This window comes from Natator depressus, chromosome 20, assembly GCF_965152275.1.
Source record: "Natator depressus isolate rNatDep1 chromosome 20, rNatDep2.hap1, whole genome shotgun sequence".
Classification (NCBI taxonomy): domain Eukaryota; kingdom Metazoa; phylum Chordata; order Testudines; family Cheloniidae; genus Natator; species Natator depressus.
In genome coordinates, this window is record NC_134253.1 from 4,535,771 (window position 1) to 4,678,460 (window position 142,690).

The window sequence follows — 142,690 nt, forward strand, 5'->3', positions numbered from 1 at the left end:
CCTCCCCCTGAAACCCCATCTCTCCCCTCCCCCATACCCTCCACCTGTCCCCTCCCCTTCCATCTCCCACCTCTCCGCTCCCCCTGTGGCCCCTCCCCCTGCATCCCCATCTTTCCACTCCCCCTGCCACCCCCAGCACTCCTCTCCCCCTGAAACCCCACCTCTCCCCTCCCCCATACCCTCCACCTGTCCCCCACTTGCATCTCCCACCTCTCCACTCCCCCTGCCTCCTCCAGCGCTCCCCTACCCCTGCCTCCTCCCCCCGTACCCACCTCCCCTCTCTCCCCCATACCCTCCACCTGTCCCCTCCCCTTGCATCTCCCACTTCTCCTCTCCCCCGTGCCCCCTCCCCCTGCATCCCCATCTCTCCACTCCCCCATACTCCCCACCTGTCCCCTCCCCTTGCATCTCCCACCTCTCCTCTCCCCCTGTGCCCCCTCCCCCTGCATCCCCATCTCTCCACTCCCCCATACCCTCCACCTGTCCCCTCCCCTTCCATCTCCCACCTCTCCGCTCCCCCTGTGGCCCCTCCCCCTGCATCCCCATCTCTCCACTCCCCCTGCCACCCCCAGCACTCCTCTCCCCCTGAAACCCCACCTCTCCCCTCCCCCATACCCTCCACCTGTCCCCCACTTGCATCTCCCACCTCTCCACTCCCCCTGCCTCCTCCAGCGCTCCCCTACCCCTGCCTCCTCCCCCCGTACCCACCTCCCCTCTCTCCCCCATACCCTCCACCTGTCCCCTCCCCTTGCATCTCCCACCTCTCCTCTCCCCCTGTGCCCCCTCCCCCTGCATCCCCATCTCTCCACTCCCCCATACTCCCCACCTGTCCCCTCCCCTTGCATCTCCCACCTCTCCTCTCCCCCTGTGCCCCCTCCCCCTGCATCCCCATCTCTCCACTCCCCCATACTCCCCACCTGTCCCCTCCCCTTGCATCTCCCACCTCTCCGCTCCCCCTGCCTCCTCCCCTGCATCCCCATCTCTCCACTCCCCCTGCCACCCCAGCGCTCCCCTCCCCTGGACCCCCTCCCCCCCGTACCCCACCTCTCCTCTGTCCCCCTCTGCACCCCCCCCCCCCCGCCCGTGGCCGCTCGCCGGGCCGGGATTGGCTGCCGGGGCGCCGGGAGCCGGACGGGAGGCAGCGGCCGGCGGTGGCTGGGCTCCGGGGAGCTGCCCGCCCCGCAGGCGCCGGGGGCCGGGCCGGGAGAGCCGCGGGAGGGGGGGGCGGAGCTGGCGCAGCGGAGCTCGGCGCGGCGGAGCCGCCTGCCCCAGCCATGCCCGCGGGGAGCAACGAGCCGGACGGCATCGTCCTGAGCTACCAGGTACCGGGCCGGGGCCGGGGCCGCCGCCGCCCCCGCCGCGGGGATGGGGGGCGGGGGCCGGTCCCCAGCCCGGCGCCAGGGGCCGAGCCCAGCTTGCGAGCCGAGCCGGGGAGCTGCGGCTGCTGCCCACTGCGGCAGAGCCATTTCCTAGCGCTGGAGCGGGGGGGTGGTCTGACTCCGGAGTGGGGGGCTTGCAGGAGGAGAGGCGGTCTGACTCCGGAGTGGGGGGCTTGCAGCAGGAGAGGGGGTCTGACTCCGGAGTGGGGGGCTTGCAGGAGGAGGGGGTCTGGCTCCGGAGTGGGGGGCTTGGAGGAGGAGAGGGGGTCTGACTCCGGAGTGGGGGGCTTGCAGGAGGAGAGGGGGTCTGGCTCCGGAGTGGGGGGCTTGCAGGAGGAGAGGGGGTCTGACTTCGGAGTGGGGGGCTTGCAGAGGGGGGGTGCACAGCTACTGCTGAGGCGGCTAAGGGGAGACCCAGTCCCCCCCGCTCCCCTCCCGGCGCGCAGCCCCCATTGCAGGGAGCTGTCCAGGTGCGCTCACCTTGCGGGGTGGGGGATATACAAAGCAACTGCCCCGTGGCGGCGCGGGGTGGGGGGGGTGTTAAGGGGAGACCAAATTCCCGTCTCCCCTTTCTGCCTCCCCCCTATGCAGACAACTGTCCAGATGCACTTATGTTGGGGGGGGAGGGGGTACATAGCTACAGCCCCTGTGGCGGTAAGGGGAGTCCAAACCCCCTCCCATAGGTGCTGAAGCTAGAGGTGTGGGGGTTCTGCAGCACCCCTTGGCTTGAAATAGATTCCACTATAGACAGGGTTTACAGTTTGATTCAGTGGCTTTCAGCACCCCCATTATACCGATTGTTTCAGCCCCCCTGCCTCCTCCTCGCCTCTCCCTGCCTGTAGGGAGCTTTCCAGATGCGCTCACCTTGGAGAAGGGGGATAAATGCAGTTACTCCCCCTGGGAAATAAGGGGAGATCAAATCCCTCCTGCCCTTCCCTGCCCCCATCTGCAGGGAGCTGTCCACAAATCCCTCCTCCCCTCCCCTCCCTGCCCACAGCCCACCCCTTCTCTACCGCACAGAGCTGTCCAGATGCTCTCGCCTTGGGGGGCTTACGGGGGGGGGGATACGCAGCTACTGCTCCTGGTTGAAAGGGGAGACTAAATTCCCCCTTTCCCTTTGCAGAGAGCTGTCCCGATGAAATCATCGTGGGGGGGAGGGGGTGGGGGGAAGATATGCATAGCTACTGGCCCTGGGTTAAGGGGAGACTGACTTCCACCGCTCCCCTTACTCCTGACCCCCTGCAGAGAGCAGTCCAGATGCCCTCACCTTGGGAGGGGGGTTACATAGCTACTGCCCCTCAGAGGTAAGGGGAGAGCAGTCCCCCCCCCCCCCGAGAGCTGAGAACCATCCAAACCCACTTACCTCTGGGGGTGGGGTGGGGGCAATGCACAGACAATGCCCCAGGGGAATCTGATGGGCCCAGCCCTAGCCCCAGCAGTGTAGAACTGTCCGGGTGCACTGACCTTTGGGGTGTACGATGTACACTGAGATATAAGGAGAACCCATTTATTCCCCCCACACCCTTTTGAAGCCGCCGAGTGGAATCCAAACACTCTCCCCAGTTGGCACCTGGCTTCCCTTTGTCACTAAACTGGTGGCTTTACATACAGTGGCTGAGTTTTTGGGAGCCATATGGGCAAATGCCGAATGAGCTTCCACAACACAAAGAGACAGTGCGGTATGGACAACAGGCGGAAGGATTGCAAGCTGCATGCTCAGTGTCAGCTGGGAGTGGGCTGTAGGGGAGGCAGAGGACTCAGACTCCCTGAAATTGCAGTTTACTATAACGATTGACAGATTACTGCTGTCTTATTTCTCTCTTGCACAATGTGTGTGTGTGTGTGTGTGCACATGCGTGAGGGAGGATGGAGGAAGAGAGAATGGGAGACGTAGATTTTCAATAAGCTTGTTTTTTCCCTTGTATCTTAACGATATTATAGGTGGGATTTTCAAAGCAGCTTAGGGGAGTTTGGCACCTAATACCCACCAGATTTTCCTGTTAGTTATCAGGTTTTTAGTGATGTATATTGGAGGGGTGGGAATATAGCAGCTGTTGGCTTTATAATAACGACTCAATATCCTTGTGATTTATTTGTGTTACGGTAGCACCCAAAGGCCCCGGATCACTAGGCAACGTACAGATGCATAGTAAGAAACAGACCCTGCCCTGTAGACCTTGCAGCCTGAATAGACAAACAGTGAGAGGGGAAACAGAAGCACGGATAGGTGAACTAATCTGGTCAAGGTCAGACGGTGGCTGAGCCAGCAAATACAAGCCAGCTCTTCTGAGCCCCAGTGCTGTTGCTTAGTCCCACGACTGTGCTGACACCATCGTTCACCATGTCCTGCCCAGAGTAGAACAGGGAGGGAGGGAGGATTCAGGAAAGTAGGAAAAACTTCCTGACTGTAAGGATAGTGTCGGGGTGGAACAGGTTCTCGAGGGAGGTTGTGGAATCCCCATCACTGGAGGTTTTTAAGAACCGGTGGCCAAACACCGGTCAAGGATGGTCTAGGTCTGCTGGTCCTTTCTCAGCATGGGGGATGGATGAGATGACCTCCTGAGGTCCCTTCCAGCACTACGCATCTGTGATTCTATTCCTCCCAATGTATAATGAAGTGACAATTTTTAACGTGCAAGCCGCTGTGTTTGTGAGCCTCTGGTCACCTTAACACACATCAGCCGAAGTCCTGACTTACCACTGCAAAGGCGATAAAGGCAGATAAAAATTCCAGAGCAGGAGCAGAAGGGAAAACCTTGAACAAACAATACCAGCCTACAAATGCAAAAACTAAAGAGGCCGCTTGCCTCACCCTTAAAAGGCGGAGAAGCATCCTTCAGCTCACAGTATTGTGTACTTTAGCATGGACAGTTCATCCACTGCATTTGCTTGGGTGACACAAAATAAGTGCTGTTTACCCCTATACACAGTAACAAGGAATCTGTTTTCCTTTTCCCTTCCCCGAGCTAGGGATTTAGTCCTGCTTATAGTAGTTTCGGTTACAAATGTCCTGTTTGCTTCCCCCCATTATAATCATCTGTGAATCAGTTACATTTTTCACATCTTGTGACTGGTTTTTCCCCAACTCTCCATGAGTATCAGAAAAGTAACCTAAGGCCATTTGCCAGGCCAGGGAAACGGTACTGAGGACAGGACTGGGACAGGGACTCGTTTTAAGCTACTTTTACGCTCGCCAATCTTGGGGTCTGCCTGGCCCAACAGTCCCTTCCAGTAGCTGTGGAGCATGGGGTGCAGAGATCATGTTTATTACAGTATCACCTAAGGGCTTTCTGAAAACAGGGGCTACATTGTGCTAGGTGCTGTACTAACTCAGGGTAGTAGACAATCCCTACCCCAAAGAGGCCCTCTGCCCATGCCCCCTTTCCTCCGGGGATGTCTCATGGATTGGGATGAAGAGGCTTCTGAGTGCGCTTTGCTAGTTCTGCACCACCTGGAGATTCTTGCCTACAGAAGGACAGCCAAATCTTTGTCTTTGCTTTGTGCTGAAGTGCCGAACAAGGCACAGAATCCAGCCCTTCATTTCGTCAATCGTCATTAAAGCAGGGAAGTGGTCCAGGGGTTAGCAGAATAAACAGGTAGCAGATAGATTAGCAAGGGAGGACATCTGTGGGGAGTGAAAATAACCAAATAAATAAATTAAAAAAGCAGGAATAAGGAAATGACACTCAGTTCCAAACTGTTTGTCTTTTTTTTTTTTGGTGGATTGTAACCCCATTTTCCTACATCTCTCCATCCCCCTCGGTCTCATCAATGGCTGAATTCATTGTTATCAATAACGGGCTACGTATGTTGAAAATAAATACAGAGACCCTGAAAGTGACCAACAGCCCCCATTCCGACGGCTCTTGTTGTATCTCATCATTTCTCACTTGGATGTCTATTATACATCCTCACTGTCTGGAAATGTGATTTTTGCTTGAAATGTCTAAGAAGGACCTTACAGCTTGCCCCAGTTCAACTTGCAAACAGGCTAGCTTGCAAGATATGTTTACAGCTCCTAGGATGATACGCTTAACAATTTGATCCTCTACCTTTTTAAGAGGTATCTACTCATGGGATCCCAAAAAGGCCATTAATGGGCCAAAGCGCAGCATAAAGAACACATTCGTTCTGGTTAATAGTAATAATAATGTGGTGGACTCCACCGCATTATTGTTACTATTAACCATCTACTTGGACAGAACCAAACATGGGCTAAGTCTGGTACTTTGCAGTCTGCCCTGAGTAATGGGCAGTGCGGCGCTGCAGTGCCCCAGGAAGGGACTGAATCGTGACCCTCTTCCTGGTGCAGTGTACTTCCCCTGTTCGCCAGCTCAGTGCGCTGGAAGGGAGAGAGCCAAAGTTTGCCAGCTTCCCATTCACCTGTGCATGAGGGTGAATTGCAGTCAGGGGCAGCTGCTCTTCCCGAGCCCAGTGTATTGTGACATGCAAGGGTGGCAGCTCTTGAAACAGAGTAGGGTGTCACCTTAGGCCTCCTTGCTCCTCTATATAGTCTGGCTCAGTTTGAGGTAGAAATGAGCGGAAAATGGCTTTCCTGTTGTGCAACATTTTTCAAGGTTTGCAAAAATTTGCCTGTCTCACATCAGGACAGAAAGTCGAAATCTTGAAATTTTTTGCGGACTGAAAATCTGGGTGGGGGGGGGGGGAGGAATTGCTTGGGTCCATCAAAAGATTTCATTTGGATCAGTTTGAAAAGTTTGTTTCGATGTCCACCATTTTGAATCAATTTGTGGGGGCTGTAATTAGCTTAAATTTCAGCGCCAAAAAAAAAAAAAAGTCATTTCAACCCAGAAAACGGGGAACGTTTTCATTTGGAACATGCTGAAACAAAATGTCTGAACAATTTTGAAACTTACTTTTTCACAGGTTTTTTTTCAGGCTGAAAAAATTAATCAGGACTAGCCCTTTCACACCCACCCTTTTGGTTTTGACAAACCGGCATTGTCGGATGGGAAAAATGCAGTGCTGAAAAATCACTGGCCAGCTCTCGATGCCTGGGGGCGAGAATGATCAGGAATCAAGCGACTAGAGTAGAAGAGATAATGGATTAGAAAGGGAGGCGTGGACAAGTGTGGATTTGGACAGATGAGGATTACACTGTGCTCTGCACTTGCGGTAAAAAGCACTTTTCTGCCAGGACCTCAAAGTAATCATCCCTACTCAACGGGTTCACATACGTGCTAATTGTATCTGAGGGGCTTATATATCCCCATCACCCTAATAACATACAGTAGCACCTCAGAGTTCTGAACACCAGAGTCACCACCTGACCAGTCAACCACACACCTCGTTTAGAACCGGAAGTACGCAATCATGCAGCCGCAGAGATGAGAGAGAGAGGGAAAAAAAGGCAAATGCAGCACAAAAATCAAGGGACAGCAGCATTTTTCTGCTTCTGAGTAAAGTTTCAAAGCTGTATTAAGTCAATGTTCAGTGGTAAACTTTTGAAAGAACCACCCGACCGTTTTGTTCAAAGTTACGAACCACCTCCATTCCCCAGGTGTTTGTAACTCTGAGGTTCTACTGTAATACCTTGAACATTTAATGTATTTATCCTCAAAACACGCCTATGAGATAGTGAAATGCCTGTTATATACCAAATGAGCAACTGAGGGGCAGAGAGGCTAAAGGACATGCCAAAGGTCTCTAGCAGAGTAGGGACTTGAACCTAGGCTTCTTAAGTTCTAGGCAAATACTCTAACCACAGGGTCATTTTCCCCTGTGTGGGCATCCCTCCATCCTTGCTATACACGCTCAGTACCAGGTGTACCATGATTCAAGTATTAAAGGCCTCTAGCCTAATGGCTCTAGCCCCTGGTAGATTCAAAATAAGCCCTCTGACATTGTTGCCATTACACCAGTGCAAACGCCTAACGCAAACGCATTACACCAGTACAAATGGGACTGAAACTTACCCCAGTAAGTTGCACTGGGGAAAACACTGATTTACACAGTTGCTGTGTATCTGTTATTATTATTATTTGTATTACTGTGGTGCCTCGGAGTTCGAGTCATGGGACCAGGACCCCCTGGCGCTAGGTGCTGTGCAAAGACAGAACAAAAGACATTCCCTGCCCAAAGAGCTTACAGTGTAGATATGAGCGAAGAGATCAACAGATGGATACCGACAGACAGGGGAGTACAAGGAAACAATGAGACAGGATTGGTCAGCATACGATAGGCAGTGGTCACAGCACACCGGAGCCTTATCTCCCAGGGCGAGTTCTACTGCTGTAACTATACCAGAGCGTGCAAGCAAGGAACCAAACACAAAACCACAATATAGACAGGGCCTCGCTTCATGCAGCCTGAAGGCTCGAACAAAGCAGCCAGCCAGAACTGATACATTGAGTCCCAGGAGTCCTGACTCCCAGTCCTCTTCTCTAACTTTGGGGCATTCTTGAGAAACGCTAACTAAAGGTTGCGGATTATACACGGGAGAAAGAGGAGGATACATAGCTCCCAGACATGAATCAGCTTTTTCTGATTCTTAGTACCTCTGATGACCATGATCAAGTAGGTGGTGAAACACTAGTTGGGCATTTAGCTGAGCTGTGGATAACTGAGTGATTCCCCAGGAATACACTGGATCACCATATGCGAATACTGTACATGCTCGTCCATTTTTTTTCTGCAACCTGGCCCACGAGTGTCATCTGCGCCTTTGCATTCAGTGAGCAGGCACAGCCGATCCAACCCACAGAATGCAGAAACGGATCACATGCATCTTTGGTTTTTGCATCGAATTTGTCCTCCAAGTTCTGAAATGTAAATCCTAAGCAGTGGCCTTAAAAAGAAAGTGGTGCTGTGGTTTTATAACTTTGCATTTGGCAAAGTGATCAGTAAGAAAATAAAATCTAATTAGCAGCTGCTTCTGGCAGCATCAACAGCAGTGACATGATAGATTGCAACACTCATGGGGCAGGGACTGTCTTTTTGCTCTGTCTTTGTACAGCACCTGGCGCAATGGCATCCTGGTCCATGATGTGGGCTCATAGGCACTATTGGAATACACAAAATTAGTAATAAGAATAATGACACAGGGGTCATTGTATTGTGCAACCATATAGAAAGACAATGGGTAAAAATGAGGATTAGTTGAAATGTTTCCATTGAAACTGTTTTTTGTGGAAAATCGGGTTTTGGACAAAACAATTTTTCAAGTTTTGTTTTTTCTGTAGAAAAAATGGACTCTTAGTTGAAAAACTGAACATCTGAAACCCCCCAAAATTTCAATTTGGAAATGCCATTATGGTGCCACATGGGAACTGTAGTCTGGGTGACTCATGCCCTTATTCTCCGCTATTGGCCAGGGTCCCCTGAGCAGACTACATTTCCCATAAAGAGAATGAGTCTAGAGGTCATGTGATGGGAGCATGTGACTCAGAACTAGGCATGCTGGGAGATATAAAGGGCAGCCTGAGCTCAGTTAGAGGGCGAGGTCTGTAGGGAGTGGGTTGGTTTCTGTAGGAGGTAGATCCTGGTTTATCTTGAACTCCTTTGGTTTGGAGAAATGAAACTCATCCTTGAAGGAAAGGGTCTGAAAGCCTGCTGCTGTTGGGAATATTATTTGATGCAGTGGCTGGTGGGTTAGTTTGGGGGCTTATCGGCGGTGCCTCGACTGCAGGTACAATTTTAGAAAATGGAAAGAGTATGTATCCAGCCAAGAAGGGGGTGTTGGCACTAGCAGCTGCTTTGAAATGAGTTGGATTCTTGTTATTCTGTATAAATGTTGGGGGTTTTTTTGAGAAAAGATCTCTCTTTTCTCAGTATTGGCTATACCAAAACCTGAATTAATATCTCTTCTATTATGAGTTATTTATATTACTTTATTTCCCCCAACTAGGATCGGGGCTCCATTGTGCCAGCGCCTGTACGAACACATAATAAAAGACGGTCCTTTGCCTGAATTCTTTTCTACACAGCTTCTTATACTACCCTCATCACTACAGTATCTAAGCACCCACCATTAGTACATTAAGTGTTGTGGTCTAGTGGATGGAGACATAGACTAGATCTTAGAAGCCCTGGGTTCTGTTCCTGGCTCTACTGCCGGGTGAGTCCCTTCCCCTTCCCTTGCCTCATTTTCCCCATGTGTAAAATGAGTGTAATGATGCTGATCTCCTTTGTAAAGCACTTTCAGTACTACTGATAATGGGAAACTGAGGCACAGATAAGTAAAGTGACTTGCCCACAGTAGTGCAGTGGCAGAGCCAGGAAAGAAATTAGGGATCTCAGGTTCCTCATTTGGTGCTCTAATCCTTAAAATTGTGCTCCTTCCTCAAGGTTTTTGAAAGTTTTCAGTAACACAGAAGATGGCCTGTGGGAATGGACAGTTGGAACATTGTCAGTTTAGTTTATCTTTCCCGTGTGTTTTACTGAGTGGGGCAGAATAGCCTCTGTTCTTAGATTATAAATTGTTTGGAGCAGGAAACTTTGCTATGTCTGTATCGTGCCTAGTAGATCAGGACTGGGGACCACCCCAGAGCACGACCATAATATCCTTATTCAATAACAATCTTCGCACGTCACATCACTGGTTGATGTTGGGAGAGATTTCCTGATAAACTCTTTCCTTATTTGATTGATCCTGCTCTTTTTTTTTCTTTTCCCTGAAAGCTTTTGATGATGTGTAAGTGAGAGAAGTGGTTCCATCCTCCCAGATGGCCAAGCTGGAATATCAATTAATTCTTCTCTAATGGTTTCTTTGCTTTCTTCTCTGCCTGTTGATTGCTGAAGTTATCCATGTGACCCAGCAAGTCAGGCTGCTGTTCAAGTCACTTTCATTTGTCCACGTAGGTATATGGTTTAATTGAAGGTTACACGTTGTGTTGTCCATTCTGTTAGAAAAGGCCCAGTAGAGCTGCTAGCATAACTGGCCTCCTGGGCAAAAGAAGACGTTTGATGAAGAAAAGCTGGGCATACCTGCCAGCTGTTAAGGCAGCTCTGGCCTTGCAACACAGGTTGGAAAAGGTCATTCCAACAGGGAACAGCAGTCAGCCATTGTGAGCCTGCCACAGCATGATAACTGAACCGTGCAACAAGGATATCCAAAGATTATAGGTTTCAGAGTAGCAGCCGTGTTAGTCTGTGTTCGCAAAAAGAAAAGGAGGACTTGTGGCACCTTAGAGACTAACCAATTTATTTGAGCATAAGTTTTCGTGAGCTACAGCTCACTTCATAGGCATGCATCCGATGAAGTAAGCTGTAGCTCACGAAAGCTTATGCTCAAATAAATTTGTTAGTCTCTAAGGTGCCACAAGTCCTCCTTTTCTTTTTGCGGATACAGGAGTACTTGTGGCACCTTAGAGACTAACAAATTTATTTGAGCATAAGCTTTCGCGAGCTACAGCTCACTTCATCGGATGATTATAGCAACTGTCCGGCAGCTTTACATTAGACAGACAAACTACGCTGCAGCAGTGAGCGTCCAAAGGCATTGCAACACGGTACTTGAGAGAGAAGCCTCGTTTTTAATTTGATTAGCGATAGTGGTTGAGATTCAGCATTTTTCTACATCTAGTGCAGGGTGTTGCAAATGACTGGATAGAACGGGCAAAGTTTTCAAAACCGAGTGCTTGAAATTAGGCTCCTAAATTCGTACGCGGGCAGCTAGATAAAGACAGCCTGATTTTCAGAGGTGTGGAGCATCAGCAAACTCCAGGGGCTTCGGCTGGATTTGTGGGTGCTGAGAGCTTTTGAAAATCAGGCTACTTGTATTTAGATGGCCAACTGTGAATTCGGAAGCCTACCTTAGGCACTCCTGGGTGAAAAATTTTGGCTAGCAACTTATGAAACCAACCTAAAGCTGCTTAAAGAGTTAATAGGATCAGCTGCACTCTGGTATTTTCCAAAGGGTTAGGCAAGTTTAATATTCCGTTTTATGGAAACTTCTGCATCAAATGTTTATTTTAGGGAATCAGAAGGATGACAAACTTGTGAAAGCAGCAGGCACAGAGCCAAAAAGCTAGAAAAATCCATTCTGTTTGGATAATAGCAAATTCCCTGGCTGACTGCTGTTCAAAGACCGGCTTACTTAGCTCTAAGAATCAAGGCTTCGAGTCCTGGACGCCTGCTGAGGGAGTCTGAATTCTCAGCCATACAGCCTGAGAGAGAATTACACAAACTGAAGATATCCAAGGGAGATCAAGGGAGGATGACAAAAACTGTTTGCATCTGTCAGGAAGTGGAGGCAGGATAATAGATTTCTGAATAGGTTGTGTTGTTGCAAAGGTCATAATATTGCAGCTTTATTAGATTGCTAAATCCCTCAATATAATAACCAATCATAACCTATTCAAAAGTCTGCTCAGAAGAGCGTGCATCCACTTCTAGGGCTACGTTTTTTTTAATGGCCTCTAAGTTTGATGCATGCGGTCACTTAATATTATTTATTGTTTGTATTAAAGTAGCACCTGGAAGCCTGAGATCAGAATCCCATTATACTAAGCACTGTGCATCCACATAGCAAGAGACAGTCCTTTTCCTGCAGAACTTAGACAAGACAGACAAAGGGTGGGAGGGGAAACAGGTGGTGACTTCCCCAACATCACACAGCAGGACATCAGCAGAGTTGGGAACAGAGTCCTCGTCTCCTGGCTCCCAGTCCAGTGCACTGTCCAATGGACCACCTTGACTCTCTAGTCCACCCTCCTCCTCCAAGATTGTGACCCTTTTTGGCAAATTATGGCCATGCCCTTCAGTCATGGGAGTGGGCCCTAATCCTGCCATATTCTGTGGTTGCTTCCCTTAATTAACATCACCGCCATCTTAATCTGGACTGAGCCTGATACCTGTCTCAACACTGTGAAATGCTGGGACAATAGACCCTTCATAGTGGATGAAAAAATGCCCATTGCTGCCCTCTGGGATTTCTCTAGGAAGCAAGCAGAGTCCCATCTACACCTTGCAGAGTTTGCAGTAGAATCTACTTCACCTTATGTCCAGTAGTAACCAAGACGGCTGCTAAGTCTTTAAAAAAACATCAGCATGGATCTCTGATCCTGGTACATTGCTAAGAATAAATCACTAGCCAGTGTCTTCTCTGTATCATACACCCGGCATTCTATACCAAGGTGACTGGGAACCGAGCACTTAGATTTCCAGATCTAAAACCAGACTGACAGTGACCAAGGAATCGAACGTACTTATCTGGCCTCCATTACTGTAGTATCTAATCTTTAATGGATTTATCCTCACACGCTGCTTGCATCCAGTTTCGATTCAGTTCTCTTTTATTAGCTTCCTATGGATAAAGAGGATGATTTATTGAGTTCCTCTCAGATCTGGGAAAGCCTGAGGTCACTCAGGAGAAAGTCCCTGTTTAGACCAGCTTTATTGGTTCTGGAATAATGCATAAACATTTCCCTTCATCAGCAAGGATTCTTTCTGAGAATTGCCTATTGTACCTCCAGGCACTTTGTGAGAGCGATTGCATTGATTTTTAAAAGATCTAGCTCATCGGAAAGTATTTATAGTAGGAGAGAGAAATTGTTCCAAATGGCAGCGGTCTTTCATTGCAAATTTTATGCAACTGAGCATCACCACAACCTGTTTGTCATTTTAAAGTCAGGATTAAAATCTTACATTAAAATAATTATTTCCCGGTCTTACTAATGATGAGAAGTGTTTGGAAAATGTCCCCCCCCCCTTGAAAAGTTTGATTCAAAGCAAAAAAATGTGTCATCAGAACTTATGACAGAAAATTATGACTTTTTGTTGAAACCAACCCCACCCCCCAAATGTTTCAAAATGGTCATCTGAATGCACCTGAAGAAGTGGGGTTTTCTACCCACGAAAGCTTATGCCCAAATAAATCGGTTAGTCTTTAAGGTGCCACCGGACTCCTTGTTGTTTTTGTGGATACAGACGAACACGGTTACCCCCTGATACTTGTCAAAATGGCCAGTGTCCCAATGAAGAACTGAATTTTTTTGAGGAAAGCAGACACTTTATGCAAAACTGTTTGTTGAGTTGAAAACCCAATGTCCCATCAAAAAAAAGTAGATGGAAAATTTTCAACTAGCCCTAGTAATCACGCCTTAATTTATTGTTAAATTATTGTAACCATTGTATTGCAATTGTTCAGCGTTTATGATGCTTGAACTTTTTGCCTGGTGTGAATAATGAGTGTAAACTGGCCTGTTCCCCTTTCTGTTTATACGAGAGCTGATCCAATATCAGAATTTCTGTCTCGTGGGAAATTCTGGTATTTCAAAATTTGTTTTCATCCCAAACCAGGACAAAAAGTCATAATAGTAGAATTTTTCATACAATGAATAGCTGTATTTAGGTGTCTAGACGGGATTTGTGTTCTTTTGGAAATCTAGCTCCAATTGTGGGGCCCTACGTGATTACGTTTAGGCTCCTAAATTTGAAACAGTTGGTGTGGAATATTTGAAAACTGTGCTGGAATTGTGAGCTGTCACTTTAATTTGTAAGGGCTTTCCTGATCCTGCTTGCATGGTGAGGGGCTCTGCAGGGAAGCAAGGGTGCGTCTGAGTCAGTTCTGCAGACTCTAGCTAGAATAAGGTGTGTTGAGTTGTGTCTCTCTCTTGTGTGGAGCAGCCTGCTTGGTCTATGTTTGTGGGTTCTTGTGTGTTATCAGTCTGAATTCTAAGGAAGAAAGTCGTGTTATGTTGCAACCTTCCAACAAGAGTATTTCATATTTTTATCTAACTTCTTAGTGTGTATGCCGTGAAACATAACAGTTGACCATAATACTTTCTTTCTTTTTATTACTTCTTGCAGATTGCCTCTTCCATTTCTTCAGTTGTTTCCTTTTGAGGTTTTACTGTTAAATAATAAAAATGCAGCCGGGATCTGAGACTGAATCATGACCTGATTTTAATTGATTAGACCTTGGTGTCGTTTTCATGTACCAGGTCATTTTACACTAAGTGTCGCATTTCCTTTAAAGCTGGGCAGTTGATCTTGGTCCTGAGTAGGAGTAAGCCAGCCCATTACAAGAAGTGAATTTGTAACATATAACTAATTAACCGTGCTTAAAAAAAGAGAAGTAATTTATCACTTGTGAGAGAGAGGAGATGAGCACAGTATAAATAAGTGATTGGATTATCCCTGTATATGCCAGGTTCATATTCGACTGGGGCTCTGTGGAAGTTATTGCATCACCTGCACAATGCATGCTGGGAGACTCAATGAAGCAGGAACCACCCGTCTGACTTCAGGCAATCTGAAAAGAAAGGATGGATTTTAAATAGAGATGGTTGAAACTCAGAATTTCTGTTCCATGGGAAATTCTGACATTTAGAAATTTCCTTTTTGTCCCGAATCAAAAAAAAAATTTGAAATTTCAAATTTTCCCTTTGAAATGAAAATTTAGAAAAATATCATTTTGGAAGTATTGAAACAACCTTCTTGGAATGTTTCATTTAGATAAAGGGCAAAGTGTTTCATTTTGACTTTATCAATTTAATCTCATATTATATACAATAAATTAAATATTATATGTAATATTATGTACAAAATGAAATACTTTGACTGTATGTGACAGAATGGTAGCTGTATCCTAGGTTTCAGAGTAGCAGCCGTGTTAGTCTGTATCCGCAAAAGGAAAAGGAGGACTTGTGGCACCTTAGAGACTAACCAATTTATTTGAGCATAAGCTTTCGTGAACTACAGCTCACTTTATCGGATGCATTTAGTGGAAAATTCAGTGGGGAGATTTATATACACAGAGAACATGAATTATCTGTGTATATAAATCTCCCCACTGTATTTTCCACTGAACGCATCCAATGAAGTGAGCTGTAGCTCACAAAGGCTTATGCTCAAATAAATTAGTTAGTCTCTAAGGTGCCACAAATACTCCTTTTCTTTTTGTAGTATCCTAGTCACTTAGATAGCTGCTAACAGAGATGATTGCAGGCAATTAACCTGTTATGTGGAGATTGTTGATACTTGGGCTAATGAGGTAATTAGCTCAATAAGGGAAGATATATAATTGGCAGGAACAGGAAGTAAGTGGGGAGAACAGAGAATGAGCTAGGTGTGGTAGAGAAAGTTGGGTGGAAGGCTTCTCTTGATGCCTGCCTGTACTGTGTCTGCGATGCTGAGACTCTAAAGATTAAAGATCCACATGGGGAAAAGAAATGGACTGTGTCTATTGTGAGTGAAACAACCCAGAGGGGCCTGGCAGCCTGGCACACCAGTTAGCGGAGACACTGTATCAAAATGAACCACTTCAACCTTATCAAAACGGAACATTTTGATAATTTTTTGTTGAAAATGTTGATGAAATTGAGATGTTCATGCAAAACATTTTGATTTTTGTCAGATCAGCACTTTCCGAAAGAAAACTTTTCTATCAGAATTTTTTTTGACCCCCTCTAGCTTTAAATGTATTACCTCTGCTGAATGTGCCTCTTAGCCTTGGCATGCTGGGGCTTTTAACACTTATTCCAAAACTTTCTGCTATATGCAGTAGCGGATAGTGCCATTTATGGCTCCCTGGTTTTTAGAACAGATCTGTGCCTCCAGGATAATTAAAGCAGCCTAGGGGTTGCTCTAATCTATACCAGTTCAGGATGGGTAGAGTGCTATATGCTCTGGCCATGCCCCCAACATCTTCCTCCCTGCATGCTACGTGAGTTCTTTGGTAGGTCCACAAGTCTGTAGCTTTATTTTTCAGTCTTTCGTTTGATTTCAGTCAAGACAAGCCCACAGAGGCCTTTCTCCAGGCTGACTCTATGCAAAAACTCCTGTCACGGGAACCAAGTTCAAGAAGCCTATGTATCAAAGAGCTTTTAAACTAGGTGGAAAGAAAACTCTCCTGAATTTTGTTGTGGTGAGGGCCCTGCTTGCTCTGAAGGATATAGCATCCATGTAAATGCCAGCTGGGATGGACCCATTCCACAGATCTCTTGGATTCAGGTGCAATATCTTTTAAAAACCGTATAGAACCTTTCTGGCTGTGATGCGTATTTTCAGAAGCCAGTAGAATCAACCCCCCACTTGCTGTTTGCCATGCTGTGCCATTTGTCACCAGAGCGGAGAGTCATATGCCTCTTAGGGGTTACCAGGTGGACTAACTAGAGTAGTATTTAAGTGACCATTGTTCCCCCCCTCTCCATTGGCGCAACGACTAGGATCGAAGTATTTAAGGGCTAATCAAGTTTTAAGTTGGCTTCTTTTTCTTTTTTAATCAAAAGTGATTGCTGTAAAGTTGTCCTCTATCCCTGTGGCTCGAATGGAGCATGCAGCAAACTAGGGGCTGAATTCAGCGATACCTGTGGTGAATTTGGTCCTAGGTCTGATCTGGACACTGGATTAAATACAAAAGGGGATTGACTAACTTTGCAGCCTTGTGGCCGAATTGAAAACCACCATGACATCGGAGGAACTGCAGGTAGTAGATGCTCGGGCTGCCGCTAACAGGATGGGGATTTTAAAAAGAATAATGTTACTAATAAAATATAAAAAACCAGTGGCAAACCTCATGATCACTTTAGGAAGTGAAATGCGCTAGCTTCTCAGCAGGAGCGGGGAAGAAAGAGAGAGGTGTTGCATTGGAAGCAAAATGTCTGAGAACATTTCAAAGGGATATAGAGAGCAGGGGGTGTTAGGAGAATAGAAAAGGGAAAGAAGGAAAGGGCTCCGGCAGTTTAGTACCGCAAAGGGAATGCTGAAGGAATAAGGACCAATGTAAGTATGCAGTTAGTTCATGCGGCTAGAATCCTGCATTGAATATCCTGAATAGAAGATGTACTAGATAGATGTGTGTCTGACAGCTGCTACAAAGCAGATACTCGCTGAGAGTAATAAAGGGGGTACCTTTATTTGGGGGTTCTGACATTTCCGGGTCCCAGTCCCCTGGTTCAGGTCCGGGTTATGCACCTTCATAACGCTCATATGATAGGATTCAGTGTCCACAAACTTCTGTTGAGGTTGAGAGGCTTTGCCACCTAGAAAAGGTGTAAAGTCCTGACCAAACTTCCCCCTTAAGGGCATGCTTAGTAGGAGACTATGGAAAGAACTGTGTAGGTTTCCTGCCATTCCCTGGGATTTCTCTGGGGGAGCAGGTGATTAGGCCCTTTGTTACTGCTGGAGAAATGTTACATGTGCCCCAGCTTTCCTCTGCTGCCCCGTGAGAATTGAGAACTCCTGTTCTCGCTTCCGTAACATGCTGCAACCACTTCTCAAAGCAGGGCAGGGGCTACGAAAACACTCCCCTGCCAATGACAGTTATTCCTGTGCTGTAGGTAACTTTCTCCCCTCTAGCTATGACTCTACCCTTCAAGATTGTCCTTGATTGATCAGGAATATTGACTATTGTATTTCGGCAATAGCCTCCTGTTAGGGCTGCTAACTTCTCCAAATCGCCCAGTGATTCGAGCTCTTGGAATTTTTCTCTTTATAGGGATTTTGGACCAGACCCTCAAAGGTATTTAGGCTCCTAACTGCCATAGAAATCGGTTACAGATCTGGGCCAAAGTGCTAGTGAAAGGAGCCAGGAGTGACAGCCCTGCTGGATGAAATGTCTCTGCTTATCCAGCTGGGTGCTTACATTCTCCCAGTCACAAGGGCTTTTCAGCGCTAGGGCCGCTCTCAGGAGTCTAATCTGTGCCCACTGGAACCAGTTGACTTCAGTGGTGCAGTAGGATCAGACCCTAAAAGGCTCAGGGAGGAGTTAGAGCCGAGGGCCATCCGATGCAGCTGGTTGGCTGCAGAGTTGAGCAGAAGGTGAACCCTCTTTTGCGGTGGGGGTGGGGTGCACAACAGCTGGACTCCCCCTTACTCAAGTCTGGGCCTTAATGGTAGAATCTGGCCCAAAGTTTGGAACAGGATCAGGCTGTTTATACTGCAGCCATCCCCGGGGTATAAGCATTAGGGGGCCTCAGAATGACAGCTCCTGACTTGCTTCGTGCTAAGCTCAAGTCTGGGTTTCCTGTTTGATCTGTTCCTCATGTACTAGATTTTAAAGCAGTAATCGCAGAGACCTAGCGCCCGATCTGTGGTGTCGGAGAAATCCAGGCAGCGCCTTGTGATCAGACACCCTGGCATTAGTGCTAGTGGGAAGTTCTCGCTGCGTCTCGAGGAATCCCTGGAGAATTTATATTTTTATCACTGTTCCGTTTTCTCAGCTACGACTCATCGTTCATTAGGGTGGAAAAGAAATGACAAAATTGCGGCCAAAGCGCTTATGCTCTGCAGCGCTCTCTCTGCGAGCTTCTGCAGAATTTAAGCGCAGGCTGATCTTTTTCGTTACTTAGCCCAGGTCCACGCCAGAAAAGCTTTGTCGGTGTGGCAGCAAACCTGCTAGCGTAGACCTAGCTTCACTCTCCTCCGCCGTGATACCCACAAAAACACCTGACAATAGTTAGCCTGGTGGTGTGCTGACACCACTGCTTATCAATAGTGTCTCATTGTTTCCTTGTTCTCTCCCATCTGCCTGTATCCAGCGTTCGATCCAGCGGGGGTCGATTTATCGCGTCTAGTCACCGCAGTAAGTAGTAAGTAGATCTAAGTAACGTCGACTTCAGCTACGTTATTCATGTAGCTGAAGTTGCGTAACTTAGATCGATCTCCCCCTTAGTGTAGACCAGACCTTAGATTGTAAGCTGTTGGAGACAGAGACCATTTTTTGGTTTGGTGTTTGTACAGGATCTAGCACGGTGGGGCTCATAGGTGCCACAGTAATACAAATATTAAACAATAATAATAATAATTCTGGCAAAAAATTCTTTTGCTTGTGTAGTTTGTACTGGGTCCCTGAACAAAATAGGGTATATGGACCAAAGCACTTTTATGCTGGTATAACTGTGTCTACAGTAGGGCTTTTGCTGTTATAGAAATGCTGCAACCCCCCCCAAACAAAAAACCTACCCACCCACAAATCACACCCCTGTAGACATTACATTACCAGCAAAAGTTCCTAGTGTAGATCTGGCTTTAGATTCACACCCATTTACCAATGTTTTACACATCACTTCTGAATTTCACACATTTAGTCTACCCCAGTGTAAGGGGATCCAAAGTGATCTAAGTTACACATAGAAGGGGTTGGGAAAAGGTGTGAATTATACCCAGTTAGATTCCCTTTGACTCACCTCTGAGTTGGCCCCAAGTCAATATTTGCCAACAGCTACCACACTGTAGTATCCTACATTACCACAGTTTCCTCTGAGAACTAAGGAAATAAATAAATATATTGACCCTGTGGTATCAGGTGGCAAATATTGATTGTTTAAATGGCAACCACTGCTGGTTTAACTCCCAGCAATAGTGATTCTTTTCATTAGCAAATATAGGGCAAAGGGTTCGCCGAAGCCACACGGTCCATCCTTGCTGCAGACTGTTTTAGGAGCTTTAGTGGCTGTTGCACTGTATCTGCTTTGTTAGTTAAATTGCATTGGATTCATAAAAGGGTGCAATGCACTGAGGTGAGGTGTGCAGCTCACCGTCCTATTTCCATGATCGGCTGATGTGTAGTGTACGTCACATGGGTTATTTCATCCACTCTGTGCGTTGGAAGGTGGCATGTTTTGGTCAGCATGCAATTGACATCCTTGAACACGTGGAGGAGTCCGGTGGTACCAGACTCCTCATTGTTTTTGTGGATGCAGACTAACACGGCTACCCTCCTGATACTTGAATATGTGGGTGATGTATCTGAACAGCAAGTCTGGGAATGGGCTACATAAATGTGATATCCACGGTCTTGAGTACAGTGAGCCTCTCCCACCTTGGTCAGACCTCTTTGCAAATGCTAGCTCAGGCAGGACTGCAAACGGCAGGCTATACCACTGAAGGCTTTAATTGGAAAGAATTTTCTGTAGTATCTAGCTGGTGAATCTTGCCCATATGCTCAGGGTTTAGCTGATGGCCATATTTGGGGTCGGGAAGGAATTTTCCTCCAGGGCAGATTGGAAGAGGCCCTGGAGGTTTTTCGCCTTTCTCTGTAGCATGGGGCACGGGTCACTTGCTGGAGGATTCTCTGCTCCTTGAAGTCTTTAAATCATGATTTGAGGACTTCAATAGCTCAGACATAGGTGAGAAGTTTTTCGCAGGAGTGGTGGGTTAAATTCTGTGGCCTGCGTTGTGCAGGAGGTCAGACTAGATGATCATAATGGTCCCTTCTGACCTAAATATCTATGCATCTATGAAAAACAACCGGTGCTGAAGAGTTTAAATTTGCATTACATATAGTTTTGCAGCAGTGGTGCAGGGCTGTTGCTTTTATATGCTCCCTTGAAGAAGGGCCAGATAAGACAAATGCTAATCAGGATCTGAATGATGTCTCAGAAATGAAGCCACTTACTGTCTGCGGTGGTTCCATGCCTGTCTGAAACCTTGCCAGAGGTGATCTGGGTGACTGTTGCTAAGAAGGGACAGACAGAGGCAGAGATAGTTACAGGAGTAATTAGGAAATGGAAAGTCAACTGGTCTTGTAATGATAAGCCTGCTGCTAGGTAACATGAATTAATTCTGCAGAATAGGACCAATTTGCTTTCTTGCAACAAAGTAGTAACAAGTTTACTCTGAAATTGGAACTTGGGGGGCTACTAAGCATTAATTCTCGTTCTCCGACTGGAACCACCTCTGGTATTTCAGCTGTTTCCTGTTATTTTTAGTCGCCACAGCTAGGATTCTCCTAGGAATGAACGTTGCTTATTTACAAGCGCCGTTGCTCCTTTGAAATAATAATGCAAAAGAGAAATAAACAAACAGACAAACCCCCAGCACCACCAATTTAAGGTGACAATTCCAATTTAAGGTCTTTTTCTGTGGAGTTATCATCTCTTTTTAACGAAACTCCAGCACATTCAAAACATCAACATGACTTGGGTCTGTCATAAATATGCCAATATTAAGCAGAGAGTGATAGCTGCCATTTTGGCCGGGTTTGAACTGCAGATCTCCAGAGCTGAAAAAGCATAAGCTATTATAACTTGAGCTAAAGCTAGGGCTGTCGCAGGCTTATATGCTCTGTGAATCAGACACAGAAGGGAGCCTGTAACACATGATCACCACTGAGTTACAATAGCCCCTCCGTCTCAGGTAATGCCCCAGACAGCACAATTCCAGTTCACCTCCTGATTTACCTTATCTACCTGCCTCACCACTTCTGTTCAGCTGTTTGCTTTTGGATCCCTCAATCCTCCGCTGTTCTCCTTCTTGTTAATATGGTTGCATCCAGAGGCCCTAACCAAGATCTAGGCTCCATCGTGCTAGTCCAGTAAGAGACCATCCCTGCCCCAAAGTGGTCTAAGGAACTGGAACAAGCTCATTGTGAGCGTTTTTATTTTAAAAAGTTGACTTATTCCAGCTGCCTGTTCCCTGTTAGAGGCTGCAAATCTGTTGGGGGCACCCCACACAAGTCGTGGGAGTCTCTAAACTTTGTTCTTTCCAAGGGTCTTGATTACAGAGTGTATTTTGTAACAAAATGCATGCATGCCCAGTGTGCTGCACCCACATGTCCGGACTGGACTGTGAGAATGTGCTACCCCGTCCAATAATAGAGAGTGAGATGCAGCAAACATCAGCCAGAATGGCCGGTTCAGAGTTGAGTGGTTTGTTTGCCTCTACCAGATTTAAAGGGCTAGCCACCCAGAAAGGCATGCAGGAAAAAAAATCCAATTCAAGGATAAAAGGGTGGAGGAGTGGGTGACAAAGAAAGGAGCTGCTTCTGTGTATCCCTTCTGAAGCAGATGGAGGTGTTAATTACTTCTCCATTTACAAGTTAGTGCACTATGGATGTTGACATAACATATGCTTTTAAATCAAGCCTAGTGTTCTTGTTTGATTCGAGCCAATTAATATGTATAAGCAACATTCATTGTAGTTTTCCTGTTTCCACATAGCAGCATTGCCAACTCTTGCAATTGTATTGATTTTCAATTTTAATAGCAGAAATGTATCATGAAGAGAGGGGCAAAATATGTTCAGTTTTTTCCCAGAAGGTGCCGAAACCACAGCATAAATCTGAAATGCAGGTGGTCTTTGCTTCTTTGGTCAGAAAGGGGTAACCCCTTTCCGCAACACCGAGGACAGGGAGAAGCAAGAAGGACTCGTGTGTGTCCTTACTGGTTGCTGCTAAGCTTCAATTCTGTAGCTTTTCTCCTGTGAATTTTGAGATATGAACATTTTCTCTGGCCTGAATCGTTCTGGGAATTACTGCACGTGTGACCCGCTGGTCAGTGTGTGTTGTGTCCCCTTCTATGTGGGTTTTTTTTTGTTTTTTGTTTTAACCAATATAGTCAGACCCTTGTGTGGACATAGTTTTACCAATTTAAAGGTGCTTTCTACCAGCATAACTTATTCCCCATCCCATGTGGGAATAAATTATACCGGTATACGCACACTGAAACCATTGTACCTGCTTCCACATCAGGGGATCGCTTTAACTTTATCACTTTATCGCTTTAACTGTACTGGTTAAACTATACTGGTATAGTTAAAGTGGTACAACTTTTGAGCATAGACAAGGCTTGAGGTTGGATTAAAAATTATGAGCTTTACCCCATCCCCTCCAAATGGTTGGGATCAATTTATTTATCTTGTGTTTTTCTTAACTTTTACGGTACACTTTCCCCCCCCCCCCAATTTTTGAGCTTTTCTCTGTAATGACGAGGGCTTTTAAAAAAAGGAACCTGTGGTTGCATGAGAATCTCATGACTCCAGTTGCGAGGGCTTTAAGAAAACCACCAAATATCTCGAGACTCGCAGCAAAATCATGAGGGTTGGCAATGCTGCGATCCATTATGTTGCTGATATTTAAATAACAGCCTTTCACTGAGCTCCTTGCTTCTTCAGGAGTTCTGCTGGTCCCAGTCAGGATGGGGGTTGAATTGTGGTAGGTCAGAGGTGGGGAAACTATGGCCCGGGGGCCACATCCGGCCCTCCAGATGTTTTAATCCGGCCCTCAAGCTCCCACTGGGAAGTGGGATCTGAGGCTTGCTCTGCTCCAGCTGCGGAACAGGGTCGGGCTCTTACCCCACTCCGCATGGATCCTGGAAGCAGCAGCACGTCTCCCCTCTGGCTCCTACTCGTAGGGGCAGCCAGGGGGCTCTGCACACTGCCCCCTCCCCAAGCGCTCCCCCCACAGCTCCCATTGGCCGGGAGCTGCAGGAGCGGCGCCTGCAGATGGGGCAGCGCACACATCCGCCTGGCTGCGCCTCTGCGTAGGAGCCAGAGGGGGGGGACATGCTGTTTCTGGAAGCTGCTTGAGGTAAGCACCACCCGGAGCCTGCCCCCCTGCCCCAACCCCCTGCCCCAGTGCTGATGTCCCTCCTGCCCTCCGATCCCCTCTGTCCCAGCCCGGAGCACCCTCCTGCACCCCCAACCCTTCATCCCCAGCCCCACCCCAGAGCTCGCGCCCCCAGCCGGAGCCCTCACCCTCCCCTCTGCACCCCAACCCCCAATTTTGTGAGCATTCATGGCCCGCCATACAATTTCCATACCCAGATGTGGCCCTCAGGCCAAAAAGTTTGCCCACCCCATGTTAGGTGCTGTACAAACACATAGGAAGACACATGGTTGAAGTTTTACCAGTGGGAGCAGAGTTAGGCCAACACTGCTTTTGAGAATCCCATGCTGTGCTTCTAAGTAGACCTGTGCCAATGTTTCGATGCCACCAAATTTGCATTTTTTCACCAGCAAGGACTTTTGGTTGATAAATAGCACCCCACTCTTCTCCTAAGTCACTTTGAAAATCTTGTGCACAGTGAGTAAATTAGGAAATTGCTTCTATCTAGTTGCACATTTTTGTGTTGTTTTTTAAACAGAGAGTCGATGAAGAGGCGGTGGTGGATCAAGGTGGGACCAGTAATGTCGTCAATATTCATTATGAGAAAGAAGAGCTGGAAGGTAAGGTTCAAGCCTGCAGCTGATAACTATATTTTGCAGTTTTTCTAGTACATCGTTAATGTCTAGCTAGATGGAACCTGGAGTAAATGTACTTCTTGGCTAATAAAGTTCCAGATCAGATAAATGATTGGCCATAACTCAACTTCCATCGGTCTCTTTGCGATTGGATTGCCCCCCCCCCCCCCCAGTCCCCCATTAGCGCTGAGATTTACTTTTCCTTACACACCTGAGGCCCGGTGTTCCATTGTGCAGTCCTTTACACCAGTGCAAAGGGAGGTGTAAATTGTCAGCATTCAGGCTTGGCAGCATTTTACGCCCACTGGCGTAAATGGCAGTACAAGGGCAGAACAACAGAGAATCAGACTCTTTGGACACAGTTTTTGGGAGGGGATTAGCTAAATAGAGAGACGAGGGAAGGGAGAGGGGACGCAGAGGGGAATAGGACAGGGTGGAAGAGGGAAGGGAGAAAGAACATGGGGAAGAACAGCCAAGGGAGAGACTATCCAGCTGACAAAGTGGACAAATCTCTGACGTCATTGCTCGTGGGCCCCTGCTGCAGAGCCGTGTCCGGCGCTGCCTCCATGCTGTGTCCTATCACAACCTAGTCTTTTGAGTAAAGACCAACCCTCGTGAGGGTTCAAAACATATTTAAAAAAGAAGAGAGAGAGCACTTCGGTTCTGCTGACTCTGTGTGCGTTATTCAGGGCACGGAGATACACCATTCAGGCTGTGTCTTCAACACGCCTGGCCTAAAGATTTCTGCACTTGCCTTGCACTGGTGCCGGTGATGACCCAGAATACAGGGCAACATATAACCTGACCTTTTGATTTTTGCTTCATCCCCGTCCCTGCTTTCACAGATTTCAAAGCCAGAAGAGGGACCACTATGATGACCAAGTCTGACGGCCTGCATAACAGAGGCCAGAGAATCGCGTTAAATTTCAGGTTCATTCTGGCAAAATGGGCTTAAATTAGTAATAAGAGAGGCAGCAAACATTTTTCATATTTAAAAAAAATTATAAATAAAGGAACAAAAAAACTCCAGAGGAAACAACATTAGAAATAGCAGAGGGGTGGGATGACTAATCACCACGTTTTCTCAGTCGAGCAGGTAGAAAAACCCAGCTTTGATAGGCCACTGGAATAATTTGAATGCTTAAGGTGTCTGGCTGTGATTTGTCTAATACAGTTCATTATCAGGAGATTGGCCCGATCTCCTCTCATGCTATGCCTTAAGCAAGCTTTGAAAATAATTACCTTCTGCCTCTGCTTAATGAGCTGTTGGGATCGTTGTCCTATTAAAGTTGTAAATTGCAAAGAGGGTTGTTTCTTTCTTAAGGGCGTTTTAAATCAAGCTGCCGCCTTGTTTTTGAAACTTTGTAATAATAAAATAAACCAGATATGTCAGATCTAAAATAGAACAAGTCCATGACCTTTAAGAGGCCCTGTGAAAATGGCTCCTTTGCAGATATCTGACTGACGCAGTTGAGAGAATATAGGCTGAGTTCTTGTCTAAATGAGAAAGTTGCACTGGTTTTACTTAAATCGGTTTTTAAACCCACGTAGTTAAACCAGTGCAAACCTCTATGTGGATATTCTTATTTTGATTTAAGAGCAGCTTATTTCTGTTTAGCTTTAATCTGGTTTCCAGTTGGCCTAAGACAAACCAAAATAAACCTAGTTTAAAGGCACACAACATCTTGTCAGTCCAGACTAAAGAATTAGGAGGCTAGATTTGTATGTTTGATGCTCTTGCTTCTTACACAAACTTTCCTATCTTACAGATCTGGTTGGAAATTTTCTGTGGAAAATATTTTCCCACCGAAAATGCAGTTTCTGCACAATCAGAATTCGAATTTTGCTGATGTTTTCCAATTTTCTGTTGGGTTCATCTAAATGAAGTGTTTTGTTTCACATCAGTTCTGCCCGAATCAAATAATTTCGGCTTGCTGAATTGAATCAAAATGTTTAAGTTTGAGTCAGTTCAACTTTAAACTTTGGCACCCCAGTGCCTTCTGGGTGGTGCAGTTTTGGTGCCTCGTGCTCCCATTCTACACTATCCGCTTGCCAGACTCTATCTCCCATGATGCATAGTGGTCTGCCCTCTGGCCAGGCTGCGTAGTGTAAGTGCATCATGGGAGATGTAGTCAGATTGGGGAGCTGGGGCCATATGGGAGAACGAGAATGAAAGGTAACTGAACGATGTCTCCCATTGGGGCCCCACGGTAGGTGCAGTTTATAGATTCCGAGGCCAGAAGGGTCCGTTGTGATCATGTTGTCTGACCTCCTGTGTAACACAGGCCAGAGACCAGTGGTGCACAAAACTGAACACCCTAGCCCTGCCCCTTCCCCGAGGCCCCTCCCCCTGACCCGCCCCTTCCTGAGGCCCCGCCCCCGCCCACTACATTCCCCCTCCCTGGGTGGCTCACTCTCCCCCACCCTCACTCACTTTCACTGGGCTGGGGCAGGGGGTTGGAGTGCAGGGGGGGTGAGGGCTCTAACTGAGGGTGTGGGCTCTGGGGTGGGGCCGGGGGTGAGGGGTTTGGGGTGCAGGAGGGGGCTCCAGGCTAGGGGGTGGGGCTGAGGGATTTGGAGTGCGGGAGGGGGCTGTGGGTTGAGATAGGGGGTTGGAGTGCAGGAGGGGGTATGGGCTCTGGGCTGGGGGGTGCAGGCTCTGGGATGGGGCCAGGGATGAGGGGTTCAGGGTGTGGGTAGTAGCTCTGGGCTGGGGGTTGGGGTGTAGGGGGGGGTGAAGCCTCCAGCTGGGGGTGGAGGCTCTGGGGTGGGCCTGGGGATGAGGGGTTTGGGGTGCAGGAGGACACTCCAGGTTTGGGGGGCTCAAGGCTGGGGCAGGAGGTTGGGGCTCGGGGTTGAGGCGTGGGCTTACCTTGGGCGGCTCCTGGTCAGCAGTGGGTCTAAGACGGGCTAGTCCCTACCTGTCCTGGCACCACTCTGTGCCCCGGAAGCGGCCAGCAGGTCCGGCTCCTAGGCATCCCAAGTTTGCATTAGCTCTTTTGGCCACAGAGTCACACTGGGAGCTCATGTGCAGCTGGTTATCCACCACCACCCCCAAATCTTTTTCAGAGTCACTGCTTCCCAGGATAGAGCCCCCTACCCTGTGAGCATGGCCTGCGTTCTTTGTCCCTAGGTGTATAAATGTGCATGCAGCTGGGTGAAAATGCACATCTCTTTGAATCAGTGGCCTGTTCTCTTCATTATTTGCCACCCTGCCAATTTTTGGGTCATCAGCCAACTCCATCATGATGAATGCTGAACTGACTTGGCAGGAAACGGTCCGATGTTTCCAAATCAAAATGTTCCTGAAAGTTTTGGTCCATGAAAACTTTTGATATTTCACTTTTTCTTTCCCGATTCAGAGTGAAAACAGAAGCTGAAATATTGGAATTTCCCCCTGGAATGAAATTCTGATGTTTTGCTCAACTCTATCATTGTACGACCTAAGTCAGCGGTTCTCAAACTTTAGCAACCTGAGGTCCCCCATTTTGATGTCAAATATTTTGCAGAGCCTCAAGCCCTCTGCTCAGCCCCAGGTCCTGCCCCCACTCCACCCCTTCCCCCAAGGCCCCACCTCTTCCCACCCCCTGCTCCACCCTTGCCTCTCCTCTTTCTGCCCCCTCCCGCAAGCGTGCCCAGTCCTCACTCCTTCCCAGTGCCTCCTACACGCCGCTGAACAGCTGTTCCCGAGCATGCGGGAGGCTCTGGGAGGGAGAGGGAGGAGTTGAGGGATGGGGAGGAGTTGATCAGCGGGGCCCGCGGACCTCCTGGAGTACCCTCGTGGACCCGTTTGAGAAACGCTGACCTAAGTGTTGTTTTTTTTTTTTTACTGACTTTTAACATTATAAGTTATGAAGAGTAGCTATATGAAGAGCAATGTTATACCATGGGCACCATTCATCTTGACAGGCACTGTGGGGCTAAGAGTGACACCGACTAACGTGCTTCTGCTTTGTTGCAGGGCACAGAACACTGTACGTTGGGGTACGGATGCCTTTGATGAGACAAAGCCACAGACATCACAGGAATCATGGCCAAAAACATAGGAAACGAGACCGGGCGAAGGGAGCCATTCAAGAAGAGCAGGAATCTCATGGTAAATAAAACCTCAGGCTAATGTATGATGGGAACATAGTGTGCGTTTAATGATGGAAGCATAACTTATGTAGGTAATGGGAATAAATATTTTTTAGTAGATCCATCGATTCCGATGCCAGAAGGGACCATGATGATCATCTAGCGTGACTCCTGTATAACACAGGCGGGAGATCTTCCCCAAAATAGTTCTTAGAGCAGATCATTTAGAAAAACCCAGAGTCTTGATTTGAAAGTTATCAGGGATGGAGTATCCACCACGAGAGTTGGTAAATTGCCTGGTGTTGCTCTTCTTGGGATAACATGGGGCACTGGACACTGAAAGTTCATTGCCCAATCTCACCCCAATGAAAGCAACATCTGAAATTTTTAGTCGTTTTAGTCGCTCTGAAATAGTTGGTGCCAATCTCGTGCTAGTTAGCATGTACGAAAATTAAGAGGGGAAATCCTGGCTCCACTGAAGTGAGTGGGAGCTTTTGCCGTTCGCTTCATGAGGGCCAAGAATTTACTCCTAGTAATTCAGTTTATGATCAGCATTTACTATTTGTAGGGGAAGCACCCAGAGGCCCCTACTAGGATCGGGGCCCCATTATGCTAGGCGTGATACAGACACACAGCAAGCAGCAATCCCTATCATAAAGGAGCTTACAGTTGAAATAGATAAGACAGAGGAAAGGTGGAAGAGAAACATGCAGCATACAAGCAAAGTTATCCAAGTGAAAGCTGGGAACAGTCGTGTTATTTCATGATTCGTTTTTACTTTTTGGCTGTGTTCTTTTCTTTGGGGGATTTTTAATTTGCAAAATACATTTATAATAATAGAATCACAGAAAGGTAGGCCTAGAAGGGACCTCAAGAGGTCAGGTAGTCCATGCCCTTATACTGAGGCAGGACCACATATACCTTGCCGGGTGTTTGTCTAACCTGTTCTTAAAAACCTCCAATCACTGGGATTCCACAACCTGTCTTGGAAATCTATTCCAGTATGTAACTATCCTTCTTGAATAGCTGGAAAGTTTTTCTTACTATCTAACCTCCATTTCCTTTGCTGCAGATTAAGCCAATTATTTCTTGTTCTACCTTCAGTGGATGTGGAGAACAACTAATTGCTGTTCTCTTTCTAACAACCCTTAACATATTTGAAAATGGCTATCCTGTCCCCTCTCCCAACCAGTCTTCTTTTCTCAAGACTAAACATAGCTGTTTTTTTTAACCTTTTCCTCATCTGTCACGTTTTCTAGATCTTTTATTATTTTTTTTTGCTCTTCTCTGGGCTCTTTCCAATTTGTCCACATCTTTCTTAAAGTGCGGTGCCAAGAACTGGACGCAGTACTCCCGCTGAGGCCTCGCCAGTGCTGAGTAGCGTGGGCCAATTACCTCCAGTACCTTACATATGATACTCCTGGAGTAGGGGTGAGGTGAGATGGGGAAGTATGAATTAGCGGAAAAGACAGAGGCATTAACTGAAAGGTCACTAACATTATGATGTGTTTAGGACCAAACTCAATAGGGAATTTGAGGTGTTGCCACGATAATACTCAACACTGGGGCTTTATTCTGTTATGGTTTGTGTAAATCTATTTGCTGTAATGTCTCATGCGAACAACATCATGTAAACATGGGCCCTCTTTCTGGGGAAGTGATAGTATCTTAGTCCCAGATTTGTACTTGCTCAGCACGTGCATTTATTTAAAACGCCTGTTAATCAAATGTTTTGAATTCTTCCTTCTACTTCTTCTCCTTTTATTATTATTAATTATGTTACTGTGCTGGTAATGTCTGGATGTTCCAGTCATGAGCTAGAATCCTGTTGTGCTAGGTGGTGTATAAACATAGAACAAGAATCCCTGCTCCAAAGAGCTCATGTTCCAAATAATGCAATTTTTTACAAATTTTATCACAGGCGCTGACTTTCTAATTTCCGGGGGGGGAGGGATGGAGGGGGGCCGGGGAGAGGGTGCTTGACTCATGCTCTACCCGAGGCCCCGCCCCCACTCCACCCTTTCCCCCAAGAGCCCACCCCACCTCGTTCTGCCCCCTCTCCCGAGCGCCTCGTCCCACCCCTTCTCCCTCCAGGGCCTCCTGCACGCCGCTGAACAGCTGATCGGCGGTGGGCGGGAGGTGCTCGGCGGGAGGGAGAGGAGCTGATTGGCGGGGCCGCCGGTGGGTGCTGAGCACCCACTTTTGTTTTCTGTGGGTGCTCCAGCCACAGAGCACCCATGGAGTTGGTGCCTATGAATTTTATATTTGGCTTCTGACATGTGGGTTGGTTTGAAACCAAGCATCTTTGGCGGTGCTGTTTCTTTTCGATACATATAACAATGAGCAACCTCTTCCTTTTAAATGTGGCATTTTTTGAATGGCGTAACCTGGTCACAGCAGATGCCTCTTTAATTGTTTGTTAATTAGACACCCCGTCTCAGCGAGTTCAGTTTATCCTTGGTATGGAGGAGGATGAGGAGCATGTTCCCCATGATTTGTTCACAGAGCTGGATGAAATCTGTGTGAAAGAAGGGGAAGATGCAGAATGGAAGGAAACGGCCAGGTGACACAAAGCTATATACTCCACCGGCTCAATGAAACTGAATGTGTTTTTGTGACCTCCCATCAGGCCATGTTTTTGGTCCCATTTCCTTGAAGTGCTGCCCAGTGACACCACCTGCTGGAAGAAGAGATGCTGCTGCTAGACAGGGCTTTCATAGTCTTGTCATTTCCTGAGTGTGACTTGGTAAAGCAGTATGGGAGGAAGATATAATGCAGATCCCTTGTATATAGCACAGCACCTCTGCTTTTTCATGCACCTCTGGTGTAATAACAGCATGTGGAAGAATCAAAGGCAGGCATGTTGATGTACAGACATGGGGAGGCAGTGTGATCCAGTGATCAGTGTGTTAGCCTGGGCACATGGGAGACCCAGGTTCATGTCCCTGCTCTGAGACAGGCTTGCTGTGTGACCTTGGGCAAGTCACTTAGTCTCTGTCTGCCTCAGTTTCCCATCTGTAAAATGGGGACAGTAGCGATGCCCTGCATCACAGGGGCTTGGGAGGCTAAATACATTAAAGACTGAGAGATGCTTAGGTACTAGGATAATGGGCACCATATAAGACAGAAAGGCATGGATGTTGCGAGGAAAAATGCTTTAAAGATTATGAGGCATTTGTGCTTTATACTAAAAACATAAAAATGGTCATACTGAGTCAGACCAAAGGTCCATCTAGCCCAGTATCCTTTCATCTGACAGAGGCCAATGCCAGATGCTTCAAAGGAAATGAACAGAACAGGGCAATCATCAAGTGACCCATCCCCTGTCGTCCAATCCCAGCAGCTGATCTGCCTTATGTAAAATAAATATAAAATAGACCCTTCAGCACATTATTAGAGCTGGTGGAAATTTCTGCCTCAGCTGCTTAAAAAACAAAATGTGCACTCGATCCTCTTCCCTTCTCCAGCTTTGAACCGTTAATTGAGTTACCGAATGTCTATTGTGTAGATTTCAAACACAGCTTTGTATCTCTGCAACACTTGCTTAAGAGTCTTTTCACTGGAACTGGTTGCTGCCGGTACGGTATTTATTTGTGTTTGGTTTGCCGTGCTTCCAGGTGGCTGAAGTTCGAAGAGGATGTGGAGGATGGTGGAGAACGCTGGAGCAAACCCTATGTCGCGACACTTTCATTACACAGTCTCTTTGAGCTGAGGAGTTGCATCATGAACGGGACTGTCCTTCTGGATATGTGCGCCAACAGCATCGAGGAAATTGCAGGTACCGCTCTAGTGAGCGATCAGTTGTGTCATGTCAGAGAAAAAAGCTTCAGGGAATATCCTTGTGCATTTTTGAAGGAAATAAATTCCCTTTGCACCATGTTTGTTCCTGCAAAATCCTCGGTAGGGATGTCATCAAAACAGCAAATGTTAAGCAAATACGCACAGAAACCGAACTTTAGGTTTGGAATCATGATTTTTCCACCCTGAAACCCTGATTACATTCATCCAAGCAAGGTCCGGAAACAGACCATGTGACAATCAAAAGAGTGCATCTTTCAAATATCAAATTCTCTCATGTTTTACAGAATTAGAATGATTCAGAGAAATCATTTGGAGAATAACTTCAGATAACAGAAATGAGTCTCATAGGTTAACATGCTTTTGTTGTACTAGAAGTGTATGTCTGGACCATTTGGGGTCAGAAAAAGAGGTAAAATTCATTGAATAAACTATTTGTTACAAATAATTCACCTGCGTTTATTCTGTTTTAAGACACGGGAATCTGTGTGAACTGCACAAGTTCTTTAAGGGCTTATCTACACAGGAAAACAGTCCAGGCTAGCTATTGCAGGCATGAACTCCCCATGTGGACACTTTTATTCCACACCGGGGGTACTTGTATCTGGTTTAATTTAGTCCTCTTTGAAAATGGATTAAGCTAAACTGCAAAAAGACACTTTTAGCATTTGCCTACACATGAAAATTAATCCGGAATAAGGAAAGGTATAAATTTAAAGTGTAATAACTGTTCCTGATTGATGCCATGAGTGGACACTCTTATTAGTTTAATCCAAATAGTTGGGATTAAGATAATTACATTATAAATAATTCAGAATATTGCACTCTTACTCTGGGGTAAGAGCATCTGCACATGGAGATAATCCGGAATAGTTAATCCTCTTTAAATTCATGCCCCACTCTTATTTTGGATTGATTTTCATATGTGGACAAATCCTAATTCCGCATTACCTTAATCCGTTTCCAAAGTGGATTGAGACAATTCAGAATAAATCAGAATAGTCGGTTTGGAATAACTCCCCATGTAGATAAAACCTTACTGTGGAATAGGCGTGTCCATACAGGAAGTTAGTGCAGAATAGAATAGAATCATAGAATATCAGGGTTGGAAGGGACTTCAGGAGATCATCTAGTCCAACCCCCTGCTCAAAGCAGGACCGATCCCCGACTAGCTTTTGCACTTTATATTCAGTCCCTAGTTTATTTTGCAATGTGTAGACAAGACCTAACTTTCAAAGCCAGGCTTCCTTTGGCAGATGACCAAGTAATACATTTCTGTTGAGGAGATAATTGAGGGTAATTGAGAAAGCAGCTTTGTAGAAATTATTTTTGACTGGCAGGTCTCCATTCAAACTCTTTCAAGGTCTGGTGATGTCAGATCCGTTCTTAGAACATTCCTCCCCGAGTGCTGCCAGTTACAGTCAATTATCCAAGAAATCTCAGGGAAGCCAGTTATAGACTGGTTATAATTTGGTTAAATGTGTAGAACAATGCAATCAGGAAAGAAAACTGCATTACTGAGAATGGGGAATAAAAACTGCATTCGCTAAGCAGTGAATAATCATTTTGCAGAGACTTTTTAGCAAAGAAAAATTCCTGCCTCCGTTGAAAGACAAAGAACATGTGTACACAGCAGCTGGGAGTGTGCTTCTCTGCATGGTTAGACAGACGTGTGCTCGCTCTGCTTGAGTTAGCTGTCTGAGTAAAAGCCTGATCCCCTGGGTATGCACTCAGGGGGCTAGCCTGAGTCACTGCGTGTGCCACCGTGACCACGCTGCTCCTTTTAGCGTGCTAGCTCAAGCAGAACCAGCGTGTGTCTGTCTATCCATGCTGGGAAATACGTTCCCAGCAGCTGTGCAGACATACCCAAAGATGTATTAACAATGCTACGTCTCCCTAAATAAGATTGCGTCGGCATTGGTTGGCTGTTCCGTCTGGCGGTAGTAATGCTCTCCTATGAGGCGTGCCACCTTATTCCTGGCTTATCATGGGTTGAGAATATCACAGGTTTTGTTCTTTGCTGGCTGGCTGGGGCTGTTGTGATTCTTGGAGTGAATCCACCGAAGTTACTGTCTCACCCTCTCTCTTCCTCAGTGTTTGGAAAGCATGTCGCCTGCTGTCAGCATGACTGCAATACGAACATGAGGGGGTGGTTTGCAGGGGGGAAGGATGATCTTGTGGTTAAGGCTTTTCACCAGGAAACAAAGGGGGAGGGTTTAATTCTCAGCTCAGGCATGGGCTTGATGGAGGCACTTAATCTGTGTGGTACCTCAGTTTCCCCCATGTGTGAAATGGGGATAGTCCTTTCCCATCATATGGGGAGGTTGTGGAGGTGTAATTCAGACATGGGAATCTGCGATTGCTGTGGCCATGAAGCCTTTCTAAGCACAGAGCTAAATAAGAATAGTTTGGGGGCATGTTTAGTTCTGTCTGTGGTACTTATACGGCCTGCTTTACTGAGGACTCCGAGCACCTCCCATTCATTAATGCATTTATCCTCACAGCTCCCCCTGGGAGATAGAGTAATGCTATTATCCCATTTTACAGGTGTAACTGAGGCATAGGGAGACTTGCCCAAGGTCAAACAGGACGTATGTGGCAGAGCAGGGACACAAATTCAGTCCTAGAATAGTGCCCTAATTACTGTACCACCCTTCCTATTGGCTTGTACATTTAGCACGTGGACATTCATCAGTGACACAATCTATTCCTGTTGCAAGCTAGAGAATTGCCTTTTTTCCCCCGGCTCCAGATATAATCCTGGATCAGCAAGAACCAAGTAGTGAGTTTGATGAAAGCATGAGAGAGAGACTCCGGGATGCCCTCTTAAAAAAGCATCATCACCAGAATGAGAAGAAGAGGAACAACCTCCTTCCGATTGTCCGCTCTTTCACTGACGTCAGCAAGAAGCAGTCGGATCCACACTTATTGGACAAAACGGGTGAGGATTTCTGGGTCGCGCCTTCAGACAGCCTGACCCTTTGAGATGGGATTTTCCAAAAGGCCTAAATCACCAAGGAGCACAAGACCCAGCTGAGTTATCTATGACTTCACTGAAAAAAACCACAGTGTTGGTTTTTTACCTCACGATTAAAGCTGGAAAGCTGAGGGAATAACAGATTTTACGGTTTGCCGGCGGTTCGGAAAAATGAAATATTTTGCAATTTTTGTGAAGCAAAAAAGTAAAAAAAAAAAAATAAAAAACCCACCTTATTTCAGGTCAAGGAAAATGCTCCATTTCAATGTCAAGCATTTCAAAAATAACATTAAAGGAAATTTCTATGCCGTGTGTCGTCTCGACCCAAAAGAATCATATTATTTTGTTTTGAAAATGTCGAAATGAAACATTTCAACGTTCTTGGAATTTTTTGTGGTGGTTTGTTTTTCTTGAGACGAACAATTCGGCCAAACCGACACGAAGCCATGAAATGTTTCATTGTCGCTGAATCTGCACGTTTTTGCTGGAAAAAGCTTCAGGCAAAAAACGGCGCTTAGCTCTAATGATGAAGCCGGCTGGCTGGTAGTTTAGACTCCTTAGCATTCATGCAATACGGATCGCTGTGTCACAAATATCAATGTAAACAATGAGGAGTCCGGTGGCACCTTAAAGACGAACAGATTTATTTGGGCCTAAGCTTTCGTGGGTAAAAAAAAACCCCCACTTTTTCAGATGCAACCCACGAAAAGCTTAGGCCCAAATAAATCTGTTCGTCTTTAAGGTGCCACCAGACTCCTCGTTTTCGTGGGTATAGACTAACATGGCTACCCCTCTGATAAGTATCAATGTAAAATGTTAGTGGAGACAATGCATTTTAGGTGAGGGGTATACAATTAACCTCAAATAGCTACACTGAGGTCAAAACTACCCAGGCCTTGTAAAAGATACACCTTTTCCTTCAGTGAAGCTAATGCCTTTAACATGCATTAGAAAAGAGAGGTCTCAGAGTAGCAGCCGTGTTAGTCTGTATCTGCAAAAAGAACAGGAGGACTTGTGGCACCTTAGAGACTCACAAATTTATTAGAGCATAAGCTTTCGTGAGCTACAGCTCACTTCATCGGATGCAGGTGATCCTGTAAAACGCACGAAGCTATCGCTTATCAAGACGCCCCAAAATAAGACGACTTCTTGTAATGGGACTCAGGGAAATTGGGAGGAAGTTTCTATAAGGGTTTTCTTTTCTTTATTTCTCTTTAGTTATTTTGTTTTTTCATGATGGGACCTTGGGAGAAGGAGCTGATGTTCGGCAGCTCAAAAGCTGTTTATATATTTGCTCTAGAGTCCTTCTAGCTGATGATAGCAGCGTGTGACTACTTAGCATCCATGCAAATACAATGCTGATCAGCACATCACAAGTACTAACTACTGTCCTGCAACCGTGTGTGTTGGCCAGAAATGGTGCACAGGAAACATGCTTCCTTGGGCTTTCTGATATCTTTTTCTTTTAGCAATGCACACGCTGTCTCCTCAACCTGGCACTACCAATCTAGAAGTTAAAAACGGAGTGACCCAGGACACTAGTCCTATGGATTTAAGCAAGGTGAGAGGCTACGTGTGACTGTGTCATTCAAGGTAAATACAAGCAATGTGGATAATCTGGTGGGGCCAGATGTTTCGAGAGCTCAGCATGCTTGGTGGCAATTAATTGATCTTTAACTATTCATGGTAAATAGGCCCAATGGCCTGTGATGGGATGTTAGATGGGGTGGGATCTGAGTTACTACAGAGAATTCTTTCCTGGGTATCTGGCTGGTGAATCTTGCCCACATGCTTAGAGTTCAGCTGATCATCATATTTGGGGTTGGGAAGGAATTTTCCTGCAGGGCAGATTGGAAGAGGTCCTGCGGGTTTTTCACCTTCCTCTGCAGCATGGGGCACGGGTCACTTGCTGGAGGATTCTCTGCACCCTGAAGTCTTTAAACCACGATTTGAGGACTTCAATAGCTCAGACATAGGTGAGAGGTTTATCGCAGGATTGGGTGGGTGAGATTCGATGGCCTGCATTGTGCCGGAGGTCGGACTAGATGATCATAATGGTCCCTTCTGACCTTAATATCTATGAGTCTATGAGGAGCCTGCTTGAAAAAACTGGCCATACATTTCATAATGGGGGGTGAAGTAGAGTTTGGTGACATTTTTTAGCCAAACCTTTTTTTGGCTAAAAAATGCAGATTTGGGTTGTCTGAAACCTTTTGGGTACTTGTGTTGAATTTGCTGAAATGTTTCAGCTGGGAAAAAAACGGCGAAAAAAACCCCAACACATGTGTTTTGTTTGCGACATTTTCCGACCGAATCATTTTGATTGGAAACAACTTTTCCTTTGGAATTTTACCTCAGTTCCATTAGAAAAAAAATACACGCCTCCCCTTGAAAAATGAAACAAAAAGTTTCTTTCAGGTTGAACAAAATATTTCATGTGACCCAAAACAATTATTTGCCCCCGTTTTTTTCTGGTTTGGGCCACAAACCAAAAAATTGGTTATTTGCATTGGTCTAGTGCTGAGTGCTTTGACAGACATCCTTATTTAGGTGCCTAAACTGGAGGTGAGCTATTTTGAAAATCAGATCCTAATTGTGGGTGCTGAGAACTTGAAAATCTGTTCCTGAGTTCTTACAACTTGGTTTGGCCCTTGGGTTGGGCCATCTTGGCTTAACCATTTGTCCACTGAGATCAACCATTGGCATGTGATGCTTATTCCACATTGGGAGGTTATACTGGAATAACTATATAGATTTAAATTCACTCGTTATTAGAGCCGGGTGAAGTTTTTTTGAGAAATATTTTTTTGAGAAATTTGCCAAAAAAATAGATTTTTCCCGGTGGTGACACTTCACAAATTTGGGTTGAATTTGGCAAATAGTTTCAACAGAAAAAAAATTGTTGTTTTTTTTTTCCAGAAAGTCAAAATACCCCAAAATGTCCCAAAACAAAAGTACCCCCAAAGACATTTCATTGTGGGTTGAACAAAACATTTTTGGTTGAAATGAAAATAAAAATGAAATGAAAAGAAAAAATTAGTTTCAGATCAACCAAAATGTTTTCTTTGACCAAAACCAATTTTTTTCTTCAGTTTTTTCCCCCTGTTTCATTACCAAAAAAATCAAAAACATTCAGTTTTTGACTGGAACCGAACTGAATTTTGTTTCAGATTTTTTTGGTTTGCCCCCCGAACATAATATCAAATATTAGCTCATCTCTTCTCCTTAGATTATACAGAAAAAACTTTCCCGTGTAAACAAGTCCAAAGGCACCTTTATAACAGTACAACTGCATCCATGCTACGGTTGTATCGATTTAATGATTTCAGTAGAAAAGCACCCCCTCCAACCAGAATAATTAAACCAATATAAAACCTGTGGAGAGAGCAGGCCTCAAAGGTGCAGCTGTTGATCTGCAGAAGTGACTCCTAATTGTCTGAAAATTATTTCTTCATAACTAGGCGGAGCTTCATTTCATGAAGAAAATTCCTACTGGAGCAGAAGCTTCCAACGTTCTAGTGGGAGAGTTGGATTTCCTCCTTCGTCCCCTGGTGGTGTTTGTGCGTCTGACGCCAGCTGTCCTTCTCTCAGGCATGACAGAAGTCCCGATCCCAACAAGGTAAGGATGTTAAAAAACACTTTACCTTTTTTTAAAATTAAAAAATAGTTAAAAAATTAAATTAAAATATGTCTATATATTCAAATCTGATCCAAAAAAATCTATGGAAAGTCCCAGTACACTCAGGCCAGCTTTACTCTTATGCCTTTTATCAGCTCAGTGCACAGGGATGGGTTCCAAATGAACTCCATCCAGTGGGTGAAGTGAAGTTTTTAGAGAAGCAATACACTTAAAGGGAGAGATTTTCAGAGGCATTAATGTGCCTAACTCCCATTGCAAGTCCATGAGCATTGTGTGCTAACTCCTGTTGAAGCTGATTTACTGTGCAGATCCCTTTGGAAACTTCACACAGGTTTTTTGCTCTTTACCAGCATTTTAATAAAGGCATTTTTTCTCTGTTTTATGTGGCCAGGTTCTTATTTTTCTTGTTGGGACCAGAAGGGAAAGCACATCAATACCATGAGATTGGCAGGTCTATGGCTACTCTCATGACAGATGAGGTATGGTATGGCACAAGTGACAATTTCAGCTCTTCTCCTTTGCATTTCCTTGTTTTCTGCCCTTTTCTAAATCATTCCCTCTCTCAGCCCAGGATTTAAGGGCATGTCCTGTCTGTTTCCAGACTGATCAGATAAAGAATGAGATCAGGATGGGTGTGTAACATTAGGGAAGTTTGTTCTCTTCCCCAGCAGCAGCCAAAATCCACATTTGCAAAATAGCTCAGCCCCCATTTAGGCATCAAAATAAGTGCCCGGCTTTTCAACAACTCCTCTCAAAGGCCCTGATTATGGGCGAGGAATAGGCTGTCTGAAAATTTTCCATTGAAACTGTTTTTTGATGGAAGGTTGAGTTTAATTTCAACGAAGCAAAATATTTTGCAAAAAGTGTGTTCTGTGTAACATTCTGATTTTTTGTTGAAAAACTGAATGCCTGAAATTTGAAATATTTTAGTCAAAAGCTGAAATATAACAGCCAAATCCTGAAATATTTTGACTCTGAAATGCCAACCCAGTGCCTCATGGGACTTGTAGTTCAAGCACCTCAGGCTCCCATTCTCCTCTGTGTGCTGGGTTCCCCAAGCCAGACTACATCTCCCATGATGCACCACAGCCAGTGACTGTCCAAGAGGGGAGGCCATGGTTCATCATGGGAGATGTAGTCTGACCAGAGAACCTGGCTTTACAGGACAATGGGAGCATGAGGTCAGTAAACTACAATTCCCATGAGGCAAATCAGTGGCATTTCAGAATCAAAATATTTTTGTTTTTTTTATTTTTCACTGAGCTCTTGAAATTTTCTCTGGGAATAAACTTCATTTTCTGACCAGCTCTAGTCAACTAGCACTTGACAATCTGGCCCATTATTATTGTCTTTTTGTTATTACTCAAATGAGGCAGTGTGATCTAGTGGATAAGGCACTCGACTGGGATTCAGGAGACCTGTTTTTGGTTCCCTGCTCTGTCTTTGAACTGCTGTGTGACATAGAATCATAGGGTTAGAAGGGACTGCAAGGGTCATCTAGTCTAACCCCCCAAAGAGCAAGTCACTCCATCTTTCTTTGCCTCAGTTTCCCCTTCCCAAGCTAAGCATGCCTAACCCTTACTCTCTTATTTGTAGATTTTCCATGACGTTGCTTATAAAGCCAAAGACCGTGCTGACCTTGTAGCTGGTATTGATGAATTCCTGGATCAGGTGACGGTATTGCCTCCTGGAGAATGGGATCCATCGATTAGAATTGAACCACCGAAAAATTTACCTTCCCAGGTAGGTAACATTTTTCACTTCCAGAATAAGAGAGAGACTAGAATGGCTGACGGGGATGTCTGAGCAGGAACTGTACAAATGAGACCCCTGTGAAGCAGTGTGTCATACTGGACAGAGCACAGGACGGAACTTGAGACCTGGATTTTATTCATGGCTCTGCAACTGTCATCCATGCTTGGGGCAAGTCATGTCCCCGCTCTCTGCCTCAGTTTCCCCATCTCTAAAATGGGGATCATTGCTAAGGCTACGACTTAATCATGGGTATTTTTAGTAAAAGTCATGGACGAGAAACAAAAAATCACGGCCTGTGACCTGTCCATGACTTATACCATAAATACCCCTGATTGAATCTTGGGGCGGTGCTGCCAGAGGGGAGCACACAGCACCAGCTGCTGGGGGGAGCCCTTGGGGGGGGGACGACCAGCGTCTGCTCTGGCTGCTGCTGGAGGGATAGAGCCCTGAGGCCAGCCACTGCTCCGTCCGCCCCGGGCCGCTGCTCAGGCGGTCTCCAGGGCCAGCTGCATTGGCTATTGCTCGGGTGGTTCCCAGGGCCAACTGCTTGGGTGGCCCTGGGGCCAGCCACACTGGCTGTTGCAGAAATCACGGAGGTCGCAGGAAGTCATGGAATCCGTGACTTCCGCAACCTCCATGGCAAACACCAAGCCGTAATCATAACACTTCACTAGCTCACAGAGGGGTTGTGAGGATAAATACATTAAAGATTGTGAGACATGCGGATACTACAGTAATGGTGGCCATATAAGTACTTAGATAGATAGCAGAGGTGGCCAGTCTGGATTTCAAAGAGAGGGGCGGGTGGAACACTGTTCTGTGCGAGAGACCATCAGCTCTGGATCTAGCTGTGTCAGTCCAGTCCAAAATAGACTATGGTGTGTTCATCTTTTTTGCCTGTGCAAAGTGTATCTGTTAGTACAACCTTCAAAGGCAGGTAGGGGTTGATTTGTGGAGTGGGAGTTTGGGGCTGTTTAATTCTGTTTCTGGTTTTGCAATTGATGGCCGAGCACTGTGTGCAAGTCAGAAGAAATGAACACAAATCAATAAATAATTGCAGCAGAGTTTCTTAATGAGGCTGGATGTTTCAGTGTAGAGATGTGATTGGCAAGGTCCTAATGCTGCCCTGGATACAATTAGGGTGACTAGATAGCAAGTGTGAAAAATTGGGACACTTTTATTTTTGGGGGGATGAAGGTTTAGTTGCATATCTAAGACAAAGCCCCTAATATCAGGACGTCTGGTCACCGTAGGTAAAATAGAATGTGAAAGAAACAGTGTGAATAAGCTACTTCCCTGAGCGATGTTAAGTTACACTGACGTAAGCGCTTGTGCGCACAGCTCTCTGGTGGCAGGAGAGCTTATGCTGACGGAGAAATGGGGTCGGGGTGTGGGGGCTTCCCCCGCCCACCCAGCACTCTTGCCGGGGAGCGGGATCAGGACGCAGGGGCTTCCCCAGCTCCCTGGCAGGAGAACTGGGTGGGAAGAGAGGGGCAAGACACTGTGCCCCAACCCTGCTCCCCAGTAGGAACATCGGGCGGGTGGCGGGAGCGGGGTAAAGGCAGGGGCACCCATTTTTCTGGGGTCCCCCGATTGTCTGGGGTCCCTGGGCCTGTGGCTAATCCACCACTGCTTACACATGAGTATCACTTTACTTGTGTGTGTAGTGCCATTGAGAGCATAAAATTAACTGCATGCATCAGTGTTTGCAAGATCAAGGCGTTAGTGTAGTGTACAGGAGTTGGGTAGTACCCCTTTAAATAGTTTGGTAGCTCTCTAGTGGGCCTTTCTGTTATGGCAGAAGCCACCAGAACCTACCAGAGCAGCTCACACACAAGGGAATTTAAAATTTTTATTAAAGCTAATGTTAAAAAAATTATATAATACCTAGGTTAGGAAAAGAGTGTCTGTACATCTGGGTATAGTGCTTAGATTATCCACAAATATAAAGTTAGTTTTTAAAAGTCATATGATACATAGAGTATATAATCAGCAATAACCCAAATTTAAGTGAATAGATTTAACAGTACAGTTTAGATATTAGAATCCGAATACTCGCGTACATCGTTCATGAAAAGTTGTACAGAGATTTGGTTGTGGAAAGCAAAATGTATCAATGAGTGGAGATTGTCCCACAGTAATTAAGAATCAGGTTGGTTGTCCATTTAGAAAATACAATCCGTGAGGAAAGTATTTGTTACTTTCCTGACTGTGCTTCTCAATGGCTACTACCCAGTTCCTGCACACTCTACTAAGCACGGAAGAGTGTCTTACAATCAGATGCCTGGGATCTAGAGGCGAACACCACGAAGATCTCGCTCTTGTGTTTCTGTTTTAACAGGACAAGAGGAAGATGCCAGGTGTCCCTAATGGCACTGCTTGCCATACTGAGCCAGAACAGCACAGTGGACCCGAACTTGAACGAACAGGAAGGTTAGTGCGACCAGATTAAACATTCATCTGCCTCTCATTAAAGTTTGCCCTAAAGCTTTGCGAATAATAGATTTTTTTTGGGTTGGCACCTGTCTTTTTGATGTGTTTGTACAGCACCTAGCGCGACAGGGGCCCTGACCTGCTAAGATAATACAAATAAATAATAATAATAATTTTTTAACAGTCAGGGCAAAAAAAATTTCAAGTTGACACAAAACATTGTTTGGTCAATTGAAAAGTCTAGAACATTAATGTGGGGTTGAATGAAATGTTTTGTTTAACTTGGAGCAATTGTTTTCACATGCGTGAATTTCTTAAAAATCAAAGTGAAGGAAATTTCTAAACAAAAAGTCCTTTTAATTGAAAAATCAAAATATTTTGTTTCAGAAATGTGCTTCATGGGGGAAAAAATGGATCTATGTGGGTCAATACTTGTCCTGAGACCACTTTAAAATGGAGAGGTGTATTATATTAGTTAATATAGTTGTTAATTAGTTATCAATTAGTTAATAGATAAGGTGCCCGGTATATGATGACGCTCCAGTCTAAGCAGAGTAGTTCCTGGATTTTGTGGGACCAATCAAGCTTGTTGGAGCTCTTAACAAAGAAAGAGCTCAGTGGAGCTCTTAACAAACACAAACGACAAGAATGACTGAAGAGGATGGCTTAGTAAAGACAGTGTGTTTCCTGCACAAGGCAACGTGGTTTATGACCAGTAATGCATTGTATCTTGCATATCTGTAGGTAGGAACATTTGGATAAAGAGCCTTAATTTGAGTCAGATACCACAAGGATGCATTTTAATGATTAAAGGCAGAATATAAGCCTTAACAACAGAGCCGGTTGGAAAATGGGAAGGTTTTCTAAGGGAAAATTTTGACTTTTTGGCACAATATCGAAACCTAAATATTGTAACTGAAATATTTCCATTCAAAGTGGTGCCCCATGGGAGTTGTAGTTTGGGTGGCTTATGCTGCCATTCTCCTTTATGGTTGGAGCTTTCTAGCTGGACTGCATCTCCCATGATGCACCACTTTCTCCCCCTTTTGAGGGGAGTGGCTGCATCATAGCAATTCGTGGTGGTGGTGTAGCATGGGAGATGCAGTCCTGCCAGAGTGCCTGGCCTGTATAGGAGAATGGGAACATAAGGTAGTTGAACTACAATGCCCATGAGGCACTGCAGTGCCATTTTAAATAAAAATACTTAGGATTTCAGTATTACACAGAAAAGCTGAGATTTTTCTCCGAATTTTTTTAAACAAAAAGAAGGGGAGGGGGAAATCATTTTTTGTCAAAATTTTCCATGGAGGAAGGGGTAGCAAAACATAGGGGCAACTCTCATTAGCATGATATGGCTCTTTGTTTCTCTCTAGAGGCTAGACCACATAGAGAGGTCCTGCAACTGTCCCCGAGCTTCTGTGCTCATATGACCCCCTTTAGTGTAGTATCTGAGTATATCCCAATGACCACTGGTCCCTCTAAGCTGTGTGCGTGTGTGCACGCACACAGATCCTAAACCCCGCGCACACGGCAAAACACTGCATGCACAAATATTTGCACAGAAGTGCAAAAATTTGCACAGAAGAAATTTTTTGCGCACGTGGCCTGTCAAAAATTAGAGGGAACATTGCCAATGACTAATGGGTTTTATCTTCCCAGCATCTCTGCTAGGCAGAGAAGGACTGTCGCCATATTCCAGATGGGGAAATGAGACACATGATGCCTTAGGTGTCTTATCCACAGTCACGCGGGATGTTTTCTGGCTGAGCTGGGGATTGAGTGCGGTTCTTTCCCCATAGTCTAGTGGCTTGTCCACCAGGCTATCGTACCTACCTATCTTTCCATCCTAATGGCTGGTTCTTTAGGTCAAGCGGTAGCAGCTAATGCTTTAAGATCTAGGGATCCTAGGTTTAATCACAGCCAGGGGTGTTGTTGCATCCAGATTTCTCTCGCTGTGGGGTGAAAACAATTATTTGAACAGCACTGGAACTCCTCATTATACTGGTGTTTGTATCACCGTAGCACCTAGGAGCCCTAGTCAGGGACCAGGACCCCATTGTGCTAGGTGCGGTACATGTGTGTATAAAAATGATTGAGAACGTAACGCTGTTCATATGCCCAGTAACGCAGAAAATTTAATGTATAGCAGTAGCGGATAGAGCACTGGACTGTGCCTAACAAGACCTGGGTTCTGTTCCCGGCTCTGCAACTGGCTTGTTTGGGTGACTTCAGGCAAGTCAGTGCCCCTCTCTGTGCCTCAGTTTCCCCATCTTTAAATGGGGTTCCTGAAACTTATGACCTGTGTAAAGCACTTTAAGATCTGATGGAAAGCATTGGAGCTAGGCATCATTTCATTATGAATAGTGTCAGAGCAAGGCGTAGGGTGGCTTGCAACATAGAGACTTTACAGGACAGCATTTCTTGTCTCTTGTTAAAAACAAAACAAAACCTGCCATTCTTGCCCCAATAGAGGGGAAAATATCTCCTTTTCTTTTCTTTTTTTTTGCAGGCTCTTTGGTGGTTTGATCATGGATGTGAAACGAAAAGCTCCTTGGTTCTGGAGTGACTTCAGGGATGCTCTGAGCTTGCAGTGCTTGGCGTCTTTCCTCTTCCTATATTGTGCCTGCATGTCCCCCGTGATTACCTTTGGGGGGCTGCTTGGAGAAGCGACCGATGGACAAATAGTAAGAATATTTTTTTTCTAATGCATAATGTATGATTCCCAGGAGAACAAGCTACATCAGAGAACACCAAGAGCAATAGGCATTGAATTTCACTGCTGCTAATATGTTCTGAGTTCTATTGATTTGCCTTCTGCTAGTTGAGCCTTTAGGGGGCAGGTTTTCTCTACAACCAGGCAGGCTAGAAAATTTATTTATTTTTAAATGAAAGCTGAGATTCTCGTGTAATCACTTGACTCCGGGAGCTGGAGCTTTAAGAAACGCTACCAAATATGATGAGGCTCGTGATAAACTCGTGAGAGTTGGCAACATGGACTGATTTGGTGGAACGATATCAATTCACATCAGCAAAGCCGCTGTCCCATGGAATTCCATGGCATGTGCTGCTTACGCTTCGGGCACGCGAACAAAGTGTAGCTTTCAATGCTTACATTTTCAAAGCTGTTATTCCACGGGGCAGCCCGTTCTGTTTGGATAGGTGAATAACCCTAACCTGGCAGAGTGATAGCTATTTAAAATTAAGATCCTGCTGGAGGTAGGATAAGAGGCATAGATAGAAGGTGATGGGTGTCCCTGTAAAACTCTCAGGGTACATCTACACTTATTTGGAGCTGGAGGTGTAGATTCTAGCTGGAGGAGGCCAATCCGTGCTAGCTCTGATTGAGCTAGTGTGCTAAAAACCGAGTGTAGCTGTTGTAATAGGAGGGGCAGCAGGGGCTAGCCGCTGTGGGCACAAGTCCAATGTCTTTCATAATTTGGTTTCCCATTGCGCTGCGTTAGACCGTACAACTCCTCGTCTTGTCTTTGCCGGTGTTACTATCTCCCCGCACTCCCACAGGTTGTGTATTTATGTAAAGGTTCGCAAGAATGTGCCATGAGCCCACGCCACTTTCATTCAGCACTATGCATGTGTTCTTTTATATGCAAGCCCTCTCAGAGGTCCAGAGAGGCCCAGGCCACTTCCAGCTTTTGAGGCCCCTAGCCATAATAAAAATAAAAAATGATGACACATGGTCTAATCTTGTGTAATATATTTTATTAATATTTATGAACATTTTAAACTCTAATATGACAAAATCTATATCAGTTAACAAAAAAAATTATGTCTTTTACCAAATCACATCTCTTATTTCCTTAAATTTGCAGCTCTAAGCTGAGAGAGCGTGTCACATTCTGGTCTGATAGGGATGCACATAAAAACAAGTTGCAAAACTTATCAAATGCCAAAAAATTAAAAAGAGTCTAAATTTGAGGCCCCCTTTGAGCTTGAGGCCCAGGCCAAATGGCCCTCCTGGGGCCCCCCCCTGATTGGCCCTGCATTTTGCAGTCATGGGATAGAGTCCAGAACCCGCCAAATTGTATAAAATCTTAAGGAAGGAAGAGGCATTTGCAGATTTTATTCACTAAATCCAATACACTGCAATCCATAAACAATACTCATCCCTAGCTCTTATCTGGCACTTTTCATCAGTAGCCCTCAAAGCACTTTACAAAGAGGGCGTTATCATTATCTCCATTGTACAGATGGGAAAATTGAGGCAGTGTATACAGGAATATAGGACTGGGAAGGACATCCTCGGTCGCTGAGTAAAGTCCCTTAGTACTACATCCATATACGTATTGCTATTTAGTCATGTAAAATCCAAGCAGAGATGCAAATTGAGATTTTCAAACCAACTAAGGGAGTTGGGTGCCGGATTCCCATTAAAAATCAGTCCGGGTGTTAGTGGAGGATTCAAGTGATTATTTTCAAAAGAGACTAAGGCCACGTACAGCGCTCTGGCAGCGTGTACTCAGCTTACAATGGTGTGAATATAGTTTACGCCCATGCTTATGCACTGACAGAGCAGTGTAAAGTGGATTAACTGTAAATGAGATTCAGACCCAATGTGTGTAAAACTTAAAGATGGAGGAATATTTATCTGTTTGTTTTTAACTTCAGAGTGCAATAGAATCCTTATTTGGCGCCTCGATGACTGGAGTTGTGTACTCTCTGTTCGCTGGACAGCCCCTCACTATCTTAGGAAGTACCGGACCGGTGCTGGTGTTTGAAAAGATTTTGTTCAAGTTCTGCAAGTAAGGCGTGTGCTCTTCAGAATGTACAGAATTGACCCAGGTGGCAGATTAAAAGAACAACAGGGTGTAAAATACAGTTTTATTTCCTCCTTGCAAAGAAAACAGGGCTGCTTTTGCGAGTGATGGTGTAAGACTGGAATAGTTTGAATAGATTTAATCAAAATTGGAACGGTGAACAATATGCTGACTTTCATGAGCCGTGAATGGGTCGCTCATATACTTAAAGTTACACACATTCTCAAGTTCCTAGCCCCTGTCCCCAAATGCTTGTTTGTCTCATCCACTTCATGTGTCTTGTCTTTTAGGTCTGGATCCTGGAAATACTTATGCACATGCTTAACTTCAAGCATTTAACTAATAGAGCTGATGGAAAAGTGGTTCCCCCATAGAGAATATTGATTGTTGGGTAGAAATTTGAATACTGAAAAATTTTGTCCAAAAAGTGAAATCTTTCATTTTTGGCTGAAATATTTTGGTTTCCAAGCATTCAGTTTTTTGACAAAAACCTCAAATTTTCCGCAGAAAGCAGAAGCTTTAAAAAAAATATTCATTGGAAATTTTTTTGGATGGAAAATTTCCTACCAGCCATAGTAACTAGTTCCATTGAATTTAAGGACTGTACATTCTTAATGTTATGCCTGTGTGTGTTTGAAGACTGTGAGCTCTTAAGAGCAAGGACTGAAATTTTAATATAGAAGTGTACAGTGCCTGGCTTAATTGGGCCGTTGCTAGGTTGATTAATTAATAATAAATAATAGATTTGAGCTCTTCTCTGCCTGGTCTACACCCTTGACTGGTGGTAGTTGGCCTGGAGAGCTATGATGCACTAAATTGGTCCTCGTAAGAGTGTTAATGTGTGAATAAAGTGTCCTGTGCCATTCACTGAAAACTGTGCACCTCTTTGCTTATTCTGACCTTTGGCGCATGTCCCTGGCTCCTTTTTGCAGAGACTACGCACTCTCCTACCTTTCCCTGAGAACCAGTATTGGATTGTGGACTGCTTTCCTGTGCATCGTCCTTGTGGCAACAGACTCCAGCTCCCTAGTACGCTACATCACTCGCTTTACTGAAGAAGCGTTTGCTTCTCTGATCTGTATCATTTTCATCTACGAAGCTCTAGAGAAACTGATTAAGCTAGGGGCCACCTACCCCGTCCACATGCACAGCCAGCTCGACCACCTTACCTTCTACTAGTAAGTTCATCTTGTGGGTTTTTTTTCCCCCCTCCTTTTCTAAAGCTACTCTCAAACAGGACAGTAAGATGCTGATTCAGCAAAGTATGTGCCTAAGCCCAACCCTGTTTAACAAAGCATTTAAGCACACATTTAATTCCCATTGACTTCAGCAGGATTGCAGCACCTTGCTGAATAAGAAAGGTTTAAACGTGATTAGATGAAGATGATCTAGCGCAGCATTTCTCACCCTTTTTTGATAACAGAGACCAGCTTGTTGCCTTCCTAAGCTCTGTCAGGGAGATCTCAGGGACCGGCACTGGTCCATGGATAAGACCATAACAGCCATATTGGGTGAGACCAAAGGTCCATCTAGCCCAGTAATCCTGTCTTCCAACAGTGGCCAATGCCAGGTGCCCCAGAGGGAATGAACAGAACAGGGAGTCATCAAGTGATCCATCCCCTGTCACCCATTCCCAGCTTCTGGCAAACGGAGGCTAGGGACACCATCCCTGCCCATCCTGGCTAATAGCCATTATGGACCTATCCTCCATGAATTTATCTAGTTCTTTTGAGATCCCTGTTATATAGTCTTGGCCTTCACAACATCCTGTGGCAAGGAGTTCCACAGGTTGACTGTACTGTGTGTGGAAAAAAATACGTCCTTTTGTTTGTTTTAAACCTGCTGCCTATAAATTTCATGTGGTGGCCCCTAGTTCTTGTGTTATGAGAAGGAGTAAATAACACTTCCTTATTTACTTTCTCCACACCAGTCATGATTTTATAGACCTCTTTCATATCCCCCCTTAGTCATCTCTTTTCCAAGCTGAAAAGTCCCAGTTTTATTAGTCTCTCCTCATACGGAAGCTGTTCCATACCCATAATCATTTTTGTTGCCCTTTTCTGAACCTTTTCCAATATATCTCTTTTGAGATGGGGTGACCACATCTGCACACAGTATTCAAGATTATGGCGTACTACAGATTTATATAGAGGCAATATGATATTTTTTTGTCTTCTTATCTATCCCTTTCTTAATGATTCCCAATATTCTGTTAGCTTTTTTGGCTGCCGCTGCACATTGAGTGGATATTTTCAGAAAACTATCCACGATCTCTTTCCTGAGTGGTAACAGCTAATTTAGACCCTGTAGCAAGGCGCAACTCACCAGTGCAGCGCCTCCCGCTGGTCATCCTGGGAATTCTCTCTCCAGCCTCTGGAGCGCCTCTGCAGGCCGGTGTCATGCTTGTTTCAGGCCCCCTGTGTCCCTCCCAGACCCAGTGCCCTTCTACATCAGGCTTCTGCCCCCTGTAGTATCCCCACAGTCTGGGTCTCCCCTCTCCAGGGAATCCCCATCCTCTGTCCCCACCTTGCCTCAGCAGCTACTGCCAGTCCTCATCTAGCCCTCCACACACTGGGGCAGACTGCAGTCTGCACTACTCATCATTGGCAAGGAGGGTTTGGACCTGCTGCCTTTACCTAACCTTGGGCTGCCCCTCTGCAACCCCAGTACCTGCTTTAGGCCTTCAGCAAGGCCTGCAGGCTGGGGGTTTCCCAGCCTGGAGCTCCCTAGCTCCTCTGGCCTTTCCCCAGCCCTGCTTCACTCTGGGCACCCGGGTGAGCTCCTAAGCTGCCAGGCCCTTCTCTCTTCACAGCTAGAGAGAGACTTCTTGAGCGCCTGGCTCATAGTCTTTTATAAGGCCAGCTGTGGCCTGATTGGTGCGTGGCCCCAGCTGTGGCTGCCTTCCCCATCAGCCTAGCCTTTGGCTCGCAGCCCCAGCCCTCTCCCAGGGCTGGCTGTAACCCTTTCAGGCCCGGAGTGGGTGATCACCCCGCTACAGACCCCATCATTTCATATGTATAGTTGGGATTACGTTTTCCAATGTGCATTACTTTGCACTTATCAACATTGAATTTCATCTGCTATTTTGTTGCCCAGTCACCCAGGTCTGAGAGATCCTTTTGTAGCTCTTCGCAGTCTGCCGGGACTTAACTATCTTGAGTACTTTTGTATCATCTGCAAATTTTGCCACCTCACTGTTTACCCGTTTTCCCAGATCATTTATGAATATGTTGCATAGGACTGGGTCCAGTACAGACCCCTGAGGGACATGACTATTTACCTCTCTTCATTCTGAAAACTGATCATTTATTCCTACCCTTTGTTTCCTGTCTTTTAACTGGTTACCAATCTATGAGAGGACCTTCCCTCTTATCCCATGACTGCTTACTTTGCTTAAGAGCCTTTGGTGCGGGACCTTGTCAAAGGCTTTCTGAAAATCTAGATGCACTATATCCACTGGATCCCCCTTGTCCACATGCTTATTGACCCCCTCAAATAATTCTAGTAGATTGGTGAGGCATGATTTCCCTTTACAAAAACCATGTTGTCTATTCCCCAACAAATTATGTTCATCTATGTGTCTGACAATTTTGTTCTTTACTGTAGTTTCAACCAGTTTGCCCGGTACTGAAGTCAGGCTTCCTGGCCTGTAATTGCTGGGGTCACCTCTAGAGCCCTTTCTAAAAATTGGCATCACATTAGCTATCCTCCAGTTGTTTGGTACAGAAGCTGATTTAAATGAAAGGTTACAGTCGACAGTTACTAGTTCTGCAATTTCACATTTGAGTTCCTTCAGAACTCTTTGGTGAATCCCATCTAGTCCTGGTGACTTATTACTGTTTAATAAAAATTAGGATCTAGTGGATAGAACAATGGGCTGGGGTTCATGAGACCCAACTTCAGTTGCTAGCTACTCCTGAATAGCTCCCTGTGTGGACATTCTTATTCCAGAATCCACTTTGGAAGTGGATTAAGAACATTCCAGAATAAGTGTCCACACACCGTGTTGTTCAGGATTGGCTATTTTGCTTTGAAGATACATCCTGCCTTTTTCTGGAACAGCTGTCGACAAGCCCTCTGCATCAGGCTTTCTGTGTGACCCTGGGCAAATCACTTAATGTGCCTGTAATAATTCTTCTCTGTCTCGCGGGGGAGTTGGGAGGATCAAATCCGCCAGTGATTGTAAGATGCTCAGATATGATGGTGAAGGCCATAGAAGTGTCAGGAGTTGAATTTAAGCACACGCTTAAGTGCTTTGCTGGATTGGAACTTAATGCAGGGACTAAGCTTCTTGAACGCCAGCTGACATAATGTGTGACTGTTTAGTGGTAAAGCGCAGAGATGTGCCACAGAGGTGTGGGAACTTTTGAACAGGGAATCCACCAACACCTAGAAACCACTGGCATTTTGCTATGTACTTTGAGAGCATTTAATGGTCTAGTGGTTCGGGCACTGGGCAGGGAGTCAGGAGACCTGCGTTCAGGAGCCCTTGAACAAGCCCCTTCCCCGCTCTCTGCCTCAGTTTCCCCATCTGCACAGTGTGGATAATGGTACATATTTCGTTTTGGAGGTGCTGGTTGTGCCTCTGTAAGAGAGGCTGAGCTCAGTTTTGCTCTTAAACCTTTTTGTTTTTGAGCTTAATCCTAAGAATACAGCATATCTTCCCCCAAAATTAAAAGCGAAGTATAATTATTATGCAACGAGGTTTTGTTATCGCTGAGGAGTTCCCCTCTTTTGATACTTTAACCCTAATATGTTTTCTTTGCTCTTAGCTGTAAATGTGCTGCTCCTGACAATCCCAGCAATCAAACCCTACAGTTCTGGAGCGACAGGAAGATTGTCCCTTCTGCAATTGAGTGGGCAAACCTCACTGTCAGTGTAAGTGCTTGGGCCTTTGTGCTCTTATCTGTGGCATATTACAGATCTAGGGTGACCAGATGTCCCGATTTTATAGGGACAATGCTGATATTTGGGGCTTTGTCTTCTATAGGTGCCTATTAACCTCTGTCCCAATTTTTCACACTTGCAGTATGGTCACCGTATACAGATCAGAAGGGAGCAGAAGGGTGTCAAGGTCCAAATAACCATCATGTCACACTCCCGCTAATGTTAGCTCTGCCTTTTCGTGCTGCTAATTGTTACTTATGTCCCCTAAGTTACCCCAGGCCTCAAACCGTACTAGAACTACTGTAATAGAAATAATTCAGTTCAGATTCTTGTGAGTTTAAAATTAGGGCTGGCTGGAAAACAGGAATTCTCTTTTGCAAAAAATGTCAAGGTTTCAGCATTTGTTTTCACCGCAATGAAACGGAAACCTTTCACCGTTTCCTGTGAATACGAGAGAGAGAGAGAGAGCAAGCGAGCCTAAGGCCTGCTCCGCAATAGCTTGGTGGTTACAGTGCTCACCTGGCCTAGGGGAGACCTGTTCTACCTGATATGGAGGAGAGATGAACCTGGGTCTCCAGGTGAGCGTCATAACAGCTGGAATATATAGTCAGAATCTCTGTTGGGGCTGCTGCATTTTGTATAAATAAAACCTTCCGCCAGAAAATAATGGGACAGAGGGAGACCGAGTCTAGCCTGGTGGTTAGGATGCTTACCTAGCATGTGGGAGTTTCAAGTCCTTGCTCTGTCTATCACCCAGCTGAGTGCCCTAGTCCCCAGGCCACTGGCTATTCAGGGGTCACTCCCCTGACATCCCATCCAGGTTCTGTGAAAATGTTGCTGAAACTAACCCCTTCCTACCAAAAGTTATAGTTGGCATTTTCTGATGGAAAAACATTTTGTCAAAAATTTCCTGACCAGCCCGAGTTTAAATGCTTGGGACCAGCATTCTCTTGGCCAGGGGAGGTGATCATCCACAAAGACCCAAGCAGTAAATGCAGCCTGCCTATGCCCTTGATTTAGGAAAGCATCTCTGTTCAGGAAAGCAATCCTGTGCTCGGCTCTAAGTCCACACTTACGTCTCATTGAAGTCAATGGGACATAAGCGCATGCTTAAAGTTAAGAATGTGCGCAAGTGCTCTCTTGATTTGGGGCCTCATTACTCCAAGCCCGGGACTCGGATTCAGTAATGTGCTTAAGCATATCGCTTTCTTTAAGCATGTGAGATGGGGAACTGCTTAAAGCTAGGTGTGTGTTTAAGTCCCTTATTGGAATCGGGGACCCTGTGTGGAACATAGAGGTCTTTTCCCAAAATCTTCTGATCACTTCATGTGGGTTTTTCCATGAGAACTCGCTTCTCCTTCCATCATTATCATTGACTTAACCCTCCTTTCCATCCCTCTCTCGCCTTCCCTGAATTCTTCCTTTTTCTGTGAGAGGTTTCAGAGTGGTAGCCGTGTTAGTCTGTATCAGGAAAAAGAATGAGGAGTCCTTGTGGTACCTTAGAGACTAACATTTATTTGGGCATAAGCTTTCGTGGGCTAAAACCCACTTCATCGGATGCATGCAGTGGAAAATACAGTAGGAAGAGATATATATATACAGAGAACATGAACAAATGGGTGTTGCCATACCAACTGTAACGAGACTAATCAATTAACCTTCTTGTCAACTGTTCGAAATGGGCCATCCTGATTATCACTACAAAAGTTTTTTTTCTCCTGCTGATACTAGCCCACCTTAATTGATTAGTCTTGTTAGAATTGGTATGGCAACACCCATTTGTTCATGTTCTCTGTATATATATATATCTTCCTACTGTATTTTCCACTGCATGCATCAGATGAAGTGGGTTTTAGCCCACAAAAACTTATGCCCAAATAAATTGGTTAGTCTCTTAAGATGCCGCAAGGACTCCTCATTCTTTTTGCTGATACAGACTAACACGGCTACCACTCTGAAACCTTTCTTTTTTCTATGAGGTCTCGTGGATGAAAGCAGCATTCACAGTTTTGAGGATGTGCCTTTGATTTACAGTTCAGCGTTACGTTGGGTTTTGTTCTCTGTTCATAAGAACGGCCATGCTGGGTCAGAGCAATGGTCCATCTAGCCCTGTATCCTGGCTTCCGACAGTTGCCAATGCCAGGTGCCCCAGAGGGAATGACTAGAACAGGCTGTCATTGAGTGATCTGTCTCTGTTATCCAGCCCCAGCTTCTGGCAGTCAAAGGCTAGGGATTGCATCCCTGATCATCTTGGCTAACAGCCATTGATGGACCAATCCTTCATGAATTTATCTAATTATCTAATTCTGTTTTGAACTCCCATTATACTTTTGGCCTTCACAACATCCCCTGGCAGTGAGTTCCACAGGTTGACTGTGCGTTCTGTAAAGTAATACTTCCTTTTGTTTGTTTTAAACCTGCTGCCTATTCACTCCTTAATGCACCCTAACTTACCCCATGCTTGTTCGATGGCCATTGTGCAGCGATTAGGCATCTCCACTGGTAGCTGACAGTTTAAATGCATTTTACTGGTAATGTCTAAGCCCGCACCTGTGAGGATTTGACTCTGTGAGCCAGGTCAGAGCTGGGAGGGGAGGTTGGAGGAGCCCTGCCTGAGCAAGCAAATCTGAAGAGTATGACTGCCCTGGGCAGGCATAATGCCTCAGGAGGGCTAGTGCCCGTACAGCCAACCCCAAATGGTGAGCAATCATGAGTCCAGTCCCCTGAAAAGCCATGAGCAAAAAAAATCACAAGACTTGCAATAACATCGTAAGACTTGGCAACAGTGCCCCATGCTCAGGAGCAGCAGGGACTGCACCTGTTCTGTAGCTATATAGCCTGCATTTCCTCTAGCGTTGGCTCGGTAGCCTGGGGACGATTCCTAGCTAGCTTCCTGTGGGACCTGGAGCAATGTTGTGTCTCTTTGCCTCCCCTCAATTTCCTTGACCCATTAGGTGACAGATTGCAGCCGCTTCGTGCGTGAGCTCTCCCTGCCCTTTCAGCACTGTAGCGCACGCTACAGGGCGACCCCAATATAGCCCGTATTCTGCTAGCAATTTGTGATGTAAAACATTATTGCATTTTTTTTTGAGGGGGTAGTTTTTAAATAAAGCCGGTGTCGTTTCCACTCTACTAAGATCACATGCACTTTGGCAGGACTGTAATGCTCTCAGCTGTTTTTCCATTACATTTCCATTACTGTTTTTCCATTAGTAAACAGCACTGTTGGCACAAATTAGGTCATTAGTGCAACGATTCAGGTAAAAAGAACAGGAGGACTTGTGGCACCTTAGACACTAACAAATTTATTAGAGCATAAGCTTTCGTGAGCTACAGCTCACTTCATCGGATGTCATGCTAGATGAGTTCTTGGTTACCCAAGGTTAATAAGTGACTTAAGGCATAAGCATGCCAATGTTTAGGAAGAGATTGTCAAAAGAGGTGGACACTACAGCTGGTCCGAAAAATTTTGTCCAAACAGGTTTCTATCTGAAAATTCCACTTTGATGCAACTTACATTTTCTGTGAAATTATATTTGCAGTAAAATTTCACTTCGAAAAAAAGAAAAGGAAAAAAACAGAACACATTGAAATGTCCCCAGTTTGATATATTTGGAACAAAAGTTTTTATTTTTGTTTTTTTCAAATTTATTTTTCATTTTGAAACCTACTTTATTTTGTATAAAAAATAAAAATACATTTTTAAAAGTGCTCAGAATCGAAACAAAACCTTTCAGATTTATTGAACGTTTCGAATGACCCCCACAAAATAATTTTTTTTAAGAATCTCATTTTGCGAAAAATTTTAAAATTTTTGGCTTTTTGTCACGGTTTGGAACCTTTTTTTTTTTTTTTTTCCTTTTTTCTCAACATTCCAAAATGTTTCACAGGGACAGAAAATCCTTCTTCTGACCAGCTCTAGTCAGCAGATTGGGTGCTGAGCTGTTTTGAAAATCTGGCCCTACGTGTCATGACAGGAACCGTAGAGCGATGAGTGCTTTTGAAAATGTGACCCCCAAGAGATGACTCTCATCTGTTAAGTGTTTGCAGGATGGAGACTTTAAGTAAATAATAGTTTACTCCCGTCAAGTTCAGAGTTAGGGGATTAGAGGTCTTACTAGATGATCTAACTCTCCCTTCAGGGCTCAAATCTCTGAATGAAAAAAGTTAGCGGCCAACACTTGTATCAAGAGGGTGTTAATATCCATGAATCATTACAGCCCTTCTGATCATTCCTACATGTTGCTACCTAATGCATATTAAAGCTACATGCTGTCAGCCAAAGGCACATCATAGTCAGTGGGAGTTTGGCCTATGTAAGAATTGCAGGATTTAGTTCTGAATGCTGTCTTTAGACTGTGCAGATACTAAGGCCTTTAAAGAGCCCATTTATTGAGATGTCACATGACATTTGTGGTGTATCATGGGCATTGTGTGTGTTTATGGTGGTGTCTTGATTACCTGTTTCCCCAGGAATGTCGGAAAATGCGTGGTGAATTTACTGGACCTGCCTGTGGGCACCATGGCCCCTACACACCAGATGTCCTCTTCTGGTCTTGCATTCTCTTCTTCACCACCTTCATCATGTCTGGTGCACTGAAGATGTTTAAAACCAGCCACTATTTCCCAACAAGAGTAGGTAGAAGATGGTGGCTAACTGCCACCCCTCTCTTTCCTGAAAGACCAGTATTTCATGGTAGCTCTCGTTAGTGTATATTGATATAAATTCCAAGGCTGTGAGGAAATTAGGACTGGTCATAAATTTTGCCATGGTCCCTCATGAGAACTATAGTTCATTGATCTCATGTCCCGATCCTCCACTATGGTCTGGGTTTTCCAGGTAGACTATATCACCCATGATGCACCATGGCCAGGGACTCCTGTGCACTGCCTCCCCTTACAAGAGGGACGATCAGAGTGCATCCTGGGAGATGTAGTTTGAGCTGGGAGCCCAGACTATAGAGGGGAATGAGAGCTTGAGGCACCTGGACTACATCTCCCATGCAGCATCATGATAGCATTTCCAAATGGAAATATTTTGGGTTTTGCCTGAAATATTTTGTCTGACAATCAACATTTTTCCTGGGGGAGGAAAAAAAACATTTTTCAAACAGCTATAGTGGAAATATCACCAGATTCTCCATGTATTGAAGCAGATGTCATGGCATGATTCTGGCACATCAGGGTATATATGTGATATATTTAGAATGATCCTTGTCCAGTGAGATCTAGCCAGTGCCCACAAACCTCATTGCATGCACTCCAAGGCATCTGAAGAATTTGGACTAACACCAATATTGCTAAATTGAGACTGCAGTAATATGGATAAAGTAATAGGACTATTGGAATTGACTGTGGGTATTGATATGTTCCTACAGGGAAGAATCCAGGGATTTAAAAACAATTCTGAATGGTAGAATCATGTATTAAAAAGTATGCTTGAATCTGGGTGTTTGCTAAAAATTAACATTACGTTTAACAATAAAAAGGGAAAGAATTTCAATGGGAAGATCATTTGCCTTTGACTGTACTGTCTGTTGCTTTGTTTTGACAGTTTACTAATGCCTAAGGCTACATTTTAGTCATGGGTATTTTTAGTAAAAGTCATGAACAGATCACGGGCAGTAAACAAAAATTCACGGCCCGTGACCTGTCCATGACTTGTACTGTATACTGCTGACTAAATCTTAATGGGGGATGGCCTGGGGGCACCGCGGGTGCTCGTGGGAGGGCGGCCTGGCGGGTGTTGCGGGTGGTCATGGGGGTGTGTCCTGGGGGTGCCGCAGGTGCTTGGGCAGGTGGTCCGGGGGGCACTGCGGGTGCTCAGGGGACAGCAGCCCGGGACCCCCACTGGAGCTGGGTGGGGGGTTTGGCGGGGCTGGCAGGCTCCCTACCCAGCTCCTCGCAGCTCCCCGGAAGTGGTGACATGTCCTTCCCTCGGTTCCTAGCTCTACATGCTGCCCCTAGCGGCTCCGCAGCTCCCATTGGCCAGGAACCACAGCCAATGGGAGCTGCGGGGGCGGTGCCTGCGGGCAGAGGCGGCACGTGGAGCTAGGAGCTGAGGGAGGGACATGTCGCCACTTCTGGGGAGCCCCCAAGGTAAGTGCTACCCAGAGTCCTTACCCCCTCCCCTGCCCCCACCCTTAGTCCCCTCCCACATGCACCCAAACACCTGCTGCTGCTGGGGTGGGGGGTTGTCTGAGACTGCCCCAGCAGCAGCCAGCCTAGGCCAGCTGCACCGGCCTGTGCAGAAGTCACGGAGGTTCAAGAAAGTCACGGAATCCATGATTTCCGTGACCTCCATGACAAACTCGCAACCTTACTAATGCCAACTGCTTCTTTAATTTCTCATACCAGGTACGAGCCATGATAAGTGACTTTGCTGTTTTCTTAACTATCGTCACTATGGTGACTTTTGATTTGTTAATTGGAATCCCATCACCAAAGCTACAAGTTCCCAGTGTCTTCAAGGTAATCAAATGGTGTAACAGATCTGGTTTCACTGAACAATCCACATTTGTAATGACATTTTAAAATGAGCTGTATGTTGTGAAAGGCAGCAAGGTTTAGTGGATGGAGGATGGCAGACTAGAACTCAGGACTCCTGGGTTCTATTCCCATTTCTGGATGGGGTGTATGGATTAGTGATTAAATCAGGGGCAACTGAGAGATGGGATTCCTGGGTACAGTTCCTAGCGGTGGGATCTAGTGGTTGGATCAGGGAGGAGTGGGACTTAGGAGATCTGAGCTCTGTCCTGATTTGGTCACTGAATCCCTGGGTGACCTTGGAAAGCCTCTTCAACTCTCAGGGTGGAATTTTCAAAAGCACTCCAGTGGCTTGGGGGATGTTCTGTTTTTAGAGGTGACTTAGGCACTTAGGCCTAGATCCTTAAAGATATTTAGTCACTTAACTCCCATTGAAATCAATGAGAGTAAGGCATACCTTCGAGGATTTGGGCCTTAGGAGCCTAAATCAATGGCTAAATTACTTTGCATAAATTACTTTGAAAAAAATGGGACATAGGCTCCTAAATCCTTTAGAAGCTTTTGAAAATGTTCTCCTTAGTAACATGTTCCCCATCTGTAAGATGAGGACAATAGCACTGCCCTAACTTGCAGGGGTATTGTGGGGATAAATACATTCAAGACTGTGAGGCCCTTAGGTACTCTGGAGATGGGAGCTGGATAAGTACATAGATAGAAAAATGACTGAGAATGGATGGTACAGTTGCTTCAATAAATGGCTTTTATTATGCTGTGTGTATTTTGCTGTAGCCGACAAGAGATGACCGTGGGTGGATTATTAGCCCGATAGGACCCAATCCCTGGTGGACGGTGTTAGCAGCTCTCATCCCAGCTCTTCTCTGCACCATCTTGATATTCATGGACCAGCAAATCACTGCTGTTATCATAAACAGAAAGGAGCATAAACTCAAGGTAACAGTGTTTGAGGAGTGGATGAAGAGACCTGATTCTCTATTACTCTGAACCTTGTGTCATTTACCCCTGTGCAAAGTGAGCATGACATGCTTCCACATCGGAATGGTAGCAGTTTACATCAGCTTTGCACTCACTTTGCAAGGCCCTGACTTAAGCACATGCTTAACTTTAAGCAGTTGCTTAATTGCTGTCCTAAATAAAGATGCTTTCCTGGATTAGGCCCTAAATGACTACACAAGGAGCAAAGCAACAGAGAATTTGGCCAGTAATCTTCCTAACAGGTAAATTAGCCTAAAACCAAAATATCGAGGAGAGGTTTGTATTACCATCTCTGACGGGAATTAATTAGTCTGACGCACCACAAAGTAACTCATATTATAACTGCCTCTTAGTTACTTAAAAATAAAACCAGTCGAAATTTTTCTGATGAAAAATAGCTTTCTGATTAAATGGAAATTTCTGCCAAAAAAAATCTGGTTATGTTGATAATTTCCTGGTTTTCATATTAAAAAAGCTAATTTTTTTTGGTTGGTTTTCAGTTTCCAAAAGCTAAAGAGATTTTTTTGGACAGTTTTTCAAGAAAAATGTCAACAAACTTGAGTGTTTTTCATTTTTATCGATTTTTTTACAAGAAAAGGAATTAAAATGTTTCACCACCAAACTCTACTTCAAAGTTAATTTCTACATGACAATTATAGACTTGAAGGATGTTAGTTTTCCAAGGTGCTTTATTAAAGCAGAAAATCTCCCTGCTGGAATGTTTTTGGATAAAAATGATGAATTCTCCGTTTCTGAAAGGATTCTTATGAACACAAATAACTCAGCGCTTCTTTATTTCTTGTATTAATATTGGTGTTTTTCAGATCGTTACGTGGCATTTAATTAAAAAACATAACTTGTGCATTGTACATCAAGGTTTAGTTTGTGTTTCTGAAATATGTGCTCCAGCTCAACCTCAAGATATGGAATAACTGAGTGAAATTCTGTGAATGGCCTTTGTTATGATTAGACTAGCTAATCATTAACAATCACTTCTGGCCTTAATATCTATGGGTGAAATCCTGGCTCTGTTGAAGTCAATGGCAAAACTGCCATTAATGTGAACCAGGATTTCAACCCATGAGTCTGTTTTCAAAGATCATCCCTTTGGATAAAGCTTGTGTCTTGTCTCACTGGATTCTGTTTTCTTGCAGAAAGGATGTGGCTACCACTTGGACCTTCTGATGGTAGCAATAATGCTTGGTGTGTGCTCCGTGATGGGGCTGCCCTGGTTTGTTGCTGCAACTGTTCTATCCATCACCCATGTGAACAGCCTTAAACTAGAGTCTGGCTGCTCAGCTCCGGGAGAACAACCGAAATTTCTCGGGATACGAGAGCAAAGAGTCACTGGCCTCATGATCTTTGTGCTTATGGGCTGTTCCGTCTTCATGACTGCTGTGTTAAAGGTAACAGGACACAAAGTACCCAAAGTTCATCGGGACAATAAATATATGGAGAAATATTGTGTTTGTGATTGTACTGTGGAACTCACTGCCACATGATGTCCCCGAGGCCAAGAACTTAATAAGATTCCAAGAGGGATTGGACATTTATGTGGATAACAATAATATCCATAGTTATAACAGATAATGCAAAGGGAAAAAAAGAGACAGAGACTCTTGTGCTGCAGGGTTTAAGCCAATCTCTAACTATTCAGTATTAAGGTGAGACTTCATGGGAGGGCAGATTATCCCACATTTGCCTGTTGCTGGTTTCTTGCACTTCCTCTGGTGCATCTGGTACTGATTAGATGGACCTCAGGTCTGATCCAGTCTGGCAACTCCCATGTTCCTATTTCCACGGGTAATGTGGCAAGAAATATTACAAGGGGCATTACCATAAGAGGTGGCAGCTCGCTGTACTCGCTTCCTCCGAACTGGCTTCCGTCTTACAGTATCTCTTCACTGAAAAAAAAAGGTATGTTCTTAATTCAGGTTAGCTAACCCTGGTTAAAACAGCAGTGAAGACATGTCTACTCAGCCGTTAATTCACTTTAGCAACTTGTGTTCAACCTCACTCTCCCCATGAACTTTATCTCGAGCTGCTAACCTGAGTTAAAATCCGAGTTGCTGTGTCTTCCCTGCTATTTTCACGTGACTGAGCTAACCTGAGTTAAGAACACACCGTTTTATGCGGTGAGGACATGCCCTTAAAGAGGGTTAATGGATAAAGTGGCAGACCCCTACAGCCAGATTGTCAAAATGAGCCCTCTGTTTGTGCGTGTATATTTCTGTGCATGTGTTTTTCATGCCCACACCACATGTGCATGTGAATTTACATGCAAAAGCCCCATGTGCCTGGCTGTGGGTTTTGCACACAGGAGCTCTCCCATTTGCATGTGTCGATGATGGGGAGGCGTGTGCAAGCTGTAAGACCCAGAGTGCTGAGGAGGGGGAAAGCCTGCCTGGATGGATTCCCGTCTGTGGAACTGATTTAAAACTGAAGGGAGACGTGGAGGCAGAGTCTGGACTCGGGTCACATATAGGCCATCATCCTGGAGCACATGAGCCTGTGCCACAAACTCCTGTTTTCTTCCAGCCAGGGCCAGGCTCATCCCTTTTTAGCTTTTAAAACTGGATGAAATCAAGCTTATTTAGACCAATACCACATCCAGCTGCTGGTCTTCCAGTTACAACTGACTGTGATTCCCAGCATGCATTGCTTTCATAAAGGCTAACCATTCAATAGCGGCTGCACAGACTGTCTTACAAGTTTTCATCCCAAAAACGTCACCTGTGGGCTGAGATGAAGCATGCTAGCCTTATATGTAGTCACAATGAACTAGGGGGATGGCTTTTCTTTACTGTCACAGAATGCAGCAGCATTGAGATAAGTACATTTGAACACTGGCGAAATAACCTACTTTCCTCTAACCTCGTTCTCGGAAACGACCGAACCGTTTTTGATGTAACTTTCCCCCAAAAAGTAATTCCGATACAGAGCTGAAGCATGAAAAATGTCAGCCTTAATGATAGGCGAGCCTTATATGGCTATTATTTACTGTATACAGGTTTATCTTTAATACTTACGTTCTCTTTGCAGTTTATCCCGATGCCTGTGCTTTATGGTGTGTTCCTTTACATGGGCGTTTCTTCACTCGGAGGGATTCAGGTGTGTAATTTTGTAGCGCAAGGCTGTGTGCTAGATAGCGTGGCAATGGATGGTGCACTGAATTAGGACTCCCAAGACCTAGGTTCTATTCCCGGCGCTGGCCTTCTGGATGATGTTAGGCAAGTCATTGCCCACCCTGTGCTTCCGTTTCCCCATTTGTAAAGTGTTCTGAGATCTACTGATGGAAAGTGCTGTATAAGAGTTATATGGTGGTGTTATTACTCCTTGAGATAAAGGACCTGGTCCATTAGCTTACAGGCAGTAGTAGAATCACGAACCTCTACACGTGATCTAGCCACTGGGGGGGGACAAAGACTCACGCCGGTTTGCATATGGTAATTTTCAACATCCCACTAGATTGTTATTTTAAAGGAGACTCTTATTTCTCTTCCTGTTAATAACTTAAACTACTAAATGCAAATCTCGGCCAGCATTTGAAATCCTGTGTAATCAGAATTCTTCTGTATATGGTCTTTTCAGTTCTTTGATCGCCTGAAGCTGTTTGGAATGCCCGCAAAACACCAGCCCGACTTTATCTACTTACGGCACGTCCCCTTGCGAAAAGTACATCTCTTCACCGTGATCCAGCTGACGTGCCTCGTTTTACTCTGGGCCATCAAAGCTTCTCCTGCTGCCATCGTCTTTCCCATGATGGTAAAGCTCTTGCTCTTTACTAGCTGGATGGTTTGTGTCGATAGACACCAGCCATCTGCTTTAGGGTGTGATTAGTGGTTTTGTTCAAGAATTAGTAAGGGTCTTACTGAGTCTCATTTCCCCTACGGCCTCCAATGCCAAAGTAAAATGAGTGTCAATATAATTCCCTATTCAGGCTCTTTTGCATGGTGCAAACGAGAAGAGATCCCTAAAGGCCTTGTCTATATCCCTTACTCATATGAGCAGTCTCATTGAAGCCTGCCATTCAGAATGAGCTGGGGCAGCATTTTTGTTACGCTTGCTAGGTTAACTGGACAGGGATTGGGCCTGCTTCTGGGGCCATGTCCAAACTAGGAAAAAAGATGTATTTTTAACACGTGTGAACTAACCATGTCAAAATCCCTGTGTAGACGAGGCAGTTGTAGTTAGCTGATTGAGGACAACCCAGAGCCGGAGTCCAGGCTTGAACTCGACCAGCTAATGCCTGCTAAAATGATAGTTTGCCTTGTCTCCACTAGGATTTTACCACGTTTTAAAAACACACCTTTTCTTAATGAAGTAAGGCCCCTGTGCATCACCTGAGCACTGTTAAGGGGCCTCACCGTACATGAGGATCAGGCCCACTGTGTTTTCAGAAAGTTTTAGAATGTTGATTGAGGCATACCTGAAAACAAAAGATGTTCTGAATCTGAAAATTGAGTGAAACCATCATCGACTTGGTCCATTTGACCCATTTATTCCCAAATGGACTTCACTGGTGAACTCTAATATGAAAATTGGCTTGAACTGATTAGCTGTTCATCTGTATCCATGTAGGTCTTGGCTCTGGTCTTTGTCCGGCAAGTCATGGATTTCTGTTTCTCGAAGCGGGAGCTCAGCTGGCTCGATGACCTCATGCCAGAAAGCAAGAAGAAAAAACTGGATGATGCCAAAAATAAAGCCAAGGAAGAAGAGGTAATATCCATTGAGTGTCCCAGACTAGCCAGTGCCTATGAACTCATAACACTTGTACTTGCCAGTATAACCCTTTGTTTATAGTTTGAAGCCTGGCTGGAGGACCAAAAATAAAGAGCAATGTAATGTATTTGGAAGCAGGATGGTTAGGGCTGGTAATTTTCAACGGAACAGTTTTCCTTTGGAAAATGCAGTTGCATTGAAGTTGAAATGTTTTGTGGGCTATACAACACACCAGGTGGGCCAGAACTATGCTATACTATATACTGTACCAGTTATATCCAGACCTCAGGGGTTCAGGAACCAAATTAATGATCTACATTACCCAGAAGAGCCACAGTAGTGTGAATTTATATATATATATATAATCAGCAAAATGACTGACCAAGTACAATTGGTTAATAACATAGCAAAAGGACCCTGATTCCTGAATAACTTAGACTGGATAATAGTTAAATCATGCAGTGTTTTAATATCATGTGCTGCAAAGAGCCACGGGAGACACATTGAAGAGCCACTTGCGGCTCCTGAGTCTCACTCTGAGTATCACTGTACTATACTATACGGGTTCTTATACCACACACATCACTGTAGTATCTCAATGCCTTCCAGTTGTGCATGAAGTGATGTGGCTAACATCTGGTCACATGTGGTTCATTCTCTCATCCTGTGTGTTCCGTGGAGTGTTTTGTTTGGGTAGGGTTGTTTTTTTTTAATTTACATGTTGCTCTTTATTTATGTCAGAGAAGGCAAGGTCAAAAAACCCACTGTGCCTGGAGCGGAAGATCCAACACCTTTTGCTCTCACGGTTCTACTTCATCTGGCCTGCAGAATTAAGCGAGTGAGACCACCCTTAATTTCTTGCCCAACAGAGAGAGAACTTGTTTTGGTTTTTTTAAAACAGGAGTCTCAGAAAATGATGGAAGCTGCTGAAGCAAATGTAATGCAGTTATCATTGGGGAAAACGAAGTATATGACTGTTCCAGGACGAAATAACAATACCAGGTACAATTCACTAAGGAAATCCCCCAGCAGGAATATTTTGTTGTCACATTCTTTGCTGCACTGGTATCTTCATGGATGTGCTGTATTTCCGTCAATCCAGGCTTTTCTAAGCATTCGTGATCTAGGCTGGCATTTTCACAGCAGGCTAAGGGAGTTGAATTTCAATGAGATTTGGGCACTTTGAACATCCAAGCCCTAGTCATTATAATCCAAACACCAAAAAAAAAAAAAAAAAAAAAGTTGACTTTCTTCTAATGCCACATATTTAAATGTCCTTCATATTCCAATAAATACAAAGGCCGTTACACGGCTTTGCACTCCCCAGGCAGATCGAGTGTGCAGAGAGAAATCTCCAGACATCTGCGGTGTGTTGTTCCTAACGCGAACTGATTCCACTCCCCTCCCTCATAACCGCTTGTGAGATCAGATGTGTTAATAAAATAGAGTTGGTTGGAAAACAGATTTTCCATCTTACGAAAAATTTCAAGATTTCACATTTTTTTCAGCCCTAATTGGGACAAAATGCCAAACTGGGGAAGTGAAATTTTAAAAAGAACAGTGTTGGATCAGTCAACACATTTTGTTTCAATGTTGACCCTTTTTATTTTTAAAACCGTTTCTAAAATAAAGTCAATTTCAAAACAAAAAGTAATTTTTTGAAATGAAAATTGCAACGTTGTGTTCTGAAAATGTCAAAATGGGAGATTTCAACATTTCCAACCTGCCTTTTTTTCCCCTACAAATTTATACGATTTTGCGAAAAAGTTCAGGTTCGCTGAAACGGCATTTTCCACAGAAACCTGCTTTGCCGACTTTTTTTCCGACCAGCTCTATTCATAAGGAGAACGATTAAGGGTGTGAAAGGGGTTTTTCATGAGTCTTAAGAGCCAGACTTCCCATTGATCCTTGTTGGCAACCCCCGTTAGGCAGAATCAAGTGGCTGACATGTCCTGAAATGAAAGTGACGTGAGGTTTCTCACCCCTTCCTCATGGGAAAACCCATTGAAGCCAAGACCTGGTGGTGGATGTGAAAACTAAGGTACCTTTAAATTTTGTGAGGAAGTGCAGCTTGTGGGTAGGGCACTGAACTGGGATGTGGGAGGCCTGAATTCTACGCCTGGCTCTGCCATTGGCCTGCTGGTTGACCTTGGGTCAACTGATTCCATTCCCCATCTGGGAAATGGGGGAATGGTGATTATCTCCTTTTGTCAAGTGCTGTGAGATCTGCAGATGGAAAGCGTGATGTAATATTATTGTGGATCCTACCTACTACTCCCTTGGGCCCTGTCAGCCTAGGTGTTATGAACAGCACTTGCAGCATCAGCAGCCAAGACATGCCTCCTGCACCCTGGTCCTCTGCTTTAAAGGACGTTGCAGTCACTTCACCACTTGGATGCTGTTCTGTTGCTTTTAATCTTACTGGAAACTCATTGTATGGGAGTAAAAACTCCAGACTCTGCTTCTTCGGAGTGTTACTGACATTCCTTCGTGCTCGTTTTAAGAGGCAGTTACAAACACTGTCAAGACCAGCCCTCTCTCTGGTGCACCCGGGCGGGGACTATCAGACAAACGCAGTCCGAAGAAGCAATCCATTTGTCCTTTGTGCTGGGGACTCCCAAGTTAGCTAAGTGGGCAACGAAGCTGTGAGCAAACAGTGTGCCACATGGACCACACGCTTTTCCTTTCTTGACCGCACATTTTGCACAGAAGCTTTCTCAGTGAACAGCTGGCTGCAGTCCTGGCATATTGACACCGGCCCATTTAGAATGATGTCCAGAAGGGTTTTTATCACCACAAATGGTTTAGGAGCCTGCAACTCCCAGTGCCCCCAGTAGATGCTCAGCACTTGTATGGGTTGGTTGCTAAGGTCAATAATCCAGCAAGGCATTAAGCCCATGCTTCACTTTAACCACGTGGGCAATCTTGTTGACTTCAGACGCTCACCTGCTTAAAGATAAGCACGTGCTTAAGTGCTTTGCTTGAATGGAGCTGGTAGCGATCACGGCCATCAACACCTATAATATTTGTTGCAGGGACGATCCTGCAGAGATAAACATCTCAGATGAAATGCCTAAGACAACTGTATGGAAAGCTCTCAGCATGAACACAGAAAATGTCTAAATCCAAGCAGAAGAGGTAAACTGATTGCATGATCTGGGTTAACTGAGCTGCGGTCTTCCTCTGCACATGTCTGTGTGTACGCCAGCTGGATGGGTGTGAGCATGTGTTTGGTAGACGCAGAGCTAGCTTGGGGGTTCTCTCTGAGACCTGATCTGCCCGGGTTCAGCTTCTGGGGACAGGAGCCAACTCGGAGCCTACCGGAGGGGCGGGGGGTGGGCTCCGGCTCGCTCGGCCACTGTCCCAAGAAGCTGAGCCAGGGAGGGGGGGCAGCCTGCTGCAGCCACAGCCAGGTGCTATCGCAGGCAGCTGCTGCACTGCACCGGGCAGCATCCCAGGAGAGGATCTGTCCCTGTCTCTTCCCTTCTGTCTCTGCCCCCACCCCACTCCTGCTCTCCCCCCCCAAGCCAGCTGCTGGGGCACTGGACCCTGGGGAGGGTCACTTGACTCTTTGTGCCCCTCCCACGAGTTGCCCCTGGCAGAAATCCACCCCCTACCCTTGTGGTTTTCCTATGGGCAGGAATGATTCAGCATCTGACAGCAGATGTTACCTTCTCTTGCCAATGAGCCTGTCTCTCTATGCTTAGTTTTCCCATTTAGGGACCTTGACTTTGGCGGCGGGGGAGGAGATCGTGAAGATGACTCAGGGATGAGCCAAGATGTACAGACACGGGGAGAAAATACTCTTAAAAAAACGGAGAAAGGGGGGAAAAAAACCCACCTCTCTCCTCTGGTACTTTTTTCATTCAAGTAACTGGATTCCCATTAAAGCCATTCAGACATTTTCAATGATCTTTGGTGTGCTTCGGTGGGCGTTTATTCTCTTCAGACCAGCAAGCTGAGGTGGCCATGGCAATCGATGACAGTTCAGTGTTATTAAGCCTCTGTCATGCGTGCGTTCTGTTCTCTTTGTGGTAGAGAGATTGCTACCGCACAGCCATTGAGCGGTATAGATTTTCCATCTGATTTTCTTTTAAAAATATAAACTCTGAATGTACAAAATTCATTTTTTCTGGTCTTTTTGGGCCACCCTCCATTTACCGGTCTTCCCTTACTGGCTATTGGGCCGGTTGGGTTCTTGGTTAAGTTTCTGCAGTGATTTCTCTTCTCGTGTATTTTAATAGTTGTCACAGGTCCATCTAGCGACAGACCCCGGGGGGCCAGTGTAATGGGAATATCTTCAGCAGATCTGGACCAAAGCTGCAAACTGGTTTTTCAGTGCACGCTCATTTGAGTTTTTGCAATTTTGCACACATTCTGGCAACTAAGGCCTGGGTTGAGCAAAGCATGCCGGCCGCACTTGGCGGTGCGATGCCTAATTTAGGGTGGATGATTGGCGGGATTGAGGCTTCTAAGTGCCTAAATCCCTTTTGGCAATGATACTTAAGCTCCTAAATCAGTTAGATGTTGCAACGCTGCGCATGGCGACGCCTCTAAGTACCTTTAAAAATCTGGGCCTTAAGGACATTCTTAAGTCCCGTCGAAGTTCATGGAACTTGCTTAAAATGAAAAGCTCTCCTGATTATGTAAATGAATCTTGTGTGTTATGGTAGCCCCTAATGGCGCTGACTAAGATCAGGGCTCCATTGTGCTGAAAGGGAGTCCCTGCCCCAAAGAGCTTGCAGTCTGTCTAGACAGGAGGGTCATGCGGGCATTGTTGCTTCTGTCGGCCGAGCTCCGTGCACACACCAGGGCTCCTTGCATCCCTGCATTCCTCCCCCACAAGCTCTCTGAGTACCCCCTCCCAACCCTCTCTGTTTTAGGGAGTCCCTGCAACCCCCACCTCCCTCATGCTAGGAGTTTTGTGTACCCCCATGCCCCCTTCCCCCCCAGACCAGGGTCCTCCATTAAACCCCCTATGCCAGGGGCTTTGTGTACTTCCTCTCCCCCGCCCCTCTACCAGGGTCCCCCATTCAACCCCCATGCCTGGGGCTCTGTGTACCCCCATTTCCTGCTCTCCCCCATGCCTGGGGTTCTGTGTACTGCCCTTCTGCCCTCCCTCCCATGCCAGGGTCCCCCATTATTCCTGCTCCATGCCAGGGGCTTTGGGTGTCTCCTTGTTTCTCCCCCCTCCAAAGTACCTTTCTTTCCCCCCAGATTGGAAGGGACGGACGGACAGCTGGGGTCCTCTCACTTTCTCTCTCCCTCCCCCTACCCCTCAAGGTGGGAGAAAGGAATGAAGCTGCCTTTACTCTCCCCTCTTTTTGACTCCTCCTGCTGGCTGAGCATCTGCCCCCTGGCTGTTACACATCTCTCTGCAAGGAGAGCAAACAGCAGCGGAAATGGGTTTTCCAGTGTTCACCAAAATCAATAGGGTTCTGCCCGTTGATGCCTAGCATGCTCCCTGAACTTTCAGAATTGATCGGCCATGGCATTCAAAAGTTATTGCGTTACTCAGCCAGGAATAAAACCCAGGTGCCCTACGGCCCAGTCCTGTGTTCTGTCCATCAGGCAATGCTTCTTTCTTGCTTGTTCGCCTGCTTAGAGTTAAGCATGTGCCTGAGTGCTTTGCTGAATCCGGGCCTATGTTAACTCACGCTGCGCATGGGAACAGGGAACATTGCAGACGATTCATAATGGTGAGTATTCATGCCATAGGCCTGCTTCGAAGAATCACCCTCGTCCCGTGATGGGCCAGAAACATTGGTTGTGACCTTGGAGGCCAATCAAAAAAGCTTGAATGCTGCAATGACGCGCCCCTGTGTGAGCGTCAGCCCAAGATTTATTCACACCAGCTCTTCAGCGAATAGGTTCTAACCCTGCACGATTTGGAGAAAACTGCAGTCTCGTGGTGCTCACTTCTTGGGCGGAAAGAGGCAATGCTAATTAATACGTCATCTGAAAACAAGAGCTGTCAGATGACTGTCACGTTGTCTAGCTGTATCATAGGCTGGGGACTTTCTCTTTGTTATACTGCTTGGCAGCGTATCACAATCAGATCAGCTATCAAATCCCTTTTCGAAATCAGGGTTCGTCTGAAGGCCGCATTCAGAAAAGTACTTAAGCACGTAACTTTAAATACATGTAGTTCTGGGCATAAGGGAATCATACAGGTGGAAGGGATCTCGAGGGGCCATCTAGTCTTTCATCCCAGTCTGGGGCAGAACTCTCCCTCCCGTTCCCCTGGAGCAGAGGGATTCTACAAGCCACAGATTCAGCTGGGGAGGATTCCACCGGTAGCACCATAAGGCTGTCCTCTGATGAACCCTCTGTACATCTCTGCGGTAGAGGGCATGCCAGAGCTGGGAAGGTTGCGTCAAAGGGCGCAGCGATCCCAGGCAGTGCTGTGGCCCATAGCTCAGCCCTGGGAGGCTGCCGTAACTTTGACAGGCCCCCAGGGGTTTCTAAATTCATCAGGGACTGCAGTGGCCCCTGCTGTCAGGCCAGGATCAGAAAGGCGCAAAGGTAACATAGCCCCACCCTCCTCTGTGCGGTGCCTCTTAGAGGCACAACCCAGAATCTCACCTGTTGACTCTCATGGGCCTACTCAGATGCTTATAATTCAATCAGGTGCTTAAATACCTTGCTGAATCAGGGCTTCATTCTGCCCTTCTTACTCAGCCAAAACTCAGTTCCCATCGAATTCAAGAAGAGAGTCCCCAAAGGTTTGATTTTTCAAGATCAGGGCCTATGTTTTTAAAAAGCACATGGATTTCTTATTGGTGGAATCTTTTATGCTTATTGCAAGCAAATGTGACTAGTCTACGATCCAGAGCTTTCCCAGTTTACTGACCGTCCTGCAGCGTGGATAGATATTATGGTAGCACTTACTCACCCGAACAGGACTTGATTGTTTACTGTAAATACTTTCACCCGCAGTGAAACTCACTCCAAACATATGTCTCCTTTCTTTTAAAATGCTTTCATTTATTCCATCCAGAATGATTGATCTGACTGATTATGATCATCCAGAGGGCTGAATGTGGCGCTCCGAATTATAAAATGAAAGTACTTTGATTTATTTGCTTTGTAAATTGCTTTTTCAGCATCCATGATGTCAGTGTACATCGCTCATTCTCTTAAAGGAATAGTCTCAGTGGAAATTTCTTCTTTTAATACAGTTGCCCGATTTACTGTAGTATTACGCGCCTGTGGAAAGCGTTACACAGGGGCCGAGCCTCATTCCAGCCTCGCTGGTGTAAATTGGGCGTAACTCCATCATTATGCTGGCATCTGAATGGTGGAAGTGAGATCAGAATCAGGTCTTCTAAGAATGGGGTGGTAGGGGGGAAAGATTGAATTATTTTTGCTACCCCAACAGATTTGGTTGAAGAGGAACCCGTTGGATAGTATTTTTGGGCAGCGCTTTATATTGTTTTCTTGTATCACAGTAGAGCTTTGTTATAACCCCTTGATCTTTACACCCATCCTTGTGAGATGGAAACTTTAGAACAGTCTTTTACCCGCCTATGGTTTTTATATATCAGACTGTCCACCACTTGTAGCACGAAAGCTTTGGAAAGGATTTTTTTCTGTGGCTCCTGTTTCTGTGAAAAGTGATTTTCTCCAAGGCTTGCAGGATCCATTCAGAGCAGCCCAGTGGCCTACAAATAGACTAATTTGAAAAAAAGTTCCTAGCTTGAAGCCAGTAAGTTTGGTGGGTGAGGGGGGATCATGAAAATACAAACAGATCTTGAGAAAAGATGGTGAGGGAACCCAGAAGCCTTCTGCAGATGGTCGACGGGACACCTGGCGGAGCGGGAAGGAAAGGAAGTTCCATCGCAGGAGTGATGAAAGTGCCCTGGGGTGGGAAAACTGACTTAGAATGCCGTGGTTCTTATGCAAAATCCGTGCTGGCCAGGATCTAAAAGAGTTGGCCTGTTGGTTGCAGCTTTGGTTTCCCCTGCTGAAGCAGGGTCCTTACAGGGTACACATTGGGAACGTGGCTGCATTACACCCTTCGCAACTCCTGCCTTTGCTACTGCGGCCAATAAGATGCTGGCCACACATTTACCGGCTGCCTCCATTGGCAAGGGCTGCCTGGTTCCCTCGGGCACTTGCATAATGCCCTCCTTCAGCTATTGAATGGTAAAGATGCTAATAGGCTTGACTTAGTCATCAGGCAACCACAATCTATAGGGTGCTGCAGTAAGGACTAGGGTCTGAGAGATCTAAGGCCCCTTGTCAAAAGCTGGGAATCTCCCTCAGCCCAGAATTCATAGATTGATAGATCAGAAGGGTCCATTTTGATTCTCAGTCTGATGCAGGGGTGGGGTGGGGTTCCTGATCCAGTCATCCACCAAGGGCCCACTGAAGCATAGAGGAATTCCAGTCCTCTTCTCTGCTAATGACCATTAGTGGGGAGGGACCTTCAGGTCAACTGCCCTGGGAGCTGAAAATGTGTCAGCTCAAGGAAGGAAAAGGCCAGGCCTCTTGTTCTAGCTCTGCTTTCCCTTCCCTGATAACAGGCCGCTTGGGTTTTATTCTCACTCCTGCCTGGCTGCGTCTGCACAGAACTCGTGGCGGTGTGGATCCATTAATGTAACGTGCTATTTTATCCTGGACGTCTGTGCCAGTGTAACCCATCCTTACGCAGTGAGGCTGTCTGTGTCCCTCAAGTGGTTAGACATTCGTGAGTCAGCTACAACCTTTGAGCTGAGGACGAGGGGGGGCGTTCTTTGCATTCAGATCCAGAAGCACTTGTAGGAGTAAGGACCTGCTGTAGCTGACCTGTCAATGTCTGAAACAAGCATCTCCTCCTTCATTAAATAAGACTGAAGGGATCATTGAGTCCGGTCTCCTATTACCGCATATGATCATTTATATCATTATTCCATATAACGATACAATCCAGTCTCCTGGTCACCCCATCATATAACTCTATTCATAAATGTATCAAGCTCTGTGTTCAAACTAGTTAGATTGTTTGCTCCCGCTGACCATGCCAGGGAAGAAAAATATAGCATGGAGAAAATCCATGATTTTCCTGCCATTTTAAAAAGAAATGAGAGTTCCGTGAAATAATAAAATGGCTTGTTTATGCAATGGTTACAATTGTTTCTACTGGACAGGAGAACACTTATTTCTATATGCTTTCTCTAAAAAATAACTACTGGGTCCCTTTAAGTGTCTTTAGCAACAATTTTTGTTTTTTTACTTTAAAAATGAGAGCGCTATGGAGTGGTTGAAAGTGATGATATTGCGCAGGGAGAGCTGGCTGTATCTTTAAAAGTGGCCTGCTTTCACTTGTATTACGGATGGAGTAAAATGACGCACATTGTGGAACTGTTTACAACACAGCCACAGCTGCCTGCTATACCACATCCCCTCCTTTTAAATAAGCAAAACCCAACCTACAGTCAAACTGCAGAGCTTTGCCAGGGACTGGGCCCTCAGCTAGAATCAAAATAGACAGTCCCAGACAAGAGACGTAACCAGTATGGCCAATCCCCAAACTGTTCAGAAATCGTGAGATTGACTTAAAAACCATGAGATCAAGAGAACCAAAAACTAACAAATGGGGAGGGCGGGGAGGAAACAATCACATTTTGGGTTCATTTTGCCTTCTAGTTTCTGAGCCTGTAGGGTGCTCTCAGGTCATAATTTCAAGTTTTTCTCTGCAACCAGGAAGGCTAGAAGCTTTTTTTGTTTTATGAAAACTGAGATTCTTGCATAACAACATGACTCCAGGAGCAGGAGCTTTCAGGAAAACACCAAAGATCCCGAGGGTCAACGTCAATGTTTAGCTGCCATCTTCATTGCCTATGTTTTGAGCATGCCTCTGTTTCCTACCACGTATCATGATTGGATGACTTGTTACCTAATGGTAATGACTAGATAGCTGACCTGTTTCTAGAACAGGACATGCAGAAGCAGGTTGCAAACACCAAAGAATCTAATTACTTTGTGATCCGTCAGCTAAAGACATCCCATAGAAAGGCTTGGTTCTCTGCTCTTCTTGTGCAGTCATTTACACCAATGTGAAGGGCTTCTATTCTGGTTGGCCTCGTGTGTTTTAGAGCCTTGCATTTTACACTTGGCACTGGGGTAAATGATGGAGAATCTGTCCCATCACTGATTTCACATTAGATTGATAACAAATAGAAATGTGTGAGTCCCCTTCTTCTTCCACTGAGCAGGGTCGAATTGTGCAGCTCCCTGAAGGATGTAGAGCAGTGTCTCTGCGAACACTTCAATGTCCAGTCCCCAGCCATGCCTCCTCTTCTACACACATGCCTAAGGCCTCACAGGAGCATGGTGATAGACCGCTCTTAGTGGAGAATGCAGGAGCATGGGGCTGGGCTGGGGAAGGTACGGGGATTTATGGGGGATGTTGTGCTGTGGGACATGATGCTGTGCTGAGGAATGTGCTCTGGGGAGAGTATTCAAAGGGATGCTGTGTGGGGCGAGAGAGATGATACTGTGCTGAGGTAATGGGGTGGAGGTAGCTATGCTGTGATTGGGAGGGTGCTGGACAGAAAGGCATGAGATGTTGCGGTGGATGGAAGACACAACAGGGCAGAAGGACCGATAAAGCACCTCTCTCTGGGACAACTAGGTGACCTTTACTAGAGCTGGGCGAATCACATTTCATAAAAGATCTTTTATCTTTTTGCATCTCAGGGCAAAATCTTTCTACCCGTGCATCATTACTAGCCTTTCCCTTCCTTTAAAATAAATTCTTTGTTTTCATTCATTTCAAGCATCGCTCTAACCATTTCATAGCTCTCCTTCAAGGATTATTTTTACATTCTGCCTTGGCACTACTGACAGAACTAGCTCCTCCAAGATGATGAAGTCAGAATCCCACAGTGTTGCCAGCTCTTGTGATATTCTCACAAATGTTATGTTGGTGTTTTGATTTGAAGGTCCAGGTCCTGGAGTCAGGTGATGACATGAGAATCTCAGCTTTTATTTAAGAAAAAATCTAGCTCTCATGGTTGAAAATGTTACTCCAGTGAACCCTAACATTAATAAAAACAGCAGGACCTCCCCCTTACCCCCCCCCCCAATTTATCATTTCAAAAATCTCATGCTTTTAATTCATCTTGTAATTTTGGGAGGGTCTGACTCATTATTTTTGACTACTCGAGGTTGGCAATACTGTAATACACTCTGGAAAGATTTTCAAAGGCACACGTGGCTGTTTGGTACCTAACTCCTTTGACTTTCACAACAAATTAGGCTCCTAATTCCCATGTGTGCCTTTGAAAATTTCCCCCTGGAGCAAAATGTACCATCAGCTCAAGGTGTTTTAAATCGGCACCGTTTCTCTTTTTAAACACCTATAGTACCAAGAAACAGAGATGATTTCTAACGGGTGGATTATTTTACATTCACATAAGTTCATGTCTTTGCTTGCTCTCGTAAGGCATATTTTAATAGTCCCCTGTAAATCCGATGGATCTAATTTGTCTGATTTTTTTAGTTCAGAGAATGACGAAGGCTGGGAGGAGTTAGACACCAAAGTTCGCGAAGGGAATCTGATGCCTAGTTCCCTTCGGTCCCAGTGAAAATAAGAGCTAAAGTGAAGTGCATAATACTCTCTAAACAAGGAAGGGAAAAAGGCAAAATGGTGCTGGCACATTTTTTCTAGTATATTTTTTTCCTCCTCTTACGCTACATGTAGAAATGGAGAAATTTATTTTCTTTCTAGAGATACCGAAATATATTTATTTTGTTGTAAGAGATGATGTAGTTTGCAAACACTCCACGTTGTAAATAAAACGGGGAAACAGTATGGAACGACGTGTTATTTACAAATTAAACTGTTTGCTAAAAGTCCGACATGTGATTTGATTGAGTTTATTTCAGGGTTGGGGGTTTTGTTTGGGTTTGTTATGTAAAAAACCGTTGCTGTCTCGTGCTTCGTGTCTGTGAAATGTTGCTTGGTGATCGTGGTACCTCAACAGTCAGAATGGTGCCTGTCTTTGATTGATCTGTAGCTCATCAAAAATAATGGAAACAAATAATAAAAAAAAATTGTTTGACTCTGTGTGCCACCTTCAGTGTATTTGAAAGAGAAAAAATCCTTCTGTTGGAGAGAACATAAGTACGGCCACACTGGGTCAGACCAGAGGTCCATCTAGCCCACTATCCTGTCTTCCGACAGTGGCCAATGCCAGGTGCCCCGGAGGGAATGAAAAGAACAGGGAGTCATCGAGTGATCCATCTCCTGTCTCCCATTCCCAGCTGCTGGCAAACAGAGGCTAGGGACACCATCCCTGCCCATCCTGGCTAATAGCCATGATGGACCTATCCTCCATGAATTTATCGAGTTCTTTTTTGAACCCTCTTATAGTCTTGTCCTTCACATCATCCTCTGGCAAAGAGTTCCACAGGTTGACTGTGTGTTGTGTGAAAAAATACGTCCTTTTGTTTGTTTTAAACCTGCTGCCTATTAATTTCATTGGGTGACCCCTAGTTCTTGTGTTATGAGAAGGAGTAAATAACATTCCTTATTTACTTTCTCCACACGAGTCATGATTTTTTAGACCTCTATCATATCCCCCCTTAGTCATCCCTTTTCCAAGCTGAAAAGTCCTAGTCTTATTAATCTCTCCTCCTACAGAAGCCGTTCCATGCCCGTAATCATTTTTGTTGCCCTTTTCTGAACCTCTTCCAATTCCAATATATCTTTTTTGAGATGGGGCGACCACATCTGCACGCAGTATTCAAGATGTGGGCGTACCATGGATTTATATAGAGGCAATGTAATATTTTCTGTCTTATTATCTATCCCTTTCTTAATGATTCCTAACATACTGTTTGCTTTTTTTGACTGGCGCTGCACATTGAGAGAGATGGCAGGAATCCGAAGGGGAGAAGGGAACACTGAGTAAACAGTGCTGGGGTGGATTTGCGGACATAGCCAAAGGAAACCACAGATGTGTTCGACTGCTTTTCCCTTTTTTGTGGAGGAAAAGCACTGCACCATGGAGCTCAGTTTTGCGGGGCGGGACAGTGCACTCTGACCCTGATCCAGATAGGCCCTTCAGCATGTGCTTAGCTTTAAGCAGATGAATAGCCCCATTGAGCTCAATGGGACTTCTCAGATATGGCAAGTTAAGCAGGTGTTGTTAATCAGAAGTTGCTCAGGGTACCATTTTCAAAAGTCACGTAGGATCCTAAATTCCATTGACTTTCAGTGACACATAGTCACCTAAGTGACTTTTAAAAATGGAATTTAGGCACCTAAATCCCATTGGTGCTTCCCTTCGAGAAGGAAGAGGCCAACGTACCTGGCTCGAGAAGGCACCTGGCCTCTAAATGGAGGTGATTGGCAAGTGAGAGCTGCCTAAAAAACAAGTCTGCAGGAGAGAGCTACAGGAGACCCTGTCAAGAGAGCTGAGTTCGACAAAGAGCTGGAGCAGAACCGCTGGTGAGAACTGACCAAAGCTGGGGAAGGTTTGGTCCATGGGACCCTTAGGAAAAGGAAAGATCCAGCTTGGTCAGGCCCTGCCTGAGCAGGGGTCGGACTTGCATTCCACTCCTCAGGCTTCCTTGCCTACTGCAGGTAGCCCTTGGGGTGAAGACTGGAGTGGAGAGCTGCTGGAGGGGTGAGGAGGACAAGGGATGGGTCCTGGAGAGCGCTTCCCCTGAGGGACCCTGTGGGGAGCTCTCTTGGGGGTAAGAGTCAGGGGATGGCTCACTCTCAGAAGGACGACCTGGAGTGTGGGGCCCTGGACTAGAGACAAATGGAACTGGGACACAGTGCTGCTACTGATGCCTGCATGGGGGACCTGGAGGTGATGTCCCAATAGAAAGGACTGGGGAAACTGAGGAACCTGTATACTTTGACTGTGGGTTTGCCGAGATTGGTTTTACGACCAGGGTTTTGGAGGAACTACTGCACTGGGGTGTATATGAATAAATCATCTCCAGAGGAGGGACTTTGTATCTCACACCAAGGGGCTATGCTTCTTTTGTGGGCAGGAACAAAGGGAAACTGAGGCAGGTGTGCAGGTCATACTGTGACCTGCCACTGCAGGGCGCCCTAGGCAGGGACACCCTATTACAGTGCTTTTGGACATTTTTACCCTAAATCTCAATGAAAGTGTTTAGGCACCTAGTGGGAGTTTCAGAAACACCTTGGTGCCTCAATCTCATTAATTTCAGTGGGTGTTAGGTGGCTAGATGCAGAACTGTCAAGAGCGGGGAAAGGGAGACAATTGTACTGGGGACCTGAGCTCAGGCCCCCTCTCCCCAAATGTCTGTGTAAATCAAATGAAGTGGGAGGGGGTGCGGCCCTAGCAAACATGACGTGCTGGGGCCCCAAATTTCTCCCAATGAGCCTGCCTACATGCTTTTGAAAACCCCAGTAGGTGCCTAACTACCTTTAAAAATGTGGCCCTTCATCACTTTTGAAAATGGGACTTAGGCTCCTACAGCTACACAACTAAAAATTGTTTCAGGTTGAAACAAGCTTCAAGATTCACAACTAAAAGTTTTGAAATTTCCAGAAAATCGAAATGTCAGCAGAACAAACCCCAAACCATTTGGGGTCAACTGAAACATTTTGTTTACATTTCAACCATTCTTCACATTTGAGTTTTAAAAAAAAAATGAAGTTTTGAAATAAAAATTTCAGAAGGAAAAATTGAAATGTTTTGATTTTTTCAGATTTTTTTTTTTAGGGTTTTTTCCAGCTAAAACAATTTGGTGAAACTGACATGAATTTGTGAAATATTTTGGTGTCATCAAATCTGCATTTTTTGGGGGCCAAAAAACCAAACAAAACCCCAGTTCTACTCCTACAGACTTAGGACCAGATTTTAAAAGGTATTTGGGTCCCTAATGGGGTTTTCAAAAGCCAAAATGAATGAGATTTAGGTGCCTTTTGATCCTGCTAGTTACCTTAAAAAAAAGATTGAAAACCTTATCCAAATCCACCACAAATATCGTTTGCCGCGTATTACTCAACAAACTCTACAGCCTTTGGCTTTTATTCAGCAAGATACTTAAACAAGGAGCAAACACTAAACCCATGGAAATCAACCTTAAGCTTGTGAGGAGTCACATGGGATGACTTGCTTGCTTAATGTTGGGCAAACACCTGGCTGAGTCAAGGCCTGAAGGGTGTAACAGAAATCCAAATTAAAATGCACTGTGAATGCAACCTGTTTTGCTGATTTTCCTGGGCACAAGAGACGTGGCAGAGTGTAGCTGATGTACTGTGTCTGTAGGAAGAGTGTATATAACTTGCGGGTGAAAAAAGGACAGTGGAGGGAAAGGGTGTCATAACAGTAGAGAGAAAGCTTTGCCCCTAATTATTGCAAAAGCGGACAAGATCTTTTGTCATTTAACTTGGGGGTGGGCTGGGGAGGATTTGTGAAAGAAGCGACTAGCTGATTCTAAGTTGGGCAGTGTCTGTGTAGCACAATAAATGGCTAGAGACATAGACGTTAATCTGATGCCATGGGCTAGGCCAGCCTCTCCTCACCGATTTCCGTCAACACCGTCCCCAGCTCTCCCAGCTTTTCTAACAAGATTTATTCATGTTTTCCCCTTTTCTTTTCATGCCCAGCTTCCCAGCACCCTACTCTATAGACCAGGGGTGGGCAAGCTTTTTGGCCCGAGGGCCATATCTGGGAATAGAAATTGTATGGTGGGCCATGAATGCTCACAAAATTGGGGTTGGGGTGTGGGAGCGGGCGAGGGCTCTGGCTGGGGGTGCGGGCTCCCGGGTGGGGCCAGAAATGAGGCGTTCAGGGTGTGGGAGGGGGCTCTGGGCTGGGGCAGGGGGGTGCAGGCTCCGGCTTAGGATGTGGGCTCTGACGTGGGGCTAGGGATGAGAGGTTTGGGGTACAGGAGGGTGCTCCAGGCTGGGATCGAGTGGTTCGGAGGATGGGAGGGGGATCGGGGCTGGGACAGGGGGTTGGGGCATGGGGAGAGGCTCAGGGGTGTAGGCTCCGGGTGGCGCTTAACTCAAGCAGCTCCCAGAAGCAGTGGCATGTCCCTTCTCTGTCTCCTATGTGGAGGCATTGCCAGGTGGCTGTGCATGCTGCCCCATCCTCAGGCACCACCTCTGCAGCTCCCATTGGAGTGCCAGAGTGGGCCATTGGAGTGAGGCCATTGGAGCACGTAGCAGCTGGAAGGGGGCCATGCCGTGGCTTCCGGGAGCTGTGTGGAGCGGTCCCCAACTCTGCTTCCTGGCTGCAGTGCCGGAGCGGGCCAAGCCCCAGACCCTGCTCCCGAGTGGGAGCTCGAGGGCTGGCTTAAAATGGCGGGCCGGATCCGGCCCACGGGCCATAGTTTGCCCACCCCTGGGATAGACACAGAGTGACCTTATCACCTATGTCTTTAGGAAGCCTCTCAATGGGCTTAACCTTCCCCCATGCACTTAAAGATTTCTCAGCAGTGCAAGAAAGGAGTCTGGCTCCTGTTGGGGAGTTGGATGCCTGACTCCCAAACGACAGCAAATTCCCCCAACTTCTAATGGATTAAAAACAAAAGAAGAACTTGGAATCCACAAATGTACTGATGACCGCTACAGAGCACGGCTGTTGAGTTCTTATAGCAACATTCCTGCATTTTATTCTATGGAGCCGCTTAGGAGAGACATTTTATTTCAGTTTTAGATTCACTTCGTTTCCCCCCCTTCAGAAAGGGGCGAGACACCTTTAATAAAGTCAAGATTCAGTGATGAGAATCTCCTTTCTTTGCCAGCAAGTGCTATAAAACAACGACCAGTTCTACAAACCCTAATGCAGCTACAGCTGTTTTTGGGGGGAGAGTGTGTTCACCCCACAACAGCCTGGAAGCGGGGGTGCTGGAACAATTTGTATAGTGGGGGTGCTGAGAGCCATTGGACCAAACTAAACCTGGGATAGGATGGAAACCATGTCAAATCAGGGGGTGCTGCAGCTAGGGTGACCAGATGTCCCGATTTTTTAGGGACAGTCCTAATTTTGGGGGCTTTTTCTTATATAGGCATGTATTACCCCCCCACCATGTCCCGATTCTTTACACTTGCTATCTGGTCACCCGAGCTGCAGCACTCCTAGTTCTAGCACCTATGCATGGAAGAGGTTAATGAGGCTGAGAAGGGGCCAATTAACCAGCTAAGGCCACAGCTGAGGGGAATTGGGTGCCCAAAGTAAGGATGACGATGCTCAGCTGAGAAGGAAAAGGTGGAGCTAGGATGAAGGCTAGCAAAAGAAAGGGGCTGCAGGGAAGTAGCCTGCAGTTGTTCCCTGGGAGTTAGGAGGTATGGGAGAACTGAGTGATTTGCAGTTACTTCCTGAAAGCTGGAAGCTGTAGGAGGGAGTCCAGGAAAAGAGCAACAGGATCCTACAGTTGCCCATTAGAGGATCCCTGGACTGGAACCTGGAGCAGAGAGTGAGCCTGGGTTCCCTTACCAACCCTGGGGAAGTGGCACCATAGGAGTAGCAAATGAGAAGACTGCTGATAAGAAAAGATTTTGGTCCCCCTGGAAGGGGAAATTCACACAGTGACTTGGCTGGAGGGTCAAGTCATGAAGAGGGAACAGGCTGAGTCATGGTGAGCTGGGGAAGGCAGAAGCAGGGAATGCCGTGAGCAGTGGAATGGGGCCTTGGACCTGGAAAGAGCTAATCCCCTGAGCGGAGAGGAGGAGGTGCTATCTATGGTGAGTGTACCCTGGGATGGGGGGAAATGCATAAAGCCAGCAGCTGTGCTCCACCTTTGGCCACGTGTCCCTGACCCCCATGAAGTCAGAAGACATGTCTGGATTGAGCTAATGCCTTGACTTGCAAAGTGCCTGCTGAAATCCCATGGACTTCAATGAGACTCAAGCAGCTGCTTAAAGTTAAGAAAGTGCTCAAACGGTGGCTTTAGGGCAGAACATGGACCTGGTTCTGTGGCTATAACCTGGAAAAGGGATCCCCAGGAACCATGTTCTATTCCTGGCTAGGCTGTTGGGTAATCTTGGGTAACTCAACTTGCCTCTGTGCCTCAGTTTCCCAATAGAGATAATGATACTTACCTCCTCTGTAAAGTGCTTTGAGAGCTATGGGGGGGAAAGTCTTCTTATATAAAAGCAAGGCATGGCTATTCAATCTCACCTAACTGCATACTTTGGGGCTTGCAGGGGTGTCCTTTCTAACCTGAGTCCAACAGGCCGAATTATATTTACAACTACCAGTCTTGTCCTGTTTGCATGATATGAAGTACCTAGGAGCCCCCATCACGGACCAGGACCCCGTTGTCCAGCTGTTGTACAGAGCGATGGCTGTCTTGGAGCAAAGGCCTTTCTCACACAGGCCTATGTTAATGTTTAGCACATGCTTCGGGGTATGTGTGTGACTTGAAACCTCAAATATCTTTGGCCTTTGGACGCTGTTTTGTAGATTTCTCCCCCCCTCCCCCCCACCCCACTAAAAATTCCACTTGGAAAATTATCAGGATGACTTACTCTAAAATATGGCAGATCTTGGCTTGAAAAAACAAAAGGCTTCATTTAGCATGGTTTTTATTGTCATTTACGAGAACGTGCAGAAACTCTGGTGCCAGAGAAGCAGCCTACAGACAACACTAAAACAGTGGTGTAAAGGGTCAAAACAAATCCATTTTAACACAGCGTGCTGACATCATTTCATCACAGATGTTGGATATTTCACTATACCTTCTCATGACAATAGCTGGGGAGCAATGAACACTTAGTACAATTCAGTTTCATTGAAGAATCCTTTGATCATTGTCAGATGTGACTAGATCCACCAGACAGCTGTGGGAAGATCCTTCCACAATGCTGATTTCTTGGTCTGGTGGCTAATCGGACCTAAGAAACAAACACACAGAACGCCATAGGAGCTCAGAAATATAGGGCAGTGAAACATGGCAGTGGTGTTAGCCGTTGCTGTTCAGCGATTCCTGGGACTGCAATGGATGGCTTACTTTTGGGGTTAAAATAGGTATAGATTTCCTCCTAAATCAGTAGCTGCTAGGTCAATACTTTAGACAGGGTCTGGTTACAGTGTACTGTCTGCTACCAATTTATTCGTTGGGCTAGAAAGATAATTAAGTCACCTTCTCTTTCTGTTTGTGAACAGTCTGCAATCAGCTGACAGCTGTTTTGGTTTTAGTCTTTTTTATTCACGGAAATGCTGCCCCTTCCACATGCCTCAGCACAGGGGAGTAACGGGGCATAAAGCTCCCTCTTTTTCTCCTGTGCAGCCTACCGGTATTGCTATCCATCGAGCACTGTTGTCAGCCTACTACCCTCCCTTTGCCGGTGGGCAGCGAGCAGCTTGGCAAGGGCGGGGAGCCTTGACTCTGTCCCATCAAACGCATTGGCCAACGCAGCTGAACCAACATGGAGAGGAAAATGGTCTGTGCCAGGTATGACTTTCCCCAGCCAGCCAGCCAGGAGGCACCAGGGACTAGAGTAATACGGAGTCCGGCTCTGCTCTGGGCAGTCTAACTTACACCCTTACCACAGTCTAGTACTGCATTAGTTCCATGAATTGTTTTTGCTCGGGAGATTGACTGGCCAACACTAACAAAATGTCCAGCTCAACCGGTTAGACCATATACATAGGTCTATGGGGCTGCTAGGCAGTGGATTGTCTAGCTGAGAAGGTAGGAGCCCAGGGTTTCTGATCTGAAAGCCCCTCGTTCAATATCTGTTGCTGATTTAAATAGAATTGCTCAGACCTCTAACGCTTGGTACTAGAACTGGTCAAAAATGGCATTTGACACTTGTTTTTGTCTTAAATTGGGATGAAAAATTGAAATTTCATATTTTTCTGCAGAACAGAAATGCCAAAAAATGTCAGTTTGGAAACACCGAAAAATCTCATTGAAACATTTTTGCTTTGATAATGTAGAAATATATTTAAAATTAATATGAGAAAATCAGAGCAATAAACCAGGACTGTCCAAACAAAATAGGCCATTGCAAATTTGAATGATTTCAAACAATTTCTGGGGAAAATATCTTTGATATCGATATGGTCGCATGAAACATTTTGACTTTGATGACACAATGTTCTCAACCCGCTCTGCTTGGGACAGTCTTCCCCAGGCAAAGGGAGCGTGTAATCCAGGCTAACACTTCCCCCCCCTGCTTCAGGGGCTCAAAGTTTGCTACTGACCTCAAGCTCATGTACTGGTTCTTTAGCTCATGCTGTCTGATTCAGAAGTCAGGACAACCCAGCCGTGGGAGCAGTTTGCAAGAAATAGACATTTGGAAATTCAACGTGTTTCTGACTTACCTAAATAGTGAGTGGTCAGAAGGGAAGGAGATAACGTTGTGGTCTCCTTTTATGTACCTCTTCGTAGAGCTGTGGAAAGTAAGAAAAATCCATCTGTGAATGTACTAACTGTGCAAGACAGCCATTCAACCCTCACTCCTTGGTATACTGCATTATTAAAGAGCAGAAGAAATTATTTTTTATTTATGCCTCATCTTTCCTTTCTGCCCGATCTTTTGGAAACTCTTCCCTCTTAAAAACTGCCCCTCATTGACTTCTGTTCTACCGGTTCTGATTCTTCCAGCCAAGACACCTGTGCCCATGTGCTTGCCCCCCCACAGCTGCCCAGGCCACTTTGGAGCGTTGCCATTTGGGTGACAGAATGGGATTCTGGTACCCTCAGAGGCCCTGTCTCTATGCTGTGTCTACACTGCAGCTGGGAACAGCAGGCCTTCCAGCCTGGGTAGACGGTCATGTACTACCTCTGCTCGAGCTAGTGTGGAGATTATGGCCTGAGCCAGCCACCTAAAACACACCCAGGGGGTCAGGTGGGCTTGTATTTAGGCAACTATTTTTAGTGCAGTAGATCGAACAGAGCTAGCCATGTCTGCCTGGCCTGGGAGGCATACCCCAGAGTTTGTCCTAAAGAATCCAGCCTTGACTCCTTTCTGTGGGAATCTCCCCATCCCGCAAGAAAATTTCCAAAGAAAATTTTGACAAATGAAGAGAGGTGGTTTTTTTTTTTTTTTTTTTTTTTTTTTTTTTTAAATTAAACATTTCTACAGAAAATCTTCAAATTTTGTTGGGTGGAAATCTTGAACCCTGAAAAATGGGCCACCAACGGACCTATTTTCTGGTTTGGGCCAAACTATTTTGGTTTTTGGCCAAACTATTTCGGTCGGTGGGTGTTTTGGCTTTTTGTCAAAAGATCGAAATCTCCCACAGAAAGCCAATACTTGCATGAAAAAATTCATTTTGTCAAAACCCCCAATTTTCCACTGTGAAACAGCTTTGACAGAAATCTTTCGAGCAGTCCGAGGCTGTCCCCTTCCAATCCTTGAGTCGCTCAGTTCTCAGGAGTCTGCCGAGAACCGTGTCCCTGTTCTACCATTTCAGCCATATTCCGCTTGCATACCTGTAACGTTTCGTGTTGATAAGCCAGTGCACAAAGTCCTTGGCCTTCATCTTGTCCAAATATCTGGTAAAATCACTGGTGAAGGTGCCTTCGGAATGCCTCTTGATATTGGAAGTAAAACTCCGAGCGCTTTTCGATTCGAAAGATTGCCATCTGTTCGGGAGAGAGGGATGGGGAAAAGTTAAAGAGGGTGTTGTGCTGGGATGGGTACGGGGTCCTGTGGATAGCACACCGTAGCGGCAATTGGTAGGCATGAATTCTGTTTCTGCCCTTGCCGCTGACTTGCTATGGCAATGTAACTGTAAGTAAGTCACATCCCTTTTATCCTGTGTGTGTTTAGACTAAGTTCTTCAAGGCCCAGACAATCTCTTTCTGGATAGTATCTAGTGTAACAGGGCCCTGATCTTGGTCTGAGCCTGTAGGTGCTACCATAAAACCAAAACATACATTTCCTTACGTAGAGCTACACTATATACAATTAATAATACCTCACTCTTCTTTAGTGCGTCTACTGTAGATCTCAAAGTGCTTTACAAAGGGAGTCGGCATCATATCCACATTTTATAGATGGGGAAACTGAGCCATGGGGCAGTGAAATGATTTGCCCAAGGTCACCCAATAGACCAATGGCAGAGCTAGGAGTGTTTTACAGGACCAAATCCACACAGTGCCTAGCACAGTGTGGTCCTGGTTCATCAGGACAATATCAAGCTGTGGAGGGGTTGCAAGTTCTTTTGGAGGATAGGATTAAAATTCGAAATGGTCTGAAGTAAATAGGATGAAATTCAATAAGGACAAATGCAAAGGACTCCACTTAGGAAGGAACAATCAGCTGTGCACATACAAAATGGGAAATGACTGCCTAGGAAGGAGTACTGCAGAAAGGGATCTGGGGGTCATAGAGGATCACAAGCTAAATGAGTCCGTGTAACACGGTTGCCAAAAAAGCAAACAACATTCTAAGATGTATTAGCAGGACAGGAGTGTTGTAAGTAAGACATGAAAAGTAATTCTTCTGCTCTGATTAGGCCTCAACTGGAGTATGGTGTCCAGTTCTGGGTGACACATTTCAGGAAAGAGTTGGACAAATTGGAAAAAGTCCAGAGAAGAGCAACCAAAATGATTAAAGGTTTAGAAAACACAACCTATGAGGGACGATTGAAACAAATGAGTTTGTTTAGTCTGGAATAGACTGAGGGGGGACATAACAGTTTTCAAGTACAAAAAAGGTTGTTACACAGTGGAGGGAGAGAAACTGTTGTCCTTAACCTCTGAGGATAGGACAAGAAGCAACGGGCTTAAATTGCAGCACGGGAGTTTTAGGGTCAGACGTTAGGAAAAACGTCCTGTCAGGATAGTTAAACACTGGAATAAATTGCATAGAGAGGTTGTGAAATCTCTAACTGTAGATTTTTAAGAGCAGGTGAGACAACCACCTGTCAGGGATGGTCTATATAATACTCATTCCTGCCATGAATGCAGGGGACTGGACTAGATGACCTCTTGAGGTTCCTTCCAGTCCTATGATTCTATGATCACCAGGGCTCCTAGACGATACTGCAATGCATAATGACATGGTCCATATTCTGTGCTGCTTTCCTAATACACCTCACCATCTTATTCACTTTTTCATCTGCTGCACATTGTAATATGCCGTACCATCACCTGGCAGCAAAGCCAAATAAAACAGAAAGAACAGGAGGACTTGTGGCACCTTAGAGACTAACCAATTTATTTGAGCATAAGCTTTCGTGAGCTACAGCTCACTTCATCGGATGCTGTAGCTCACGAAAGCTTATGCTCAAATAAATTGGTTAGTCTCTAAGGTGCCACAAGTACTCCTTTTCTTTTTGCGAATACAGACTAACACGGCTGTTACTCTGAAACCTGTCAAATAAAACAGAGTAATTGACATTGTTAAGCTGTATCTGATGGTAGCATTTCTGATATCTCCACCTACTTCAGCCCAGTACCACCAACCCACGGTGTACTTGTCAGTCTCAAATGCACCTTACCTAGACTCATCGGACAAATCTTTGAGGACAATCTGCCAGCTGGCTGGGATCAACACCACGATTACTAGTCCATATAGGTAGAGCCACTGTAGGCTTTTCATTTGGCCTTCTGTACAAGACAATAACACCCGACGTTACAATTTGCCAACAAATTAAAGACAGCCTTAGCTGGATGAATCACAACACAAGTAATTTTAAACTGCATTTCCAGCATTTTGATGGGTAGAAAATTAGATCCTAGGACCTGGTTGCCTATAGGCAGATATAATCAAAAGTACACGATTACAAGAAAACAGCTGTATATTTCAAAGACTCGTTTAATGGTAATAAACCTTACCCTGCACTCCTGTCTATATGGTCCCCATTACCACAGCAGCTGAGCACCTTACAATCTTTAGTGTATTTTATTTATATATATCTACACACCCTTTAGAAGGTCTAATTAATAATGGTTCAAAGGTTTGAAATCAGGGGTGCTGGAACAATTTTTATAGTGGAGATGCTGAGAGCCATTGAATCAAATTATAAACCCAGTAAATGATGGAATCCACTTCAAGCCAGGAGGCATAGCAGTGTCCCCTATACCCCTAGTTCCAGCCCCAATGTTTGAAATTGCTCATTATCCCCATATCTTCCTTTAGCTGGTCACTTCTAGGACAGTGACACATTACTGAAGCAAGTAAATCAGACTGTTTCCTGAGAAGGTTAGTCAAAATCCAAATGATTATTTAATTTTTTTTTTAAATCTCCCTAGTTTTATGAATAATTTAGAATTTCTAATCCTTTCCCTACCATCAGATACATCACCCTGACTTCACTTCTTCAAAGCGCTGAAACTGGATACTAGGAAGGGGGAAAAGGCTTACCTTGCACAAGAACCAATGTTCTCCTAAAATCAGAATCTTGTTTTCCTTGTACAAACCGGTTGTGACTAAACTCTGCTCCTCACCAGTGCTTTTAAGCTTGTTAGCAGGATGCTAAAAGATGACAGGTGGGTCACCGGTACTCTGGTTTTTAGTTCCATGGGTCGTTATGAATCATTACATGTGTGTTTGTTTTTTTTTTTAGTGGGTCTATTGCAAAACCTACAGTTGCCGCATTTTTCAACGTCCGCCTTCAGCAACTTGTTTTTTACAGTGCTCGGACCAATCAACCTACCTATCAATTTTTCCCTTGTAGATAAACTGGTCCCTTATTGCCACAACACATCCTATGTGGAGAAATGATTTCTGAGCCTGCAGGGTTTCTGTTCCAAACACCTTTCTGCTCAAGTGAAAAGAAAAGAGCGAGAGTGCCAAATAAACCCACCCCATTTTGGGACAAAAATACTTAAATAGACAATCTTCCTTGATCTCTGGAAGATCAGCCGTGAATCTCAAATAACTTAACAGGGATTCAACACGTGTTAGGGTCCTGGCTCACAAGTTTGCCTCCTAGGTGCTCTTGCAATATAAATGAATAAGGAATCTCACTGTACTGCAACGACTTACTTAAATTATGGTCCTGGATCGAACTCGTCTACTGAGGATAAACTTTCCATCCCAAGCCCTATTTTGGCCACCTCTAACTTCCCCTGAAACAACAGGCTAGATGCTTGGCTGGTGTAAACTGGCATCACTCTGATCTTGATGGAGCGAAGCTGATTCAAATTAGCTGAGGATCTGGTCCCACTTTTGATTTGGTGCTCGTTCTCAGACCAGCTCTGGGGAGTATTTTGGAGTTGATCAGACCAGCTTGTTTTGATAGCTGTGTCCTGGGGAAAGGACACAGTGTTTTTTCCTTCTGTGAAAATTGTTCTAATCATTTCTATATCACTGACGCTAGAGAAGGAAAACTACTTAAGAGTCATCCAGTCCAGCCCCCTGCCAGGGCACTATTATCCAATATGGCCTCTGCCCCAGTGCTCCCTGCCAATGCGTGAATGCCACACTAGTCTTTGCAGTGAAGAATTCTGCACAGGTTTGCTGCAAGTCCTTTTAACTCCCTCCAGCAAGAAATCCATTCAGGCTGGAAGGTGACTGGGAGCAACTTTACACCTTCTCCTCAGCCCTATTGTGGAGGAATCATGCTGTCAGGTTATTCACCCCCTACCCAGGAGTCAAGGGAGCTGCGGGGAGATACTTTATGCCTAGGGCACAGGTAAATGTCAATGAATGCATTGCATCCATTGTTGCCATTTGAAGGAGCTGTCCACTGGCTTTGGAGGGAGTGAGGCAGCTGCAGGTTTGCTCTTGGGGAAAGCAAGGGCTGAGAGATCTGTCTCTGAGAGTTTTCAGGTCTAGCATTAAACACTGGTGGACAATTTCTGTTGCCTGGAACTGTTGGAGATTTCCCATTACCCCTGTGAGCTAGGTTAGCCTGGGACTCTACACACTCTTTCCCCAAGACCTGGGCCTGTCAGCGGCCCTTTTTGTCTCATTTCCCTGATCTTCCAGTCTCATGTTGATTACAATGCTATTCTGGAGCAAATGTTTGAATGGCGGAACTCCAGTGGGAATTAGAATTTTCACCACCTGTTTAGAACTGTGTAAACTGGAGTCCAACTTTATTGGTCCTCCAAATCTATGGACAATGTTACATACCTTTTTTTAACAATAGGTTGCACTCTTTAGATAAACTACTGGCATTTAATCATGTGTGGAATCGGCCAGAATTTTTTGGCTGAAACTTTCTTTTGCCCCCTTCCTCTCCCCAAAAAGCAGATTTGGCAATACAGAAATGTCTTGTGAATTTTTGTTGACTTTTGCCAAATTGTTGGTATTTGTTGACTTTTGGGGGGGCTGATTGTTCATTGCAGGAAAAACAAACAAAAACATCATCATTACAAATGGCCAAAATCGAAACAAGATGGTTAGATATTGTTGCAACAAAACATTTCATTTGACCAGAAACGAAGTTTTTTTTTTTTTCTTGTCTTTGACTTGCCAGAAATTTCAATATTTTCCTTGTTGGTCTGACCCTAAATCTATAATTTTTTCCACCCCAACTACTCAAAATTGCCAAACAAACTGATTCCTTCGAGTAAGCAGGAATTTCAAAGTTTATCAAGAAAAGGATTAAAAGAGAAACAGCAAGAATTATGGACCAAGGAGGGAAGAGGAAGATACTATGAAATATGCCCTCCAAAACAGAGGGTAATGTGCTACTCTAAAGCTCTGACAGGATGTGAATCTACTATATACATCAAGGTGCACTCGGGGACTTTATGTGCACCGTAGCAGTGTCCACACCGGATGTTATAAGCTAGGGTGCTGTAGATTCACACAATGGCTTGCCGTGCAGTAACTTTCCATGTAGACAACTCTAGTATAAATGAGATTAGAATCTGGCCCTGAGAGTTTGACCATTTACTTCACTGGGAACAGCCCTGAGCACTTTTGAAAATTTCCTACTTCCTGTTCTGTTGCAGGATTGATTCATTCTTCTTCTCAGACTGCTTAACCCAGTCTGATTCCTATAACTTTTGGTATTGACGCAGACACAATGGCTCCACTTTTTAACTTCTCTGCTGTTCACATTCTTCACGCTTTTCAGTCTCGGAACAGTCCTATTGCAGCCAAGTAATTATCTTTCCACCAAAGAGGGTTTTTTAATATCACTGTCCAAATATCATTGTGGTTCAAATGGGTGCTGGACTAGAAGAGCCTTCTGCTAATTAGGTATAATCATGGTCTTAAAAGAAAGCTTTTGACATCACAAAAGCAAGGCAATAATAGATTAATTAGCTCAACCTTTGGAAAACAGGTCCAAATTGTACTGCTCTCTAGCACGTCACTCCATATTACCTGTTTATTAATGCTATCCAATTTAGTTTGCAGGGACATTGTTATGATATAGTGTAATGATCTCATGACCTTGTAAGGAACTCCAGACATCAGCTGTGACAGCTACTAGGGATGGGGGGGGATCCAGTTTCAACCAGTATATCTAAAAATATGAAGGTTCATCATGATTCTTATAGCTGCAGAATGAGATGAACACTCCAGTAATGATCAAAAATGTGAATTTTACTGTAACAAAAAAGATTTGCATGAGCTACCAGAACACCCCACTCAACCGTTCGGGATATACTGATTTAGGGTGAACATTGTCCAAGGGGTGCCGTTTTTTAAGAATTTCCTGAAAGGCATCAATCCATGAAGAAAATGGCTGGGATCCAAAATGAACAGTTAGCCCTGAGACAAAATAGGTGGCTCTTAACACAGTTGTGTTTGAAATCTGAGCCCTTCCTTTCCTGGCGGGGAAGCATTTTGTTCTTCTAAGCGATCTGCCAAGCTCTGGAAAAGATTAACATTTGACATCTGGGCATAACTGACAATGCATGCTTCTGCTGGGGAAGGGGGCGGGGAACATTGTACTGGTGCCAGGAATAGCAATTGTAGAGAAAGTCCTGCCCAGGAGCCCTGTGATAGAGGTTCATAGGAGCTGTGAGGGAATGGAGCATGCTCTGTGCCAGATGGAATCGTCATAAACTGTAGCTGCTGAGCACCAACAAGTTTCTATTGAGCATGTGCAAACTGAATTTTTTTCAACGGCTTATCCCTTGGTTAGATTTGGGCGGCTTTCCCAGGGGGACAGCAAAAGACACATTCCGGACACAGAGGCCACTCCCTTGCCTGTCAGAGGTTGATTAGGGCTCTAAAGGTGGCCAGGCTCTGCCAGCCACATCTTTGCTGGCTCAGCTGCCACACCCCTAGATGATATCAATTAGAGGGGTTCCATGAATTAATAGGCTCAGCTAAAAGGAGGCTGGGTTGGGGGGAGAGGGATAGGTCAGTGGTTTGAGCATTGGCCTGCTAAACCCAGGGTTGTGAGTTCAATCCTTGAGCCATTTAGGGATCTGGGGAAAAAATTGGGGATTGGTCCTGCTTTGAGCAGGGGGTTGAACTAGATGATCTCCTGAGGTCCCTTCCAACCCTGATATTCTGTGATTGTACAGAGAGCGCTCAGTGGCAAGGAAGGAAGCAGCAGAGAGCAGCAAAAGGCCTGTCAGATAAGTCAGGGGAGCAAGGTGTGGTCCAGGAAGCCCAGACAGACTGAACTAGGTTAGCCCTTGAAAGCCACCGGGCTATGACTGGTGGGAAGCAATGGGTGCCCATTGCATGTTGACTAAATTTGGATTGTCCATGGGGAAGAAACCAGAGAGTCAGCAGTCTGGCAAAAGGACTTTTGCATTGAGCCCCGGCAGGGCAGGAGATTATTTTGGTCTGTGTTGGACATGAAGATTCTTTTGTTGGAGCTTTTATTTACCGCCCCTGAACACCAGGAGGGGGAGCAAACTGAGCTTGATTTGGCTGGAGGGCCAACGTGCCAGAACAGGCCACTGGGAGCCAAAGGAGGAGATGAGGGGCATTGTAATACTGCATTCTGTTGCCAGGGGGCGCGCAGGTGGTGACTTCTCTCCTTGTATTGCCAAATTTCAAGCCCTTACTCCAAAGCATGAAGGGGCTGGAGCTTCTCGACGCAACAGTGGTAAAAATGTTTTTTTACCATGGGTGAACTAATGTAACTTTCCCTGACCTCATCCTGGGAAACATCTGAAGTGTGGTAGTTTTAAAAAAAAAAAAAAAAAATTCAGCTTGAGGCAGACACCCAGCCTGGAAAAACTTCAGCCAAACTGATTAAAATGTGGCAGAGTTATAAGCCATTGAAAATAGGGTCTTATGGTGGAAAGTGTTGGGCTACCTTAACTGTAGATGTCGCCACCTGTGCTGGCTAGAATAGTAAGGACCCTTGGCACATGCATGCTTGGAAGGGAGTCATAGAGTATTAGGGTTGGAAGAGTCCAACCTAGTCCAACCCACTGCAGGGCACTGAGATCATGACATGGAGTGGAGAAGGGAACATATGTGGTATTGCTAACCCCCAACATTCAGAAATCATGAGTTTGCTTTAAACGAATCCTTAGATTTAAATATATATATTTCGGGGGTTCATTTTGTTTGGCGGCTGGTTTCTGAGACTTGAAGGTAAATCATAATAATAAGGTGCACTCAGGTCACATTTTCAGTCTTTGCTGTTGCTGGGGCTAGAAACTACCTTTTAGTCTTTCACAGGAAAGCTGAGAGTCCCACCAAATCCCATGGCTCTGGGAGGTGGAGCTTTAAGTAAAACACCACATATTGTGAGACTCATGAGCAAATTGTGAGAGTTAACAACACTGGGGAGAGACACATTTAAGGGAGGGGAGGAGCTATTTCACAGATAATCAATGTTTCCATGAAGAAGATCCTTCTTCCAGCCCATACGTAGTCTAATTTTTGGAGGGTTGCAGTGCCATCTTCTTTCACCACAGGGTGTCTCCCCAGCACAGCAATAATACAGAGCAGGCATGGATTGGTTCTAAACACTGGGAAACACACTCCCTTTCAGAGCCAGGAATCCTGATCCCTGGTCTCCTGCTCTAAATACTAGATCCCAAACCTGGGAATCAGAGTAACAGCCGTGTTAGTCTGTATTCGCAAAAAGAAAAGGAGTACTTGTGGCACCTTAGAGACTAACCAATTTAAGTGAGCTGTAGCTCACGAAAGCTCATGCTCAAATAAATTGGTTAATCTCTAAGTTGCCACAAGTACTCCTTTTCTTTTTGCAAACCTGGGAATGGAACCCAGGACTCCTGATTCCTAGTTCCCCCATAACCGTTAGAGCACACAACCCCTGCTTGTACCTTTTATTGTATATCCTAGAGTAGGTGTAACTAAATGGTGCAGACCCCTCTGAGTGCCAGCCTACTGTTTGTGCATGTGCCAGCTGAGATTTAAACCGGGCCTTCTCCCAGCCTGTCTTGTCTGAACAGATCAGAGCTGTGCTGAATGGTTCAGCCCAGATCTCACCTGCCCAGCCTGCTGTAAGGATCCCAGGCATGTTCATTGCAGAGCATTTGCAGCAGGTAGAGACCCACGACTGTGGCTCTTGGCTGCCTCGCTTTGTTGCAGGCCCTGGTTGCTGTCTGTTTTCCTGACAGTCTGTTCAGTGGCGAAGCCTTCCAGCGGTGACCTCTTCGGCAGGAGGAAGGGTTGTGTGCTGTATGTTATGACTGATGTATGTAGATTCTGTCAGCGCTAGTTCGTCCTGTGTGCTTAATCTGTGCCTTTCCCTTTAGGGGCTGTACTGCCTCTGATAACTTGGTCTCAGTGACAGGGGAGGAACCTTTCCCCTCAATCCTCAGATGAGAGCAGGTGATGGGGACTGGCAGTAGAAGGTAGAGAGGAAGGATGGCCTACTGGTTAGGGTACTATCTTATCACTTAGGCTATGTCTAAACTGTAATTGTAGATGGATCCGAGCTAGCTTTGATCTAGCTAGCTCAGGTACCAATAGTGGTGAAGGTGCTAAAGCATGAATCCGCCACCCCCTTGTGTCCCCAGCCTGTAGCCCAGGCTGCCACAGCTTCACTGCTCTTGGTACCCGAGTTAGCTAGAGTAAAGCTAGCTTCGCTAGGTCTACATGTGCGGCAATTACCACCTCTGAATGCAAGCACAAGTGGATATCTAGGTTTGATAGCCAGCACGTTGCCATAGCAGTGAACTGGTGCTGGTCCTCCAGACCCCTGGTGAAATAAAGGGACGCTCGGATACGATGAGCTCCATCCTCTATGCCTGGCGACCACCGTCGCATACGGGGGTCTGGTTCATTTTCCATTGGAAGAGGGCTTGTCCACATCTCCCATGAGTTGTCCTGGTGCGATTCAATCTGCACCAGTCTCTCCGACATAAATCGAAACCCACTGGTTCCTCGACAGGGTCGACGACTAACTGTTTGTTTTTGGTAGGGTAGCCAACCCTCCAGGATTGGCCTGGAGGCTGTCGGAATTGGCATCGATCTCCTGGTGACTATTGAAAGCAATCCAGGAGATTTTAATAGGATATTTTAAGAAAATGACATTGTCATGTTGGGGGGAGGGGGGAAACATCTCCCGCAATAGCTTCAGTCAGAGTTGGCAATGCTAGTTTTTGAGCAGTCAAAATGCTGCCTGTGACTCTCCATTGAGCCTCGGCGTCGAAGTTGAGTGTAAAGGTCTCCATGTGGGCCCATAGAGGGTTGTGGGATTTTAGTCTTGTCTTTGGTGGGTTCTGCAAGACTGCCGTGCAACAGGATCCTCGTGTTTTCATTGACATGGTTGAGAAAGCTCCTGTAGTCTGTGACGGCTGGGTATGAGAGAGTACGGGGAGCCAGTCCACTGGAGGCGATTTTGAGCATCCCTGACACCATGCACATAGAGTTATGGAGTTGAGTATTGAAGAGTTTAGCATGACTGCTGGGAGACCACACTGGGGCACAGTATTCAGCCACAGAATGTACCAGAGCAATTGTTGCAGTTTGCAAAGTCCGTGGACTGGAGCCCCATGATGTTCCGGCCAGTTTCCTGATAAGCACAACGTGAGACCTGACCTTATTGCAGGTTAGACTCCAACCTAGTCTGAAACCATTTCCCACTAAATAGAAGGATGGGGGTTGGGGGGGGGAAGGAAAAGTCCCACCCTGTAAATAACCTCCTGTGAGCCACATCCTTTGCCTTGTGAATCAGCCCTACTCCCTTTCCCATTGGTCACACGAACCTTTTCGCCTCCTCCCTCACAACCGCAGTTAGACACAATTGTACACGTGGCTGGCTGTCGGAGTGGCATTGTGTTGCTCTCTGGCCCAGGAGCTAGAGCAAGGCTCCTTCTGCAGATTGCAGCAAACAGTTCCCTGAGCCCCGGTAGCCATTTGTCCATCTCTGCTCCTTGCATCCAGGTGCCCATTGGCACTAAGCTCTTAGGCCATTCTCTGAAGCAAGGTCAGGAGACATTGGGATTTGCAATTATGAGCTGTCTATTCAAATTATTTTTTGCCTAATTGTTCATGACTTGCCAGAGTTTATCCTTCTTTCTATTTTCCTCAGTCTGATTTAACTTCCAATTTTTAAAGGACGCCTTTTTGACTAACTGCCTCTTTAACTCTGTTTGGTCAGGATGGCTTTTTGTGTTGTTGTTGTTGGGCCTCTTTCTTTTTCCTTAAATTGGGGTATACATTTAGTTTGAGCCTCTATTATGGTGTGCTTAAAGTTTCCATGCAGCTTGTAGGCATTTCACTGTTGGGACCCTTTTTTAATATTCATTTAACTACCTTCCTCATTTTTGTGTAGTTCCCGTCTTTGAAGTAAATGCGACTGTGGTGGGTTTCTGTGGCATTCCCCACCCCCTTCTGATTAAATTTCAATGAAAAACTTCATCCCACAATTAAAATTTGGCAAATTTTGACGAGCTCCTGTTGACGTATCCTGTCCGGAATCCATTTAGAGGTAGGTTTTGAAGGTTTAGATTTTTATTGGTTAATGTCAGTAAATACTGATTTCACTGTACACTGTACGAACCAATGAAAGGAGATTTTTCCACCAACAGTCATCAAAATTTAGACAGGCAAAGAAAGAAAAATGGAGTTTGATTTTTAAGGCTATTGACTTTGGATTGTTTGACCTGTGATGTTGACAATTTGTGTTATAATGAGGAGTCTTTGTGGCCCCTTGGAGACTAACAAAAGACTAACACAGCTACCACTTTGAAACCTGTATTATAATGGTAATAAAGCTTTAACTTTTTGCATCTAAATGACAATGGTCATTAAATAATTATTGTCCAAACCCCCATAGTTTCCTGCTACTATGAACATTGAAATAGACAAAACCCAGAAAAAAAGCTTAAAAATAAACATTGCTATTATCCATCATAATAATAAAAATCAAATTCTGCCCTACTTATAGAATCTACTTCTATAAAATCTTACAGCAAGGGTAAAAATTCTATATAAGTCTCTAGAGCAAATACTTTGGCTCTCTTGTTTAATTTTCATTCCTATTATATCCTAGGATGTGCTAGTGATTATCGTCTTTTTTTTTTAGCACTGCAGAAAATGACCTAGCAAAGAAATTTTTAAAAGTTTGAACTGGTTTCTAGTTCCAGTCCAACCCTCAGTAACAGGAGACGTATGACAAGGAGCGTATTGTTCAACAAAGGTGGGTCAAGAGCCATTGAGTTATCCCACGGTATTGTACTTCCTGGCACGATTACTGGAGGTGGCAAGCTAGCTAGATGCCAAGCAGAGGGGGGCTGGGACGGATGCAGGATGCCAAGTCATGTAGTTAAATAGCTAGGGAGTCCAAATATCCTGTAACCAATCCAGGGCTTCCTGGATGTCCTGCTGTGGACACTTGGAACTTCATGGGAGTGGCAGGGACAGAACTTGGACCCTTCTACCCCAAAGAGCAAGAACCATGGAGTGGGCGAACCAGGGCTTAAATTCTCATAGAGCATTTCCTAGAGCCACCCACAGGAGGCGCCAGGGCTTGGGGCTTCAGCCCCGCAGTTTTGCAAATATTTACCAGAGCTCCACTCTAAACAGCTCCAGCTGAATTTAAGCCCTGGGATGAACCAGGGGCCAGGACACTACTCTGGAAGCTCTGGCCCCAACAATGCACTTTATGGCAGTGCTCATGGGGTGGGGGGCAGAGGCCCCTCTTGCCTCAACCCCTCCCCATTTTGGGGATGTTAGGGGGTGGAGGTACCAGGAGAACTCCCTACTGTGGTGAGGAAGCACCCAAAGAGTTGTCAAAGGGATCATTGGGGTGCAGGTGACTGTGCTAGGTTGTTACCTATCTGGGAACCTTGGAGGTAATTTGACTAATGAAGTTGCAGCCTGGTTACAGCCCATACCACATGTCCTTACCTTTGTCCATGCAGTGAGCACACACCCCTGCTGATTGAGGTAGAGGGAAAGCAGCACTAGCCAGCTAGCGTGGGCCACTGAAAGCAACTATTGACTTCCATGGGAGATGAGGTAGGCCAGCGCTGACCACTTTGGGGCAGGGACTTTCTCTTACTATGACTATATGTTCACTGCACATTTAACCTGGGCTATTATCTGGGTGTTGCCCTTAACTCCCCTTCTTGTCCACACATGCAACCCCCTCATCAGAGTTTAATGGTGCTTTACACCTGAACTAGCTGGTCCTTCCTGGGGTATAGGCTAAAACCCGAGCAAGGCTTTCATTTGGGCTGGTAACCCTCCCATTTTGCAGTGTGGATATAAGCTAACAAACCACGCAAGGGCTGCTAGTCCTCCAGTGCCTTCCCCCCAAACCCCTGTGTAGCCAGAAGGACAGACAAATTTTCCCACAATTCACTGGGAAAAAATATAGCATGGCTCAGTTCACTTCAGCTCAAAGACCCTGGGGCTGTGCCCCCAGAAGTAATCCCAGTGACTCAGGTAGGGCTTTGCAGTGTGGCTCATCACACCAGGGCTAAGCTAACCTGGGGGGCCAATCACCCGAGTTATCTCTGCAGTGAAGAGGGTTCCCTGGGTGTCTATACAGTACCCAGCCCCATGGAGCCCTAATTTTGGTCTGCACCTACTACATCATCATCATCATCATCATCATCCTACTACGCCTCTGGCATTTAGGGCAGTGACGAAGCTCCTCCACTCCTGTCTGTTTCTGGCAAGTCTTTCAATGGTTCCCCAGCTGTGCCCCAGGTTTTTCAGCTCGGCTTCCACAGCTCTTCGCCATGTTGTTTGCGGGTGGCCTTGTTTTCGCTTGCCTTCCGGTGTCCATCTTATTGCTATTGGAATCAGTTTCCATCCAAAGCACATGAACGATCCCTCTCCAACGCCTACTGGCAATGATGGTGCTCAGATCCTCTTGGCTGCACTGTGTCAATAGATCTTGGTTTGAGATTGTTCTGGGCCAAAAGATACGGAGGATTTTTTTTGGAGCAGGTTGTATGGACTGAAGACAGTTTGAACATGTTCTTTCTCATTCCCCAGCATTCTGCACTATAAAGTAGTGTTGAAAGTACACAGCTGTGATAAATCTTGATTTTGGTTTTGGTGGTGTGCTTTGATGATTTCCAGATGGTATTTAAGCTCCTGGAGGTGTTCCTGGCTTTACTGATTTTGTTCCGGATGTCCTGGCCTGTTCCACTGTCCTGGCTGATGGTGCTGCCCAAGTATGTGAATGTTTCCACATTGGTGAGAATGTGATCCTCTATCGGTACTGGTGGTGATGAGCAATAAGTGCCATCCTAATACAAATTAAGCATTCAATAGGCACACGCAGATTGCTCTAGCTTTGCAATGCAATCTACTGTAATAACAGGAAGTGTGTCTGTTGAGATGCAAATGAACGCATGTGAACTGTTTAGCTCATAAGCAAATGATAACGCAGTAGCTTTAGCCCTGGCAGGAGGCGAATGGGTAGGCAGCAGAGGTGAAAGTAAGCCGGTCTGGTCCGGTGTACCAGCAAGAGCAAGGGATCTGGGGCAAAAATTGGGGATTGGTCCTTCTTTGAGCAGGGGATTGGTCCTGCTTTGAGCAGGGGGTTGGACTAGATGACCTCCTGAGGTCCCTTCCAACCCTGATAGTCTATGATATCCCAGCAACCCCTGCAGCACCCAGTTACAGCGTGGCCACTCTCCCTTGTTCTGGGGAAGAGAGAAGTAACTTGTGGATGGACCACTTTGAGGGTTTTGTTTTTTTTTTCTTCTTCTTCTTTCTCTCCTGCTGGTAATAGCTCACCTTACTTGATCACTCTCGTTAAAGCGTGTATGGTAACACCCATTGTTTCATGTTCTCTGTGTACATAAAATCTCCCCACTGTATTTTCCACTGCATGCATCCGATGAAGTGAGCTGTAGCTCATGAAAGCTTATGCTCAAATAAATTTGTTAGTCTCTAAGGTGCCACAAGTCCTCCTTTTCTTTTTGCGGATACAGACTAACATGGCTGCTAATCCTAAACAGGAGAGAGTGAGTCCTGCGTCATCCATGACTTGGGGGCGATAAGACCCGTCGTCCCCAAGGGTGCTGATTTCCTTACTCATTTCCACTGAGCCTCCCAAGTTCTTGGCTTGGGAAGGCTGTGCCGCAAACTGCCCCCCCACCCCGGGACCTCACTCCCTATCCAACCCCCCTGCTCCCTGTATCCTGACTGCCCAGCCCCCTATCCACACCCCCGCCCCCTGACAGGCCCCCCGGGACTCCCAAGCCTATCCAACCCCCTTGTTCCCTGTCCCCTGACCCGCCCTCCCTCAGAACCTCCACCCCATCCAACCGCTCCCTGTCCCCTAACTGCCCCCCAGGACCCCCTGCCCCCTTACCAGGCTGCTCAGAGCACCAGGACTGGCAGCCCTGCCGCCCGGCCGGAGCCAGCCATGCTGCCTGGCAGGAGCTCACAGCCCCACCGCCCGGAGCGCTGGCAGCGTGGCGAGCTGAGGCTGCAGAGGAGGGGGGACAGCAAGGGAGGGGCTGGGGGCGAGCCTCCCTGGCCGGGAGCTCAAGGGCCAGCAGGATGGTCCCGCGGGCCGGATGTGGTCCGCGGGCCGTAGTTTGCCCACCTCCACTCTAGAAGGTGGAGTTGGAATCGCAGTTGGTGTTTCCACAGCATAGTAAATCATAGGACTGGGGTCAGGACTCCTGGGTTCTGTTCCTGGTTCTGAGCGGGATTAGTGGTGAGAGAGGCGGAGCTGGTGACTCGGGAATCCTGCGTTTCGTGCCTGGCTCTGGGAGGGGAGTGGATTCTACTGGCTAAAGCAGGGGTCTGGGAGTCAGGATTCCTGACTCCAGGAAGGGGAAGGGGGTCTAGTGGTTAGAGCAGTGCCTTTTCCCCTCAAGCAAAAAGAACGAGGAGTACTTGTGGCACCTTAGAGACTAACAAATGTATTTTATTTTACTCTGAAACCTTTCCCCTCAAGGCCGGCCTATTCCATGTGGCCTCCTCTGCCGAAAAGCTCTATAGAAATGCACGGTATTAAGTATCGTTCCAGGTGTTGATCCCGCTTATGTAAAGAGATTTCAGACGAGGAAGGTGCTGTAACTGCTCCAGGCCCTGACCTCCGGACAGCTGCCTTGGGTTTGTTATCCGCCTGTCGCTTACCAGAATCGAAAACTGCCCGCCGGGGCGGCAAGGTTACAAGGAACCAAGAAGGGCGCAAAGAAAGCTCCAAAAGAATGGTTAGACCCCTGCTTCCAAATGGCGTGAGGGGGAGGCTGGAGGGAGAAGCAGAGATGAAGAGGATGTGGCACCCCTCTCATCCGTACGTGTGTGACGAGATCATGGGATTGATGGATCGCCCCCCCCTCCCCATCCCCAGACCCCCTTTATTATGTGTGTTAATGGGAAGGCACAGGGTTAAGGCCTAGAAAGGATGACTTTTTGGGGGCTGGGGGGAGATGGTGGAGCTGAAGTATTTAGCCCGCTTTACATGCAGTTTCTGCCCCCTCATTGTAGACACCAGCTGTATGCTAAAGGCCGCTGAGCCGCATGGGATCTGGGTTCCTGGCTTCCTGGCCACCCTGCGTGGTGGGGTCCAGGCTGGCCGGCCCTGTGTGGCAGGGGTCCGGGCCGGCTGGCCCTGTGGGGTCAGGGCTGCTACCTGGCCCTGCAGAGTGGGGGTCTAGGGTCCCTGCTGCATGACCCCCCACCGGGGGCTCCACTCCTGGCCCCAATCTGTGGAAGGGTCTCTGTGTGGGAGGCGCTGGGCATAGGGGTCTGTGTGGGGGTTGGAGGGGTGCGCTGTGGTTCTCAACCTGCAGCCCACTGCACTGGGGATTGCATTAGCATGGTCTACAAAAACCAGACAGGGCTGTGTCCATTGCCACTGTGCGGCCTGGAGGGTGCCCTATTGCAGCTTTGGAAGTGCAGACAACTCCCCCAAGTCAGGGGGACTTTAAGCAGCCATTCTGGAAGGCTTGCTGATAAAATGGTGGGGGATGCAGGCTTTCTCCAGTGCCCCCCAGGCTGGCTGACTGAATTCCAGGACCCTCCCTCCCCTGCAGTCACTCTCTCAGTTGCTAGACTTGGCTCTGGATCTGGCTCTTCTGCCTAATTGCTAATTGCCTGAGCCATTTGCACAATGGTATGTGAATAAAGGACATGCCAAGCCCTGTTGCCCAGAAGGGAGCGGGGCTGCGTTCAGCCGACAGACCTGAAGGGCTGCAGTAATTTTTCTGAGTGGCCCTGTGTAGCTACTTTGAATCCGAAGCAGCAGAGACAAAGATCCAATGTCATCTGACAGGTTTCAGAGTAACAGCTGTGTTAGTCTGTATTCGCAAAAAGAAAAGGAGGACTTGTGGCACCTTAGAGACTAACCAATTTATTTGAGCATAAGCTGTAGCTCACTAAAGCTTATGCTCAAATAAATTGGTTAGTCTCTAAGGTGCCATAAGTCCTCCTTTTCTTTTTGCGAATGTCATCTGAATTAACCAAAGATATGTCTTTAAAGCAGATTCGTTAAACTCTGGTGTGGATGCCGATGTCCAGTATTCGAATGGCGTCAGTTGGGTTTAGCTTAATTCACTTTGTCCCCATGTAGACAAGCCCGGACGTCACAAGTGTAATGAGGTTTGGTGAGTCTCATAATAATCCCGCTTCGTGTTTGTACAGAGAGGCAGGGTGGGGCTAATGGCTGAGGCACCCGACTGGGACTCAGGAGATCTCGATGGTGCTCCCAGATCTGTCTCTGACCTGCAGGGTGACCTGGGCAAGTCGCTTTTTCTTCCCATCCCTTGCCAGTTTTATCTAGTTATATTGTCCGCTCTGAGAGGCAGGGACTGTCTCTCAACATGTCGGTAGAGTGCTCAGCACAATGACGCCTTGATCTTGGTTGGGTACCATAAAATGCGACTAAGCGCAGTCATATTCTTCATCCATTGAGCTGAACGTGCTTTGCCGAAAGGGAGAGTATCGTTACAGAGATGGGGAAAGTGAGTCACAGAGAGGGGGTGCCACCTGCCCACAGTCACGCAGCAAGACCGTGTGGGTTTCAGTCTGTCCCTCCCAGTGGCTGAATTCTAGGGTGTGTGTAGCCATCCTCATAAACAGCAGCCCCCACATTTTAATATCACCCCAGTGGCTTAACTGAAGGAAGATGATGCAGCCCGGTAGACAGAATTTAGCTGTATCAACTTCTGTGCTGAGGGGTGACAGTAGATGCCTCAGGGTAGTGATGGGTGATCTTGCACTTTTGGGTCACTACTCTGAGTTTAGTCAACCCTATAATTAGTATACTGTTGGGCAACCTGGTTATATTAATAGCAACAGCTGGTTCTTATGTTGAATTTTGCACCAAAAGCGCTCTCAAAGCACTTTACTCTAGGAGATCAGCATCGTTATCCACATTTTACAGATGGGGAAACTGAGGCATAGATCAGGGACATGACCTACACAAAGTCACGCAGCAGGATAGTAGCAGAGCTGGGACTAGAACCTCCGTGTTTTGAGTCCCAGTCACGGAGGCTACGTTCACAGCTGCGCTCCACCCCTGTGCATTAATAGTGCTGTAGCAAAGCAAGGAGTACAGTCGAACTGTAGCTTGGTCCTGTCTCCAGGCACAATGGTTTTAACTGTGTTGGGGAGCTACAGTGTTCTCCCTGGGCACCCCCCAAATGCCAGCATGGGAGCTGCCAGGCTGCAGGTAGACCCATCGCCTTGTTACATTTACCATGGTTCTATCTATATGGTAGATGAGGCCTTCAGGTTAGGAGACTGCATTAGTCCTTGTCCACACTGCAAGCTGGCACCAGTTGGTGGCATAGTTGACCCCTACATGCGGTTTATGAGCACACCCCACATGGCTAGGTCTTGGTTAGGAACCAGAGGAGCTCACTAGTTCATTGACGCTGCCAGCCTAGGCTCTCCTCAGTGAGTGCTCCACTTCAGTGGTTCCCGAAGTGGGGAACCGAGGGGGGTCGGCCGTGGGCTACATGGGAGGTCATGGCCTTGAGCCAGGGCCAGTATGCACCGAAAGGGTGTTCCGGCTGTTTTGCCACATGGAGGATGCCATTTTGTTCTCAAAATGGCCGCCTCCGCACAATGCTGGCGTGGAGATGGGGGGCATTCCTGCACAGGTGGGGGTATTCTGGTAGTACCAGAAATGAACGGGGTCTGCAACATTTAGTTAGATGCCAAAGCGGTCCTTAGCAGGGGGGAAAAAGTTTGGGAACCACTTCTCTGATCAAACAGGAATTAATTCAGGAAAGTCCTGTGGCCTGCGTTATACAGGGAGCAGAGGGGATGATCACAATGGCCCCTCCTGGCTTTATAGTCTATGAATCTCACCTCTGCTACTGCCTTGACCTTGGTCCAGTCACCGGGCCTCAGTTTCCCCTCCTGTAAAAGAACAGGCACCTGCTTTTGAAATGAATCCAGCTCTCCTAACGCTGGACCATGCTTCCGCTCATGGCGAGCGCTTGTCAAACATCCCAGAATCGCCAGGCCTGTGGGTCACAGTGCCCTGCACCTTGACGTAGTCACTTTCACCAGTGGGTATAAAGCGCTGCTAGATCGGAATGGTCATGATTTGCACTGCTGTGAAAGACCACACGAGGGGGTCTAGCCCCTTCTGGTCAGCTTAATTCACTAGAGCCATGAGGAGAAGCTCTTGTGATGAGCAGAACATTAGCATTGTCCACATTTTTGCGCCTCCATCAGGAAATCTGCCCACCCTCAGTCTAACCCTGATCGAGCATCATATCCGTGGCCCTGTCATGTTCAGCCCAGTGAGGCCCTGGAAATGTACAGGTATCTGGTATCAGAATGGGGTATGCTGTGGAGCCTGAATAGCAGGAGGGGTTTGCTTCTGACCAGGATGGAGGTAGATCAGCTCAGTTGTGTGTCAGGGAGCCTAGGACTGGAACAGCAAGAGTTGCTGAAAATCAGCAATGAGATACTGTGGCAGATCTGTGTGTGCATGGGTAAATTGCTTAGTCAACTGCGTGACCACACTTTGGTTCATTATGAAATATACAGTCTCCAGAGACCAAATAATCTGTACCAATAAAGTTTATTGCTGAAAGTCAATGATAGTGCAGTCCAGGAAGAAAGCAAAAGGACACCAGTTTCTGGGAAGCCATCTTGTGCAGCGTTGTTAAATTCACCACACATGGAAGGCGTGCTCCCCGAGTTACACATTTCAGCTTGGAGTACTGAGTGGATGGTTTTACAAGTTACAAAACTCTTTGCGCATCACATAAAATCCAGCCCATCAGTTTGGACCGGTTCCTAACCTTGTTGTTCTATACCTTTGATTACCTTTGTTTTGGAGACCAGCACTCCAGGTACTAATTTGTGAAAGTACCTCCCCATCTTGCATTGGAGCAGAACACTCAAGTCTTTTGCCTTTGATACGTTTCTTATTTTCTCATGCCAATATTGCCTTCAGTTTTTCAAAGTGTTATGGGATAGAGAGTATAAGTGAACAGGATTATAGAAGAAGAGCTCAGCCCCGTGTGGCTTGAAGGCTTGTTTCTCTCACCAACAGAAGTTGGTCCAATAAAAGAGATTATCTCACCCACTTTCTCTCTAATACCCCAGGACCGACATAGCTAGAACTAAACTGCATAGGATTATAGAAAACATAGGCCATGCAACTGCTAGAAATATATATACAATATAATGTTGTATTAATATTGTGTGCTTAATGTATATTAATATACATGGTGTGACTAATACATATTGATGTGATATATTTATAATTAGCCCATCATATATTGGTCAACACAGGTCTGGAATAAATAGCAGAAGGCAGTGATTCTCAAACTTTTGTACTGGTGACCCCTTTTGCATAGCAAGCCTCTGAGTGCAACCCTCCCTTATAAATTAAAAACACTTTTTAAAATATTTAACACCATTATAAATGCTGGAGGCAAAGCGGGGTTTGGGGTGGAGGCTGACAGCTCGCAACCCCCCACATAATAACCTCACGGATCCCCTGAGGGGTCCTGACCCCCTGTTTGAGAACTCCTGCCAGAAGGGCTGTGGGTCACGATTGAGGGGCAGTGGCACAGCTCTGTGAGTGTGTGTGGAGGCTGGAATAGCAGAGGGTCTGTGGGTGGAGGGGCATTGGCCGGGCTGTATGGTGAAAGCCCAGGAGTGGGATAGCAGGGGGGTATTCCAGGTGAGGAATGAGGTGCACTGGCCAATGCGAGTGGCAGAACTGGAAAAGCAAGCAAACTGCGGAAGGTCCGGATTAAGGTGTGTATTTGGCTAAACTGCGGGTGTATGAGCTCAGGACTGGCATGGCAAGAGGGTAGGATTTTTGGGTTGGGATTAAGGTGTGTGTTTGGCCGAGTTGTGTGTGTCCTGAGGCCAGGGCTGGAACAGCAGAGGGTCTGGCTGCTCAGGACAAACTGGGAGAGCTCTTGAGGGAGGCTTGTCCAATGTATGTTTGTGCTTAGGGTTGCTAGTTTTGGTTGGACCTCTTCCTGGAGGTTTCATCACACGATGTCCTCTTTAATTAAAGATTTCTCTTTAATTCCCTGGCAACTCTGGGACGATCCTGGAGCATTGGTAACCCTACTTGTGCTCTCCCTCTTAGCTCACTTAATAAATGCCCTCCAAAACATACATATAAATAATCCTCTGGCGATTGTTGCACCCTGGCCTCAACGCCAGCTCTGAAATCTTGTCCTGTGGCAAGCAGGCCTAGCACAACATCAGATTCCTCTTAGCACATTTAGAGGGAGCATTGCCCTGCGGGCAGAGTGTGGGACAGTGATCTTGAATTCCAGTCCCAGCTCTGCCATGCAGCTGATGAGTACCTAGGCCTCTATTTTTTGAGTGCCCACCCAGGACACACCTTGGACCTAATTTGCAGAGGGGCTCAGTGCCCACAGTTCCCCTGGAAATTAACCCATGGCTGTGCCTCAATTTCCCCATCTGCAAAATGGGCTTAATGGAGCCTAGCAGGGGTGTTGCCCAGGGTTAGTGCGACACATCCTGGAACAAAAATGATCAGCTGTGCTTTCAGGATTAACCCTTGGTGTCTTTTATTGACAATAAATAATACAATACGTTACAGAGATTCAAGTACAATGTCCAAAATCATATCCTTCATGCACCGAACAAAAAGGAATCGCCAACACCAGCGAATGCAGGAAAGAGCAGCTTCCCCCGGGGAATACAGGTTTGGGACGTAGGATGCACCAAGGAAAAATATATTTGCCGCAACTGTCTGTCGATACCAGCCATGCTGGCCCTTACGCCACATCCCATCCCTTTCTCCTCCCCCGCTCCGGGCCCCCAGTGCTTCTATGGGGTTTAATGGGTGCTCTGGACGTAGGAGAAATGCGGTCTCCGGCCTGTATCGTGCTCTTTTGTGAAAGGTCCAGGCCTACGGCTGAAGGGAGGTAAAGACGCAGCAGGCTAGCGAGGAGATGAGCGCGTCTGAAGAAGCAGCAGCATCCTCTACAACAAACCACCTAGTCTTGCTCCTTTACGTTTACTGTCTTGCCCTCTCCAAGGGCCTAAGCAGAGGGTGGAGAGAAATTCAGAGAAAGGCTATTTCCCCAGGTTAACTCCTTAGAGCTTAGTCAGTATTATGTGGTTCTCAGGAGAAGCTTGGGAAGGGAAGGAAGGGGAAGAAAACAAGCAGAAGCTGGGGGTGCGGTTGGGGCTTACGGGGATATGCCATCAGGATTATGGAGCAAGCTAGGATTGGAGGTTACAGGCCTTTCCCGGCTCCTCGGGCTACCTCCCAATTGGGCAGTTGTGACCTTGTGCTTCGTGGCTGGGGAACAATCGAATTTCCAGCCCCGCCAAGAAGACGCCGGGCCCTAGGGATGACAGAAAGACTTGGGCCCATTAATCTCACCCATCTGCCCGGCCCTTTCCCCCCTTTGCTGTGTCTCCTTCCTTCTGTTCCCCTTTCTCTGTCCCTCCCCCACTTCCCATCTCTGCTGTGCCGTGGGGTATAGCCCTACACAAAAGTCGGTCTCTGGGCTTCCCCCCCACAGCCTTCAGCTGCTTGGTGGGGGTGGGATACCTAATGCACGGAGGTGAGGCCTAGTCATACTCTAAGGCAGAAGCTGAATAATCTAAAAGGCCTTGTGCTTGTTTCTCATGGGCTTTTTAATTACCCCCCAAAGCCAATTATGGGGCTACCAAAATGGGAGATCCAATCCCTTCAGGCCAGGCTGTCTCTAAGAGATTCCCACCCCACCCCACAAAGAGCTACTGAATGTCTCCTTGACCCTGCAGAGGACGGTCCAGGTTTCCATCATCCAGGATCACGAGGGGACCCTGTTATGTTGACCCTGTAAGTGAAAGATGAGGCGGGTGAGGTAATGGCTGAGAGAGACAAGCTTTGGAGCTGCACAGAACTGGTTGTCACATCTGGGTTTGCTCAGGTAGAGCTCCATGTAGCTCAGAAGCTGGTCTCTCTCACCCACAGAAGTTGGTCCAAAAAAGCCATCACCTCGCCCACCTTGTCTCTCTAATATCCTGGGACCAACACAGCTACAATACTGCATGGCACCCTGTTGGGGCACCCAGGGAGCATTAAAAGAAAAATCAGTGGAAATCACCCACACCCATTTGAGGTGGGCTGTGAAATTCAAACCAGGTTATCACCTCCACCAATGCCCCCCCGCTCCAAAAATAAAAGAGAGAGTCTGGGGGTATTTGGATCGGGGGAAATGTTCGGATCTGGGGCTCGTCCCAAAGAGAAAGTCAAGTAGTCAGGCACAATTGCATAATGCTAAAAATCCTGGCACACCCCAGCCATTGACAAGCCCTTCTGAGGCGCAGTGGGTCAATGCCAGTCTGGCCTAGGGCTGATGTTGGTGGGACCCCTTCTGCTGGGTGTGGGTCTCTATTCTTTGGCCAGAAATATTTGTATCAGTCACCCACACAATCGCAGGGTATATGCACAGATATCACATGCACCCTTCTTTTGCATATAGAGACTATTGGTCTTTGGGGTGTGAGGCCACAGATTGAGAGTCTTGGCTTGTTCTTTGGTTTTTCCCTTCCAGCTATCGCTCTTACGGGGGGGTCAGCTCCATCGACTTTGTCCTTTGCTCCTTCTGCTCTTCCCACTCCTCTTCTGGCTCGTAGGTGCCTTTCACGATGGCTACCCTCTCGGACATGTGCAGCGAATAGGGGAACAGGAAGTAGTTGTACAGCAGGGAAGCCAGGACTGCACCGATGATGGGTCCGAACCAGAAGACCTGGGAAGCCAAGGGTAGAATGCTAATCTCTAATCCTTCAGTAGCGCTTTCCAGCTGTAGATCTCAAAGCACTGTACGAAGATTGGTATCATTATCCCCAGTTTACAGATGGGGAAGCTGAGGCACAGTGACGTGACTTGCCCCAAATCACACAGCAGGCCAGTGTTCGAGTCAGGAACAGAATCCCCATGTACTGAGTCCCAGCCCACTTCTCTATCCGCTAGGCCACACTGCTTCCCCACAGCGAGCCATGGGAAAGCCCAGGGGCTTTTTCCTTCCATGTTCATACAGCACCTAGCGCAGCGGAGCCGTTGGCCTCTAAGTGCTTCCTTAATGGCCCCCTTCAATTGTCGTCTCCTAGCAGATTCCCCTCCGCCTCAAATTCCTTATACTCAAACACCCTCCCCCCACATTCTCAGCCCTGACCTCACTCGCTCTTGAGCTGCCAACGACCAGTGGCCCAGCCCCTGTCAACCAGCAACCAGTGTGCTGCAGACCCCATGCTGCGAGCCACTGTTACTGGAGGGGGATTCTTACCCAATGAGAGGTGCTGAATCTTTTCACTACAACGGCAGGTGCAAAGGATCGGGCTGGGTTCATGGAGCAGCCGGTGAAGTAGATCTGTAAAGGGACATGGGAATTAAGACCGATCATGTTTCCCTTCGGTCTAGTCCTTTTGTGACCGGGGCATTGCTCCAGGTGCGGCTGGAGGAACTGGGGGCTTCCCCCCACAGTCAATGCTCCTGCCCTGCTCCCTACAGCATCCCCTGCTGGGAGAGGCTGGGACTGGAATAACTGGCCGCTTCCCCATAGCCAGCATTCCTGACCCATTCCTTACAGTGCTGTTCCTTCACCATTCCCTGGATTCTTGCTGGGATTGGAGCAGCTCTCATTTCCCCCTGCCCTGCTCCCTGTAGCACCCCCTGCTGGGAGAGCCAAGGGCTGGAGTAGCTGGGAGAATCCCCCAATAGCCTGCCCTTCCACCCTGCTACTTACAGCGCCCCTGACTGGGAGAGGTTGGGATGAGAGTAGCTGGGCCGGCTCTCCCAGGGCCAGCTCTCCTGCCCGGTGACCCAGACACTCACCCCAACCAGGTGACCCAGGGTGACAGACAGGCCGATGGACAATGCTGGGGAGCCTATGGCGTCAGTCCGGCGTTTATCCGTGGAGGCAAAGATGCACATCACCAGCTGGAAGGTGAGGATGATCTCGACCACCAGCCCCTGGCCTGGGGATGTATTGTTGTTGAGCTGCACGTGAACAAGAAGGATTGTGAATGGCTGCTGAGCTGAGCCAGACTGAAGGGTTTTGCGACCCCCTAAAAAACACAGGGGATTACAGTATTCCCCCCCCCAACCCCATTTAAATTCCTAGCAAGGAGATGCCACTGGGTCTATCTGATCTATCTACCCCCTTCTATCTTTCTGGAAGTGCATTTCTCCCTCTAGGCATTTACAAATCACTTATCACTTTCAGATTTCTCCCTTTGCTAACACCCAAATTGCCCCGGAGCAGCCAGAGACACTCCACTCTTCAGTGAGTGAGGGCATGAGCAATACATGGAGGAAGAGGTGAGGACTGGGACAGGATCCCCCTATATGGGGACTCGAGGGGGGAACAGCAGGGATCCAGCGGGGATGCCATTGGGGTGGGATGGGCCATCACCACCTGGTGTCAGTGCACCTGTTTTCATCTCTTGCCAGCTGCGTGGCAGAAGGATCCAGCCCTATTGGGCTGGGATGAGGCCAAGGCCCAGTTAGGGGGAAGTGGTGAGGAAGCACTGGGAAATGAAGGGACACAAGGCACAGTTATCGGGGGGTGGGAGGAGTTTAGGGTTTGGAGGGGCACAGAAGAACCAGTGAGGAACACAGAGCCCCTGAAAACCCTCCTTCGAGGCTGAAGGCTCCAAGAATCAACACTTGCACAGCAACTGGTCCACCTCAGACTGGTCTGAAAGGGGGCTGGAATCCACCTCTTACTGGTCTAACTGGGGTTCCCATCATCCACACTCCCCACTGTTGATCTAAGAGATCTCCCAATGCCCCCAGATGGGTTCCCAAAATTTCCCTCATGCTGGTCTAAGCGGGCTTCTAATCTTACCCTCTCCTCCCAAAAAACGAAGAGCCCCCCCTTCCTCCTCCAATCTCTCCTCTGCTGGTCTAAGTGGTCTCCCAGCTACTTTCCTCAGACTGGTCATACTGGAAAAGAGATCTTCCAACCATGTTCCTCATACTGGTCCAAGTGGGGGCCTATCATCCCCTCCACACTGGTTTAAGGGGTCTTCCAACCTCCTTCCTCTGACTGGGCATACTGGTCTAAAGGGCTCCTAACTCTCCCCCCACCCACACCCCCACACTGGTTTAAGTGGGTTCCCCTCCAGTCCTGGCTTAGCTCCTTTCCCTGCTCTGATCTCCCTGGCTCCAGGAAGAGAGGCTGGAGTCAAGCCCACCTGAAAGGTGCTTGTGACTTACTCGTGCCCTCAGGATAAGAGAAGCATGTAGGGAAAAAACCCACCTCATTAATTGCACAGCACAATAAATCTGTGCTGTCAGCACCATGTCAGTTATGCTAAGACTGCCGGAATGGTGCTCCCATCTCTCTCCAGCGCCAGGGTGAACGGGCCTTCATCAACCCTCGTGGTGGGTCCGATTCCTCACACGAGGCCAGGAACCCATGCGTAGGGTTGCTGAGGCCCTGGGCACAATTAATCATCCATGGGCAGGAAGAGACTTACCGCATTGATGGCCAGGTTTCCACGGGTGTTGCTTGGGGTCACCAGGTAAAGGATGCCTGCCCCAGCAATGGCCCCCACCAGCTGGGCCACCATGTAGAACACCGTCCGAAGGAAGGAGATGTGGTTCCCCACCAAGAAAGCGATGGTCACCGCTGGGTTGATGTGCGCACCGCTGACATGACTGAACATCTGGACCATGGTTCCGATGGCCAGGCCGAAAGCCAGGGAGATCTGCACGATGCTCGGCAGGGCTGAAGGCCACTTCAGGGCTGAGCCGAGGCCGAAGAAGACGAAGATCATGGTGGCTAGGAACTCAGCCACTATGGCCCGGAGAAAAGCCATGGTGCAAATTTCCTTATGCATGGTGGGATCAGGAGGGGGTAATTGGAGAGACAGGAGTGTCAGGCTTCTTCTGTCTGGGCTCTGCAAACAACAGCCAGGCACAGGGCCATATATATACAGGAGCAGCAGGTAGCTGCATTGCCAAAGTGGTGGGTGGAGCCAAGGAATTGGCCAGCCCGCCTGGGCAGCTGGAAAAGTTTACAGCTGAAAAGAACTTCAGCGCCTCTCAGAGAGTGAAGGACTCAGCTGATTGGCAGTGTTTCTTTCCTCCTCTCCAGACAATGGCCCCCTATCCGATGTCTTTGTGGTCGTTAGCATAACTAGCAGGTTGCCTCTTTGGGTCTGGCTTTTATTTTTGAACTGGAGCATGTATTTGGTTTTTTGCCTCCTTAGGTTTAAGGTGGCAAAGTCCTTATTTCTGGCCAGTTTCACTGCCTGGATGGGGGAAGCTCTCCTGGTCATTTTCTCCTCTCAGGGTCCATCCAGAGTGACTCTCACTGCTGATTTACACCAGCATGTCTGAGATTAGAAGCTGGCCGGTGCTTAGCTGATGCAGGATGTTGCGGGGGGAGGTGGGGATTTGCTAGAGGATTTATATTGCGCAGACCAGCAATGCACAGGAGGAGCTCAGGGATTAGAACTGGGCCTTCAATTATATAGAACAAATGCTGAGGTTTTGCAGACCAGTCTCCTGCATGGCTGCAGTGGTTCTCCTTCAGGATACACGTAGCGCTGGGGGGTACACAGAGGTCTTCCAGGGCATAACGCAGCTCATCTAGATCTTTGCCTAGTTTTACAACAGGCTACATAAAAAGCACTAGCAAAGTCAGTACAAATTACAATTTCACACAGACAATGACTTGTTTACACTGCTAACACTGAAATGTAAGTACAGTATTTACATTCCAATCGATTTCTTTTATAATTAGATGGTAAAAATGAGAAAGGAAGCAATTTTTCAGTACTAATGCGCTGGGACACTTTTGTATTTTTATGTCTGATTTTGTAAGCAAGGAGTTTTTAAGTGAGGTGAAACTTGGGGGTTCGCAAGACAAATCAGACACCCGAAAGGGGGACAGTCGTCTGGAAAGGTTGAGAGCCAGTGCTCTAAAGGGAAATATTTTCCTCTTTGCTGCTGCTCTGGTCCTATCCGGCAGGTGGGTGGTTGTGGGGAACGGAGGTTAATACACTTCTTGCCTCCTAGCTGGGGTTCAAATCCTGTCTAAGCGCCCTAGTGGAATGTGTTTGGCTGGGTCGCGGCCTAGGGCCCGGTGGGTATTTGGGCATGTTCTCCGCACCACACGGCTTTGCTGTCTTAGTTCCGAAGGGGCTGAGCAGCGTTGAGGTGGGTCGGCGGATATGCAGGGGAGCTTGGGAAGGGAACAAGCTGGGTAATGCAGGCTGGCAGAGCTCTGAAGGGTGCCTAGGCTTGGAATAACAGCTGGTGCCACTGGGAAGGTGAAAAATGGCTGGCAGAGGAGCCCAGGACTGGGTCTGCAGCGGTGAGCTGCACTGGGTGGGTGCCCAGCAAATTGGAAGAGCAAAGGACTGGCAGCACCGGGGCAGGGCGCATGATTTGAATAGCAGGGGGTGCTGCAGCAGGACAAAGGTATTGGGGGAGCTCAGGGCTGGAGTAGGAGGGAGGTGCTGGCAAGGGGGAGATAGAGCTGTGCTGGGTATCCAGGCACGTTGCAGGTGAGGCGCATTGGCAGAGTTTTTTGGAAAGCAAAGCTGGCTTGTCGCCTGCAAACACACACATACTTGACTCTACCCCCTTGGCTTTCGCAAGCCAGAGATTTACACACATATGGTAAATAAACAGAGCCCTTCTCCCCCTCTGCAGGGGAGTGTTTGCAAGCCCAGAGTACACCGGGCTGGAGAGGTGCTGTTGAGGGTTACCATGGGCTGTTCTGTGCAAAGGCAGGGGAATTCTGCTACTGGGCTTTCCCCCCAGCTACAGCCAATTCTCCCAGGTCTGCTCCTTAGAGGGACCCTCCTCCCACCCAACCCCTTCCCTGTCTGAGACCTGAGATACCTCTAGGGCAGTAGTTCTCAACCTTTCCAGACAACTGGCCCCCTTTCAGGAGTCTGATTTGTCTTGCCTACCCCCAAGTTTCACCTCACTTAAAAACTCCTTGCTTACAAAACCAGACATAAAAATACAAATGTGTCCCAGCGTACTCGCACAGAAAAATGGCCTTCCTTTCTCATTTTTACCATCTAATTATTAAAGAAATCTATTGGAATCTAAATCTTGTACTTACATTTCAGTGCATGCAGTAGAAACAAGTCATGGTCTGTATGAAATTTTAGTTTGTGCTGACTTCGCTAGTGCTTTTCCTGTAGCCTGGTGTAAAACTAGGCAAAGATCTAGAGATGAGTCGAGGTACCCCTTGGAAGACCTCTGCGTGTCCCCAGGGGTATGCGTACCCCTGACTGAGAACCACTGCTCCAGGGCACCCCTTGCTAGGGTGACCAGACAGCAAGTGTGAAAACTCGGGACAGGGAGTGGGGGGGTAATAGGAGCGCCTATAAGAAAAAGACCCCAAAATTGGGACTGTCCCTATACAATCGGGACATCTGGTCACCCTACCCCCTGCCCTCCAACCATTTCTCCTGGGCAGCAGCCGCCAGATATCAGAGACATGGAGGTAAAGGTGTTGATCAGCACAGAGCCCTCGGGGTGTAAAGTAGCCCCCAGAATGTGTTATAGAGCAGGGGTATCTCTTCCAGATAAGTGGCACCCAGAAGAAAAAATCACAATGGATGATGGTAGCAGTGAGTACGGGAATGACACTGACATTCAGGGTAGCCTGGCTAGCCGCCATGGCACCTTGCTCATTGTAGCCTAAGATACCTGCTGCCATCTTGCAGAGCTCTGCCCTGCACCGTCAGGGCCTGATTTTTCAAAACAGCTCAGCTCCCACTCCGGCGCTGGATTTTCACAAGAACTCGGCACCTCGTCAGCTGATTGCCTTTAAAAAAATTTCTGGCCGGGAAATTCACAGCGGGCGCCTGAAACTCTGGACCACCTTTAGGCGCTTCTGTAGAAGGGAAGCTCTTTAGCCTCACCAGATTATCCAATTTCTTGGAACCTGGTCCTGAGCTCTTTCTGAAATTCCCTGTGTCTCTGGGCCCTGGCACTTACTTCAGAGCACAGTGAGAGACGGCGGTTTTATGAGCAAGAGGTGCGGGCAGGTTGGACTAATGCCGACGCTGCACGAGGGCTACAGAAACCAGGCCAGGATGCTTTCCGCAGAGGAGTATGTGTCACCTGGTAATTTTTCCTTTTTTTTTTTTTTTAAAAAGCCCATTAACAAGGTCAAGGGCCAGATTTTTATCTCAGTGATGCCGGTGTAAACGCCTTGGGTTTGAATGGGAATAATTCCAGATTTACACCTCTTTTCCCATGTCAGTCTGCTCGTCCAGAGCAAAAACAAAACCCCACAAAGGCTCTAAGAGGGTGTAGGTTCTGAGCTCTGTACTGCAGGAAGCTGACATGGTGTTGATATTTAATTGCTGAGCTCACTGGGTGGAGCAAAGCCCCTAGTTCACATGTATCCCTGAAGCCATGACTCCCTTCATGTTCACTGCAAATCCCAGAACATTTTTTGTGTGCAAGGTTTAGGGAGTTTGCTAGACAAATTGCATTCCATCTCCCTAAAATTCTCTCTGCAGTTTATATTTTACTAGTGAAAACTCGTTTGTAGCATTGCTAACAGCTGCTGTGTTCCACCCCAGAGGTGGCTGCATTCTGGCAACCCATACAGGGACACAGTCTTCAAAGTGATTTGGAATCAGAACTGCGTGCGTTCTATTCCCTATAATGTTAAAAGCTTGGGGAGATTTCCCTTTAACTTGAGAATCAGGGACTTGCACTTTAAGAGCAGAAGAAAGCTGAATTCTATTCCTACTGTCCCCCTGAAGTTCTAAGCATGCAGGAAACTGACAACCATAAGGTCCTAGATGAATATGGATTGGAAACAGCAGAATTCATAATAATCACATTCCCCCAGCTATGTGGATCATGAGTAGAAAGTAAAGCGAAGGAAAAACCAAGTCTGTTAAGCCAAGAAACACCTAACCCAGCTTGCCCCATTGGCAAATTCTGGTGAAAGTTTGTACGCTGGGTCCTCAGGATGAGCTGGCTAGATTCCAACATGAGTAATGACCTTCCACCTCCCATAAACCCTAGTTGCAGTATCAGTTGGCTACCCATAAACTCCTCTCCCCCCTTCCTGAGCACTTTTTCACAATGTTGCTAGCAAAGAAGTACTACTGTGTTCCTCCCCAGAGGAGGCTGCATCTCCCTGTCAGGCAAGCGATCAACACACATGCCATCCATTGTCCAGTTTCAGACCCACTGGGCCTTAAACAAATCAAAGGACAGTCACCCAACACCCCATTTAAAGACTGTTAACAATCAAACCAGAACTAGTGTAAGTGGGTGAAACTCCCTTGACTTTAAAATGGAGTCCTTCCCCTTCTTCTATCAAGTCTGAATCTGACTCCAAATCTATTTCTTTTGTCGGGGGGGAGGGGGGAGAGGGAACCCTGGTGAATTGGGTCTCAGAGTGAAAATTCTCCAACCAGGGGTGGGGAGGCAGGCTTAGATTAATAGGGAAAAATCTCAGGAATGCAAAAGAAAGGCACTTTGTGGTCGTTCTGAAGATGGGATGTTTCTTTGCCCTCCTTAATAATCTTTGCAATCTTAATTTTACTCTTAGACAAACAATGTAACCTAATAAAATCAAAATCATCTGCTTCAGGAGCTCTTTTCTTCCAGAGCCTGATGGGTGTGAACAAATTGGAACTGTCAGAGCTTTTGCCAAACTGCTCTTTGCAAGGTTTGTCACACAGACTTGTCCTTTCCCATGAAGGTGTGTATGTTATTCAGTGGATAAATTTCTGCTTATTGTAATCTCTGGATGGCTGATTTCATTTTCTGATCCTCAACCGGGAAGCTACTGATTTGTAATTTCCAATTAGCCCAGATTTCTGACTGGTCAGTTTCAATGTGGGAGATGAGCCTGTCAAATTAGATTAGATTGTAAACTCCATGAAGCGGGCATCATCGTTTTCATTCTGGGTTTGTACAGCACAACTGGGGCTCATAGGTGCTACCATAAAATGTGTAATAACATTAGGAAATTGAATCCTTCCGATGAAACCGACCATCAGGATGAATATGATGGGGTTAAGCAAAAATAACCTGATTTCAGTTTTGAAAAATTTCAGGCATGTATTGATCAGAATAATGATAAAAGTTGCAGACAAAATGGCAAATATCAGCTGCCCCCCGTTCCCCTTCCTACCCACATGCTCTTGCCACTGGAGCATTTAATAGTAACTGCTGACACCAGATGATACATGAAAGAATGTTCAGTGACAACGTGGACATTAACTGTGTATTGTAGTGAACTACCTTCTGTGTGTGTCCAGGCTCAGAAGAGAGGGGTGTGTGTGTGTGTAAAAGCACCACAACCTTCCACTAGCAAGAATCAGAACTGCTCAATCATGCCCAGTCCATCGCTTCATTATCCGGGGTGTTACACTCTTAATCTTCCTCCCATGGTTATAAGGCCTGGATGATCCATTGCCTTTCTTCCTTCCAGCCTCCCTCTGCCTGATCCTGGGGTAGAAGAAGCTGTTTCCAAATCACCAGGACATCTGAGCAAACTTTTTCTCACGTGGGGCAGGATGAGGTTATAGATCTGCACTGTTAAAGAAAGATGGCTGCTAGGGCTCGTGCCTGGGGGAAAGGGGAGAATTGACACAGGGATAGTATGTATCTAGTGCTGTTGCTGTGTGTGATACTTTGCAGATAAGTGAGAGACATGGGGCCTGGTTCTCTCCCGGCGTGCACACAGGGGCATTAATCACAGCCCTGCAAACTAGTTGCACAGTTCTGCCATAGTAGCATTTCACACCCACTTTGCACTGATGTAAATGATGATGCAAGGGGCATGGCAATGGAAGTCAGGCCCACAGTCTCTGCCTCTTAGATCATATCAGCAGCAGGGAGTTGTGGTGTTACCTAGAGATTGGTGTGGGCCACAACCTCACATGCAAACACTCCTCCTGACTCTTGCAGGGGGATTAGAGTTCCTGGTCTCGCAAACAGCCCCTCTCTTTGCAACGGGCTGAACCAGCAGCCTGGATCTGAAACTTGCAGATGCGTGAAAATGGCAAAAGTTTGGACCCTGACCTGAGTTTTGTGTCTGGAGCCCTGTTCTGGTTCAAGGTGTAACATTCTGGAAGGGACTCCGGGGCAGATGAGGCAGACCATCAAAACTAGTCACGAACCCTCCCTTGTCAGGTGAAACGATCTAGCCTCTGTCCGTCAGAATAAAGATTGCTTGATCTTACCCTTCAGTGGAGCCACTTCCCTCGCTGTCTTGTTTTTTCATGAGACGCTGACAGCCAGTAATTAGCTGGCACACAACTCCCTTTGTCAATCCCCCCCTCTCCAGAGGGGATGGCTTACTGTGTTAATGATCAGGCACCCATCACCTCCAGTACTTCTTTAGAACCACGTGGGGCTTGTCTACATGACAGATGATACAACCGGAGCGCTGCAGCTGTGTCACTGTAACGCTGTAGTGTAGACACTTGCTACAGTGATGGAAGGGTGTTTTTTCTCTCCCTGTAGTTGATCCGCCCCCTCGAGAAGCGGTAGCTAGTTCTACAGGAGAATTCTTCCATCGACCTAGCAGTGTCTCTGGCCTGGTCTACATAAGAAAATTAGGTCGGGTTAACTGTGTTGGTCAGGGGGGTGACAAATCCACACCCCTGCATGGCATTGTTAAGCCGACCTAAGTCCCCGCGTAGATGTTTGGCTCCCACCGACATAAGTGCCTCTCTGAGCCGATTTAGTTACACCCCCTCCCCCGAGTGGCACCAAGTCACAGTCGACGTAATTAGGTCGACTCGGTGTCAGTGTCGACCTGGCGGTGCTACGTCAATTGTTACTGGCTTTCAGGAGCCGTCCCACAATGCCCCATGCTGACAGTACAATAGATACAAGCGCTCCGGGTGAGGACATGCTCCACCGACGCAAGGAGCCAAGGGCGCGCTCATACAAGCGATGTAATAATTGCGGTGGCTGGATGTCGACATAATTTTGTAGTGTAGACATGGCCTTAGTCCAGCATCCTTCTATGACGTGTATGTTGGAGGGGAATCTTTCAGGTGAGATCCTCAAGAGTGAGGTCCCGTACGGTCAGACGGGTTTTAAAGGTGCTGTGGTCTAGTGGTTGGGGAACTGGTGTGGGATCCAGGAGAGCTGGCTTCTGTTCCCAGAACTTTCACTGGTATAGTGCTGGGCAAGTCAGTTCCCTCTCGTACCCTCTAAGCCGTCTGAAGCAGGGATTCTCTCTTGCAATGGTTTTGTCTTGATTAGGAATTGTGGTCAGGATTAGCTAAGACCTCAGCCACTTTGTCTAGTCAAATCCTATGTGTCTGTGCAACACCCAGCACCAAGGGGCCCTGATCTCGGTTGGGGCTAGGGTGACCAGATGTCCTGATTTTATAGGGACAGTCTCGATTTTGGGGGCTTTTTCTTATATAGGCTCCTGTTGCCCCCCACCCTGTCCCGATTTTTCACACTTACCCTCTGGTCACCCTAGTTGGGGCCCTCGGTGCTGCTATGTTCAGATGGCCCTTTAAAAGGAGAAGTTTATTCTGCAAACATTTCCCACGTCTCTGTGGTATACTTTGTCTACCTGGCTGGCAGCCTCCACCCAAAGGTGACTGCATTTGGGATGCTTCAGCACGGGAGGTGTTAAATAGTATTAATACTTTGCTAACAGTAATCCTCCACTCTTTTCTAGTGGCTTCCATGCAAAGATCTCAAAGCACTAGACAAATTCACATGCTTCAGGGTTTCTAACTGTTGGACGGGTCAGGAAGAAATTTTCCTTGAGGGCAGATTAACCCAAACTGCCTACTTCAGGCTTTCTTCCTCTGAAGTAGCTGATACTGGTCACCACTGGTGACAGGATACTGGAGTAGAGATGGACCCGCTGGTCTGATCCAGTCTAGCAATTCCTATGTTCCTAAACATTATTTATGCATCATTATCCCTCCCGTGAAGCTGGTCTGTATTATTATCCAGATGGGGAAAGCAAGGCACAGCTAGGGGGAAACGACTTGTCCAGGGAATCCAGGACAGAGCTGGGATTAGAATCCAGGAATCCTGATTTTCAGCTTCAACCCTCTCTCCCATTTCGATGCCACTACCAATAACTTCCCAACATACGCTCCAGTTCTTGTCCAACAACAACTGCAGACTTATCTATCTCCCAGTTAAGTACTCTGATTTCTCTTTAATGTGTCCCATCACCACTGACTGATGTGCTAAGGATTCAGGCAACAAAGATCTGATCTGCCCTTGGGAGTGTGCATACCTTTTGAAATGCACCAGCCCCTGAGCTGTCTGAAATTCAAGTCTCCCGTTACACCTGCTGGCCCGAAGGATTGGATGGGATTCATGAGGCAGCAGGGTGAAGTAGTGCAAGAAAAACGAGCGGCATTGTGAAAGTGACTCTTCCTCCCTCCTTGATTTCCATTTCGACACCGGTGCACCATTCTGATCTGGTGGCACCTTGCTCTGACAGAACGGAGAATCAGGCCTGATGACTTGAGTACCTTCTCCCCAAGAGGTGTCCGAGGAACACAGCCATGCTTTGTCATGGGAGGCAAAGGGCAAGCTGCAGAGGTCAGGAATAGGTCAACAACAATGGCTTGGCCTGGGGTTGCATTGCTATTTAGTGGGAATGAAAACTTCCCCAACAGCCCATGCTGTTTGAACCCGCTGCTGAATGTAATAGATCTTTAGTCCAGTCGCAAACTGGGGAGAGGGGCTTTGTAGACCTGGCATGGAGAAATGGGAATGGGGAGGTACGGGGGGCTAAATGGGGGATCCTTGTATTGGAGGAAGGGCAATTAGGGGAGTTCACAGAACCCCTGGTAAGGAGAAGCTAGGGGGGAGTCCCTGAAATAGAGGGGTCTGCAGGGCACCTGTGTGTGTATGTGCAGGGGGGTGGAAGCATGCAAAGAGCCCCTGATGTGTGCCATACGCTTGGCCTGTAGAAACTACGACGTGCGTGGCTCTGTAACAATAAATCAACGATGTGGTTGCTTTCCTCCCAACATTGCCGGTACAAACAGTAGCTGAAATGCAGCCCCTTCCGGGGTGGAGGCGAACAATATAGCATGCTGCACAGCTGCAGCGTGGAGTGGAAATTTCCGCCGAGGATGCTGGGGTGAACCACTGCTCTAAAAGCGCTGTGAGCTCTTTCATGCACATGCCGAACAGCATAGACTCGAGACTGCATTGCACCTTGTGGGCCAGATCCAACTGGTGTAAATGGCCGTGGCTCCTCTGAAGTCAAAGTAGCTATGTGGATTTACACCAGTTGAGAGCCTGGGCCACGGTCACCTTTTCCACCCATGCAAGATGGGTGGAAAACTGCCTGATCAAAATGAGTCTGTTCCACACGGGCATCAGTGCCGGTGCAAGGTAGGGGAGAATCCAGCCCATCGCATAGAGGGGGAGTGATTAGCAGGAAGAGGCAGTTTGGATCTGTTACCTGACAGTCCTCCACAATTATGCCTGTGTTCCTGAGACAAACCACGGAACCCTTTCCCACTGCGCAAGGAGATGCAATCAGCAACATCTTGCCTACAGTATTAGCTGGTGTTATCTGCAGTATATCACCCCAGGGTGGGGCGTGGGGGATATCGCAGCGCGCCCCGTGGAGGTGCAGTGGGCTGGTTTTTGCAGTGGTCAAGGAAGTCCAATAAATGAATCCCGCAGTGAACGATCTCTTGGTAAAGATGACATATGCCAAGAGCTGGGAGGGAAGTGGTTTGTCCCAACCCATGAGAATTTCCAAGATGTTGAAAAATGGTCCCCTCTTGCATCAGAATGAAAAAATCAAAATCTTGACATTTGTCATGAACGGAAAATCCCCCCAAAATGTTTGGCTCAGGTTGACCGAGATATTTCATCCCTGTAACTTGGAAATGTTTTGTTTTAATTTGGACCATTTCGTTTTTTTGAACCTTGAATTTTGAAACAAAACCTTGTTTGGAACCAGAAACCCCAACCCTTTTCCCTGTGGAAAAGGTTGAAATGGGACACTGACAATTTTGAAACGTTTCTCAACAGGAAATTCATCAGCGCGGATCCTTTCCCACAAACCTTTTGATGTTGATGAATTGGCATTTTTCAGCAAAGACACTGATTCAGTCAAAGAACTCCGGATTCCCGCTACATGTGACCCTCTCCACACCAAAGGCTTGACCCAGCTCCCGTTGGCACTATTGGAAAGGTTTCCATTGATTCCATGTGGACCTAGGTCAGGCACATAGAGAACGGCAGCTACAGAAACTGGCATAGAATTTGCTCGTCATGTCCCTGTCAATGAACTTAATAACGTCAAGCTCAGCTTCCCTTTGGGCAGCCCCTGGAGTCAACTCACGCAGCAAGGCTGCTCCGACCATGTCCCTTGGAAGCTGGGACATAATATGGGCATAGCTTGAAGCAAAGAGATATGGGCCCTCCAAGAGGAAGGCTCCTGCTGGGTTCACGTGGGTGCCACCCGCGTCTGCACCCAGGCTGCTGGCTGGCATGATCTGCAGGATGGATGGGAGGGAGGAAGTCCAAGGAAAGCCAATGGCCAGGCCAAAGAAGACAAGCAAGAGTGTTCCAAAGCTACCTGTGCAATTTCCTCATGTGTGGCTGGCATATGGTGCAAAAACAATGGCTCCATGGCTCATCCCTCGGTGTGTGTGTGTGTGTGTGTAGGGGCATCCCGTAACTCAATGCCAACTAGAGGACGCTGAAAGCTCTTGCCATCTGCCATCCTAGGTGGAAAAGTTTTGGACTCATAGAAGCACCGACCTTTCTTTTCTCTGGTTAAACAGAGGCCACAGGTGTCCCTTGGTGCCCTCCTCTGCAGCTTAGTGTGTAAAGTACCCCAAAAAGGATGGTGTCTTTGCAACACCCAGCAACCAAGGGCACAAGAGTCATAGAGCGGTTGAGTCTCTCTCTCTTTCTCTGTCCTTGGTATTCTCGGGGGAGTGGGGGAGAAAGGGGTTGATGCTCTTTTTTGCATTGGTGTAAATGAGGAGTTATTCTGGAGTGAGTGAGAGGAGAATCTACCCTAGATCTAAGCAAACTCCACAGACCAAATAATTCGTTCGCTGAATTAGACTCTTTTTATTCTATTTATGAATTTTCTGGGGTTTTATTTATTTTGCAGGGACAGGAAGCAAATTGGCTGTTTGAATTATTGTTGGTATCACAGTAGCCCAGCTGAGCTTGGGGATGTCATCCATGCAGATAATCAAAGACAACCCTTGCTCCAAAGAGTCTACAACCTAAATAGAGGAGACATTTTAGAGATGGGGGAACTGAGGCACAAGGGATGAAAGCACTTGCCCAAGGACACAGAGAAGATTGTAAATTACACTCAGATCTTCAATTCCAAGTGAGTCCCTTTCCCACAAGAACACCGCTTTCTCTCAGTTGGAGTTGTTCACCTTGACTCTTGAAGTAGGGCCAATTCCAAATGTTCAAAACTCATAAATTAGGCCCCCAAAATCATGAGATTAAAATTAGGGAAATTGGGTTTCTTGTATTTGGGTTTCTGAATCTTTTTGTGGGGGTTGTTTATGGTTTCATAGAACAGGTCCAAAATTTGCCAGTGGGACATTTTTCCGTCAGAAAACGCAGCTTAATCAAAATCAGCACTTTTCCAGTGGAAACGTGGTGATTTTGATGCAAAAGGGTTTTGATGAGGTTCTTACTGGAATGGGCTGTTTTGATTTTTCATTTTGAAATTTTATATTATTTATTTTAAAAAAAAGAGTCTCAAAACCAGATTTTGATGGATCCCAAATGAATTTTTCCGACACGTTTTGTTTCATGGGAAATTTTGGAATGTCAGAATTTCTCACAGAAGGAAAGGAGGACTTGTGGCGCCTTAGAGACTAACAAATTTATTTGAGCATGAGCTGTAGCTCACGAAAGCTTATGCTCAAATAAATTGATTAGTCTCTAAGGTGCCACAAGTCCTCCTTTTCTTTTTGCAAATACAGACTAACACGGCTGCTCCTCTGAAACCTCTCACAGAAGGGAAATTCTGCCTTTTCACCAGCTCTATTGTTTAAGCTTTTCTTTGCAACCACAAGGACTACAAATGAAAGCTTGAGAGTCTCGCCGAATCACCTGACTCCAGGAACTGGGGCTTTCAGAAAAACACCGACTGTCCTGAGACTGGCGATAAAATTGGCAACACGGCTATCATCCAGTACTTTGTAATAAGACGGGCCAGCATCAGCCCCAGTGCCTCTCAAATCTGAGGGGATCTCTTCACTGCATCTGGGACTGAGTCTCCCAGCTCGGGTCGACAACCTTCTGCTAAGTAAGGCTTGCGCTAGTGTGATAAAAATAGATGTTGCTTTGTAGCTGTGTAGATGTTGCTTTGATGTTGCAACTTGGCCTGGAGCCCGGCTTTTCAAGCCCTCTCCCGGGCTCCAAAGCCTGAGCCGCAACTTGTGGACGGCTATTTTTAGTAAGCTAGCACACGTCTGTCTGCCCAGGCTGGGAGGCTCGCTTCCAGATGCAGTGGACTTTAGAAGGCCCAGAAGGAATGGATCACGTTGCTGAACAAACTTCATTCCCCAGTAATTCTTCCTGCTGGATTCGGGATGACCGACTTTGATGGGGGAGTAGAGGGAGTTATTGCATGTGCTCAGATGCATGGCGATCGTGCGCACGAAGCTTCACTCCCCCTGGGGATAATTAAAGAACTTCTCCCTCCAGGACTGTCCATCTAGCACCTTTCACCAGCACTAAAGGATCCCTGCCGAAACGCATTATTTTCTGCAGAATGCCCAAGGTCCCAGAAAATCCGGTTCTGCGTGTGGATTCCCCCCAGCCCGTGTCCCTGCTGGACTGGAAATTCAGCCACCGAGCGCAGAGCCAGCACAGGAGGCCAGCCTTTAATAGCAACCAGCAGTGCCGTCTGTGAATGAGGCAAGAGTCTCTTGACACATATGCTGGTAGGCCCTGTGGCTGGTGAGGGCCGGGCGCCGGCTGGGAAGGAGTGAAAAGACCTGGGAGGAATGAGGACTTGTAACTCTGGCCCTGGGTGGAAAACTAGGAGGAAAGTCCCCGTGGCTTCTTTTATCTCCCCTACGGATCTTGCAAAAGCAGCAGACTCCATTTTCCCACCTTGCACAACTGGTCCATGCAAGGTAGCTGTGACAGCTGACTTGCTCTTGCGGGAGCTGGGTTCAAGTCCCTAGTGTACCACAGATTTCCTCTGGGACTTCAAGTAAGCCACTTAGGCTATGTCTACACTAGAGACCTTACAGTGGCACAGCTGTACTGATGCAGGTCTCTCTTGTAGCCTCTCTATGCCAATGGGAGAGAGCGCTCCTATCAACATAATTAAACCACTCCCAACGAGCAGTAGTAGCTATGTCAGTGGGAGAGTGCTGTCCACACTGGCACGTCTGTCGGTGTAACTTATGCCGCTCAAAGGGGTGGTTTTTTTCACACCTCTGGGCGACATAAGTTATACCGACAAAAGTGCTAGTGTAGACATAGCCTTAGCCACCCCGTGCCTCAGTTTCCCCCTTTGTAAAATGGGGTTAATAGTAGCGATGCCAATTAATCGCAGTTAACTCAAGCGATTAACTCAAAACAAATTACCGCAATTTAAAAAATTAATTGCGATTAATTGCTGTTTTAATCACACTGTTAAATAATAGTAGAATACGAGTTTAAACCCCTTATAAATATTTTGGATGTTTTTCCACATTTTCAAATATATTGATTTCACTTGCAATGCAGAATACAACTTGGATGGTGCTCACTTTATATTCTTATTTTTGATTACACATATTTGCACTATACTAAAGGTAAACAAAAGAAATAGTCTTTTTCAATTCCCCTCATACAAGTAGTGTAGTGCAATCGCTTTATCATGAAAGTGCAATTTACAAATGCAGATTTGTTTTTGTTACATAACCGCACTCAGAAATAAAACAATGTAAACCTTTAGAGCCTACAAGTCATAAGAACATAAGAACGGCCAGACTGGGTCAGACCAAAGGTCCATCTAGCCCAGTATCCTGTCTCCCGACAGTGGCCAGTGCCAGGTGCTTTAGGGGGAATGAACAGAACAGGTCATCATCAAGTGATCCATCCTGTCGCCCATTCCCAGCCTCTGGCAAACAGAGGCTAGGGACACCATCCCTGCCCATCTTGGCTAATAGCCATTGATGGACCTACCCTCTATGAAAGTCCACTCAGTCCTATTTGTTGTTCAGCCAATCCCTCAGACAAACAAGTTTGTTTACATTTATGGGGTTCTACAGGTAATTCCCCACCCTGTAATGCACGTTCACGATAGAGAGATTGCACGACAATACTTATGAGGTGAACTGAAAAACCCATTTCTTTTTTTACAGTGCAAATATTTGTCATAAAAAATAACAGGAAGTGAGCACTGCACACTTTATATTTTGTGTAGTCACTGAAATCAATATATTTGAAAATGTAGAAAACATCCAAAAATAGTTAATTTTTTTCTGCAGCTATGAAGGTTAGAAACTTAGGTTTTTTTCTTAAATGTGAGCTGGTATTGTCACCTAATCACACATGTAAAGGAGATGGGAGTTTAAGAACAGCAGGAAATATCCCGAGACCCACAATAGAATTATGAGAGTTGGCAAACGTCCCGCCAAACGGCTGATGGTTTTTAGGTTGCAGTGACTCAGCGCCAGCCAAGGAGCAAAACAATAAAGAGGCTGTGTGCCTGCTTGATGAGATGAGAGGCAGCATGGCCTAGTGGCTAGTGCGCCGGCCTAGAGCTGGGTTCTGGTCCCAGCTCTGCCAGTGGGTGACCTTGGGCAAATCATGCCCCCTGTGCCTCAGTTTCCCCATCTGTAAAATGGGGATAATTAAATTGCCCACTTTTGTCAAGTGCTTTGCAATCTGCTGAGGTGGTTATTATTCTCCGGAGACTGCAGCCATGAGACGGCGGCTTGCACCAAGCTATGGGAAGCATGGTAGGGTGCTGCGGGAGATCCCCATGGGCAGCTAATCCAGTGGCCACAGGGTAATGGCCAAAGTGAGCCAGGTGATAATTGAGGAAGAAAGATAAAAATAAAAACCCTTTGTGGCATCCCTCTGATGCTGAGTACCTGCATAATGCTGGTGGCTAGGTTGCTGTTTTCAGGGCTAAAAGGACAGGTTCATTTTGGTGTCTTGGAGCCATCTCAGAGCAGAGTGGGGCTGAGCATTTCTGAAATGATAGGATCTCGCATATCTATAGTACCAGTGTTTCACCCTTCTCCGCTGGCATCAATAAAACAATGGGCCTGAGGTCTGGAGCATCAGGACTCAAAGGATAAACCTCAAGTCAGGGAGAGCAAGAGGTTATCCCGTGCAATGTTTCCATTTTCCTTGTTGATGTGGCAGCCATGCTTTGAGGGTCCATTGATACATGGTTTATAAAGGGTTAATAATACATGTTACAGACATACCATTATTCATGCTTCTAAGTGCCTCAGGAGCAGATGTTATAGTTGGTAATAAGCAACCCCATAGACCTGCTGGATTCTACAGCAATCTATTGTAAGTGATTAACAGCTTATTAAAACAATGCCTTCTCTTTTATTGACCCCTGTTAAAACTCATAGAATCATAGAATCATAGAATATCAGGGTTGGAAGGGACCCCAGAAGGTCATCTAGTCCAACCCCCTGCTCGAAGCAGGACCAATTCCCAGTTAAATCATCCCAGCCAGGGCTTTGTCAAGCCTGACCTTAAAAACCTCTAAGGAAGGAGATTCTACCACCTCCCTAGGTAACGCATTCCAGTGTTTCACCACCCTCTTAGTGAAAAAGTTTTTCCTAATATCCAATCTAAACCTCCCCCATTGCAACTTGAGACCATTACTCCTCGTTCTGTCATCTGCTACCATTGAGAACAGTCTAGAGCCATCCTCTTTGGAACCCCCTTTCAGGTAGTTGAAAGCAGCTATCAAATCCCCCCTCATTCTTCTCTTCTGCAGACTAAACAATCCCAGCTCCCTCAGCCTCTCTTCATAAGTCATGTGCTCTAGACCCCTAATCATTTTTGTTGCCCTTCGCTGGACTCTCTCCAATTTATCCACATCCTTCTTGTAGTGTGGGGCCCAAAACTGGACACAGTACTCCAGATGAGGCCTCACCAGTGTCGAATAGAGGGGAACGATCACATCCCTCGATCTGCTCGCTATGCCCCTACTTATACATCCCAAAATGCCATTGGCCTTCTTGGCAACAAGGGCACACTGTTGACTCATATCCAGCTTCTCGTCCACTGTCACCCCTAGGTCCTGTTTATAAACAGTTTATAAAATAGTTTATAAACTATTTATAAACAGAAGCTCAGCTGCAAAGTATGGTTCCTTTGGCTTAGTCCTGGGTTTCCTTCAGGCAGATCTGATCCCTGTGACACCAGGTGTGATCTGAGTTACATTAGTGTAAATCTGGAGCGACTCCCCTGGTGTAAACGGGGCAGATTCTCAGCTAGTGTAAACTGGTATAGCTCCATTGCAGCAAAGGAGCCGGATTCTGAAGTGGTGTAAATTGCCGCCCCACCAGTGAAGCCAATGGGCTGCTGCCCAGATCCTCAGAGGTATTGAGGCACCTAACTCCCATTTGGACTTAGGCACCTAAATACCTTGGAGAGGATGGGACCAGCTTCCCAGCTGGTGTAAATTGGTTTACGTTAAAGTAAATAAGCCATTACCCCAGTTGTTGTAATTCAGTGTCATTCCCTTGATGTCAGAGGGTTAGATTCTCAATGGATGTAAATTGGTGTAGCTCCACTGGGGCCAAGGGGCCAGATCCCCAGATGGCGTAAATCAGCATGAATCCATTGAAGTCACTGGCCAGACTGTCAGCTGGTATAGCTCCACTGACTGCTGAAGGTCAGTTGATGCCTGCTGAGAATTTGGCCTACAAGTGTAGCAGAGATCAGATTTGATTGTCACAAGCGGGTAATAAAAATATGACACACTGGAGTACTGGTAAGGGACTGATCTTTATTTTGTGTACCCCAGTTAGATGATGTGGACTGGGTTGATAAAAGGTTAATATGTCCGGTCTTACCACCTAAAACAAATAAAAAAGCTACAATGTGTTGATGGTGATAGAAAGGGGGCTGCGTTCCACCCCAGAGGTGGCTGCATTTCAGTGGTGGGTGAGGAATCATTACGCACCCACTTCTACCATCTGGTCTCATTCTGAGGACATAAATGACTATTCTGTGTCAGGATAGCAGAATGTGGTCTGATGCGGAACCAGTTTGTAAAGCACTTTGGGATGAACTACTATATAAATGCGAGTCTCTTATTTTATTGATTTGACATGTAAACGCAAATTTAAAGTGCTTTATTTGAAATTAATACAACAAATATTCAAATATATTTAAAAAAATCATTTTCATGGCTTCGTTCCATTTCATTTTAGCTTTACTCACAATCACAATGAACAATAAGTTAAAATGTCTATAGCAGAAAGAGAACAGTCATTGACATTGGTTAGTACTGGAATGTAAAAATGAAGAATCTGAATAAATATATACAGTCATTATTTATGCCAGCTGATTGCGAGGATAAGTTTTGGGTAAGTTCCTTGGGCTCTTCTGTCAGCCAGTAAGAATTAAGTTTTCCTTAGGAAAGTAACTAAAATAAGAAATATTTTTAAAAAAGAAAAGAAAATTGGTGATTTAAATGATATTGTTTGCAACTGACTCAAATCACATTTTAAATCAGTGAACTCTATCACTTCAGTTCAATCTACAGAGAGACAGGGCAAGTTTTTTGTTTTTGTTTTAAAACTATTCTGATTGGAAGAAGAGGCTTGGGGCACAGGGGGCCATATTTTTAGTCCTGACCCAGAACAGGTTAAGGCACCGCTGCTTTACCTGCCGGGGGAAATGCAGCCACCTCTGGGGTGGGATTTAAGAGCCTCACAAGGATGCCTGTGACAATTTAATACAAGAATAAGAAGGAGCTTGGGCATACAGTGAATTAGACTTGGAGGCAAATGTCGAGGGAACAAGCTGGGAGATGGCTCTGGGGAATACAGAGGGGCTGTAGTTCTCTGTAGAAACATGGGAGCTGGCACACCGGAGGAACCAGCCAGATGAAGTTTATCAAAGCTCTCCTGATATGATGGATGATGAGTCGCTTACTGCTTGTTACATGGGACACACTCCAGTCTGGGTCCAAGCAGCCATAGCAGTGAGAGAAGTGTGAGACACTGGGGGAGCGGACCAGAATAGGTAGCAATCTCCCTGCTCCATTAAATGGCAACAGTAATAAAAACAACGCTAATATATAGCGCTTTCAAGTGCTCAGCAAATGTTAATCCATCACGAGAGCTCAGTGAGGTGGGAAGTAGTATTACCCTCCTTCTACAAATGGGGAAACTGAGGTATGGAGAAAAGAAGCGATGTGCCAAATTACGTTTGGTGGCAGAGCTAGGAATCGGGCCCAGGAGTTCTGCCTCCTGGGATTGCCATCCTGAGGCCACTAGGGGTCAGTGTGTTCTGTAGGCAGAGCCGGTGTTTGGTTCAGGCAAGGGGTTGTTGACGGACCGTAAAGGTGGAAAGCTGGCGAGCATAGGGAAGGTTAAGTGAATTGCCCAGGGAATGGGGCACAGCTAACAATGGGAACAAACCTTTTATGGCTCATTGGGGCAACTTCTGGCCGCTTTACTCTGCGGCAAAAGTGGGGAAAGTGCATTTGTCACTCGTCCGAACGTGTGCTGGTCTAAAAGAGATGCCGGAGAACATGGCTAGCTCCTTTTGAAGCGCGTGGGGGCTTAGCTAGACTTTCTCTGTCACCCCCCTTGGCAGAGTCTGCGGGGAGTGCAGCTCCATCGACTGCCTCCGGTGAACGTCGCGCTCTTCCCAGTCCTCCTCAGGCTCGAGGCCTTTGAAGATGGCGAGTCTCTCTGATAGGGTCTTTGTGTGTGGGAAGAGAATATAATTGTAGATCAGCGAGGCCACCACTGCACCAGCCAAGGGCCCCAGCCAGAAGACCTGGGCAAATGGAGAGAGAAAAAATAAGGCTCCCGAATGAGCTGCAGGACTCAGAAATTTAGCTGGAACTTGAGATGAACAGCAGATATTTATGGATCTGAGTCTGGTCTTCAAGCCACCTAAGCTTGAGTTCTCTCTGCATTTGGGAACCAACAGGGCTCAAAATTTGCCCATGGCCATAACCTTTTCATCCCAGTGGGACACATACATCCATCTATATTTGCTTCATCTTGATCTCCACTGCTTTTTGGACCCAAAACAGACCCTTTTGTCTGAACTACCATCCCCAAAGCGCTGGTGGTTCTGATAAAATGGATCTGAAAACAACCCTGGCTTTTTTAGTGGTTGGTTTTGTGGAACCAAGATGAAAACCAATGAGCTTTTGCAACACTAAATCTAAGTCCGCTGTAAACTCTCTGTATAGCCGCTCTAAACCGGTGGGAAAGAGCTCTCCCATTGACTTAATTAATCCACCCCCAACTTCTCATAGTGTGGTGCTTAAATTGGCATAAATTACGTTGCTCAGGGGAGTGGCTAATTCACACCACTGGAGTGACATAATTTATGTCGTCTTAAACTGTAGTGCAGCCGTTGCCCAAACCTGGTTTAGGGATTGTGATGAAACCAAAACTTTGGAAAGTGGTGCAGGCTTGTGGTTCGAACACACTACTGAGCATTTAACCTCTTTGGTTCTGTGCTCAGCTGTAGGAGGGACTGTGCTCAGCTGGGCGAATAGAAGATTGGGAATTGTGACTCTTGGGTTTTCTTCCCAGCCTTTGTGGGGAATGAGGACCAGTGGTTAGATCAGGGCTGGGACTGGGAACCAGGACTCTGAGTTCTGGTCCCAGTTCTGGAAGGGAAAGTGGTCTAATGGTTAAAGTAGGGAGGCAGGATTTCTTTTCTTTTCTCAGTTCGAGTATTAAATTGCTCTCTGATCTAAAGCAAGGCACTTCCCCTCTCTGAGGCTTGGTTTGTCCATCTGGGTGAATGGAGATGGTGATATTACCCACCTTTATAAAGTGCTTTGAGATCTTTGAATGTTCATTAGATTGCATCAGTAGATAAGTGCTAAGTAGTATAACTTCAGTGTTATTTATTTAGTCACCTTAATCACCTTGGTGATTTGGGTAAAATGAGACTCAGGTGACCACCAAACTCGGTTTGATCTATGCACAACCCCAGACTGAACCAATGCAGTTCTGCAAAACTAAAACACAGCTTCCATGTGTTCCAGGACTCTAGTTCTGAATCTGCTCTTGGCAGGCACATTTTCCTGGTCAACATGCAAAAGAAACATTTTTCAAGATGGCTGTCGCCTGACCTCTGACCCAGGAAGTTGATCAAACTCACAGAACTTTTGCTAAAACTTGCCAAGAATGAGCAAAGCGTCTCTTCCTCTACCCCTTTTCTGGTTCACTGAACACAACCTTGGATTCCAAACAAATGCCGACCACATCTGATGGAAAAATTGAACCACGCTGGTTCAGACTAGAATCGGGAAAGATTAGTTGGATAATAACTAGAGTTAAAGTCTCTGTAGGTTTTGTGCCTACTGCCAACTCATATAGAACGAACCACACACCCTTTTCCTGTTGCAACTTAGCCAGTTGGTTAGGCAATTTCGGGTATGGTTTGCTGTATCTATTGCTCCCAATCTCTAGATCTTTCTTCCAGGTGGCAACCAGAGCCTAGTTTGGATAATATTATTATTACCCTTCTCACTGTCAAAATGCCAGCAGCTAGGCTGACTCTCGAGAGTTCTAGAAATATCGACACCACAGTGCCCGGGCTAGAGTTGGGTCTCCTGGAATAAGAGATGAATCTTTCATTAAAGGTTACGTCATGTGATGAAACTTCCAGGAATACGTTCAACCACAATTGGCAACCCTATGCACGGCAGCTCGTCCTGCCAAAACTGCACCCAGATCTGCAGCTATGAGGAATGCGGGGGGCTGAATTCTTACCCAATGGTCGCTGAAGTCTCCTACTATCACAGCTGGGGCGAAAGATCTGGCGGGGTTCATAGAGCAGCCGGTGTAGTGGATCTGGGGGGTGAAAAAGGGGCACGGTTATTATTAACCACCAAACTCTTTCAGCAACAAGACTATCTTTAAACGCCTTAGCCTGTTTTTAGCATGCTTCGTTCATTGGCGCAAGCCTTAGGGGGGGAGGGATAGCTCAGTGGTTTGAGCTTTGGCCTTCTAAACCCAAGGTTGTGAGTTCAATCCTTGAGGGGGCCATTTAGGGATGGGGGCAAAAATTGGGGATTGGTCCTGCTTTGAGCAGGGCGTTGGACTAGATGACCTCCTGAGGTCCCTTCCAACCCTGAGATTCTATGATTTAGTCCTCCAGGCAGGAAAAGAATGACGGGCATCTTTCACCAACCAGTCATATAGCTAGTTAAATGAGCTAAATTCTCTCATTGCTCCTGCTGGAAGGGGCTGGGCCTTGAGTAGCTGGGAATTTCTCTCCAGCTCTGGGAGCTCTTATGGAAAACATGGTCTAATGGGTAAAGCACAGAATTGTTGCCTGCTCGGCTACACAGGTGTTGGGCAAGTCTCCTCAATTACCTCCCCTGTAATATGGAGATGATACTGACCTAGATCCAAAAGGGGGTCATTCATGTTTGCAAAGGGCTTCAAGATCCGTGGAGGGAATCTGCATATTAGTCTCTGCCGCACCTCTCGTTTGGGGAGTCTGGGGCTGGAGTGATCTATGTTGGGTATTTATTATTTGTAGTGTTACCATAGTGCTTTGGAGCCATGCACATGACCACCTTGTGTTAGGGACTGCGCAAACAGAATGTTCTCCATTACTGTCGTATCTCAGCACCTCACAACCATTAACTGACTTAGCCTCACAACACCCCTGAGGGCAGGGAATTGCTACTCTCCCCCTTTTGGGAAGGCACAGAGAGGCTAAGTGACTTGCCTAAGGTCACACAGGAAAGCTGTTGCAGAGCAAGGAATCAAAACCAGCTCTTACAAATCCCAAGCTGACACCCTAGCCACTGGGCCATTCTCCCTCTGCTTGGTAGAGCACCCAACCTAGTGAAACTATCTGGGACATGGGCATGCTTGTGTCATGGCTCTAAAATGCAAAAACCAGGCCATTGTGACGCACCCCCAGCAAGTGACCCACGGCGACAGAAAGGCCGATGGACAAGGCCGGAGAGCCGACATTATCGCTTCTCTGGTCATCGGTGGAAGCAAAAATGCACAGGACCAGCTGGAAGGTGAGGAACAGCTCGACGGTGACAGCCTGGCCTGGAGTCGTGTCATTGTGTAGCTGAAACGAGAGGAAAGCAGCTTCTCAGTAATGAGCGCGCGCCCTTCCCCGGTGCTTTAGGAAGAGGAACAGGTCGCTGATTCAGAGACATCGAGATGGCTTGGTGAACTGGGCACAAAAGAAAACCATATGCGTTTTAATACGGCTGAATGTAAATGAAGACATCTGGGAGCAAAGCATGCAGGCCAGACTTACAGGACAGGGGAGCTCTGTCCTCAGAAGCAGTGACTCTGAAAAAGATTTGGGGGTCATGGTGGGGAATCAGCTGTGTCTGAGCTCCTCGTGTGACATTTGTGGCCAAAAAGGGCTAATACCATCCTAGGAATCACAGACAGGGGAATCTTGAGTAGAAGTAGAGACATAGGCGCCATAGAGACAGGACTGGAGCACCCATGGGAAAAAATTAGCACCCACCAGCAGCCAGCTTCCCCCTTTTGCCCCCAGCGCCTCCCGGCCACCAGTAACCCTGCCAATCAACTCCTCTCCCTGCCTCCGACTCATAACAATCAGCTGTTTCGCGGCGTGCAGGAGGCTCTGGGAGGAAGCGGAGGAGCGGGGATGGGGCGTGCTCGGGGGAGGGGGCTGGAAAAGGCAGGGAAGAGACTGTGCAGGGGCAGGAAGAGGCGGGGACTTGGGAGAAAGAGTGGGTAGGGCAGGGCTTGGGGCAGAGTGGGGGCAGGAAGAGGTAGGACAGGGGGCTTGGGGGAAGGGGTTGGGTGGCGGTGGGGGTGGGGGCGGAGCCAAGATTGAGCACCCCCTGGGCCCAGAGGAAGCCGGTGCCTATGAGTAGAGAGCTTATTTTACCTCTGTATTTGGCATTGGCGGGAGCACTGCTGGAATCCTGTGTCCAGCCCTGGCGCCCAAATTCAAGAAGGATGTTGAGGGGTTCAGAGAAGAGCCAGGAGAATGATTAAAAGATTGGAAAACATCGAGACTGAGCGCTTTGAGTCTATCTATTTAGCTTGCAAAGAGAAGGTGAAGGGGGCACTGGATTGCACAGTCTACAAGTATCTCCACGGGGAGCAAATATTTAATCGTGGGCTCTTCTGTCCAGCAGAGGAAGATCTAACGCGATCCATGAGCTGAAAGTTGATGCTAGCCCCATTCAGATGGGAAAGAAGGCATGCATTTTTAATGGTGAGAGTAATGAACCCACTGGAACCATGTACCAAGGATCGTGGGGGATTCTCCATCACTGACCATTTTTAAATCAAGACGGATTTAAATATTTTGAGGGAAGTTCTCTGGCCTATGTTATCCAGAAGGTCAGATTAGATGATCACAAATGGTCCCTTCTGGCCTTGGACTCTATGAATCTCCCTGCTAAACCCTGCCTGGTCCCTCCATCTGGAAGGCTTGGAGAAGGTACAGAGTAAGTACAGGCTGTGTAAGCTGCTCCACAGCTCTGCCAAGGCACCTTGGTCTTACCAGCATCACCCCCTGCAGTCCCAGGTCCCCACACAGCCCAGCTGATGCCCTTGTATCCTGCTCTGCAAAACCCCTGCTCTGTCAGCCCTTCCTCCACTCCAGCTTTGTCAATGCATCTCAGTCCTCACTTGTGCTCCTAGTCTGGATCCTTCCCTCTCTGTCAACATATCCTCTTGACTTGCAAGGAACATAGGAACTGCCAGAGTGGATCGGAGTCAGGGCTCCACCTAGGTTTTTTTGAGCCCTTCAAAACTCTTTGGTCTCAATACTATCTTGTGGCAATGAGTTCCACAGGCTCATTGTGCATTGTGTGCAAGAGTATTTCCGTGCATCGTTTTGAAGAGTTTGCTGCCTTTCCGTATCGGTCTCCTTGTTCTTGTACGGTGCTATTCCCATGCTGTGCCTCTTTTAAGGAGATCATAGAATCATAGAATCATAGAATCATAGAATATCAGGGTTGGAAGGGACCCCAGAAGGTCATCTAGTCCAACCCCCTGCTCGAAGCAGGACCAATTCCCAGTTAAATCATCCCAGCCAGGGCTTTGTCAAGCCTGACCTTAAAAACCTCTAAGGAAGGAGATTCTACCACCTCCCTAGGTAACGCATTCCAGTGTTCCACCACCCTCTTAGTGAAAAAGTTTTTCCTAATATCCAATCTAAACCTCCCCCATTGCAACTTGAGACCATTACTCCTCGTTCTGTCATCTGCTACCATTGAGAACAGTCTAGAGCCATCCTCTTTGGAACCCCCTTTCAGGTAGTTGAAAGCAGCTATCAAATCCCCCCTCATTCTTCTCTTCTGCAGACTAAACAATCCCAGCTCCCTCAGCCTCTCTTCATAAGTCATGTGCTCTAGACCCCTAATCATTTTTGTTGCCCTTCGCTGGACTCTCTCCAATTTATCCACATCCTTCTTGTAGTGTGGGGCCCAAAACTGGACACAGTACTCCAGATGAGGCCTCACCAGTGTCGAATAGAGGGGAACGATCACATCCCTCGATCTGCTCGCTATGCCCCTACTTATACATCCCAAAATGCCATTGGCCTTCTTGGCAACAAGGGCACACTGTTGACTCATATCCAGCTTCTCGTCCACTGTCACCCCTAGGTCCTTTTCCGCAGAACTGCTGCCTAGCCATTCGGTCCCTAGTCTGTAGCGGTGCATTGGATTCTTCCATCCTAAGTGCAGGACCCTGCACTTATCCTTATTGAACCTCATCAGATTTCTTTTGGCCCAATCCTCCAATTTGTCTAGGTCCTTCTGTATCCTATCCCTCCCCTCCAGCGTATCTACCACTCCTCCCAGTTTAGTATCATCTGCAAATTTGCTGAGAGTGCAATCCACACCATCCTCCAGATCATTTATGAAGATATTGAACAAAACTGGCCCCAGGACCGACCCCTGGGGCACTCCACTTGACACCGGCTGCCAACTAGACATGGAGCCATTGATCACTACCCGTTGAGCCCGACAATCTAGCCAGCTTTCTACCCACCTTATAGTGCATTCATCTAGCCCATACTTCCTTAACTTGCTGACAAGAATACTGTGGGAGACCGTGTCAAAAGCTTTGCTAAAGTCAAGAAACAATACATCCACTGCTTTCCCTTCATCCACAGAACCAGTAATCTCATCATAAAAGGCGATTAGATTAGTCAGGCATGACCTTCCCTTGGTGAATCCATGCTGACTGTTCCTGATCACTTTCCTCTCATGTAAGTGCTTCAGGATTGATTCTTTGAGGACCTGCTCCATGATTTTTCCAGGGACTGAGGTGAGGCTGACTGGCCTGTAGTTCCCAGGATCCTCCTTCTTCCCTTTTTTAAAGATTGGCACTACATTAGCCTTTTTCCAGTCATCCGGGACTTCCCCCGTTCGCCACGAGTTTTCAAAGATAATGGCCAAGGGCTCTGCAATCACAGCCGCCAATTCCTTCAGCACTCTCGGATGTAACTCGTCCATTTACGGATGTAACCTGCCAAATGTCTAGTAGTTGTGAGGTGTGCCGTCAAGGACTCTAATGAGACCCACAAAATTCATGTCACTTGTGACCCGAGACAGTTTTTGAAAAGTTCAAGTGTCGGGAAATGAGAGTTTTATTTTTCACAATGGTAATCACTGATTTGCTCTCTCTCTCTCTCTCTCTCTCTCTCTCGTGCACACGCACGCACAATATGCACCTAGCATGTACCAGTTTCCAGGTCAGCCTTTCCAAGCAGTCACTTCTGTGCTCAGCAATTGCACTAAACCTAATCTGACCACACTTCGAGATAACATCTCCAGTGTACGTTTTGCAATATAAATGGCGGCTCGTGTTTCCTTAATCCAATGTAAGTGGCGGTACCACGGGATGTTGCTGGTTAATTGGCCAATTTGCAGTGCGAGTGGCGCTCTGGGGTTGGCTGAGATCTTATCTATGGTCCAGCTACGCTGCTGGAGCCTGAGCCATGCACTGTTAAATACTGAAATCTAGATGTTTTAGACAGAACCAGAAATTCCACCTGCAGTTTTTTTCCTCCTCACTGTATCACCTCTTTGCCGGCCAGGAAGGTTAAGGCCTACATTCTGATCTCCATTACGCTGGTATAAAGCCAGGGATTGCATAACTCCGGATTTACACGGGCGTTACTGAAGCCTGGATTACACACTGCTGTCGGAGGTGTGACCACAGACCCAGCTGAGCTAGCTTTGATCTAGTCACTAGAATAGCAATCGCAGTGATGTAGTAAAGTGGTCATCAAAGGGTTAACTAGGTTACTCCCAGTACTCTGGGTTGGAGCCCTGATCCACTTCTCCCTTACTTTCTGTTTAGTCCATGGGAAGTTTTCCCCATCCCCCTCTTCTGTTGTGATGCAGTTAAAAACCAAGAAACAAGTTTCCTGCCTGTGGTCCTGTGAGTCGACTGGTTTTTGTTGCACTGAGCAGTCCCTTTGCAAAATCTGGTGAGCTGGGTTCTCTGCTATTGTTAGGGGCACGAGCTATATCCAGACTAGGGATGTCTATCTACAAGTGCGGCAAATTAAATCACACCTCTGATTGCAGTGCAGACTTTGTGCAGTCATTTCGGGAATGTGATTCCTAGTCATACTGGTACAGCTCCTACTGTCAAGGCAGTTCTACGGGTCTAAAAGTGCTTTATACCAGCATACCTTATTCCTCCTCCCTTACAGGAATGAGTCATACAGATATGAGGATTTTTATATTGGCATAACTGCATTCACACTGGGGCAGGTTGCACTGCTTTCGCTATGTCGGTACAGTTAAAGCAGTGAACTTTTGGGTGTAGACAAGGCCTGAGAAGAGAAGCTAGCCCCCCTCTTCAGCCTTTTAGTCCAGTGTTGCCGACTCTCATGAGTTTGTCATGAGTCTCATGATAATTATTGTTTTCCTTAAAGCCCCAGCTCCTGGAATCAAGTGATGATTTCAGCCTTTGTTCTTCATGAAAAAGTAAGTTTCCAGCTTCAAAATGTGACCCCAGTTCATCCCAAAGGCTCAAAAAGCAGAGGCCAAATAAAAAGAGCAGCAAATCTAGTATTTTGACGTAATTTCATGATTTTAAAGCCAATCTCAGGATTTTTGGTGCACATGACTCATGATTTGTGAGCATTTGGGCCTGGCAATACTGTGTTATTTACAAACCAGAGCTGATCCTTTCACCTCCCTGTGTAGTGTGAGGAGCTCTATATGTCACAGGCATGTTGCATCCTGGGGGGAGAGTGATAGAGCTCTGGAACGGCAGGCATCTGTCTGTGCCCAGGACAGGTACATGCCAGGAGCAGCGGGACTGTGTAGGCTTCTCCTACCTTGCTCACTGACCTGGAGGGGAGTTCAGTCCTGTGGTCCTTTCAGATGTGCAAAGCCTAGCTCTATGCATCCTTGCTGCTCTGGCTGATTTCATCGCATAAACACGGTGAGCGCTACCAGAGGGCACACGAACTATTTAAACGGATAGTACGCTATTCCTACGCGTGACAACAGCTGAGAGATGCTGTTAGCTTTCTGTCGGTCCTGACCTGGATTTGATTCAAATTGCTAGATCACTTGAAAAATACAGGGCCTGATGCTACTTGTCCTTGCCCTTGAGTAATCATTCACACCTGTATAGACTTTAAGGTCAGAAGGGACCATCATGATCATCTAGTCTGAATCCTGCACATCGCAGGCCACAGAACCTCGCCCACCCACTGCTGTAATAGACCCCGAACCTCTGGCTGAGTTACTGAAGTCCTCAAATCACGATTTAAAGACATGTACAAAGGCTACTATCTATTTAAGGTACTTGTATGTCCCTCCATTATTGTACTATCCAAAGTCTTTAAGGTATTTATCCTCACAGTTCCCCTGTAAAGCAGAGGTGTGCTATTATCCCCCTTTACATATGGGGAAACTGAGGCGCAGACTGGCTATGTGATTTGTCTATTATCACACAGGAAATCTGTGACAGAATAGGTACTTGAACTCTGGTCTCCATCATAGGTCATGTTTTCTAGATCTTTAATCATTTTGGTTGCTCTTCTCTGGACTTTCTCCCATTTGTCCATCTCTTTCCTTAACTGTGGCGCCCAGAACTGGACACAATACTCCCGCTGAGCCCTAATCAGCCTGGAGTAGAGCGGAAGAATTACTTCTTGTGTCTTGCTTACAACACTCCTGCTAATACAGCCCAGAATGAAGTTTGCTTTTTGGCAACAGTATTACACTGTTGTTTCATATTTAGCTTGTGATCCACTTTGACCCCCCGATGGATCCCTTTCCGCAGTCCTCCTTCCTAGGCAGTCATTTCCCAGTTTGTAGGTGTGCAGCTGATTGTTCCTTCCTAAGTGGAGTACTTTGCATTTGGCCTTATTGAATTTCATCCTATTTATATCCCTCGGCCCACGCCGCTTCCTGCGACCCCCATTGGCCTGGAATGGCGAACCGCGGCCAGTGAAAGCCACAATCGGCCGAACCCGCGGAAGTCTCCCACAGTATTCTTGCCAGCAAGTTAAAGAAGTATGGGCTAGATGAATGGACTATAAGGTGGATAGAAAGCTGGCTAGATTGTTGGGCTCAACGGGTAGTAATCAATGGGTCCATGTCTAGTTGGCAGCTGGTATCAAGCAGAGTGCCCCAAAGATTGGTCCTGGGGCTGGTTTTGTTCAATATCTTCATTAATGATCTGGAGGATGGCGTGGATTGCACCCTCAGCAAGTTTGCAGATGACACTAAACTGGGAGGAGAGGTAGATACGCTGGAGGGTAGGGATAGGATACAGAGGGACCTAGACAAATTAGAGGATTGGGCCAAAAGAAATCTGATGAGATTCAAGAAGGACAAGTGCAGGGTCCTGCACTTAGGACGGAAGAATCCCATGCACCGCTACAGCCTAGGGACCGAATGGCTAGGCAGCAGTTCTGCAGAGAAGGACCTAGGGGTTACAGTGGCTGAGAAGCTGGATATGAGTCAACAGTGTGCCGTTGTTGCCAAGAAGGCCAATGGCACTTTGGGATGTATAAGTAGGGGCATTGCCAGCAGATCGAGGGACGTGATCGTTCCCCTCTATTCAACATTGGTGAGGCCTCATCTGGAGTACTGTGTCCAGTTTTGGGCCCCACACTACAAGAAGGATGTGGAAAAATTGGAAAGCGTC

The 142,690-nt window shown here is 46.5% G+C and overlaps 4 protein-coding genes across 6 annotated transcripts in view; 1 reads left to right on the forward strand and 3 right to left on the reverse strand.

Moving 5' to 3' along the window:
- The first annotated feature begins 1,208 nt into the window (after window positions 1-1,208).
- On the forward strand, window positions 1,209-68,527 carry SLC4A8 (solute carrier family 4 member 8). Of its 3 annotated transcripts, XR_012635884.1 has the most exons (26): window positions 1,209-1,322; window positions 24,149-24,230; window positions 28,207-28,341; window positions 30,750-30,885; window positions 31,940-32,100; window positions 34,873-35,061; window positions 36,567-36,658; window positions 38,559-38,716; window positions 39,129-39,216; window positions 40,334-40,480; window positions 42,834-42,925; window positions 45,435-45,609; window positions 47,549-47,682; window positions 48,630-48,875; window positions 52,470-52,575; window positions 57,058-57,219; window positions 58,942-59,055; window positions 59,860-60,021; window positions 61,218-61,469; window positions 63,106-63,174; window positions 63,655-63,828; window positions 64,645-64,782; window positions 65,687-65,787; window positions 66,714-66,826; window positions 67,821-67,923; window positions 68,493-68,527. XR_012635884.1 is itself a non-coding variant. In XM_074935426.1 (25 exons), exons 1-24 carry the CDS (start codon window positions 1,275-1,277, stop codon window positions 67,906-67,908), a joined length of 3,249 nt encoding a protein of 1,082 aa, XP_074791527.1. In that variant the 5' UTR covers window positions 1,209-1,274; the 3' UTR covers window positions 67,909-67,923; window positions 68,493-68,527. The 3 variants fall into 3 exon arrangements, 2 of the variants coding, with proteins under 2 accessions (XP_074791527.1, XP_074791528.1); XM_074935426.1 differs by lacking the exon at window positions 66,714-66,826; XM_074935427.1 differs by lacking the exons at window positions 1,209-1,322; window positions 24,149-24,230; window positions 30,750-30,885; window positions 66,714-66,826.
- A 15,068-nt stretch (window positions 68,528-83,595) lies between these two features.
- On the reverse strand, window positions 83,596-89,108 carry LOC141975250 (exendin-3-like). The gene is made up of 5 exons (XM_074935547.1): window positions 89,036-89,108; window positions 88,170-88,278; window positions 86,155-86,307; window positions 85,041-85,109; window positions 83,596-83,605 (listed from the first exon to the last, which is right to left on the reverse strand). Exons 2-5 carry the CDS (start codon window positions 88,268-88,270, stop codon window positions 83,596-83,598), a joined length of 333 nt encoding a protein of 110 aa, XP_074791648.1. The 5' UTR covers window positions 88,271-88,278; window positions 89,036-89,108.
- A 19,533-nt stretch (window positions 89,109-108,641) lies between these two features.
- Window positions 108,642-113,260, reverse strand: LOC141974906 (aquaporin-5-like). The gene is made up of 5 exons (XM_074934950.1): window positions 112,883-113,260; window positions 111,234-111,398; window positions 110,686-110,769; window positions 109,967-110,148; window positions 108,642-108,753 (listed from the first exon to the last, which is right to left on the reverse strand). Exons 1-5 carry the CDS (start codon window positions 113,243-113,245, stop codon window positions 108,642-108,644), a joined length of 906 nt encoding a protein of 301 aa, XP_074791051.1. The 5' UTR covers window positions 113,246-113,260.
- Window positions 113,261-130,408: 17,148 nt separating this feature from the next.
- LOC141974800 (aquaporin-2-like) overlaps window positions 130,409-142,690 on the reverse strand; it is a 16,300-nt gene continuing 4,018 nt past the window's right edge. The window contains exons 2-4 of the mRNA XM_074934770.1: window positions 135,468-135,632; window positions 134,309-134,389; window positions 130,409-132,344 (exon numbers count right to left, since the gene is read on the reverse strand). Of these exons, the coding sequence (XP_074790871.1) occupies window positions 132,129-132,344; window positions 134,309-134,389; window positions 135,468-135,632 (462 nt within the window). The 3' untranslated portion in view covers window positions 130,409-132,128. The remainder of the gene's footprint in view (window positions 132,345-134,308; window positions 134,390-135,467; window positions 135,633-142,690) is intronic.

Bases quoted from the DNA above. Each gene is read 5' to 3' on its own strand.
- SLC4A8 (XM_074935426.1), top strand. From the start codon at position 1,275: ATGCCCGCGGGGAGCAACGAGCCGGACGGCATCGTCCTGAGCTACCAG. The intron at 60,022-61,217 runs GTAACAGTGTTT...GTTTTCTTGCAG, and splicing joins GAAAGGAGCATAAACTCAAG to AAAGGATGTGGCTACCACTT. The intron at 65,788-67,820 runs GTACAATTCACT...TATTTGTTGCAG, and splicing joins GGACGAAATAACAATACCAG to GGACGATCCTGCAGAGATAA.
- LOC141975250 (XM_074935547.1), bottom strand. From the start codon at position 88,270: ATGAAAAGCCTACAGTGGCTCTACCTATATGGACTAGTAATCGTGGTG. The intron at 86,308-88,169 runs GTAAGGTGCATT...TCTCCCGAACAG, and splicing joins GATTTGTCCGATGAGTCTAG to ATGGCAATCTTTCGAATCGA. The intron at 85,110-86,154 runs GTATGCAAGCGG...TACTTTCCACAG, and splicing joins ATCAACACGAAACGTTACAG to CTCTACGAAGAGGTACATAA.
- LOC141974906 (XM_074934950.1), bottom strand. From the start codon at position 113,245: ATGCATAAGGAAATTTGCACCATGGCTTTTCTCCGGGCCATAGTGGCT. The intron at 111,399-112,882 runs GTAAGTCTCTTC...GTTCACGTGCAG, and splicing joins GAAACCTGGCCATCAATGCG to CTCAACAACAATACATCCCC. The intron at 108,754-109,966 runs GTAAGAGCGATA...TGTCATCCCTAG, and splicing joins TCGATGGAGCTGACCCCCCC to GGCCCGGCGTCTTCTTGGCG.